At 41.1% G+C, this 144,179-nt stretch overlaps 3 protein-coding genes across 4 annotated transcripts; 2 read left to right on the top strand and 1 right to left on the bottom strand.

Annotated features, from left to right (window-relative positions):
- Positions 1–12,835: 12,835 nt before the first annotated feature.
- INPP5F (inositol polyphosphate-5-phosphatase F) lies at positions 12,836–56,266 on the top strand. The gene is made up of 20 exons (XM_034062387.1): positions 12,836–13,091; positions 27,448–27,528; positions 34,632–34,768; positions 35,075–35,203; positions 35,931–36,098; positions 36,449–36,505; positions 38,131–38,329; positions 39,946–40,125; positions 42,398–42,465; positions 42,902–43,026; positions 44,104–44,181; positions 44,928–45,048; positions 46,412–46,540; positions 48,191–48,308; positions 49,215–49,413; positions 50,437–50,508; positions 50,603–50,676; positions 51,899–52,027; positions 52,744–52,831; positions 53,637–56,266. Exons 1-20 carry the CDS (start codon positions 12,995–12,997, stop codon positions 54,769–54,771), a joined length of 3,384 nt encoding a protein of 1,127 aa, XP_033918278.1. The 5' UTR covers positions 12,836–12,994; the 3' UTR covers positions 54,772–56,266.
- Positions 56,267–58,335: 2,069 nt separating this feature from the next.
- Positions 58,336–76,520, bottom strand: MCMBP (minichromosome maintenance complex binding protein). Of its 2 annotated transcripts, XM_031053842.2 has the most exons (17): positions 76,348–76,520; positions 75,535–75,620; positions 73,282–73,422; positions 72,928–72,969; positions 72,354–72,455; positions 70,658–70,787; positions 69,134–69,285; positions 68,025–68,125; positions 66,432–66,601; positions 65,475–65,598; positions 63,976–64,056; positions 63,485–63,602; positions 62,341–62,506; positions 60,738–60,871; positions 59,582–59,746; positions 59,078–59,166; positions 58,336–58,717 (listed from the first exon to the last, which is right to left on the bottom strand). In XM_031053842.2, exons 1-17 carry the CDS (start codon positions 76,403–76,405, stop codon positions 58,591–58,593), a joined length of 1,986 nt encoding a protein of 661 aa, XP_030909702.1. In that variant the 5' UTR covers positions 76,406–76,520; the 3' UTR covers positions 58,336–58,590. The 2 variants fall into 2 exon arrangements, with proteins under 2 accessions (XP_030909702.1, XP_005154554.1); XM_005154497.3 differs by lacking the exon at positions 63,976–64,056.
- A 128-nt stretch (positions 76,521–76,648) lies between these two features.
- Positions 76,649–102,024, top strand: SEC23IP (SEC23 interacting protein). The gene is made up of 19 exons (XM_013130432.3): positions 76,649–76,828; positions 80,689–81,215; positions 81,692–81,887; positions 83,108–83,301; positions 83,636–83,725; positions 84,619–84,739; positions 85,057–85,146; positions 85,312–85,453; positions 86,676–86,884; positions 87,534–87,652; positions 88,246–88,413; positions 88,811–88,906; positions 89,458–89,664; positions 90,275–90,430; positions 91,158–91,260; positions 92,102–92,287; positions 93,806–93,968; positions 97,479–97,578; positions 100,683–102,024. Exons 1-18 carry the CDS (start codon positions 76,684–76,686, stop codon positions 97,558–97,560), a joined length of 2,994 nt encoding a protein of 997 aa, XP_012985886.2. The 5' UTR covers positions 76,649–76,683; the 3' UTR covers positions 97,561–97,578; positions 100,683–102,024.
- The last annotated feature ends 42,155 nt before the right edge of the window (positions 102,025–144,179 follow it).

The raw sequence follows: 144,179 nt of genomic DNA on the forward strand, positions 1-144,179 counted from the left end.
GTCTTTGCATAATGGAGCACCATCCACATAAATTCTTCCTATTATCACAATGGTTGGGGATTATTTTTCACGTAGTGCCTATCTCAAGGAAATTCGCTCTTACGTGTACTTATCTAATATTTCAATTATATGATTCCAGCATTCCTCCCAATCATAAAATACTCCACAGGGATAGGCCATACACCTATTATTTGAGTTTACAAGTGGTATGGTAAATTATCTGCAGTATCAGTAGTACAATGCAGGAGTTTTAATTCCCAGTCCTTCCCAAATCATTTCCCCACAGGCATTATACTGCTATGACAGGAGATCAGGTTTTATCTCCCATAAGCTGGATCCAAACACACTGTTGAAAACTGAATGTTACATGGCTACTTAAACTGACATACTCCAACTGAGAATGAAATCTGTGACCACAGCTGGGTTTGGTAGTGTTAAATTGCATTTGCCTGCGGATGCTGTGTTGGATTAAGTGTAGGGCACAAGCATCTATTTTTAAGATTGTTAGCAAATTTAAATCGAGTCTGTATTTAGCTTTTCACTGTAATTAACATGGAGGCTTGAGGCAAATCAAATCAGCCAAACAGAACAACCCCATGCATAATGCACTAGTTGGTCTCAGAAACCTGATCTCAAACCATTTTAGTTGAGCAGGAAAGTTATTTGGGGTTTTGCTCACATTTGTTTTCTTATTTTTGAAATCACAGTGTCCTCAACATAAGAAGGACACAGAGGTGTTGGTGAAAGTCCAGAGGGGGCCATGAGGATGATCAGGGGCTGGAGCACCTCCTGTATGGAGACAAGCTGAGAAAGCTGGGGCTGTTCAGCCTGGAGAAGCCATGTGAGGACCTCAGAGCAGCCTTCTGGTATCTGAAGGGCACCTACAACAATGCCAGAAAGGGACTCTTTATCAGACACTGGAGAGACAGGACAAGGGGTGATGGGTTCAAACTTAAACAGGGAAAGCTCAGGCGAGATGTAAGGAAGAAGTTCTTTACTGTGAGGGTGCTGAGGCCCTGGCACAGGGTACCCAAAGAAGAGCTAAATGCTCCATCCCTGGCAGTGTTCAAGGCCAGGTTGGACAGAGCCTTGGGTGACATAGTTTAGTGTGAGGTGTCCCTGCCCATGGCAGGGGGGTTGGAACTGGATGATCTTAAGGTCCTTTCCAACCCAAACCATTCTGTGATTCTATGAGTTTTCAGGGGTTTGGAGTTTTTTGGCACATTCAAAGTTACTGCTTCTGTAAAGAAGTAAGCATGGCTGAGTGGAGAAAAATAGAATGCCAGCCTTTTTTCTCTTTTTTCCTGTTGTGGGTGTGAACCTTTTTCTTTACATAGCTCATTCATTGCTTTTTTTTTTTGGTAAACATTGACAAAAACTCCCTCAAGTTTGAAGTACATTTGGACAACAGATACCAAGGAAAAATCATCAGTAAACAGCACAAAAAGAAATAAAATTCCTGTGAAGGAGGTAGTTTTTCTTAATTAAAACAAGAAATTGGGACACTATGGATCCTACTGTTTCTCAGGTGGATCTGGAGCTTAAGTTCAGTTTGTTATTTATAACAAGGCAGGTTTAAATTGAATATCCTCACAAGACCTGAGCATAGGACATGACATTAAGGCCATCGCTCTGAAGACTGAGAACCCAGCTGGAAGAAGGGCAGCAAGCAAAGAGAGGTAAGCAGGATGAATCTTGCAATTTCTGATTCGCTAGTGTTTGTAGTGCTGTGGTGTTGTGATGCCTTGACAGGAGCTTCTGCCGCTGCTTGATAGATACATGCACAAGAGAAGACAGAGTGTGATGGTTGAAAAGAAAGCTAAGGCAATGCGGAGATGAGCAAAGAGACTGAGATTCAAAGACCTAAGGGTGCCACAAATCATCCTAAATTGTGACTAGGAAGAGATAACATTACCTCACTCCTGCCTTGCTTAACCTGTTCTTAAAAACCACTAGTGGGTATTGGCCAGCTAATGTCAGTGAGCAGTCTGTTCCCATGCTCATTCATCCATATTCTTAGTTGCTGTCAATTATGCTCACTATGTCTTCTTTGGGATAAGACCTGGGATTGTTTAGCCTCACAAAAAAAAAGGTTCAGGGGGAATCTTATCAATGTGTGTAAATGCCTGATGGGAGAACGAAAACAAGATGGGGCCAGACTCTTCTCAGTAATACTCAGTGACAGGACAAGAGGAAATGGGCACAAACAGAAATACAGGAAATCTGCTTCAAGTTAAGAAAAACCCTTTTTCACTGTGAGGGAAGTCAAATACTGGCACAGGCTGCCCAGGGTGGCTGTGGAGTCACCATCTCTGGAGATACACAAAACCCCACCAGACATGATCCTGAGCAACCTGTTGTAATTGAGCCTGTAGTGAGCAGAAAGGTTGGACCACAGGTTCCTTTCAACCTCAACCATTCTATGATTCAGCAACAGTGAACAAAGAAACAAGTTATTTTTGTCCTCTTTCCAGCAATTTTCATGTATTTCCAGACTGTTTTCCTCTTTCCCATGAGAAACTCATCAAAAGAATCTTAATTCTTCAAATCATAAATCATAGCTTCTAAAATTCAAATTATTCTGAATAAAAACAGGCCTTTGGCCCTTTTTTAGTTGGTAGTTCCTGAAATGGTTGTATCAAACTGAATATAGCATTCCCACTGAGATCTTACTTAGAGTAAAAGGATTACTGCGTAGGTCTTATGTATAATGCTCCTGTGAATTCATTTTAGTATAACTGGATTATTTATTTGACTGTTTTTGTTCCTGGTTGCTTGATCAATTTATGATCTGGGATTACCCCAGAATTCCTGATTATCCAGCTGCTCCTGTGCTAACATTGATGAGTGTGATCATTCCTCTTGCCAGCCATTTCATTCATTTCAATTAACTTCCTCAACTTGTCACAATAATCTGACAATGGGATCCTGATCCCCAGTGGGCTCTCTGGCCCTTCTAACTCAGTAAGTACTCTTGTTATTCCATTATCTGGGCCATCGGTAGAGACTAACTCAGGAGTTAACCATTAGTAACCACTCTGAAAAAAAACCTTCCCAACTATTTGGGACTGTGGAGGTGTTGTAACTGGGAGCTTTTTCCTTAGTTATGGAAAAACTATAAGAGACAGGATCAAAGGTCATATTAAGTGCAGACATACACTATTGCCCAGGAATAGCATAAGAAGAAAGGGTATTGATTCCATCTTAAATGGACATGCGCAAACAATGGTAAATTAGAAGGCAAAATACTTTTTCTGCTTTCTGGGGCTTCTGTTAGTATTCAAAGATCAATACTTACTTCTCCAAGGTTATCATGTCTCCACCTGGTCCTACTGGATAGATGACATAGTGTAGGCTCCTGCAACAACAACACATGCTTATGATTCTTCCCCTCAGTAATTACTCAGAGATCTATTTCCTCCTACATTCTGTATGGTGTAATGTATATGGCAAGTTTATGATGCTTTAATAAATGAAATGGGGTCTTGCAATATTTTATATTGCTCTTCTCCCACAGAGGTCACTGAGTATTTATACGAGGTTTCTAGGAAATGTTAAGGTTTTGTACAGGAATGGTATTGACCTTTTCTTAAAACATCTCCTGGTAAAGCTGAGTCATCTATGTAGCTATCAGTCACAGTGTTACAGCTCTCTCATTTATCACACATAGTCATAGACCTAGGGTGTAAAGCTATTACAGATATGCAGTATATATATCATTCAAATGTATATATATGTTGTAACATAATTAAAATGTCAAACAAAATGAAAAGCACATTAGTAACTGCCAAGTGTTACGTGTGGCTCTGATTCCACCTTGGATTCTCCCTGGCATTCCCCTTCATCAAATGCAAAACCTGACTGACTCCAATGACAATCCAGAACTTCCCTGGTTGGTCTGAGGTATAGTTTAATTTTGCCATAGAATATAGAGCTTGCCTTCATTTATCTGCATACAAATATGAGCATAAACTCTTTCACCGTAGCAGTTTAAAACATTCTACACATATTAATATAGTCAGGCTATAGCACCTCCTATACCAGGGGAAATAGTACCTTTAGTCATATATGCTAAAATGAGGTACAGAGAGCTTAAGATATTAATCCAAGGCCAGGCAGACTCGTCAAGAATTCAGACTTCCTGATTTTCAGTCCCAAATCCATCTTTTTTCCCTAGGTTTTATAATGACCTACATATCATTGCTCAAGAAATGCAAAGCCAGCAATAAACACTTCTAGCCTCTCTATCTTCTCTCTGTCAGCAATGATCATCTATCCTAGTTATCCAAGTATAAAATGTATCCTCTCACAGGAAAAGAAAGTTCTTTTAATGTTCTGGTTTAGCCCTTTGAGAGTCATAAGAATTCTAATTACCGGTACAGTACTTAATGGAGCATCAAGAGCTTGAGGACTGCAGATTCTATACAGGACTTTCTTATCCACATGCCACAGATGAAGAAAAGCTGATACAGTAGGTTTTGACCTGAATTATCTCTTAGCAACTAGAGATTCTGCTCTTGGGAGAAAAGGATTCAGTGTCCTTCTTAGAATTTCATACATTCCTACTCTTAAATACTTACATGTTAATCTGCAGCAGAAACACAGCTTTATGTAGAGGCTGGGGTTCTGTAAAGATGAGTTTTACTGGAAAGCAGTGAGTATGAATGTCAAGAAGGTTTCATTATGGCTTTAGATGTCTACTAGAATAACTTCAGTAGCAGTGTTAAAAATAAATCAGCTTTCCAGACAGCCTATCTGTGCTGGTGAATCTGGCTGAGCTACAGCAAGTCTTACAGAAGCCTATCCTCACTATTCCAGCTTGTGTCATTTGGGAAGGTGATATAATGGTCACTGGAAAAGCTTTTGGACAGCACCTCTGTGTCTTATCACAGGGTACTGCTGCTCCAAGTCTGGATGAGCACATGGAGTCCTTACTGCTGAAACAAAACTGGAAGATGCATTCCAGGACTGGTGCTCCAGTTGCGGAGGAGACAAAACTAGATCAAGCCTTAAACTTGGAGTGAATTGCCAAGTTAATTAAATTCTAAGCCTAAAAAATTAGGCTGTTTCTGTTCAATAAGGACTAGGCAAGTTTACTATTACTCTGGTTACTGTTATTTGGAGTTCAGTTTTGTAAACACTGTTTTAGTAGGCTATTTGGCATCTGTATTAGTTCCCTGAATTCAGTTCACAATGTGCTGCACAAATGCTTGTGGCTGTACAGGGCAGGCATGGTACAGGAATAGAAACACACAGCTGGGAAGGAGGAAATGATTATTTAAGCTGCCTTTAGCAGAATTGTTGCTGAATGTCACAGCATGGCAAACCTTACTCTGCAAGCTCACTCTGGAACATCATCTGGGGTAAGGAAAGAATTTTACCCCAAATTCACTTATTGCATAGACTTTTGCTGTAACTATATAAATACATCTGCTATTTAAGAGGCATGTTAGTTACAATATAGAAAATGAAGTCATCTAGAATGATAGAATAGAAAAGTTTTATATTAAAAATGTAATAACTGGAGTACTACAGTATTCTTTCCATCACAACTTAGTAGTGCTTAAAATCCTGGAGTGTTGAAAGCACTGGCTTCCAGGCTAATCAATAATGTCTCATTAGCTTGTGTTCCATCCTTTAAACCTCTCATTCTCTCCTTGTTCCTTGTCTTTTGTAATGGTTCTAAATCTCTGGAATGTGAATAGGCATTCCACACTGGCTTTGTAAAGTATAGCACGTCAGGGGTCCTTATCCATAACAAGAGTTCCTGGGCACGAGAGTAATGTAATCAATGTATAATAATAACTGTTATACAAACCAGTAAGTGCCACGAGAAAGGGGAGCAAGAGGAAAGCAATTTTAAAAGAAATCAAACCCAGGGAAAGTAAAGCTTATCCTGCATTTATTCCCATCACATTCAACTGACAAAGATTTTTGCAGTGAATAACTAATAAATTCCTTTTTCTTAGCACAGCCAAAAACGGGGTGAAAAGTGACAGAGAAATGTAATAACACTTCAGTACATGGCAACTATTGCTATTCTTCAGGCAATACTGGATTCTCAGCCTCAACAGTATACACAACAGAGGGAGTTAGTTACTTGAAGAATGGAATACATCTATTTTGCTATTTTACTACCAAGTCACTGCAATACTCAGAGAAACTGAGTAGTCATATTTATAAATAAAGACAGAAAATAAAACTTTCAGAAAAATCTAGATTCAATGAACCCCAACAGCATTACAAAGATAACTGAGGCTTGTTTCTGTAATATTCCATCCCAGTTTTACTAAATGTATTCTGCTCCACTCCCAAGACACAGAGTTAAATACTGATTTGTAGCTGGAACCACCACCAAGACAAAGTTGTCTTTGGAACATTTCCATAGAAGCCCCAACTGTGACCTCATGCCACCCTAATAAAGATACATATGGTTGTGAGGAAGCCTGGTTTAGAACCACCCACACTTAAACTTTCTGTGATCAAATATAGCTCTAGAAAGGAAAAGTCTCTTGTAAGGCAAATGTGCAAAACCCCACACTTGGGAAAAATGAGTCTGTTGTACAGATTTCCTCGATGCTTTATAGCAAATAGGATTCATCAACCTTTAATCAATGAAAAGACAGAAAGCGGAGTAAAAAGATTCAGTCTACTTGGTGAGGGATTTTCTGTGTCTGGTCTACTTTGTCCACCTCTAAAACCAATGTGAAAACAGCATTCCCAGGTAATCAAAGAGGAAAAGCAGGTAGAATCTGTTTTAAATTAGCTGTGATTTTTATTACAATGGCCATGAAGAACAGCCTGTCAGCTTGGAGCCTCCTCTTTCTTTGTCAGTCTCCTTTACCTTGTAGAAATGGAGAATTAAATGTGGCCTTAGTATACTATAAACAGTATTTCAACTGATGAAGGCAGATCAATAACACAGTAAGGAAGCTTTTCATGTGTCATTGTGCTAGCTTGATAGACTGCAAAGTAAAGTTTGCAACTGTAGAATAAAAGAATTGTAGGCAGTCAAAACATTCTCATTTCTTTTTGCAGATGGTCTCGTTTATTTGATTGTAACAGTTAAGTGCCACAGAGGGAAATCGATACATTACCCACAAGCCATGTAGTACATTGCAGATGGTAACCACATACACACGGCTTTGAAGGGAAAATGTTATTGTTTTCCTCTGTGCTCAGGAAAGATTGTGAAGTCAGTGGAAATTTCTCATTGCAAACGAGGTTTTCATGGGGAAGGAGGAAATACCAATGTCCCTCTTCCTTTAGAGATAACAACTACAGCTGCCATATGAAAAAGTTATTTCAGTGGAAAGCAAGCTTAAAATAAAACCAGGCAGAAATCTGTATGCTGAACTGCTTTCCCTGGGTTTGAGAAAGTTGTCATTTTCTTGCCAAAAGCTAATATTCATGCCAGTGGTTTTGTGTTTTTCTGTTCTAAAACACAACATACAAGTATTTTTCAGAGTATTTAATACTGAAAGTACATTTACAGGTACTTCAGAAGTATTCTGGTGGCAACTGTTGGCTGTCACAAACAAACATCTTTTTGTCTGCTATACTGTCAATGTGAAGAACCTACTGTGTTCCTTTTGTTCTGAGGAGGCTCCTTCTCAAAGCAGGCTTTTCAGAGTGTTTGGTTAATACGTGACGCAGACTCTTTAAAAGCACATAAAAGCCTTAAAAAAAACCTATTTCAGAAGAGGAAGGTAACCCAAGAGTCCTTCTTGCATGATAATTTACCAAATCAGGTTAGTAACTGTGTGATGAAGAATAAGGGAAATTAAAGAACCTGACTGGAATATTGTAGAAGCCCTGATCCATGCATGTGATCTAAGATATTAAGAGTATAGCATCATGAATTAATTACATTCCTGTATTAGTAAGAACACATAAGAACCATCTAAGTCACAGAATCAGGCAAACCAGTTTGTCTTGTCTGCAAGATAACCAGCAGGCATAACAGGAGGATGAATGGGGACAACTGATGGAGAAACCTAAGCTCAGTTAAGGAAGCAAAAAGGAAGCATATGGAAGCATATGGGAGGCACAAGTGGGTAGAGACTACTCAGAAGGAATACAGATGCATTGCCTGGGCACACCGGGATGCAAATAGGAATGACAAAGCACAGCTAGATTAAAAACTGGCAAAGAGTATGAAGGGGAACAAGGAAGGCTTCTATAGTTACTCTGGCATCAAGAAGATGACCAAAGAAAACTTAAGCTCAATGCTGAGTGGGGTGAGGACATAGAAAAGGCTGAGGCTTTTTTTTTGCCTCAGGTTTTACTGAATGATCTGCTCTCAGGCCTCCCTTGCCTCTGTGTCTAAGAGCAAAGGTAGGCTACAGAAGTTCTACCAGCAGTAGAAGATGACTGAATTAGGAGTCACTTGAATAAACTGACATCAAATAGTTCTTGGGACCTGATGGGATGCATCCAGAAGTGCTGAGGGAGCTGGCTGATGTCCCTGCAAGATTGGTTTTTATCATCTTTATGGCACTTAATCCTGTAAACAACTAGACTAAATGTACCTCAAATAAACAACAAGGCAGCAAAAATTCTTTCCTCTCATTGTGGGATAGTTAAGTAAGTGATGGCTTAACCAATCGGGTGAAAGCAAAGCAGCAAATGTCCAAAGTATAAAATCTCCACCAACTGTACCTGTGACCTAGTATCTCTAATAGCAAAGGAGTAAGCTACCTATAAGGATATTTTGCAGGCTGACAGAAGTGCTTCAAATACATTATAGGTGTATTCACTGCCAAAGAAGATTTTTCTGATGGAAAGCTACCAGGAGTATGAAAGCCAAACAAACAAAAATGTTCCACATCTTCTCAATCATAGACATTTAGAAATAAAGATCCTCACACTCTCAACATCATTTCCAAGATGGGTATTATTCATCCCAGGAAGATGTGTATTTGTTCAATCTATCCAGACAAATGTGCTTCCAAGCAGAGAGTGTTGCTAAATCAGCACTTCACATTAATCAACATTTGAACTTGAAAGCAGGTGACACTGAGAGTGAGAGCCCATGACTAATCGTCAGCCTCTGCATTTCCTCACCATTAGCTATTGACAATGAACTGCAAAAATGAAAAGCTCCCTTTCCAAGTCTTCTTTTTCTATGCTAACTGAAGCTGACAGGCTCACAAACACACTGACCAGCTGTGAATCTGTGGAGAAAATACAGAATGTGAACAGAAAACTACCTAGAGGGGAAAAAAAAAACCAACCCAATCAAAGGGTGAACAAGAGCGAAACAAAATCTATCCTTCAAATCTCTGCAAGGAGCTCTGAATTATTTTAATGGCAACTCTCTGCATTACGCAAACCAAACCATTTGGAAAATGCATGCAGAATAGAGATGATATTGCAAGTGGCAGTGAGAAATACTTAGCAAATGATAGTGCAGATTGCATACACTTAAAATGTTTTTCTAGACTGGATGCTTTGAAAATCAAGCTCTTGCCTGGGTCCTGAATTTTAACATTTAGTAAGGACATTTCTCATTTCTTAATGTCCTGTCATCACATGATGTTAAGGTCTTTTCCAACCCTGACCATTCTATAACTCATATATATATACGAATAATACACTAATAGAGAAACATTGTATGAGAGATAAACCAATCTTTTCAAAGAATGGTTTCAAAAGTTTAATAACAGTTGGTGAACCTTTCTATTTGTAAGTTGAAGAGGCTGACCTCTGCAGCAGCCCATACCTCTCTGTCAGCAGTCTTCAGTGCTCTCAGCCAGAGTTGTGTCCAAAGGAACTTTTGATTTGGCACGATAAAGGGAAGCAGAAACTTCTGGCAGGAGGATGAAATTCCTACATTGATCTGCCACTGACAGAACAGGCTCGTTCTGGAAATCTCTGCTGTCAGCTGCTAGTTCCCATGCCCCAGCTGGAGATTCCCACTGTCCTGTTGTGTGACAAATGCCAAGTGAACTGTTGATGGAGCTACTCTGAGTGGCTGGAGTCCATAGCAGGGGCAGGACATCTTTCTTAATGTCATTTTCATACTGATTATCATTTGTTCTTACAGGACAATATTAATCACCTTAGTTAAGTCTTTATAGGTTTCACAGAGAATTCAATTAAAGTCAACTGCTGACATTTGCACAATGAAATGAAGGAATGGTACCACTGCATAATGTGTTTATTTGTTCTGTCCAGGAAAAGACAACAAAGTATACAGGCACGTATGTACAACTGACAGCTAAAAGAGATTCTTCTACCCAAGGAGTGAACTTCTCAAAAATCTTCCTCACCTCCTATATTAGTAAATCTGTATCACTGTAATTCTCAAATTTCTTTTTTCCTTAAGGTTTTACACATCTTTCTGTGAAAAGGGGATTGCTGCAGCTACTGCCACTAAGATGCCTGCTGCCTGTGACTCATCTAACTGACTGTTGTCCTGCCCTTCTCATAGTGCAAGGCAGGGAAGAGACAGAGAAGAGCAAAACTCAAGAATCTCTGTTAGCAGACAATTGCCAGCTTTCTTGCAGGGTCACAGAGGTACTTCTCTCTCAAGCGGAAGATGCACAAAGGATTGTACTGAACTGAGCATTTGAAGAACCTGAGGCTCTTCCTGATCATCATTCTTCCCTTTAGGCAGCTAAAACTGAAAGACAGACACTGATTTCTTTGCACACCAGGAGCTTTCAGTTAGAGACACAAAATACACCCCATTGCAATCACAGCTCTGTTCTCCACTTATTTGACCTGTAATTTCACAATGCCTTCTCCACTTGGGATAGGCTTCATTTTATGGCACTGTAAATGTATCAATTTACAAGTGAGGAAACAGCACTGCATTGTTCTGGTAGGAAACAAGCCATGGATCAATCCATCCCTGTATTGCATTCCTGTGTATGTTTGATACAAAGTCAAAAAGTAATTAATTCAAAAAAGATCTAGTTAATTAAATGCTGAGAAGACATTCAAACTCTTTTCTTGCCCAGTATTCACAGAAGTGATCTGAATTACTAGCATTGTGCCAATGGCACTGACTGCCTCATTCAAGAACTGGGCAGGACAGTGCTACACTGGAAGCCATAGGGCATTCACGATGTGTAAGCATGTTTAAAATCAGGGTCTGTATCCAAGAACAGTGCACCTTTTTGTATACCTGCCCTGGGGAAAATGTTAAGAGATACCAGCCTCTATTATCAAATCAAATAGAGTTCAGTTCCATTTATGTTGTTCCTATGCTATTTAAGTATACTTAAAAAGCAACATCGGAGGTCAGATCTTGTATTTGAAAGAAAAACCTTAAACTGCATTCAAAATAATATAAATCCAGTATAGTAATTAAAAATAATTTCTTCTAAGAAGGGTAAATGGAAATAGATGAAAATATGGGAAAATTTGTTTTCTGGTATGACGTAAACCTATTTACTTGCATGTACCATTAATTTTCATGATATACTGAAGATACTTTTCCAACAGACCAAGCTGCTCCCAAATGGCTGTAGTCACAATGGGATGCTATTTGTCCATGTCCATTTCTACTTCAGCTTTGTAGGGAGCAGGACTTGAGCTTCTATAAACAAACAAAAGCTCTGGAAACCTGTGGGCAACCAGTCAGTAAGCCTGTAGCAATGACGGGCTTGCTGGTACGCTTTCCAGTGTTGCCTGGACAGGAGACAGTGTGTAACTAACTATACTATCCTAATAACTTATATCAGGAGGTGCTCCTCTCTGTATACATATTTAAAATCATGCATGCTAGGCTATTGAGATTTCCTATGACCATTGTATCAGCTCCTGCCTGTTTCCACCAGTTATTAAAGTTGCTCCCTCTTGGGGGCAAGCAGGAAAACCTTGGGGGATGCCGGCTTGGTTGTTACCACCTCGCCTGCAGTGCCCGGCTATGACCCCCTGGGGCTGTGCGGCTTGTGCTGCTGAAGGCTTCCAAGCCCCGCGGGGCTCCGGTACCTCTGCACGCACCGAGAGAGGGCCAGAGGGGCCGGGAAGAGCAGGGGCCACCGAAGAGCCAGACGGGGCAGCGCTGAGGGGACGGAGAGCGCTGCCCCCTCAGACTCAGCCCCAAGCGCTGCCGGCACAGGGTTATTTACGTTGAAAGGGCAGTTAAGATCACCAAGTCCAACCGTTGCCCAGCGCTGCCAAGGCCACCACTAAAGCATATCACTGAGGGCCTCATATACACAAGTTGTGAACGCTTCCAGGGATGCCGACTCCACCATGGCTCTGGGCAGCCTGTCCTAATGTCTTTCGGTGAAGAAATGTTTCCCAGTATCCAGTCTAAACCCTCCCTAGTGCAGCTTGAGGCTGTTTCCTCCTGTCCTATCACTTGTTACTTGGGAGAAGAGACTGACCCCACCTCACTACAACCTCCTTTCAGACAGAGAGCGGAAAGATCCCCCTGAGCCTTCTCCATACTAAACCCCACCCCGGTCCCTCAGCCGTTCCTCACACACTTGTGCTCCAAGCCCTGCACCAGCTCCGTTGCCCTTCTCTGGACCCGCTCCAGTACCAGTTATCGCTGCCACAACACCTCAGCCCGGCCCCTGCCCGCTGCTCACTGTGTGTACAGCCCCAAGTCCGCCTCCATCCACGGGGCTGGGCCGAAGGGACCAGCCGGCTGAGGGGAGCGGGAGCTCCGCCCCTCGCGCTCCTCAAGCCCCGCCCCAGTGCCGCCTTTCACCAATGAGAGCGCTGAGAGGCGCTGACGAGTAGAGTCACGTGCGGAGAAGGGGGCGGGGCCGGAACCTGCGCTCGTGCCCGCCCGCCCGCCCGGGGGAGCGCCCCTCGGCAGGAGCGGCGGCGGCAGCAGCGGCGCGGGCACTCGGCGGGGTTCGTGTGGCACCGCGCGCGCGCGTGCGCGCACCCGCGTCGGGCTCGGGAGCGCGCCCCGGCCCTCCACACCTCCCTGCCGCCCATCCGCTTTCCGCCCGGTGCGCACGGGTGCGGAGCGGCGGGAGTGCCCCGCTCGCCCTCCCGCCCTTCGTCCCGGCGGTGTGCGAGGATGGAGCTGTTCCAAGCCAAGGACCACTACATCCTGCAGAGCGGGGAGCGGGCGCTGTGGTGCAGCCGGAGGGACGGCAGCCTGCAGCTGAGAGCCGGTGAGACTGCCGCCGGTGCCGCTTCCTGTGTGGGGAAGGGCCGGGGGGCGGCGGCTGGGAGCGGCTGTGGAGAGGGGCGCTGAGGGAAGGGCAGTGGCGGTGCCGAGCCCCGGTGAGGGGTGGCCGGGCTCTGTGGTGGTGCCGCGGGTAGGTCCATGGGGTTCAACCTCCGGCGGGCGCGGAGCCGCCTCTGCCCATCGCCCGCCCGGCGGAGGGTGAGCCCCGGCTGCTGCTGGCCCCCGCTGCCCGGAGCCGTGCCCGCGGGGTGCGAGGTCACGCGTGTCTTGGCCCCGGGTGCAATTCCAATGAGGAATTGGGGGTTTATTGTACCATGTGTTTGTTCCTGTGCAAAATCAAGTAGGGCTGCGTCTGCCACCCCCCACCCCGTGCGGAGCCAGGGTAGTTCATGGTGTTGGAAATGGATCTGGGCACCCTCAGGGGAGCATCACCAAACCAGAAGGGCCATCTTGTGCTGGTGTCAGCCTTACGTAAGGGATGTTGGCCACTGTTCCCGGCGAACGGTGACTGCGTCTTGGGGCAAATGTGTCCCCGTGTCTCCTCTTTGAGGAGAGGTTGAGCAGGGCTCTACACTTATAAATTGCTCTCAAATTTCATTAGGGTAAGTGATGGTTACAGAGGGGGTTAAGTGTATCTATATCACACTGACGAGAAGGAAGTGGGATCAAAAATTGTGGATTTGTATTAACAAAAATATTTGCCTAAGGTTGCATTCCAAAAATCTTGCAACAATGGTAATGATACTATCCTATCCTGGAGGTGAGTCAGTAAAAGTGTCTATAAAATGAAATAACATTCCTAGAGTTGCAGAATCTCAGGCTGGTTTGTGTTGGAAGGAAGCTTAAAGCTCATCCAGTTCCAACCCTGTGCCACAGGCAGGGACACCTTCCACTAGAGCAGCTTGCTCCAAGCCCCATCCAACCTGGCCTTGAGCACTGCCAGGGATGGAGCAGCCACAGCTTCTTTGGACAATCTGTGCCAGTGAAATCAGCTTGCTTTGAGAAATAGATGTACCTTAGATGTAAAGGACTACAGTGTACCTGCTTAGAAGTTAAAAATACTCTAAATAGCTGGATGTTTCACCAAACGAGAAGTCTTCTAATTTGGGATCCATTTGTTCTGATAAAGCCAGTTCAGCATGCATATGACCAGGTTGGCTATCTGAGCAGAGCACGCTTCATGATCCCTTTCATAAAAGGCTGGAAAAACTTTATACATAAACATCAAATACCATTGTTATCTGTGTTTATCCAAAGAGCTGTTTTTCAGACTGGTCTGCCCTGTGTTATGGTTTTATACTTGGGTCATGTCTTGTCAGTGCAAGTGGTTTGCATCCCTTAGATAAAATTACAGTCTGCCTCAAGTTAATGTGACTTATTCTTGTCCAGCAGCTTCACTTACAGTTGAAAGTCCAGTAATACTTTGGCTTATACATCACCTTACAGAATACTTGATGTTAAGCTAGCAAACAGTACTGCTAGTCAATGATATGTGTGTGGGGAAGTCTTCGGTTTTAGATTTGCTATAGTTGTAGTCATCTGCAAAAGCATGAAAGCTCTTGCTTGACCCAGATGAATGAAAGCACAAACTTGTGAACTGTAGTTATGGTGATTGGTGTTTGAAAGCTTTAATTTTAAAAGTATCATTTTTTTGATACTTTTATCAAAATAATGAAAAATAATGAAAATTTATTTTTTATCAATTTTGAAAATTTCATCAAAATCACGAAACCAAAAACACTTGTTTTCATGCAGCTATTGCTGTAAATTTTTTAATACATTTTTGTTTTCTCTAAGTCCATGAACCTCATGGAGGCTTTGCCAGTGCCCAGCAATGCCTTTGTGCTGCTCAGCAGCATTCTGTCCTTAGCTTTCCTTTAGGTTTTCAGCCAGTATACATGTGATCCCTGACCTACAGATGAATGAAAGGTAACATGATATCAAAGTATCTTAGTCTGCTTGAAACTCTTGACATTAGTCCTGCTTTCCTGTTTCAGTGTGTTTGTAGTCTTGTTTTTCCAGTGCTGCCTGTGGATTGTCTTAATGGAAGTGGGCTCTAGGGCTGTGAAATGAAATACCTTAAAGTGTTGAAAGCAAGCCCAAGACAGAAATGGTTCTCTAACAAGAAGTCTTTCTTGGCTTGGTAGCTCTTGCATGTATGAAGACAAAGCTGAATATCCTCAAGCTTACAATTTTATTCCAGCTTAATTTCATTAATCAAGGCCACTGACCGGAAGTGAGTAACTGGATTATTGTGTGATGAGTCACTGCCGCATTAAAAATCCTAAAATCATAACTTGTGTACATTGACATGTTTAATAGTCTGTCAGAAGGCTGTAATTTAACTGTGCATCTTTGCTTGGCTTTGGAGGCCTTGGTTTTATTCTGTCCCGCAGAGGCTGCTCTGAATTAATCTTCATACATTCACAGATTGAAATAGATAACACTGGCAAACCTTGCAGAGTACTGCTTCCTATGATAGGTCTGAATCTAAAGAGCTGATGCTAAGCCTTATAAAACTCTCCTCCCTGAACTGCAAAGGCATGTTCAGAAATGTGCTGATTTTTGAAAGCTGTATTTATGACCTCTGAATCGTGGAGAGAACAGCTTGAATTTAAAAAGGCAAAAAGCCCTCGGTAAATATTTGCTAAAAGCAAAATCTGAGGTTGGCCCTGGCTTGAAGGATTTCTGCCTATGTTTACAAGATGTTTCTGGTGTTTTTTTCCCCTCTGAAGTGAAAGCACTAGTGAGTCACCTGCAGGAAATCTATGAATCACTTTGGCATCATAGATTTGGTGAGGAATTTAGCTGTCTACAGTGTACTTTCATCAGTGTTGTGAAAAAACATGTGCTGTTCAACCGTGCTTTAAACACCTTACATCAGCTCTTGATCAGGATTTCACTCTTGGTTTACTCTGTTTATGCTCTGTTTGGCTGCTCCTGACTGGTAGTTCTATGCAGTTTACAAACATTGTTTTATTGATGTTGTTGGTATAAATTATGTATTTATAGACATGTGTATACACATATAGAAAAGAGTGAAAGTATTGAAGACACTGAATTCTTGCTGCTTCCTTATCAGCAGAAAAATGAATGGGACTATTTTATGGGGTGAACACTTATAATCGTATTGGCCTTGGTAATACCCTGGGCAGTAATACCATACTCCGTAAGCTTCAGAGTTGTTGTTACTGAAACTATTACTACTTCTTATGCTGGTTCCCACCACCCTCCTGGAAAAAACCTCCAAGGTATTTTAAGTGATATGTAGTTTGGAATTATCCTAACACAGCTTCTGTGCCCTTATGTTCAAAGACTCCATCACCTCTGCCTGCAAGTGTAAGGTGCTGTTAAGGTGTGTCCTACTTCTGGAGCTATAACTAGAGGCAAATGAGCATTTGTTTGTTCTGAATGCTTTAGGAAATTAGTGTTACAACACTGACTTTCATCTGTTGTGAATCAGCAGCTGAAGCAATGCCTCTTAAATGTTTTGCTTTTAATGAGAGGCATGTTACCAAACAGTATGTCAGAGTATTGGAGGACAGATTTCAGGTTAGGTGTCTTAGTCTGATAGTGTGAAATCTTCTCTGAATCACAAATCATAAGGCCATCTAGTATGCTATGTGTGCTTGCCTTACTCCTCAGATACATTGCAGGAGTCATGTAGGAATTGTTTGTCAGAGTCTCTGAGCTGCTGTTTGTGATTGTAGATTGGAGCAGAGTAGTTCCTTTGTTTGAAGTCTAATGCCTGTACATGCACAAGTGAAGGCCATGGTCTAATGAACAGTGTAAGGGGTAATGCCACCGGTACCTCTAGATGAATTGGTAGGTGTAAGGCTACAGAATTGTCCTGATGATGGCCTGAGTGTGAACTCGTGCTACTGAATTAAGTATTTCATACAAAACTGACTTCCTGAATTTCCGTATTATATCTTAGGATCTGCCTGTCTATTCTGGAAAATGAATTCCAGAGGAGGTAATTGCAGCTTTAGGAATAAATTTCTCCATATTCCAAGTTACTTGTTAAGGAACCTCAAGCTGTTTTTTGACACTTCTTTAGCTGCAGTGGTTACTGAACTGTTTCTCCCCCTTGCTGGCTCATTCTGTTCCTTCTTTTCTGTACCCTTTCTCAGTTGTCAGCACAATGTATTTGTGGCGTATGTGACAAACCAGATGTTAGATCTGATGTGTATTAGCTGCAACCCAGCAAGAATGTATGCTTAAAAAAATCTTTAACATTTAGTTCCCTGTTGCTGCTTGCTCCTTCTTGCAAGAGAGAATAGAAGGAACTAGGGTAGAGGGGTGGGCTGCTGTGAGTCCTTCATCTGATTGAATGTTACATACAGAAGTCCATTTTGTTTTTCCTTGCTTCTGACTGTGAGGCAGGATTTTCAAATATACTTACCACAGTGAAAATAAATCTGTAATTCAGGTGGATTTTTGTGGCTCGTATTTTAAGAGGTTGGACTCATCTTTGATCTCATGGCTTAATATGAACTAAATGGTGAATAGGAAATTACAGACTAACTGCAACTAAAACATTTAGAACGGAAGGTACTGGCAAGTATCAGCCCTTCAGTTAAGAAGGTCTGTATTAAAGGCTTGTGGTTTTTCAATCTGTGAACACTGCGATTAGGTTCTTTCACAGTTTAGCAGTGTGGGTGATATTTCAGCTGTATGTGTAAGGAAACATTAAAACTTTAAGTGACTTATGTGAACTGCAGTAAAAGGCGACTATTTATTTGATACACCACTTATGTTCTTTAAAAACAACTACTGTAGATTGGAATGTGTTTTATTTAATGGTGTTTAATTGATACTATTCAGCATACAGGAGAACTCTTATGTTGCTGAAGTTGTGCCCCAGAAGGAATAGTTAATGCTGTAGCTTCTCAAGGGAATCTGCAATAACTCCCACCAAATATTTCCCTCGAACTATGAGGCTTCTCTGTTTGGTGGGTTAGAAGCAAATCCTTCAGTGCAATATCAAACAGGTCTCAAATATAGCTTAATGACATATACAATTATATGTGTTTCAGAAACTTCCTGTTAGAGCTGTTTGTTGAGACTTGAGGCCCAGAGTTTGACAGACTCTACTTTTTTCTCTTCTAATGTCTAGAAGATTTGAGACTATGGGCAAAACCTTTTTCTTTTTTTGACAGTATTTAGAGGTTTCATGCTTGATGTTATAAAGAATAGGAATGTTTACTACACATGGAGGTTTTTGGAGAATGAAGTACAAACTTGGTAACTCACTTGTGATTTAAAAAGTAGTTCTGTTCATTGAGTGTTCTGGATTTGTTATTCCAATTGGATATGGATATTTTGATATATATATATTATATATATTTTTATATATATATATAATTGGATATCCAATTTGTATATGGTTATTCCAATTGAGAAACTTTCAAAACCAAATCTGTATGTCTTGAAATGCCACTGTCCTGGTGTGGCGATTTAACTTGATTTGTATGATTTAACTCTTGACTTAAACAGCAAGAACAGAACTTTTCCCAGTTTATTTTCAGTTGTGATTTAGCCATATCCCTCTTGCAGGAATCATTTGCAAGAATTTTAACCAGGAACTAACATTTATTTTAATATAGAATATGAAAACAGAGACCACTGAGAAGTGGTGTGCTTATGGGTATGTGTAGGTTTTTTCTTCTCCTTCTGTCTATTTAAACCTTTTGTGAGGTGCTCTAATTCCTGCCTGTGGAGTTAATGCTTACAGCTGATGGTCATCGGACCTATCAGCTGATCAGGTTCTAATTATATCCTTATTCGTTAAAATCATTTCACATGTCTTCATAGGAAATGAAGTCACAGGAGCTGAGTATCAAGGAGAGAAGAAATTGTTGGACAGATTTCTAGGGAAGGAACTTGGAAACAGTACAACCCCTGTTCCTTTTGAAAGTTCTGCTTTAGCAAACAGGAGTATTAATGCTCAATGATCAGTTGTGTATTCTTTTTCCAAACATACCTGATTCCTCCTCAGTGAGAACTGGGAGAGGATTTCTTTTCCTGAAAAGCTGAACCAAAATGAATGAAATTCTACTTGAAAACATAGGTTTTCCTTTTAAAGAAGAAATCTGACTTGAATAGAAGCCATGGAGCAGTGTTTATCCTGTCTTTGGAAAACTGCAAGCAGCAGGGTACTTGAACAATACTTAGATCTCAAAAACCTGTGCTCTGTTTTGAGTAATGTAGTTAAGTCCTTATCTCTGATAAAATACTGAGGATAGTAGGTAAGATCATGCTGAGATGCTGAAGTAAATTACATAAAAGATGCCAGCGTTGTGCAAACCAGAGTTCTGAGCTGAATTTAAAAGTATATGGCCTTGCCTGAGCGCTGGTTGCAAAATGCACATGGCAAATGTGCTGCTGTATCATTAACTGTTAACTTTCAGTTTGTTTTTTCCCTGTTTCTCAGTTTAGGAAAAACAGCAACACATGGCTGATGCTTAAATGTTTTTCCTTATCCCAACATGTTTATGATACATTGTTTGTTGTCATTTGATTAGAGAGTCAATTTGTTCCCAGCAGTTGAAAAGAGGGTGGGAAGGAAGGAAGCAAGCATGTGGTGCCTGTGGCATGAAATTTACTCTCTGTTCCTGAAACACATGTGCCAAGTTCTTGAGTATATGAAATGGTTGTTCCCAAGCCATAATTCTTTTTCTGCTTTGAGCTGGATTGATTATGTAGTCAGGAAAGTTAATTATGGAGTGAGAAGGAAAGGAGACAGTGATGGAAAACCTCACCTTGCTTAGACTTGGCTTACCACAGCTTGTACCAGTATTGCTCTCATGACTCTTAAGAAATGTTAACATAAACCACTTCAGTGATAAGTAAAGGAGGTTATTTTTCATAATCATGAAGTCCTTCTGCTCAATTAATGTTTAGATTCAAACCTTTTGAGTATAGGTGAAATGGTTGAGCAAATGTTTTAGAACAGCATGTCTGCAGAAGGACTGCATGTAGTGTTTAAACTGTTGGTTTTAAGAGTAGGTAAATCTTCCTCCTGCCTTTCTGAGAGTTTCCTTCTTATAAAGTAAATAGGATTAAAAATGCAGACAACCTGCTGCTTTCCTGGCTTGAAGGTATCCTTACCAACAAACAACTTGAGCTTTGTTGAAATACCAGCTGAAGATAGGGATGGTGTTGGTCTGTAATAACATCATTAAGCTCTTGTTACTTTGGGAAGGATGATAGATATTATTTCCTTTGTCAGAAGTGATAGAGGTTATGCTTACTAGCAAAGTTCAGCGGTGGAGAAGACTAAAAGGAAATCCTACAGTAAAAAAGCCAAAACCACTGAGCTTCAGTGGCTTAGTGCCTATCTGTGTTTTAAGAGCATCACTGCTGGGCACTTACCTGAATGGGTTGAGGAGGCGATTCTAATTTCAAGTGGTTGAAACCCATCTTAACAGCTTGCTGCACACAGTTTGGCACACCTTTTGCCTCCAAAGTGGGATGCACGCACTTAAGGAGTGCACAAGGCAATGCACTGAGGTGTGTGAAGAAATATTTTGTAGCATTAATAAAATAATTTCAAAGTAGTGTTATTTTATCTTTATTTCATCCATTTAAAACTTGTATTTCTGTGTCTTTGTTGTAATGTATTTAATATTAGTGCAGTAGAACTTGTATATTACTTAGCAACCTCGTCCTGTGGAAGGTGTCCCATGTGACAGAGGGGTTGGAACTGGATGAGCTTTAAGGTCCCTTCCGACCCAAACCATTTGATGTTTTATAGATAAATATATGTATATTTGGGATGCTGTTAAACTAATTTTTACTGATGTGGTAAGGGATTAAAAATGTTTGGAGACCACTGATCTAGAGGCTCAAATCCCATTTGGAGAGATGCTTCACCTGGTAACAACTGCTGACAGAGTTTGCTACCACTTCTAGTACAGGAGTTGCCTGTGCAATTACTTGTAATACTGGAAGCTCTCCAGGCTCTCCAAATGTTCAGAGCTCTCTGAGCGTTTTCCGTATGTTTTTAAGTTTCCCAAGCAATGCCTGGTGACTCAGGGGATTTTATGACTGCAACAGAATACAAAGAAGTGTTCTTCATCAGAATGAATGGTAAGGATTCACTTTTGTTAGGGACTTTCTCTGGGACTTGCATCCTGCTTTTGCAGAAGTAACACAAACTTGTGTTGTATACTCCCAGCTCCATTGCTTCAAATCTGTCGCTATACAACTTGAATTGTATTTGAACTGTTCATGTTCATCTAGTCTAACTTGGAGTTACTGAAGCAAAGTGTCCAAAGAAACTAAACCACCCTTTCATTTTCTTAGCTGCAAGTGGGTGGATGTGTACTTTGTAGCGTGCTGTGCTTCTGACAGGGCAGACAGGCACTCTGTAAGAAACTTGCATTGCATTACCATTTGATAAAACATGCTTCTCATTACTGGAGGTTGGAGGATAAGCAGGCATTCTAGCAAGGCTGTAGGGTACAGTAGAGTAGCAAAGAGGAGACAAGCTGGGATGTTTTGATATCCTCAGTGTAGCCCAGCTGGAGGCTGCTTAAGGTTGGGAAGGTGCAGGCAGAATGGAAAGCAGTGTTTACATATCTCTAGTAAAGCAAAGCATTTCAATTCTGAGTGATTGAGGGCTCTCAAGGCCATAACACAGTGCAAGCTATATAAGTGACAAAGGTAATTCAAACAAGTGAATAGCCAAAGGGATAACTTGTTTAAAGTTTAGGGGAGAATATGCAAGCAAGTGAAGTTAACACTTCAGGACAAGAGTTTGTAATACTGAATGTCTTTATACTCCTCCATCTTTCTGTAATTATAGTAGCTAATATAACCTTAGAAATCTGTGCTGAAAGGAAAACTTAATTAGCCAAGTTTCATTTGGATAAGTAGTACTTTATTTCCTACTACAGAAAGAAGTTCAAGTTTATACGCTTAAGTCTTCCCAGTTAATAGATAATCTCTTAATCCTGGCTAATAATTCAGAACACAGTTCAAAGATGAACTGGAACTTGGAAGCAAGCTTTTTGTTGAAAAGCCACAAGAGGTTATAGGGGTCAAATAGTGCTAATAATAAGTTGTCTCTGATCTAAAACAGACACAGTTATAGAAAAAACACTCCATCTAAAAATAATATTGAAGTTGGTGTTTTCCCCCCCCCTGAAGTTAACACATCTGGTGTCAAAAGTTACGTTAGCAGAGCTGAAAGATTTACTTTGGTTATTTACAATGAGTTACTCAGATTTACTTTTTGTATATAAATGTCTATTGCTTGTGTTGAATGTTGTGAATTGTGAGAGTTACTGCTCTGTCAAAGCTATGGAAAGAATTCCTGAGGAATAACATGTCTGTGTTTATACACTCACATATAAACTGAGCTTGAAGCTTTGTAATGGTTTGTATGGTTTTTGTACCAAGTGCACTGACAGGAAACACGTTCTAACCAAGGTGCATTCCTGAAAGCCAACAACATTTTAGGAAGGTAAGCAGAGTGTACTCCCTGAGCAACATTGGAAGATAAATAGTTAAAGCTATCTGACGAATTGAACCAGGCAGTGGTTCACCAGTAAAAGCTGGATTCAAGTGATTACGAATGAAACCTTTTATTCTTCCTGCCTTTTCCCCGACAGTCTGCCTCCTTAAACCCATCAGGCTTGCATATTCAATGTAGAGCAAGTGGCTTATCCCAAAGCAGAAACTTGTTTTCTTATCAGAATTTGTGCCTGATCTAGGATCAGTTCTGTTGGTGGCAGATTGGAGAAAGAGCTAGAAAGTACTTTTGGCTTTTGATGCTCCTCCAATCCGCTTTTGAATCTGCTTTTTCAGGGTTACATTTGTGTAAACATGGAGAATTAAAGAAACCTTATTGGGCATTGCATGGCCGTGCATCACTGCTGGTAAGCTCTGAGGGGTGGTAGTGGAAGTAATCACATCAAAGCTGGTTTTGTTCTGAATTGATGACGGCAGTTCTATTGTGCTGCAGCCGCAATGCTGATACAATCACTGTGACTGGTAAATGTATCATCAGTGATTGTTAATCTCTAACAGGAATTTGCAGAAAGAGGCGATGCTTATTTCAATAGCTTGAATTTAGTTATTGGGATAAGGGAAAGAATGAACAATTTTGTATATCATGATGGCATCTTGGTAAGCAAGTACATACCTCAGAGTATTAAGGGCATGTTTAAGACCTGTCAGACTCTGGCAGTTCTCTCAAATTAAAGCATACTGAGGACACCAGAGAACTCCCCATGTCAAGGAAGATGCTCCCTGGGGCTCAGCTCACTGCTTGTAGTGACTCTTTCTGCTTTTGACTATTTTGACAGTGGTCATTATCACCAGCACAATGCTGCAAGAAATCTGTTTCAGCAACACTGTGTTGCAGTTTCCAGTTGGGAAGTCTTTATTCCTGGTTGGCTGAGTTTCAGAGGATCACTAGTATGACATCTATAAGAAGATAGGTTTGTGTGGGGAAGGAAGAGTAAGTGTGTTGATAAGCTGTACTTAATATCTCAAAGCATTCAGTCTGTTTGGTGTGTAAAGACCAGTGTTTACTTTGATAGAACCTTGTACTAGTTAATTCTTATTGATAAAAGCATTTATATGAGAAAAATCAAACTTGACAAATGTTGTTTCAGCATTCAGCAGTAAGAAGTGTGGCCAGGTCTCTTACGTATGCTATCCAAAAACTATTAACTGAGGATTTTTAGCTTTGTCTTGTATCGTTACTTTCCCCTTTGGCTTTTAAAAGATCTAAATACCTTTTGTAACATGTCTCACTGCCTACCAACTTATGCTGTCTCTTAAATTCAGCTATATTTTGCAGTCAAAGACTTCAGGCTTGCAGTTAGCTCTTTTGGATTTCTCTGTATTTAATATAGTGACTTAAGCAAAGATTAATTGGCTATAATTTTCAATGACACAGATGGTGGCTGAAGATGCTTCTGCCTGAATTGCCAGACTAAATGGCTGCAAGTGAGCAGACTTGAACAACTTTACAGGGTTAGACAAGAGTTGGAGACAACTTCTTTGAAACCAGAGTAACTAGGACTGTGTTCAACATGAAAGCCCATCTTTGAGGGTGGATGCATGAATGATGGTTAAACCTTTTAACTTGGTTCATGCATCTTCCATTTCCAGAGTATACTCTTAAAGAGCAAGAAGTTCATCAGTATGTACTGCAGTGATATATATTCAGCATGGTTGGGGGTTGTCTCTCAGCTGAGATAAGATTTTCACACAGGAAATAGAGCTGTAAGCAGTGACAAAGTTTTAGTCAGAAGGTCAGAACCAGATGTGTTATATTTAGTTAAAACAATTTGCTTGCCTCAGTGTTGTCACAGGACAGAAAGGATGATGCTGTCACCAAAGAAATCCAGTGCTGCCCAGCTGGCAGATCTATGGCTGCTGTCCTTAAACTCTCCAAGTGCAAAGTGCATTTAACTCCAAATGCATTCTGTTTTTTCCCAAAGTTCACTTGTACTTTAAGTGAACACAGGAATCGAAGTTCAGAGCCAGTTCTCATTGTGCTTTTTTACACCTAGGGAGATGTATTCCTATGGATGTTCTATATGCTTATGTCTAGGGCTACATATGTCAGAGTAACCCACAAAACTAATAGAACAGCCATGTAAGACCCACTTGCTCTACAGTCCCGGATACCAATTTCCTTATGTCCTTTTGCAGGCAAGTTGAAACTATTATTTCCTTATATCTGTAATTAAAACAAAGTCTTGTTTTCTTATTTAATATAGTATCATAGAATAGTTAGGGTTGGAAAGGACCTTAAGATCATCTAGTTCCAACCCCCCTGCCACAGGCAGGGACACCTCACACTAAACCATATCATCCAAGGCTTTGTCCAACCTGGTCTTGAACACTGCCAGGGATGGAGCATTCACAACTTCCCTGGGCAACCCATTCCAGCACCTCACCACCCTAACAGTAAAGAATTTCTTCCTTATATCCAGTCTAAACCTCTGCTGTTTAAGTTTCAACCCGTTACCCCTTGTCCTGTCACTACAGTTCCTAATGAAGAGTCCCTCCCCAGCATCCCTGTAGGCCCCCTTCAGATACTGGAAGGCTGCTATGAGGTCTAATATCTCTTGTAAGCTCCTAGAAGAAAGCTTTACTTATGATGCAGATTTCCTGCTAATATCTCTTATCATAGCAGGAAATCAGTGGTTTAAAAATACTTAAATGGTATTCTAGATTGCTGGGTTTGTAGTAGCAGTGGTGAATCTTCAGTGGTTTGGTTCTTTAAATTCCTCCTGTGTTTAGCTTTTTTTGGTTGCTTGCTATATCTAGATGGTTTCTAGCTCTTGCAATGGAATATGAATGTAGAAATCAATTGCAGAGATGGTGAAAAAGCAGATGAAGTCTGAGACAGTACAGCTTTAGAACCAGGGATGAACACAAGACTTGGGTTGTGTGGATGAACTGGGAAAGAAGATGGAGGATTTGACTGAGGACAGCTGCCTTTGTCCCTCTTCCCTGTAAGTCTGATAGTGCAGATTTCCCACTCAGCATGTTATCCAGACTGAAACTCTGAGCTCAGGCTGTCCTAAATGAGTTTTATATGAGCACAAGTCTCAGTCATACTGATACAAAATGAGTTTGGGTACTTCAGCAAGGTTTGAGGGTAGGTTAAACTGTTCCCACTGTCATAGACACTTGTTTCCTAGTGCTCATCTATCTGTGTTAGTCTCCTTATGAACTTCATTTCATTATGGCATGATTCATACTGGGCCCTTTACAGACCAAATAACTGTCTTTAGCACTCTTACAGTGAAATGAGAAGAACCAGAAGTTTCTCTGCAGATACAGTCCATTAAATGGTACAGCATGATTACACACATGAATTGTAGCTCTGTACTGTCTCCTGAAAACATTGCTTTGAATTCTGCTCCCGTGTGCTCCTAGTTCTTTCTTGTCTATATACAAACACATGTGATATATCCCATTTAAAGCAGTTCAATTTAGATCTACCTTGACTTCAACCATTTCTACTGTATCTTATCTAATTGCTTGTATTTAGTAATGAAATTAACTGAGTCTGGTTTAAATGTCTAATGCTGAAAGCTGGGAATAAATGTATGTTCTGGGAGTACCAAAGCCTTAATTACAGATGTTTCAAAGGAGATACAGTGTTTGAGAACAAGTACAATAAAAAATTACCAGACTATCAGTTGGCACTTATGGATCTTGGACTTCCAAGAAGAAGCTGAGGTCTTGTAAATAAAGTATGTGTAGGTGACGATTTGTACCCGTCTGTGTCTGAAGATGTCATGTGAGTTTGTTCTTTCAAACGTTCATCTGCTTACACTGGGAGCTAAGGTATTTGATTTGCCTGGATGTTAAAACTGGAGAAACTCTTCCACCTAGGAACAAGTAGTTTTGGTACATAACAATAAGCTGCTTGTCCTTGGTATAGAAAAACCCTCTCTTCTCCTTTGTGAGTTTGTTCTCTCCTATGCAGATGTTAATCGTTTCTGAGGATTTCTTTTCACTTTAAAGATTTGCTATACAAAATTTGTTCTTTTGCATACAGGTACAGGTACTACTACACTGTTAGAAACTCTTGCTGAGTATCAACAGTGTGTGTCTGTGAGACCACAAGATACTTAACTCTTCATGTTTATGCTACTTTACTGACTTGAATCAAATGATGGCTTGAGTGCATGTTAAGAGGAGTAGGCTTCACAGATTAGGCAGCTGATAGTGTTGCTTTCCTGCTTTCTCTTCTCCTTCTTACGTGGTTCACTGGAATTTCTTAACAGTAGGAGAACTAGAAACGTAAAACTCAACGTTGTGTACTCTGGTATTCCATGTAGTTGTTGAGGGTGTTTTTAACAGAAGAGGAAGTGTGTGTGTACGCATGTATATAGAAAGACAATGTGAAACTAATAGAAATGGGATAGGTATGGGAGAGAGCTGGGGCTGAAGGTTAACAGCTGCTAGGTTTTTGAAGCTACATTACCAACTTAATGACCTGTATTCAATTTCACTATAGCCATGTAACATTTCAGTTAAGCTACAAATTCTAATGGCTGTTAGAAGAATTGAGCCTCCATTAAACTGAATTCCTATAGCCAGTACAATCATGCATATTTTTGCTGAAATATCTAGGGCAGGGCTTTAAATTAGTACTTATTAAATCACTTAAGAACTTAGTCATTTGGTCATAGTTACTTGTTAATAAGCTACAATTGAGCAGCAGATACATCTTATTGCAAGAATACTGGTGTTTTTCTACCCTCTAACATAGGTAGAGAGAATGCCCATCACTGGGTTATCTGCTTAAAACTGAGTTTACTTTAAAAAACCAGGTGTTTTGTTCTTTTTTGCAGCCACTGATCTTCTTCTGGCTTGGAATCCCATTTGCCTGGGCTTGGTAGAGGGAGTCATTGGCAAAGTTCAGCTCCATACAGGTAGGTGGTTCATGGTGGATTTTTGTTGCGTGTTTTCCTTACACTGCTGATATACTTTGTTTTGAGGTCAGTGATACTACAAATAACACTGTGTAGTTCAAATGCAGTTATGTAGTGGTCTTTGCAATGGAGGAGTATTCCCCAAACATATCAAAGTGAATACATAATAGTTGCAGATGCAAACCCCCTCTACTTTCCAGTGTGTGTATTTTGGTTCGTCGCTGCCTTGTAAAAATGGAGAGCTGCATTCATAGAGTAGAAATTTGTGTTGGAGGTGTGTGAGAAGTGTAAAACTCTTGCACCTTCTTGAATAATCCTTTCAAGTGTGGTTTTTGTTGTTTTACTCTGGTGCAGTGCAAAAACTAATGGTGGGAGTTTTCACAGAGCTATAAATCTTGCATTCTCAATGCCGTATGGAAACCACAAGAACAATTACTACCTTGGTAGGTGACTATTTGAAAGTAAAAGGAACACTTAAATTTATTTTTAGTTAGATGTAAGACATAGCTGTGAAGTGAAAGAGAAGTAGAATGTAGTGTGATTTAATGCTAACTGATTCAAGTAACTTTTTCCTGTGAAATAAGGCCAGTGCTCCTTTAGCTTTAGTCTGTTCAAAGTCCTGTAGCCATAGCAAATGTTTATTTTGATATATGCCAGCTTTGTTTAGAAAGATTCTTTTGCCAGTAGAGCTCTGGATATCTGTTTACTGACAGGTAGGAAAGTTGGCCATAAACTCTGCTTGACTTACTGTGTACTTGTTCTTTTTGCGAATGCTTAGACCCTGCATTTAAAGTAGTGCGTGGCAATATGATCAATACAGGTAAAGTTTCAAGTGTGTTCCAGCCTAGCGGGATGGATTAAGTGCTGAAATGGATCAGATGTTTCATCTGTTGAATAGAAACAGATTAATCAAGATGGCAGTGGCATGTTAGCATTAGGGGAGGAAAGAAAACAGGGACTGGTACACTGCTGCATGAGCGTGTGACAGATCTAGTTCTGGGAGATGCTTGGCTGCATAGTTACTGTCTCATTTCTGAGAGTATTAGTTGAGAACGCGTTTCTCCATGAAGTTTAGAATCATGTCCTCTTTCAGTTGTATCGCTTCATCTTTGAATTTCACCAGATATTTTTGTCTGTGCTCATTCTGCAGACCTATTCAGCCATCCTTTTCCAGATCTGATGATATGAAGTGGCTCAGTCTGCCATCTCACTTTCTCTTCTCCCCATCCAGGTTATCTGTACTGTTCAGCATGTGCTGTTCATGATGAATGATGGCTAAGCTCCAGCAATGACTTATTTCTGCTGTGGGAAAATAGTCAATGATTGTTTTTAGCATGGTTTTTAGCCTTTTTTCAAAAACCCAAGCCCTTGGGTACAAAGTGGCCTTCCCCCGCCTCTCCCTAGGGAGTCCAGTGTAAAGGCCTTTGAAGAAGAAGACCTTATCAAATCCTTTCTGGAAGGTCGAGTATGTTATGGCAATCAAATATCCTTGCATGTGTGCTTACTGTGAGACACTTCCTCTGCTTATGAAAGCTGAGTTAAAACTTCCCCAGTTTGTGATACCTCAACAGGTGCCAGCTTGCTATTGTCAGGTAACTTAAGATCATCAGGTAATAAACCTGGTTGTCTTTCCAAATGTCCTATAGAGCTGCTGAATCATTTCGATCATCATTTAATTGCTGCTTAGGCCGGTGGAAGCATTTTACTTTCTCTCTGCTTTGTTCAGGTGACATGATCACAAACTGTTCATAGACTGGCCTTGTTGTAGATATCCTGATATTTAGGGATGCAACTGTCCTGTGAACATTTATTTTCTACCTTGAAGTGTCTGAAGGAACAGTCTCCAGCTATTTATCCTTACTCTTCTTCTGAGAACTACTGCTCCCTTAAATTTGCTAGCAGTTGATGTATGTCCTCCACTGGGCTGCAGTCAAAACAAGAGGGCTGAGTTGTTTGTCAAAGTTCTCTCGGAACCTGTTACTTCTGATGAACTCTCACTTGATCAGATTCAAGTGTAGTTTCATGTAATCCTCCAGCTGAATCATCTAGCACACTGTAACAGTAACCTGTCTTCATTACTTATTCTTCTATCAATCTTTGTGCCTTGGAAACTTTATCAGCAGAAGTTGTATAAATATTTAACATTGCTGGACCATTATCTCTGGCTCTGGTAAGACAACTGTCCTGCAGAAGCTGGGGGAAATGCTTTTTTGCCCCCAGAGATGATCTGAGACAGAACTGTTGCTCTGATTTTTTTTCTCTCCTGCCCCCAGATTGTAAGGAACAGAAAACTTAAGCTCTTTGGCTAACTAGAGTCCTGTATGGACTTGCCCCGCTCAGAAACTTATTAGCTATTATTGGAAAGAAGTACTGATGTATCTTAAAAGGCTTAGCACACACTGACTAATGCTAGCAACTTTCAATACCTTTTTAAGTATTGAAGTTTTTACCAGTCCACTGTAAAGCTGTCACTAACCCTAATGTCTTGGGCATAGATAGATCCTTTTATGTTCTTGAAAGATTTGCTTGATGCAATAATGCTGGAGTTGCCCTAAAATGACCTTGAAATGTCCCATAGTCAGTCTTGGGCTCTCCTTAATTTTGCATTGAATTACCCTTGCCAAAATGCTGTAACTAGGGATGGGATTTAATTTACTTTTAATCTTGTTGATTGTATTGCTGGCCTAGTACAGCAGGATTTGTAGGAAAGCTTATGTGGCAGAGAAGCAGTCTCATAGAAACCAGCCAGACAATACTACATGGCTTATTTCTCAATTCTTTTTTGCCTTGAGAAGGTCAGTTATACATCTGGACATAACTGTACACCCACACTGGCGGTGAAAATCTACTTAATGTATCATCTGGTTCTTCCTCAATACTGAATTTTCTTAAACATTAAGATACTTTGGGGGAAAAAAACTTTAATTGAATGTCACAATGCAGGTATATGGTCTCTTACCTTTTTCTGGTTCATCCCAAGATGACTTGTGAGAAAACGTGGGGTGAAAATGGGAATAGAAAGATACGGATTTTAGGATGCGTTGTGGACATATGTTACTGAAACAGAACATTGCACATATTCTTGGTACAGATGCACAGTCAAGATTGTCTATGCATGATCTTCCCATGCAGAAGCAAGCACATAAACAGTGTCTCCTTTATAGAGTATTTTGTTTTGTGGTTTAGTTAATATGAATACATACAAATACAAATGTAGCCACTCAACTTCTTTTCATCAAAATACCAATAAATAACTAAAGAGGTGGTTTTATTATTTTTTTTATTAGAATGAGAAGTAAATACTTTAATCCACTAAAATAGTTATGGTAGGCTGAAGTTGAATCACTTTTGATCAGAGACTTCTTAGCAAGTTGACTAAACACTGTAGTGCTAGCATATGCCCAGAGTTAATACTGTAGGGCTAACCATAACCAAAGCTGGATTTCTTAACCAGTTACAGCAACTTCCACTTAACTTATTCATTGCCACCACATGTTTTTCTCTCCTGGTCAAAGCACTCTCCTGTGCAGATTAATATCTGTACTTGTATCAATTTGGTGTGCTCTTCCAGTGCTGGTTAACTAAGACCCAGATGAAACACTGCTGGCAAGGTTCTGTTGACTCAGAAAAGACAAGGCAAGTGGAATTCCTCCTTCCCTATCCCTAGGAAAGGAAAGCTTTTTTTGTTAGTATGCCTCTAATTCTTGATAGGAACAAATGGTTGTGGTTCAGCATTTGCCGTATCTTCAGCGAGATGTAACTGCTCCATTTCAAACTTCATCCAGTCAATAACTTAAAACATCCTTTTTTTGCATGCAACTGATTTCTAAGTTGTTCAAGTAACAAAAAATAAGAAAATGTAACATGAAATTTCTTGGCTAAAATCAAAATACTTGCAAAAAGCAGCATTTATAGTCAGCTTCAGCACAGTTTAGGAAAAGCTACTGCCATAGCATTTGGAGAAGCTAAATACTAAATTGTTTAGGAAGTGTTAGAGCAAAGCAGCAGTGGTGTGCTGACAGTGTTGAAGCAGAAGAGGAGTGAGGTTTCTGTTTTAGTGAGGAATGGGAGGGAATAACTTACTTTAGATACAGTACTTGAAATCATTCATTGTCACCTGTTCTGCCGTAGTTCATAAAACACTGGAAAAGAACATCAGGTATTAAGAGATGATTTAAAGTGTGTGCTTTTCTGGAATGACGTAGCTGTAGTGTTCTGTACACCCCATACCTCCCACACTACTCAAACAATAACTAATATATTTTTTTGTTTTAAAGCTATTCTATAGAATTAATGCAGTTTTTTTTTAACTGCAGAAGCACACACACTATTTAGGGATTCAGTTATTTAGATATTGCTGGCAATTATAATATGCTGCTTCTATGACTATTGTTGAAGCTTTCACTTTAGGGCATACTTTATCTGCATAATTACTTCCTGACTGTTCTCTTTTGATCCGCAGGGGAATTCCTGTTTTCTTTCAGTGTTCTCTGGCTATAATACAAATAAAGTTTTGAAGTGTACACCAAGATGACTTTGAGTTCACTTTTAGAAAGGATAAAAGGCTACAGAACTCACTTGGCTGTATTAAGCTCTTTTGTTCTTATTTACTGCTGCCAGGGTTTGTTAATATGAGGTAAACTGAAGAGTAACCAGAGGCTTTTTCTATGCCAGTTTTCACTGAAGTGAATTTGCTTAAAATGCCTTCACATTATACTTTTGTTTTCCAATGGAATGATATTGATTATTTAACTGAAGCTCTGGATGGTACCCTTTCTGAAGAGAGTATCTGTTTAGTTTGTTGACATACACTGGTGATCTCTTAGGAGTAAGTAGCGTAGCTAACCTTCTGTAGGTGGGAATAGATGAGATGGTAGGACTAGGAATAGCTATCTGAATGCCCTCTTGTACTACCCTTCTGTTAAGCTTGGATTGCTGTGGGTTTCCAGAGAGTGTATTTATTTTGCCTCTTGGAAAGCAATATGGTAGACCTTAATTTTCAATGAAGCAGTAGTCATCTTCATCTGTTGCTGGTTGATTTGGTAGCTTTTCAATTTCCTCTTTTTAAAAGGTTTTTCTTACCTGTTCATTGCTTTTCTCACTGTTGTATAGAATCTGCTCTGTTTTCCTCAGCTTCCCTTTTCTTGTTTCCCCCTTATCCTCATAGTTGCTAGCTGGAATGGTGAAAGCAAAGGTAGGTGTTTGTCAAATCCTTGTTGCTTGTACCTCTATATAAAAGCTGTTCCAGCTTCTGCTGTCAGTGAGGATACCTGTCTGGCTGACATTTGCTGTCACTCTCTTGCCCTTATTTGTTACCTTTTGACCAGTGTTTAGGAGACTAGGCTCATGTCATAGCTTTGAGTAACCTGGTCTAACCTGAGAGCTGACCCTGATTGAGCAAGGTGACAGTATCCCGAGATCCCTTCTGACCTGACTTGTCGCTGTGATCCTAGAGAGATAAAGACCCTGATGCTGTGTTCAGGAAGCAGTGCAGGACTCCCTATAGAAGATCACATACATTAAATATGCGTATCATCATTCCCCTTCTCCCTTTAGTTGGGGCACGCTCTGCTTATCACAGTGCATTTGTAGTTATGAGGATCTGTAATTTTTAAAAGCTTCTTAGTACCCAACATAAGCACACCCCTTTTCTGAAAATAGTAATACGGAATCAAAGAAAGGAGTGGAATGTCATAATGCACTATAGTCTCTTTACAGTGATTATTTGTTTTCTTTAGGTAGAAGAAACTGCTGTTTATATATATCTTGTCAAATATGGATTGAAGTGTTCAAGGTTATTTAACTGTAGTTATTCGAAAGATGTTCACAACTTTGATAGAGCTTTAATTATCTTCTGAGCCTACATTGGAAACTCTGAGAAAGAGAACAATTCTGGGTGTCCTGTGGCTTCAAACAAGTTATCTTGGCTTTTTCTTAAGCCCTCAGAAGATAAAGTACTGCTTAGAATTTACTGAACAAGGAAAACCAGATGTATTTGCTATAAAGCCTCTAAATAGGCTTTTCAAAGGCTGCATATATTCAAAGACATAATACATGATACAATCTGCTGTTGTAAGTGTGGAAGCATATTTAAGTCTGTTATAGTGCATAATGCTTGTATATGACCTCTTCAGTTAAAGTCGGTTGCTTCTGAGCTGGGAGAAGTAGTGTATATGTGTGTCCCTGAGATGTTCTGTGCCTTTTATATCTCTCTTAACAGAACTTTCACTTTGGACTCATAGAAGCCCAGCATGCCACTGATCTAACCAAGGGATTAAAATCTAGGAAGCTCATGTCCAGATGCTGTTCAGCAATGAGTGGGAATGTCAATTGTTCTGTTCCCCTGTCTCTTTAGTGTCAAAGACTGGATTTGCAGATGTTTGAGATTGCATGCCTATGTGCCAATACCTGTTAGCAATATCTTAATTAATCATAGAATGGTCAGGGTTGGAAAGGGCCTTAAGATCATATACAGGCTTTAGAAGCCTGCTATGACAGATTTAAATATGCTTTCACATTTATGCCAGTAGATTGTGTCATGTTTTTTGCCTTTGAAAAACCTACCACTTAGATGTGTATACTTCAGGAATGATGTTGTGAAGCTTTAAACATCAATGAGCTGCTTTATCATATACTCCATGTTTGCTCACTGTATTTTTTAAGTCATGAATCTTGTAATCAGATGTTACCTGTGTCTGTCTTGTTTACTATTTTATACACAACTGAAGGTACAAAGGGGAGGTCTTAGCTGTTGAGCTCTAGCTATGCTTTTCAAATTGTACTGCCATTAGTGACATTGGTGTGAGTGTGCATCATCCTAGAGATTGCCTAACTGCTATAGATGAAACAGTGCTAACTTTACCTCCAGTAAGTCTATGAAACAGTTTATCTCCTTATTATATTAGAGACTGAATAAGTATTTTGAGTGTATTTTTATTACAGTGCATAACAACACAGCAATAATCAATCATCATTCACTGAAGTTTTCTAGTTAAATGGTTCCTGGCAAGGGTTTTACACTGGGGAGAAGCTTCTGCCAGATTAATCAATGTAAAAGCCTGATAAGACAAATCAAAGCATTTGCAAATCTTTTTCTTTCCCAGATTTACCATGGTGGCTCCTTCTAATTCGGCAGAAAGCACTGATTGGGAAACTTCCAGGAGACCACGAGGTTTGCAAAATCACAAAGATTGCAGTGATTCCACTTTCGGAAACAGAACCTCAGGATCTGGAATTAGAGGTATGACTCTCTTGTATGAACTCTGACTGCTCCCCTTCTGCTTCAGTGAAATTTGAATGTGAGATATAACAGTTAAACAAATTCACTTATCGCTTGTTACATGCAGACATATTAAGTACTCTGTTTTTTAAATACTGTGTTATTGATTACACTGGAGATGAAAAACTGAATGTTCCCCCTGTATTTCTAAGTGTCTGCCCTAGGATTGTGGATATTACAGTCTCATTTTATGGACTTTAATGGAAATTTCCTTGAACTTTTTAAAGTGCATGTAAATACTGGCTTTAATTCAATATCATTATTTAGCTTTGTAAAAAGCACCATTTTGGGATAAACAAGCCGGAGAAGATTACGCAGTCCCCAGATGACACAAAGTTTCTACTGAAGACTCTTACTCAAATTAAATCAAATGTGTCTGCTCCAAACAAAAAGAAGGTAAAGCTTCCTACTGTTTCCTTGTTTCATTCCCAAATGTTTAGTTGATAATTCAAAGGTTGTGCTGAATGATCAAATGGAGCACTAAGACCTAAGAAGAGAAGTGGTGAAAAATCGCAGGGTGTGCAGCTGCTCTGCCTCGAAGTTCCATATAATTTTTGATACTTTAACTGTGGCTCTTTTTGATCTTTCATTTTGTAATTATAGAATTTGGGTAGAATTACTAATTAAGTGCATTTTTTTAGGCAGTTTTAAATTTTACCAGGATTAGGTTCTAGTGGGATTCTAATCCGATAAAAATCACTCTGCATAAGCATCTCGTATAGTGTAGAATAAGAGACAAAATTTGGTGCACAGTTCCTGAGAGAACACCATTCAGTCTTACCGAAAAGCTTTTAACACAATAATGATTTGGATTAGAAAGTCCAAATAATATTTATTAAAATTAGAACAAGTAGATGCAATATTTCTTAAGCTCTTGCAATTGAAACCTACCTCTTGAATGTAAGCTCCAGAGGTTTGAGTGCTTTGAATGCCTTAACTGCTAAAAGTAATAGCATGGTATTTCTGAGGATGCCATCCCTTGTGTTCCTCTCTACTGGGAATTTTAAGATCCTGCTCCTCAATGGGAAATGTTTGGCTTACAAGGCTAGCAATGGCATTTAGCAATGTGTCTGGAGTCTTTTTCAAAGCGATAGATAAAAGAAAGCCATCGCTTTTCTTTCAGATTAAAGAAAGCAAAGAGAAAGAAAAGCTGGAGAGGAGATTATTGGAGGAGTTGTTCAAAATGTTCATGGATTCAGATTCCTTTTACTACAGCCTCACCTATGACCTAACAAATTCTGTGCAGAGGCAGAGTACGTGTGAGAAAATCAACTTACCATTGTGGCGAAAAGTAAGTTATGGTTTGGGTTTGGTGTGTGGGTGCCTTCTTGTTTTGGTTATTCCCCTTCTTTTGGGATTTATGGTGTTCAGTAATGTATGTGGTCCAAACTTGACTGGTCACATTCTCTGCAGGTATAGTTTACTGCAGCTGAAGATCTTGCCCTGTGTGAACCCACTTCAGTGCAAGGAAATGAAACAAAAGCCTCCAGCAGCATGTCTTGAACTGAGCTGTTATGTTCAAATGTAGTGAACACTAGACTTGTATGTACAGTTGTAATGATTAACACTGGTGTCTTTACCAAAGATACTGCCAAACTTTACTGAAAGTACTGCAAAATCTGCTGGTTTTGTTTTAAACAGGTTGATGACAGATTCTTTTGGAACAAGCACATGATTGAAGATCTCATCACCATTGATGTGAGTCTTGTTCCGAACAATAGCATGTGTATGATGAGAACCTTTACTTTTAGTTGAAATGTTTACTTAAGGCTTTTCTGAAGTTTACTTACAAACCTGCTTGGCAGATGGGTCAGGATCAGGACTGTGCCTTATGAAGCTGAGTAGCTGGCATTACTTTCTTCCCCCAGCCAGCCTTCCAGCAGCCCTTTAGTTGCTAATGGATGAACATCAGCTGAATTAAACATTTTAGTACCATAAAGCAATGCAGGTGTTGGCAGTCCTGGGGTAAAGGTTGGATTTGATGATCTTAAAGGTTTCCAATCTTGTTTATTCTAAGATTATATGTGTGGTATGACTGTGCTGATTTCTGAATACTTAAGATGTATTTTTTTCTGGGAAATGGATTATCCCTGGACAAAGCTGAACTTGGTAAGAAGGAGCCAGAAAAGAAACTCTGAATTCTAAAGTTTTCCTGAGCTAAGATTTCTGTCTTCCTAAGTGGAGACTACTTTTTCTCCTCCTTGAACAGAGCGGCTGATTGATGTAACAATAACATAGAACAAGTTATTCTGAACAGTTGTTCAGAGCAGATAAAGCATTTTCCTGGTTAATGAGCACATGAAGAAACAGAACAACCACTCTTCTCATTCACTCACTCACTTCACTGGTGAAGTGAGACCAATATATGATCTCACTTCATTTTAAATTAACCTTGTAGATAAAGGACTGAGTTAATAACTACTATTTCCCACTTTAAGCCAAGTCTTAGATTATTTTAGGTTAGAAGGCATTTCAGTTTATGCCCTGTAACTTTCATTAATAATTGTATATACTCTAATGATTATGTAGACAGAACAGAGTAAACCTAGATGCTTTGTGAGAAGTTATGTATAATGCAGGAGTTTAACTAGTTGTATTTTTCATGCTGTAAGGTATAAAGGGATAACCTTGAACTAGGAGGGAATTCAGGTCTTGATTCTGCTTGCAAAATTGAGGTTTTAGGGTGACAAAGCACTGATATGCAGAACCCTGAATCAGGTGGTTTGGGTACTAGGTTGGCCCATGTAAAGCTTTTGCTAGTATGTTTTGCTGAAGTCAGGCTAACAACATTACACTTTTGTAATCTACCTGTAAAGATGTAATATACATTGTATGTCCACGCAGAGGTTGTAAAACTACCTTAAAGCAGAAATTATGTAAGAACTTACCTATATTTCTTGCTGTATGTGAACTGCCTATCCTTGTCTTTGACATGAGAAGTTACTGCTTAAGCTTTTAATGTTCATCAGATGTATTGAAAACTCCCTCTGTGGAAACAGGAAAAGGAGCTTTTAAGTATTATAGGAGTTTCATCTGTCCCTAGATAGCTGGGAGTACAGGAGGGCATTTCACCTTGCCTTGATTCAGCTTGCTTCATCTCCACAGAAAAGTCGCTTAAGTTGCTTTCTCTTTCTTCCTCCTGACTTAAAACCCCTATGACTAATGGAAATAAAATGCTTACAGAGATAAGACAAGGATATGGCAAAAACTTCTTAAAACATGAAAAATATGCAAAGTTACTGTTTATGAACATGCGAAATGGCAGAATTATTGTAGATAATGTAGAACCAACAGGAATGTAAATGTTTTTTTGTAACCTTTAGAATGCTGAAGTGGACTTTTGGATTATACCCATCATACAAGGATTTGTGCAGATTGAAGAACTTGTAGTAAACTATAGTGAATCTTCTGATGATGATAAGAGCAGTCCTGAAACTCCTCCTCAGGAATCAACTTGTGTAGATGATGTTCATCCAACATTTCTGGTGGCACTTATTTCACGCCGGAGTCGGCACAGAGCTGGTAGGCAAACATAGTTCAAGGTATTGGGATTGTTCCTGAGTGCTGGAGAGGGGTGCAAAGGATAAAACTTGATGGAATGCTGTGTTGCTCAGCAGATAGGCAACTGTTACTGAAGTATATGCTACAGTCATTCCTGCTCATAGGAGGAAAAGAAAAGGCTGTAGTACATATAGCACTACACAGCTGTTACTTAGAGCAGTTACTAAGTGAGCCTCATTAGTCTCCTCTGGAGCACTGAATGCATCTTTGGAGATCACAGTTCCTTTGCAGTAGGCTGAGGGGGAGTTACATTTTCAAAGGTCTTCCTCTGTGGGCTGTGACAGCAGCTCAATAAACTTGAAAAAGCATGAGTGTTTGTGTGTGTATTTACATCTCAAGAGATATTTATGTAGGGACAGGGTGTGAAGTAAGAACCATGCATAAGGTCTTGCACTTTATTTGACTTGTTCTAATAGTAGCAAGGCAAACAAATTATTCCCTGTCCTTAGGAGCACAGAAAGAAAGACTGAATCCCTTTACAATTGAGTAGGTCCTGTTAACTCTAAACTTTTTCAGTCTATCAGATTTTCAAAGACATTCTCCACCATTTCCAGCTCCTTCCCTGCATGGTCAGGTTTTTAACATGTCAAAAAAAAACAGTGAAAAACAAACTGGTGAGCTGACCCTGACATGGCACTTGCCTTGTACCACAGCTCGCTTGGATGCATTACATTCAGTTTGCCCTGAAGAACCATTATTGGTGGCAGGACATCAGTAAAGGGTGTCTGATGCCTTATTCTAAAAGCCTCTGCTGGTTAAAGGCTGTAATACTGCTTTGATGTTTTGTAACCCTATAAAGGTACCTAAGAGAGATATTTTTTGTTCCTTTTGCTTCCTTGTTTCTACCCTCTTTCCCATAATCCTTACTTAGTGCTGTGAGATTCAGGTGCTCCATCAGGACTTGGAACATAGTTGTTCCAATTCTGTGGAACTGAGTTTCCATGCTACAAATCATGGTCTTGAATCTTTCTCCAGCCCTTTTTACTTACTCCTTTCTCATCTGTTGCTACCACCTGTATCCTCTCTGAAATAGTGATGTGCTCTTCTTTGAGTAAAAGAAATGCAAACACTTACCTGTTCTGCTTAATGATTATATCAGAGATGGCTAGGCAAAAACTGTGTATTTGCAAAAGTAGTATCTGTTCTTAATGTGCAGAATTATACAGGTTAAAACGAGGTGGGGAGGTCCTCTGTTTTGTGGAAGATGCAAGTTGTCTTGGGCTGCTTGTGGGATCTCCTATTGTGAGAAGGAGAACATCTGTCAGTAAAAGTGGCCTTTAGTGCTCAGTATTTTCCATGAACCTAAAGTAAAACTTACTGCTAAACTTGACAGAACAGAAAGTAATGTATTCTTTAGGGTGGATTAAATGTATTTGTGACTTTTTAGTGCCAATAGACTGCCTTGCCCTGTGAACTTACTTTCTGCCACTCATAGTTGGGGATTAATCTTAGATAGGAGTTACTTTTACCATTAAGCACGGCTTTTGGCTAGCACTATCTTCTGTTGTCAGAAATGGTAATAAAAGTTATTAATATTTAATGCTTAAATATGAATTGATCATTCTCATTCCTCCTAGGAATGCGGTATAAGCGAAGAGGTGTTGATAAAAATGGAAATGTAGCAAACTATGTTGAGACAGAGCAACTGATTCATGTTCATAATCATACCCTTTCATTTATACAAACAAGAGGCTCTGTGCCTGTTTTCTGGAGCCAAGTTGGATACAGATATAACCCACGGCCCAGGCTGGACAAGAGTAAGTATTGAGTGGAATACCTGAAGATCAGAGTTCCCTTAGATATAGGCTCATTGGAGTGTTGTTTTACCTGTAGCCTTTTAATGGCAGTTTCTAGAAGCCAGGAGTAACAGTAATGACTTGACTCCAGTTAACTCCTACTCTAATTCCAGTTATTTAGAGCTCTGACTCCTTGTCCATTGTAAATTCCAACAGGTCTTGAACATCAATATTTAATGAAGAGCCTGGTTTATGTGTAGTCTTATTTGTTGTAGTGCTTTCTGAATTGGGAATTGAGACAACCTAGTTTCCTCTTTTGAAAACCTCCTTAGACATTGGTGTCTTACAAATATCTTTGTCCACAAAGGGAACTTATGCTGAGGTTCCTTCTGCATTTTGAACTGCTATTTCAATGTGGGAAAACATAGACATTTCCTCTAACACCAGTCTTGTCTTCTTAAAATTTTCCCCTCCGGTACTTCCCATTAGGAGGTCTTTGCCTTCACTGTCATTGACTTTTGGATTCATTTGTTCCCTATTATGTAAACTGTACTCATGGGAATACATCATCGTTTTGCACATACCTATCCTGCTATCTGGAGAAATCATATCCAGTACACCAGGATTTTTTTAGTCTGGATATTCTCAGTAGGACACTTAAGAAACAAAGTGAAAATCAAGTTGAAAGACCTTTAGTTGCTTGACCTGGAAGCTTCCAATGTAAGTGCCCCCCAGCAGAGTCTGTGTGCCTTGGCTGCATAAATGTGTTAGCAGTCACTGGCATCAAAGGCTGGCTCTGGCATTGGTTTTTGACATGCTTTTGTCTTCTCTGAAACAAAGTACTATCTAGTGGGTTTGTCAGATCTAAATTGCTTCCTTTTCCACTTAAAGGTAACGGAAAAGCCAAAGCATGTAAGAATATTTATGAGACAGTGACAAATTTGGATGCTTGTGTGAACTAAGCATTCATAGGCTGTACTTCCTTAAAACATAGAGGTCAGCAGAATCTTCTTTAGGGTTAGCATCGTAAAGCAGAAACTTTTCTCAGAAAGAACCTAGTATGTTTATGATCTCCCACTGGATTGGGTTGATTGGCATCCTAGAATCATATATATGTATTTCTGCAAGTCCAGCTTGTGTATAGGCTTTGTGTTCTCTAGCACTAGCAGGTCTGGTCTTCTGCCATTGAAGACTATTTCTAGGGCTGAAAATAATCTGCTTTTCAGAGGGGGCTGCGATGTTGGAAGTTAAAGGACTGTTTTTCCTGTGTCTTGGATAAGACCTAGTAAAATGGCCTTTGGGCTTGCTTAGGAACTTGGGCTAAGCACCTAAGTTAAGTTGCCAAGCAGTTACTGTCATTACAAACTTAAGAAAGATGTATCAGTAGGTTTGAACTTCTTGTGATTTTCATACCAAATGACCTGGAGATGACTGAAGAGGGATTCCTCTTTGCCACACCATAGAAAGGGAAATATTTAATAAAAGCCAAGCGAAGGAAATAATAATAAAATAAAAATAAAATAATAAATTAAATAAAATAAAGAATAAAAATTAAAATACCTCTACCCCCTCGCCCTGACATTTGGAAGTAACACTTGATTAGTTCAAACTGAAATGTTGTTCCATGACATCCATTTGTAGAGCTGAGCAGTTCTTTTTGACCATCTTTTTTTATTATTATTATTGCTTTCTAATAGAAATAGTTTCAAAAAATATGGAGGAATTGCATTTAATTTGATAGATTTACAGGTAGGAATTAAGATCTTGAGGAATCAGTGATGCCTGGAATCAACTGGATAGTGGGTTTGGGTTTTAGTTACAAGTAGTTTTGTCCTCTAGAGCTGAATAACACTTTCAGTATAATCCCCTGTCATCCATATCCCCCTTTACAAATTGCAAACCTTTCTTGTACTTCAGTTTGCTTTGCCAAAAGATGCAAAACAAATACAAGTACTCTTCTTTCCAAAGTGATGTTTATGTGGGGGTGCGGTGTATATATAGAAGGATTAAACAGGCTTATTAACAGTTGAATTTTTGCTCTATCTACACAAAACCCCAAAATAAAGCCAAACTTAAGACTGGTGTTTCCTTTACACTGTAGTAGTAGAACAACAGAGTTGAGCAAACTGATGAAAGACCCTTTAAAGTAATTCTGTACAATGTGTTGTGTGTCTGAGTAATATAAGTGAAGGTATCTTAGTTTCTTTAAAGTATAGATTTGGGCATGATGCAATACTTCAAAGGGGACTTGTTGCTTACCAGGCTGTGTCTAACATTTCTCTCTGCCTTGTAGGTGAAAATGAGACAGTGTCCTGTTTTCGTGCACATTTTGAAGAACAGCTGAAAAATTACAAGAAGCAGGTGAGTGCTACATGACAAAATATTCTAATGGAAATGCAAGGGCTGAAAGTTAATGGTTTAGTTTGGTTTTCTTGTTGCTGATATGTTATATATATGTATTATGGTTTAGAAGCTGTTGACATTGGAAAATTGCTACATAAACTGAATTGTACTAGACTGAAGTATCCTTGTAAGTAACTGCTAGAACCAGCAATAACTTACAGATCTGCAAGACCAACTTTGTGTACCTCTCTTGCGAATTTATAGCTTCTCTGCATGAAACTTCGGGTAGGCAGGTAGCTGTTGGAGCTTATTTGATCTTGGGTACAACCTAGTAAAGTTTATAACTTCAGTAAGACTGCTTACAAACCTCTTGAGCTATTTGTTATTCCATGGTATATATCTAAACAAGTCAGATAGCAGATGACAAGTGTTAATTATCTAAACTTTTGAACAGGTTATTATTAATCTGGTGGATCAGACAGGCAGAGAGAAGATTATTGGAGATGCTTACCTTAAACAAGTGCTTCTGTACAATAATGCAAATCTGACTTATGTTTCATTTGACTTCCACGAGCACTGGTAAGAAGCCTTTTATAAAGGTCACTTTGCATCTTTTTTTGTTAGCATAAAGGGAGAGTAAAAAAGAGGAGAAACATTATTATATTTCTGCATGAAACACTTCTTTCAAATAGGACAAGCACATTTCATAAACCAAATCCCTATAAAAGTTCAAGTTTGGGTTCTTTCAGGACCCTGATGCTGTTTTTCTGTTACACACTGGATTTTACTTTAATCTATTAGAACTAGCTGCTGTTTTAATAACTCCACTCTGATGTTGACATGTTCTTGTGCAGTGTTCACATGCCCAAGCATGTGACCTCTCACACAGGCATGTAGTTCTCATGCTTCCCTCAAGCACGCTGCATTTGTTTACTGATATGGGGTCTAAAAACTGTTTTAATCTTCAGTTCCTGACTTAATCTTGGGATTTCATCTGGCCTGGGAAGGCATTACTGCCTGAATCAGTATGTCATTAGTAGATGCTGTCTGAGAGGGGGAGGGAAGAGCAAAAAGCTCATCAAAATAGTGATGGCCTTTGAGATGCCTTTTCTAGACGACTGTTGGCATCCTGAATTGATCTGATACTTTTGTTTAAATAAGTTTTCATTTTTGTTTGTTTGCTTTTCTCCTAAGAGCTACTGTAGTGACCAGGACTCTTTCTTTTTGCACTGTTAGCATAACTGAATTGAGAACAATGCTGAAAACCACCTGGTGGGGTGGGAAGAGGAGGTGATCTTTCTGTAGAAACAATGGTAAAGCAGGGCAGGCCATCCCAGTTTCTGTAGTGGTTACTTTTGTTGAGACTGCCTAAAATGAGAACAGAACGTTGCATATGCTTCAAGAGCTGTGCACATGCTTCAAGAGCTGTGCACTTTGTCTTCCTTATGGAAGCAGCATTCAAGAATGCAAATTCTTTCCTTGGATTTAGATATTGAGTGGTGCTTTAAAATAGTTCAGAATATTGGCTGTGATCTAAAGGGGAACGTCTGTGTCTCCCACTTAGCCAAAAATACTTGGTTAACATTCCAAATAATATAAGTAAGAAAAACCCACTGCTCTAATCCAAACTAACTTCTGTCAAATTCTCTGTTTTAGCCGAGGAATGAAGTTTGAAAACGTTCAAACGCTGACTGATGCCATTCATGATATTATTCTTGACATGAAGTGGTGCTGGTAGGTACTGACTGGTTTTAGACTAGTATGGGATATTTGTATTAACAAATAGACCAGTACATATTCAGGGGCCTTGATTTTTGTCATAACTGGTATGTTTTGTACTCCTCTCTGGATGCCCAGCCTGTGTCAGAGTTTATGTGGTCTGAAACAGTGATGTTCTCCACAAGTAACAGCAGAAGTTCTCAGATGCTGCGTTCTGCCTAGGGCTTACTGCATTTAACACTGTTAGGGTTTCTTATATTTAGTATAAAACACTTTGCATTTGACCCACAAACCCTAGAACTCCAATCTTCCTATTGAAAACCACAGGCATGTTTGACCTTTAGTTTCTGATGGTTAAAGTTCACGCGTTTTGGTAGTGAATATGGCTGAAGTTTTCAATTACTGTATATAGTTCAATGTATTTTGTGAGGTGTTGCTGTCATTACTGTTAGTTCTGTGTTCTTGAAATTAAATGCTTTTTCTCTTGAAAGCTCATATTATATATGTATGAATTGAATTCAGCATCTGATTATATATCAAGTTTATAGCCCCAGTAGGATGTACTTTGGATATCTAGCGTAAACTAAAGAGGAGGATAGGTGGGAACAAGAGTAGCTAATTCAGAGTGAGGTGTAGCTGGGGTGATGGGTGCAACTGTAAATAATACCCCATGTGTAGAGTTTTACGCTGTTTGTAGGGGCTGATAAATCCCCCTGGATTTGAAGTGTCTCACTATGCTTTTGCTCTATTTTTATTGCAAGGGTTGACCAAGCTGGCGTGATTTGTAAACAGGAAGGAATTTTTCGAGTTAACTGCATGGACTGTCTGGATCGTACCAATGTTGTACAGGCGGCTATTGCAAGAGTGGTCATGGAGCAGCAGGCATGTATAAATAATGTACTTTTCCAGTTCATTGTTATTCATTGGCAAATCTGCGTGTTTGAAGATGCTAAAGTAACCTCCACTGCAAAGGATCTTTGCAAACTACTTGGAGAGCTAAGAAACTGGGTGTAGTATGTACAACTAAACTTGGAATCATTCTAAACCAGTGGTGCCCAATGTCCTGTTTCAGAGAGGAAATGACTGGTGTCTGTCCACATCTTGGAGAGAAGATTCTTTTGATTTGGTCAATTTAAGTTATGCAGTAATGGCAAGTTTGAGAACAGACACCATCCTCCCAACCCCAATAAATCCCTGGCACAAACAACATGTTAAAGGTCTAAAATCTAACTACAAGTTGGATGCAGTTTTAGCTGCTCTGAAGTGACATACTGTGGTGCAGCAGTTAGGGAGATTAGTTGTCTCTTCTTTGTGTAGGGGAGTAATTAATTCATGGTGTAAATATCCGAGATGGCTGTGACTGCTGTGCTCTGGAAGAGACTTCCCTGTATAGAAAGGGCATTTCCAAACAGACTGAGGGTCTTTCCTTAAGTCTTCCTCTTCTTTGCCCTTCTTCCCGTTTACTTTTTGGTATAGAAGCTCAGTGATGATATCTTCCCATGTGAAGACTTAATAGTAATGTAACTGAAACTTTGAAGCATCAGTTACAGCTCAGCCCAAAATAAGCAGACCTGTCTATGCTTGGAGTGAAGGTTAAAGAATGAAGTGCGTCCTTCATAGGATGAAGGGTGAATGGCTCCAACCATTGTATCTGGCAGTTCCTGTTTGTCATCTGCTTTTGAGTTCCTGATATAGGAAGAGTAATGGGGACAAGGGGTGGGACCAGTGATGTTATGGTTGTTATTTTAGAATAGGATTTCTATATATATGTAAACTCCAAGAGTTCAAGAGTTGCATAGATTGTTGTGAAGAGGACTTCAGTAATCATGGCTATAGTATTATCTTGTGTTACATCATTCTCATAGCTGAAGTACTTTAGAATCAATTAATAACTGAGAAATGCCCTAAGCATCTTTTGAGAGCTCTCTATAGAGAACAGGAACACTTCCTGTCTGGAGTAATTTAGGGCAACTTGTTTTACCTGAGCAAGTCTTTTTGAAGATTAACTCCTACATTCATAATTAATATCTTACTGCTGCATCCAGTGACACGATGTTTAACAACGAATTAGAGATTCATTGCTAACAATTAATCTGACAAATTAGCAGCATGGGTTTCTTTTTCAGATCTCATAAAATTTAACAATGAACTGCTTGGCAGTGTTCCATTGTCTTTATCAAGCTCTGCTATTGAGAATGATTTTCTTTATCTTGAACCTTATATTAATGCGTCTGTCAAATTCCAGCTAAAAAAACTGGGTGTGATGCCACCAGAGCAGCCTTTGCCAGTGAAATGCAATAGAATCTACCAGATAATGTGGGCAAACAATGGAGATGCCATAAGCCGGCAATATGCTGGCACAGCAGCCTTAAAGGTAAGGGGTGAACAGTGTGATCTGTTCTGATGATGAGTAGTGTCTTATCTTACTGGTTTTATGTTCCATGGAGAACTCTTATATGTGTAACAAAGCCAAATATTCTGCATGGTTTTGTCTTGGAGAGACATAAGACCTTTCAATAGAGGGGTGTTTTGTATCACACTTGGTGTGAATTGGAGAAGACTTGGGTGTCCAGGCAGTGCTGGCTGTGTTTTTAACTTCATTCTGTTAGTTTTACATTAAGATACAAAGCTGGTTAGATATAAGGAGGGAGTTCCTTAAAGTGAGGGTGGTGAGGTGCTTTGGAACACCAAAGAAGTGGTAAATGCTCCATTCCTGGTAGGGTTCAGGGCCAGGCTGAATGAGTCAGTATATATACAGAGCCTTGGGTGACATGGTTTAGTGTGAGGTGTCCTTGTTGTGAGGTGGAACTTGATGGTCTAATGGTGTTCCTGGTATTTGGCATTGGAAAAACCTTTACAGTGGAAATGCTTACCCTTAAATATCTCTTAAAAATCTCTCCACTGAACTGATTAGTCTATTACATTAATATTTAAAAGGAAATGTAATAAAACCCAGCCTGACATAGAATCATAGAATGGTTTCGGTTGTAAAGGACCTCAAGATCATCTCGTTCCAGCCCCTCTACTGTGGGCGCTTGTCTTGACTATGAATGTTTAAATCTGAATCATAGAACTCTATTTATGCATCTAAATTTTCAGCCATTCTGCTTAAGGATTTCTCTACTTCCTCTTGAGGTTCATGGATTAGTTTTATTTCCAGTTTGTGATATTTCTTTTTAATTTGAAAGTGAAACACAGGGAATGTTCTTCATAGTGGTTGTCGTGCCTTTTTGAACTGCTCTGTGCCAGTGGTCAGAGCATCTCTGAAAACAGAATCCCGTAATGAAGTGCAACTACCAAAACTGCTTTTTATTCCATTTCTAAGCCTTCCATGATTTAGAAACTCTTGTTTCTGAGCTCATGAGGATATGTTCTGTATTTTAGTATGTTATGCTTGTCTTGTTTTGGTAGCAGAAGCAAAGATGGTACAGTTTTCCCGTAGGTTCCAGTCCTCTTCATTGCTCAAATAGTGTTCCTTTTACATTAAAGGCCAAAAAATAATTCTTTTTGAGGTACTCAAGTATTGCAGTGACTGATGTCTTGAAAGTTCTGCCTTCATGTTAACTGGCATTTATGCCCATATTACTGTTTTCTTTTAGCACTTTGTATAGAATCATGTCTGTCACAAGCCTAAGATTCTCAGCAGAGTCAAACAACGCTGTGAGAAGTAGATGCTCTTTGAAAATTGGTATTTTTCTATATGAAATAGTTACTTGAATGTAACTTCTGAGCTGTCATGTATTCTGTTCAGAGTTTCATAGAATCATAGCATAGTTAGGGTTGGAAAGGACCTTAAGATCATCCAGTTTCAATCCCCTGCCATGGGCAGGGACACCTCACACTAAACTGTGCCACCCAAGGCTCTGTCCAGTCTGGCCTTGAACACTGTCAGGGATGCAGCATTCACAACTTCCCTGGGCAACCCATTCCAGTGCCTCACCACCCTAAATTTCAGAATGCCAAAGAGCTGAGGCTGCTCCTTCACAGCTGTGTATGTGCATGACTCCCATGTTCTGTGTGACAGGGTGACTTCACAAGGACCGGTGAAAGAAAGCTGGCAGGGGTCATGAAGGACGGAGTTAATTCTGCAAACAGATACTACTTGAATCGTTTCAGGGATGCTTACAGACAAGCTGTCATAGGTAAGAACAGAATTTCACCTCAGCTGAACTCTCCTATTTAACAAAGTTTATTAAAATCATCTTGGCTTGTCTTTTTCAGTGACTTTTACTTTTTCTGAAGCTTAAAAGCACCTTGAGTGTATATACTGTTCAATATATATATGTACAGAGACATTCAGTATGTATATATATTGTTCAATATATATATATACAGAGACACATTCAGTGAGTGTATATATTGCTCAATATATATATATATACAGAGATAAATTCGGTGAGTGTATATATTGCTCAATATATAAATACACAGAGACATTCGGTATGTGTATGTATTCAATATATACATACAGAGACATTCAGTATGCATATATATTCTGTATATATACAGACATTCAGTACGTGTATGTATTGTTCAGTATATATACACAGAGACGTTCAGTATGTGTATGTATTGTTCAGTATATATATATATGCACAGAGACATTCAGTATGTGTATATATTGTTCAATATAGATAGAGACAGTAAGTCCCTGTAGTGGACATATTGAGCAGTCACTCTCCATGTGGAGATTAAACAACACTCAATTCACAAGGATGACATGCAGTTAATACACCTTAGAATTTACTCCTAACTCCATTTTAGCTTTAACTGTCTTGTAACACCTCTCCTTTAGATAAAGTTACATTTATGGAGCAAGTGTTTCTTAAAATTATGAGTTAGTCCTTGCTTTGCACTGAGAGAAAATAGTGTTCCACCTACTGAGTTTTCAGGGTCAGGCAACATTCTATTCAGAAAGAATAACAGTTTCCCAACAGGATCTTTAACTATGAAACATTGGGAGGAATTTACAAATACTCAACAGACTGTTGGAATGCATGGCTTTTAACTGTTGGTCTTTTGTTTGGTATCTTGTGGGTTGTATTTAGATTTGATGCAGGGTATCCCTGTGACAGAAGATCTTTACTCCATATTTACAAAAGAGAAAGAGCATGAAGCTCTGCATAAAGAGAACCTGAGGAGCCATCAGGAATTGATCAGCCAGCTTTTGCAGAGCTACATGAAACTGCTCTTACCAGATGATGAAAAATTCCATGGAGGATGGGCTCTTATTGACTGTGATCCAAGGTTTGTCAGATAAAGTCATAACTGTTCAGCTGCCACTATGGCATCCCTATTAAATGCCACTGATGTTAAATGATTTTGGTAGCTGATGAGTTAGCACAATACAAGTGGGCAGTCTTGTGGACTGACAAGAGTTCTTCAAGGGATTGAATCCTTGTAATTGTAGAAGTAAAGGTTACCTAAGCATTTACTTTTGCCAAAATGCCATAAGGATGGTGCATGCTGGAATTACCTGCATTACCTTGGAGACAACGCCTGGAAATGAATGCGTTTGGTTAATATTGCCAAAATGTGGTAGGCATCATGAAGAGAGCTTCTATCTACCCTTTGCTATCACAGAGGCTGTTTGAGGAGCTGTTCCTTATTGCTTTATAGGTAAAGTGTAACTTAACTTCAAAGCCATATCTGATCAGGTTAAATTCTTGTGTAATGAGTCAGCAGTAGGAAAGCCTAGGTTTCTCTTCATTAAGAGTAGAGTGTGAACTCAAACTTCATTCAGAAGTCTCCTTATCAAGTTCAGAGTTCTCTAACTTGTAAAAGAAAGGTAATGATTAAGTCTGCAGCAGGTTATGCTGTAGCATCTAAAAACAGCAAAGCAGGACATTATGACAGCTATTCAAAGCACACACTCATCATGTTAACAGTCTGAGACACTTTTCCATTTCTCTGTTAGCATTTGCAATAGCTTGTGGGTTTCCTAGTTATTTTTGGTCTTGCTACTGACCTATTTGAACTATTGGGTAACTCCAGGTTTAAGAGGGACTGTTGCTTATGTGGATTCACTTATTCTATGGCAGTCTAATAATGACACATCACAACTTGTTAGGTGAGACACTTCACAAGCCTTGGTTTTGCAGTGGCTGTGAAGAGGTAGCAGCATCACATAGCTACCATACTGTAACTGAAACCTCTTGTTATAAAGTGCCCTCAAGTGTAAGAGTGTCCCTAAAATATACTAGGGGTTGGGTTACAGCTTTGCAAATACACTTCTCTGTATTCATTCCTTTTCTTCTTCCCCTTCCTTAGTCTCATTGATGCCACTCATAAGGATGTGGATGTTCTGCTGTTACTTTCTAATTCTGCTTACTACGTGGCCTAGTAAGTTACCACTTTGCCTTACTATGTGCAGTTTATTTCCAGTAGCTCTGTTTTACAGTAGTGAAAGCATTAAATTCTGATTCTTTTTTTCTAGTTATGATGATGAAATCGACAAGGTGAATCAGTACCAAAGGTTAAGTCTTGAAGCTCTGGAAAAAATAGAAATAGGTAAGAATGTAGTCACCAGATACCTTTATTGAATGCTCTTAACAATAGCTTGAGCACTTACCAAAGCATCTTACAAAGGTATTGAAACAGCCAGCCTCAATGTATACCCTGTGTGGTCCACCACAGCTAGAAAGATGCTTTCTTGCTAATAACAGATGTGAGAGTTGAGCTCATATTCTCTTTCAGTCCTGTCTTTCGCTCCTGCTTGAAATAGAAGCTTTGGTCAATAGTGGGGATCTCATAGTTTCCCTGTTTCAAACTCTTAAACCCATGGGTGCATCAAAACAGATTTCACATCAAATGACAGTAATAATTGGATCAACTTCTAGAATAAATCATAGGTTTGCGCACTCTCTTTGATCCAAGTACAGCAGCTGGTTCTGAATTGTACTTTAGATCTGGTTCATAGCTTTCTAAAACTCTTCTTTCTCAAGGTCTTGGAAAAAATGTGCTGTTACAAAATCCCCTTGTTATCCCAGTTTAACTTACTGGGTAAAGACTAACACCTGCAGGTTAAATCCAGCATTTTAAGCTGAAAGTATTAAAGATGTAATATTTCTGAGTTTCTAGATGAAAGGGGTGTTCCTGTTGGAGAGAATGAAAGGATATTTCTGCGGCTCCCAGTGTTTGCCCCCCTCCCTTTGATGGTTTACTCCTTTGTTACACAACACATAGTGATTTCATCATCTCTTTATTGTAACTTTCACTGTCTTTGTGCAATTTGTAACAGTTCAGTGGAAAGGGGCCTCACTTGTGTATTGTGGAGATCTGTAACACATCCTGATGTGGAGAATATAGGTGAAACATCTAAACTAAATACCTTGCAAAAAGCAAGCAAAAATGTAATACAATGCACTGAAGAGTGGAAGGACTTCATTTGGTAAAAATTTATTAGCTTTCCCTTTAATCCATGCAGGAACATACCCTAAAATACAGGATATTATAAAATACAGGTGTTCTTTCTTTCTCTTCCATTTGAAAGGGTGATCTGTAATAAACAATCAGGCTGAATACAATAGACATATACAGAGGCTCTGATTACTTTGTATAAGTGCTCGCTTGGCTATTGTGACAATCTTTCATTCAAAATGTCTATCCTCCTCCAAAGACAAACCAAAGCATTTTATGCTGAAAAAGACTGTTAACACCTACGTTTATGTACAGTCTTTGCAGTATGTCCCTGTTTGGTTAAAGGTTTCTAACCTCCTGGTTTATTTCTCAGGGCCTGAGCCTACTCTCTTTGGCAAACCCAAGTTCTCTTGCATGAGGCTGCATTACAAATACAAAGAAACGAGTGGCTATTTTCACACTCTCAGAGCTGTGGTACGCAGCCCAGAAGAAGATGGAAAAGGTTGGTTTCATATGTGAAGGTTTTATACATAGAAACATATTCAAGTGTTCTCTAGGAAACACTTTCCATTGCTCTTAGAATAACTTCTAAAGGATATATTTTAATATAATCCAATTGTGTGGGGAGGGGAATCCACAAACACCCTGTGTGTGGCTTTTAATACAAAGGAAATTGGTTTAGATACGATTTAAAGCAACATGTTGCTCTAGGATTGAGACATTTCCATGTCCAGATCTTTACTGCTCCAAAACCTGATTAAATGAACTTAAAATTAGCTCCTAAAGAGCGGAAGGAATTGATTTGTTTAGTGAAATCAATGGCTGAGAATGTTCTTGCTTGATGTTTGAGTGAATTACATGAAAACTAATAAGGAAAAAATAGCACTTCTTACCTGGAGCACTGAGTTTTGTCAACCAGGATTTGAATGAGTATAATTGCTTCTCTTCCTTCCACAAATGATGAATTGTGGCAGTGATTCACTTACACACAGTATTTAGAGCTTAAGGAGAGTCTATTCTCCAAGCTTACTTTGTAATGTTTAAATCACAGTTACAACTTGTATGGTGCAGCTATTCTGTAGAGTGAAAGAAAAACCCAACCAGCAAAACCAAGCAAATTTAATTGCATTAAAATCAGACTTGTTTCTCTGTGGGTTTTTGATATATGGGGTTTTGAGGGTTTATTAAGGATCTGACAGGCTGCTGCTTGGATTTCAGACACTCTTCAGTGCATCGCAGAAATGCTGCGAATCACAAAGCAAGCAATGGGATTAGATGTGCCCATTATTGAAAAGAAGCTGGAGAGGTGAGTACTTCAATGATGTGAATCTTCTGTGTCCTACTTTCTTCTCAGTGACTAACAGTACGTGGTAACAGCTGTGGATGTGATACCTGAAAGGAACATTCAGATCCAGCTACTGTGCTGGGAGTTAATTGCTCCATGTGCTGCTTCCAATGATAACAGCCTGCAGGTGCTTATCTAGAAGTATAAGCAAGAACACTGCTTTGTACTTGTGTGCTTATAGACAACAGTCACTTCCAGATGTAAAGAACACACTGCAACTCATGTTTAATATGTCAAATTTCATTTTTTCCTATCTGAACTTAATGTCTGCTCCTGTAGTAAGCAGAGCAGCTGTGAAGGGTGAATCTGGTTTGGATGCCACTGCAGCTGAGTGTTTAACAAATCAAGATCACATTACAGGTCTTGTGTAAGGAAATGGCTGAAGTTAAACTTCTGAACTCCTCAGTGTTAGTCAGAGGGGAGCAGTTCCTGTTTTGCAAGCCTGTTCAGATGAGAGGGCACACAAAAGCTTAACAGGACTTGATAAACACTTACTAGGATCTTTAGGGCCTTTTTTCAGTAGCAAAACTAGAAAGGGCTGAATTTGCTGGGCTGGATGTGGCTTGGAGCAACCTGCTCTAGTGGAAGGTGTCCCTGCCTGTGGCAGGGGGTTGGAACTGGATGAGCTTTAAGCTCCCTTTGGACCCAAACCATTCTAGGATTCAATGAAAATGTCCATCTGTATTATGAAAACAGACTGGAAGATAAACAGTTGCTGTTTGTGAGACTGCCTTGATTTTACATTAGAGATTTCCTTGTTTTTCAGGAAGAGCAGTAAACCTCATGAAGACATCATTGGCATCCGGTCTCGGAACAGAGGGTCCCTAGCCCAGGGCAAGAACTATTTACTGAGCAAGTTCTCATCTCTCAATCAAAAAGTGAAGCAAACCAAATCCAATGTGAACATCAGCAACCTCCGGAAGCTGGGCAGCTTTACCAAGCCGGAGGTGAAAGTCAACTTCTTAAAACCAAATCTGAAAGTGAATCTCTGGAAATCAGACAGTAGCCTTGAAACGTTAGAGAATCCGGGGGGAGATCCCAAAGTCGACACGGAATCTGATACAGAAGGGTCAGATAATGACTCCTTCCACTCAGATGACTTCCTGACCAATTCTAAATCCGATGAGGACAACCAGCTGACTGACTCCCTGGAGAACATAGGGCAGGCAGACTATGTGCTGCCCAGCTGTGGGATCATTGCCTCAGCACCACGGTTGGGCAGCCGCTCCCAGTCCATCAGCAGCACTGACATGAACATCAGCATTCACGTTCCATCTGAGATCCATGTGTCTCAGGGTGACCGCTCTGACTGTGAAGATGTAGCCATGCCTTCTGCTGACAATGTGGAGATGGAGTTTGCTAAACCTATGGATGAGTACTGCCAGAGGTTTGTGCACGATGCTCAAAACAAGGTGTCCGATGGTTTGGAGGCTGAGGCTGGTTCTCAAGAGCCCCATCACATAGTAAATCAAAGCAGCAATAATACATCTAAGGCAGCAGAAACCAAGGCTGAAGCCGTCAGAAATGCTCCTTCCAGGCCGTCTAAGTTGGATGTACAGTCTTCTGAGCCAAATCCTCAGCTCTTAGCTGTTGGTGGGTCTGACTTCACCAGATCTCATAAGAGCCCAGGATCTGCATCTGGTAACCCCGAGACAGGACTCCACATGACTCCCTCTCCAGCCGAGAGCAGCAGCAGCAGAGCTGTGTCTCCCTTCGCTAAGATCCGCAGTTCCATGGTCCAGGTTGCTAACATCACACAAGCAGGATTGACTCAAGGGATTAACTTTGCTGTGGCAAAGGTCCAGAAGAGCCCTGCAGAACAAGAAGCTCTCAATGAAATGAAACAGAAAGAACTGAGAGCAATGTTCACTCAATGCCAGACACGGATCATTCAGATCTAGTTGCTCCTTTAGGAAGTGTTCCTTTAGCTGTGGCTTTTAATACAACAGCAAAGAATATGACATCAGGACTCACTGTGGCATGAAGTGCTACTGAATACTGGGATCAATAATACAGGTAACTTGTTTACAGGCAGTGAGAGATGCGAATGAATTTGGTTCTGACCAAGCTTAGGCAGGTGAGATGAGGATGGTAAAGCCCCTATTTAAACAGGTAGCTTAGACACTGGGATGTATTAGGCATGCTGTCCGTCTTATATGTGTTGCACAGTTATTTTTGGAGACTAATTTTGTAGCTCTTCTGACTTCTTGTAGAAAGTATTTATACTCCAAAGGTGATACTGCACTTCTGTGACCTTACTACTTACCTTGCACTACACCAGCAAAAGAACTTAACCGGTAAATTCCACTTTATTTATTTTTGGACTAGTGTTTTTACTTGTTTCCATTGAAGTTTTAGATGCAGCTTTCTATGAATTGTGCCTCTCCAATGGGAATTGATGCGTTTCTGTTCCATTGCATTATGTTAAACAGAAATTAAGAGTCCTTTTTTGCTGCCTTTTCCTTTCCGCACCTCTTGGGCCACATTCAGTCCATGTAAAACACATTGATCCCACCTGAAACACCCACTCTCCTGCAGTGCACATTCACTCCGTAGATCTCTTTGGCTTCTCACTTGTTTAGAGGTGAGGGGAGATGGAGCAGACGTCCTCTCATTGTCTTGCCTATGCTGAAGCAATTCCTATTTCTTTCTTTGCCCCTATATTTCAAACACTGGCAATTTGCTCTTATTTTTGTCACTGTATAAAGCAAGACAAGGCCAATACCTGCCCTTCAGGCATTGTGTCCCTCTCTGTGCTTTCTTTTAAGCTATATTCTAACTGCTCAGATGCAAAAGTCCAAGTGACTTCTAGAAGAGAAGGCAAATGTACTGTTCCATGGAATCAGTGTTGCATTATAGCATCTAATCAAAACCAAATTCATTACCACCTCAGGCTTTGCGTACTCGCAGGATAAAGCAGGCTAAGCATCTGCTCGTGCTGGGAATGGGTTTAAACCCCCACCCCTTATCTATGTGTGTCAAAAGATTCCATCTACCTTAACCACTCTTTCCCAGCAATGCCTTGCCATGCTGTTCTAGTGTAGGACATTCCCAACAGCTCCTGTCCAACAGGACCTTGCTATGCTGTGGTTTGTGACTGTAACCACTGTTGCAGACCCGGTGCCTTGGTGTTCTTGTCCATGTACTGTAGGTAGGCTGCACGTGGTGTTCAGAGAAAATAGTGTCATAGGGGTAGGGTAGTAACAGTGTCTTAGAGCTTCTGAGTGTGTCTGAAATGGTTCCCCCTGTCCCTGATGGTCTGAGACTTTAAGAAACAGATCTGGTTTATTTATTTTACGACAGTGCTGTGGGTTTGGGTTTTTTTTGAGTGTCTCTTCCTTGTGGCTCTATTTAAAATGAAACTACTGCTGTATTTTAATGTGAGCAATATACAGGAGCTATTTTAATAAAAAAGTGGAATCAAAAGGTGGCTTTTGGCTGTGATGTGGGACAATGGGGCTGGGGGGGTTTAGTTTCAGAGATGGGGAGGGGGGTCTTGACTTTCTTTGGCTTGAGAGTCACAAAATCACAGCAGTGTTGAGGTTGGAAGGGGTTGGACTCACCTGGTCAGGACTCTAACCCACGTATCTCCAAGGTTGGGAGGCTCCACCACCTCTGGGGCACCTGCTTCTAATGCTCAGTCACCCTAATGGTAAAAAGTGGTTCTTCATGCTCAGAGGGGACTCTTCTGTGTTTTGGTTTGTGCCTATGGCTTCCTGTCCTTGCACGAGGCACCACTGGGCTCTGCCTCCTTGCACCCTCCCTGTCTTATTAATGTTCTATACTAATAATATATGATAGACTTCTTAATATAGGCATATTGGTGATGTTATAGACATGAATAAGATCCCCTGCCAAGCAAGGGACATGTACATAACTTGATCCTCTATCCTTCTATCATTGCCCTGATGCAACATTGGCCTCAAGGAAGTTAAAGTTACAGACATGGTGAGGAGAATCCTTAAAAGCTGCCCCAGCCTTGGAACTTGTAAAGGGCTGGAGGAGGGACAGGAAATTCCAAGTATTTGCCATTATTTAGTTAGGAAAAAGAGAAACTGGTCTGTACAAATGTCACATATATGTTTGGTCTGTACAAGCACATGTAGTGACTTTGACAGCCTGAGAGTCCTGTAAGGCAGGATACCAATACCTGTAAAGTCACTCTTGTATTATAAACCCAGTGTTGCTCAGTCAACACATCAGGACAGATCCCCCTGGAAATGAATTCCTGACCCGGTGCACTGGTTCCCTGCCTTCTGCTTGGGGACCCAAGCATGCTGTGTCCTTCCAGCTTAGGCATTGCCCAATAGTTAGGAAATATCGGAGATGGTCTCCCATGGCACTGTGCCTCAACCCATGCTGTAAGCAGCACTGAGATGACATTGCAAACCAGCTGGGTTCCAGCCAGGCTGCCTTTGGACCAGAGACTTCATTTTCTTCTTCTGTTCAGTTGCTTAACTTCATATTAATGTAGCACAAGGCAGATGAAACCAGGAATACCCAGCTTAGTGTAGAAAAGGTGATTTGAAAGGGCAGCAAGCTGGGCTAGTTTAAGATGGACAAAACCTGTTTAGAGTATAAATACTTGAATTACTGTGAGTGTGCAGATGAAAAGGACAGGGCTAGTGTGGCTATGCAGCACCAACCAGTGTCATATTTAGAGTAGGAATGTAGTGAAAAAGGCAGTTCCTGTTCACACAATCTCAGTAATGAGACAGCACCAACTGAGGGGGGTTTGGCTTCATCTCAATTGGGCAGGAGCCTTTGTCTTTGTTGATAAAAGAATGAATTGAAGCAAGATGTACAATCAGCTCCAGCCCTGACTCCTGCAGGCTGCCTCCACAAGCACAGCACAGTGTTTCTGGACTCTTCCATCGCCATGTTGGTTTAATGTTTCACTGCTTAACCCACCCTTGTTAAACCAGTTCTGCCAGTGGTATTAGTGGCAGGGCAGCCTCTGGAAACCAGCTCATACTGTACAATGTGAGTAAGTTGTATAGTACTTAATGGCTATTATCCAAACAGTTTAAACACATTACTGCTCATGCAAAAAGCCTGATACGTTCTGTACAAGTACATGAATATTACCCTATCTCCAGTCAATGCCTTTTTTCCCCCCCCTTAAAGTGTGCCAGAATAAAGCTTAGAGACACTGAAGAAGTGAGTCATGGTGTTGTCTAACAATAAGGATGTATTTCATATTGGAACCTCAGCATGGATAAGATCAAGCAAATTCTTCCTGCCACTGTTGTGCTGCTGTGAGTGCAACATGCCTTCACTCACGGGACCAACAGTGCACAGGCCCAGATAGCAACAGTCTGCTTCTGTCAGCTGCTGCCAGCTCTGATATTCAGACCTCACCACTCACAACACAAACTTACTCCAGAATGGAGCCTTCCCCTTGTGGTGTAGGAAGGGCTCTGGGTTCAACTCCCTCATTATTAAAGGACAGGAGTTTACACAACTTCAGTAGTAAAGTTTAATATCAAACAATTTGCTTATTGTTACCAATTTTCAATTACAAAACAGGCTCCAAAAAAAGGTCATAAAATATGGTGAACGGGCTGAACGGGGTTAAGTGTGCTCAGCCTGGGAGGGTAAATAGCCATAACTTCTTTTGGTATAAATTATCTACAAAAAACTGGTATAAACAATATTCCAATCTTAGTAGGGGGATTCCATCTAGGATTAGACAAACTCATAGCGACATCCACAGAGTGTTAAAGTTCATTCCCATTGACACATTTCTGCTGCTGCAGCCTGGCTTTCCGTAAGGCCTCCAGTTGTTTTGCTCTCAGCCACCTCTCCCTGGATAGCGTTGTCTGCCCCACGCTGAGAGACAGGAACCTGGATGAGCAGAAGCAGGGGTTAAGAGCTTGGTCATGTGTCAGGTTTGAGAAGCTTAATACAGTAAAACAGTGTTCCTTCAGTATCCCATGAAACAGGGAGCATGGGAAGAAAGGGTGGGAGGGGAAATACTTTGCCTAACTAGGAATCTGTGACAAGAGGCACAGCAGAAGAGGAGATTCCATTGTTTGATCACTGGCCAACCTCATAAAACTACAGGTAAAGTTGGTCTTGACCTTAAACAAGTGGTAAAGGTTGGACTTGATGATGTTAAAGGTCTTTTCCAACCTGGTTGATTCTATGATTCTACAACTCAAATCTGCCCAAAAGGCTTCCATTACAACCACCAGCACCACCCACCTTGCTACAAGCAGTGTTCTGTGCAGGTCATCAGCTGTTACGCTCTCAGGGTCGTTCTTCCTCATTTCTACAAAGTCTTCTTCTACTGCCTGTAAGCAACACAACAGGTAACTCTGGGGGCAAAGAATCTTCACTCAACAGAAGCTTTTAGGGAATTAAAACACTGAAAGTACCCTTAGATACAGAACCACTGCAACTCACTGCTGTCACAAAGTGGGTCAAAATAAGTTACAGCTCATCTTCCAAAATCAGGTTTCAAGATGAGATTTGGAAAAGAATTCGGTTTCAAAATGAGTTTTAGAAAGCAGGATATGGGTAAGGTATGGACTGAAATACTCAAGAGCACAAAGCCTTGAAAGCAACATCGACAAAATGCTTCTCTTTGGTTTCTTAGAAAACATCAAGGAGAATCACTGACAGGGAAAGCAATGGGAATGTACAGTCCTGTTCAGCTGCTTTCATCTGGACATGCAGTTGAAGAGTTGTTAGTGCAGTCTTCCATACCTTGGTCACTTCCTCAGAGATGCTGTAGTCCAGCAGCCTCAACAAGCTGAGGTAAATGCGAAACTTGTTCAGGACAGAAGGGAGCACTGCAGTGAGGAGGCTGCTCATGTACTCCTCCATGTTCGGGGGGATTAGCTGTGGTTGTAAGTGGACTTGGCAATCTGACTGAAAAACAGAATTGCATATCATCTCTTTCCACATCCTGTCTTTTCCCATTCCAAGATGGATTTACTCTCTGAAGCAAGTCACTGTTAACTAGAATTAAGGTAAGACAATGCATTCCTTAAATATTTAACAATTCCCTTTCTGAAGGCTTGCGTGAAGTCCTTATTCAAGCAGGAGCCAGTTTCATAGAATCCCAGATTGGCTTGGGTTGAAGGGACCTTAAAGCTCATCCAGTTCCAACCCTTGCCATGGGCAGGGACACCTTCCACTGGAGCAGCTGCTCCAAGCCCCTGTGTCCAACCTGGCCTTGAACACTGCCAGGGATGGGGCAGCCACAGCTTCTCTGGGCACCCTGTGCCAGCGCCTCAGCACCCTCACAGGGAAGAGCTTCTGCCTAAGAGCTCAGCTCAGTCTCCCCTGTTCTGGCAGGTTCAAGCCATTCCCCTTGGCCTGTCCCTACAGGCGCTTGTCCCAAGCCCCTCTCCAGGTTTCTTGTAGCCTCTTTAGGCACTGGAGCTGCTCTAAGGTCTCCTTGGAACTTCCTCCATGCTGAACAAAGCCCAACTCCCTCAGCCTGGTCACTTCAGAGATGAGAGAGCAAATGCTCTGTTCATAAAGCTGGAATGCAAGAGAGCAGGTATTGTAAACTTGGACTACTCAGTGTTTCTAGGGTCAATGCCAGTTCTATCACTCTATTCCTGTGCCCATCGCCCCCTAAACTACTTGTCTAGAATAGGCTTGGAGAGTCACAGTATAGCTGCAGGCTCTCCCCATCACTGTTGAGTCCAGGAGGAGGGAAGGTCAATCCCTTGGACAGGCTTTTAGCCTGCCTGCAAGCCAGGAGCAAGCAGACAGTAACTAACACCAGTGTCATACCCACCCCTCATCACAAGGCTGTTTTCCTGCCTTCACCTCTCAGGAAGGGCATGTTCTAAGTGCGCAGCTACCACCTGTAGTTACTCCCCAAATCCAGGAAAAGCCTTTGCCATACCGGTAGGAGCGATCGACCCTCGGAAGTGATAAGAACATTAATATTGCACGGGAATTCCATCTGGTGGTAATTGAAGTCATAATCCACCTTCTGCCAAGTGATCAGGTTACCCAGCGCTGTCACGTTATGGACACCTAGAAAAGCAAGAACAAACTCTGACAACGGGACCTAAACACATGTCAGACCTGATTTGCTCTCTTTCCAATCTGTCTTTAGTGAGCAGTTGCTAGAATAATTCTTGCAAGCATCCTGCTTCTTCTTGTGTCTGGGGTGTTCTCTAGACAGGAACAGCCGCATCTTCAGCCCAAAATTCAGACTTGAAATCAAGTCTTACCTTTTTTTACCCTAAACTCAGTAAGGGACAACATCAACAAGCCCTTTTATCTGCAACTTTTAACACTTAAAATATGACTTCTCGTTAAGTGTTGGGGTTTCTTTAGACATTAAGGACACACATTTTAGCAAACCTATAAAGCACAGGGAGATTTTTCTGTAAATGGGAGTTTTTCCATGTTTTGACTTATTTTTCTGAAACAAGGCAAAGATTTCTATAGTTTTGCTATTTTCTGTAGTGAAATTCAGTAACTTTTCCAAAGCAGAGTAACACCCCCCCCAAAGACTCAAAACCAAGTGAATCATTTCTGTGAATTACTATTAATAGCAAGAATTGAAGAAAGAAGTTTCTGAACAGAATTAACCTGAACCCTGAACCTCAACAGTTCTGCCAGACTAAATGCTTGAATGAGAGTCCTGACACTCACTGAGGAGATCCAAGAGGCTTATGGCATTGTGCCATCTAACAGGGTTCTCAGGACAGCACTTTTAGTTTAGGATAAAGGCACTTCCAGTGATTTTCTGTACTTCTTTCCTTGAAACCACCACAGGTATCTGTACTAAGCATCCCTCAGTTACCAAACTTTTAATAGGCATTGCAACTCACCTCTTATGTAGCTTCTAATTAAAGTAACTGCTTAAAGCTCTGTATGAAGCACTACACAGTGCACATCATTCTGTTCCACAGAGGAACAGCTATTTGTTTAATCTTCATTTTTAGGTAGATTTTCAGGGATGGTTTCCATATAGACAATACAGGTCTAAAGCATAAGGCAGCAGCACATACTTCCCCCTCTTCTTCATTCATTCTAGCAGGAAAGTAAAAGGCCATTCTGATGAATCAGAGATATTGTGGTCTAAAGAATTAACCAAATCTGTGGCTCTTTCCACCAAGTGACAGACACCGTCCACAGTTCTCTACAATGCAACCAAAGTGAAACTGAACAAGGAACCATTCTGTTTCGTTATCGCTCATCTATGGCCTGGGACAGGAATTTGTAACTCCACAGAAGCATTTCTGAGCAGAACACCAGAAGCTTCCAGGAAGTAAAACAGGGAAAAAAACCCAACCAAACCCTGAGAGATCAAGACTTAAGTTGTCCAAAAAAGCTGCAGATGAGCAGGAAGCAATGAAATAGGACATGGAAAGCACAGTTTTGTTATAGACAATTACCCCTGGGACACAATTAGCATCACGGTCTTAAAATACGTCAACTTTCAACCTGTCAGATGAGATTGCCTTAATAAAAACCAACCAAGAAATGTCTACCTTTTGTGTCAAGCTGCCCTTGCTCGAGCTGAGTCTCATCCACGACAAGGGAAGTGTTGCTGGCAAGCTGCAACACGCCACTGACTAAGCGATTCGCTGTGTAGTCCTTATGTGGGATGAATCGTGAGTGGTTCATGTTTTCAATGGTCATTTGCAGGCGATAGGACTGCAATGAGAAGAGAAACTAATGAGCACCTTTCCTCTCCTCCAGCTTTTCCCTAATGCTGCTTCCCTTAGCAAGAGTGATAACCATGAACCTTCATAGCAAGTAAAAGAAAACTTGTTACCACAATATAAAACAGAATTTATCCACAGTTTCCAAATCCTGAATACTTAAAATAATGCTCTTAAGAACTCCTATCACCTGTATTCATCAGGGACTGCAGCGACAGGACAAGGGGTGATGGGTTTAAACAGTGGAAGCTCAGGTTAGATATGAGGAAGAAGTTCTTTACTGTGGTGGTGGTGAGGCATTGGAATGGGGTGGCCAAAGTGGTAAATCCCTAGAAGTGTCCAAGGCCAGGTTGGACAGAGCCTTGGGCGACATGGTCTAGTGTGAGGTGACTCTGCCGATGGCAGGGGTTGGAACTGGATGAGGTTAAGGTCCTTTTCCTCTATGATCCCAAACTGAATTACTACAAATTTTCTGCAGAATGATATTCATGAACTTGTGAACAAACAGTAACAGTACAACAATTAAATGGCCTACATCACAGAATAGTTTGGAAGGGTTGGAAGGGACCTTAAAGCTCATCCAGTTCCAACCCCCTCCCATCAGCAGGGACACCTTCCACTAGAGCAGGTTGCTCCAAGGCCTGTCCAGCCTGGTCCTGAACACTGCCAGGGATGGGGCAGACACAAGAATGTCTAAATATATTAAGCCTGAAAGACAAAAATTATGCAGCATCCAACTGCCAGTTTCATACCTACAAGGGTATGAGTTTATTTCATAGCCACCCTAGATGACTCTAGGTAAAGAGAGACCACAACTGAACAGGCAAGCCATAACTCTATTTTTACCTGCCTTCTACATAGACAGCAGAAGCCTTTAAAGAGCCTGGCTTTTAACTAAAATATTGCTGGAACAATTAGCCCAACATCTCTCATAAGCAATATGAAAGCACTCTAATGCCACTGTCCTTACTGCTGGCACAAGCTGCTGGATGATGCGGTATATGTGCTCCGTGAAGATGTTATTCCGTGGACATCCGCTCAGGTTGACTGTGAATTTTCCCAGAGGGAGCACATCTCGTCTTGCATAACTAAACCAGAAACAACACAGGTTAGGCAAGCACTGCTGAATACAGGTATCAATCAGTTTGTGCACTGTGCAGGTTCTCTGATAGCTAGCAGGGCTTTACTGCTAATACATACATAAATAGTAGCACCCTATTTCTTCCTCCTCCAGTGTTCAAGGGGCTAAGTTAGGCTGGAGGCTGCTTTGGAAGGCTTTGCAGCGTGGCACAAAAGCTACGCATTTACATTGCTTGAGGTCCTGCAATGTGCCCTCCAGACATTCTGTTCTCTTTGTGCTTTACTATTACTCAGTGTACATACTTCATGTACTTCATCCTTTTCATTTCTTGCTGCCCAATCTCAGTTTCCCTGCTTATGGTGCTTGTTCATTTCCTTTACCTGCCCTCAGCTTTCCTCTCCCTCTTCTGACTGTATATCTTCTCCCCATTCTGGACAAATGTCAACTTTTGTGTGATACAGCTAAGAGAGAAAACACATTCTAATCTAAGTGTTAGAGAATTCACAGTCCCACTAGAAAGAACAAAGTGTGCACAGAATGAAAAACCCCATATATTGATATTGAAGTACTTGTATTTACATGGGGACAGTGTTCAGGGCAGACTGTAAATGCAATCCAACCGTAAATCTTAGCTCATAATTATGCTGTCTCATTGCTACTGAGAAACATCTTAGGGCTTTGTACACATCAGCTGCAGGTATCAGAAAGGTAAGACGCTGAGTGCAATTACAGATCTGTGAACACTTCTTTTAGACAAATCTGAGCTGTACTATTCACTGCAGTAGAATGGGATCTTTGAAAACCATAAAACAAGGGGTTTCTTTACCAAGAAATTATTATTATTTAGAAAAGGGAATCCATTTTTACTCTGAAGAAATTTGAGCCTTACAATACTTAATTTAATCCAAACATACTGTCTGAAGTTTCCCACCTGAAATTTTCATGAGTCAAAGGATGCTGCTCTTTCATCCAGAGACAGTTTAAACCAAGGTAAGAGAACGTTAAGATGCACTTTAATCAGCCATGAAGACAGGTCACAGTGCATGCACATTCAGCTATGACATCAACTCAGGTGGTAAATTTCCATCACATGCGAATAGGGGTCACCTGAACTTACCATTAAACATATGTCTACATTTAATTAAAGAAATTTCCAGAATGTACCTTTCAGTGTCTCTTAATACCTCAGCAATAACTACTGCAGCTTGTAAATGCCATCTTTGAGGAGTCAGTTGCATGTCCTAATCAATAAAAGGAGCTAGAGATAAAAAGATATTTTTATACCTCTGTTTAAAAGTAAGATCTTGGACTTGTGGATCTTACTGTCCAGCTCTCAAATGAACACTGAAAGAATATATTGCCACAAAATGGGCCTTTTAACTAAACTTAGACAAGGGCCTATAAGGATGCTGGGGAGGGACTATTCACTAGGAACTGTAGTGATAGGACAAGGGGTAACGGGTTAAAACTTAAACAAGGGAAGTTTAGATTGGATATAAGGAAGAAATTATTGACTGTGAGGGTGCTGAGGCACTGGAATGGGTTGCCCAGGGAGGTTGTGAATGCTCCATCCCTGGCAATATTCAAGGCCAGGTTGGATGAAGCCTTGGGTGCCATGGTTTAGGGTGAGGTGTCCCTGCCCATGGCAGGGGGTTTGGAACTGGATGATCTTAAGGTCATTTCCAACCCTAAGTATTCTACAATTCTATGTTACTGTGTCTATTATGACAGGGCAACTCTGTCTGGACAAAGTACTAGTGAATAAGTGCTATGTGAGCTATTTCTGCCATTTATTTGCAGGGTGGTGAAGAACCCCATAACAGGAGATTTCCTTTAAAAGATGGAGATGTCAATTCTCAGCAAACATCTCAACACTTACACTGTAGAGATGAGATGCAGTATAAGGTATTCAGCAGCCAAACTGTCTCCGAGGAGGGCATGGGTGAGGAACCCAAGCAACTCTGCTCTCACTGGTGACAGCTCCGACATGAAATTAGACACAACTGATAAAAGAAAGAAGACAACAAATGTCATGAAATGTGCTGTTCTCACCCTCTTCCCTCTGTAGAAATCTTACTTTCCACTGCAGTGTGATCCAAAGCAATTTAGGACAAATAAATGCAGTGGTTTTCCAACTCAGCAATTATTGGCTTTGGATAACTGCAGTCACTCATCATTGCCCTGGAGATGCTTTATTGTTTGCAATTAGACATTGTGTAACCTGTTTGCAGAAAGCTGTAAAGTTTGGAGTGGAATATGTAAAATTGATAGCCTCTCCATATTGTATCAAGGGCAGAAATAAACCCTTACACACAGTACAACTCAGGACAAGCAATACAAGTCATGCAAGGAAGAAAATATCAATATCGATTGGATGCTCACATGCAACAGTTCAAGACTCAAGTAGGCCACAAGAAATAGCAGAGTTGTTTGAAAACAGAACTGCCTCACTTTCACCACAGTACCATGATTCCTTATGTTGTCAATGTTTCTTATTTTCATTGCTATATACTAAATTGAAAATCTCATTTAGTAATATGCTATTCCATCTGAAAGCAAGTAAAATCCTACAGATGAACAACTTGGTAAAATCCTTGGGCACAATGAATGCAAAACCAAGTTTCACATAAATCAGATTTATTTCAGAATTATAAACATGTAAGCATCGCAAACACTTGCATCTTGCCCAGTCTGAGTGTTGGATGGTTCCTCTGTCTAACAGGATTTAAATTCAAACCCTACCCTTGATGTCTCTGAGCAAGTAAGTATTGTTGCACATGTACTAGGAGACACAGATTTACATGTACACAGAGAGAGGTTAAGTTCAGATACTCACAGGTTTTACTTTCCTCTTCATTAAGGCAGGCAGGCAGTAATGGGTTAATGTGCTGTAATTTCTGTGCCAAAATCACATGGATTCTGGGAACTAATGATGCCGGAGGACTGTGTACTCTCTGTTCCTCTGCTGTGTCCATAGACTCCACGGCATTGAGGGTTGAGCTGTCCCTAGGAAAGGGCACAGCACAACTGGACTTAGAAACATTCCTCACAAATTTCTCTCCAGCTGACTAAGAGCAGTTGGAAGCAGGCCAAGAACTGAGCACACTGGAACAAACAACATCCACTCCCAGCTACTGGTAACTCCTCCCATATTCCAGCTACCTTCTTTGTGACTTTTATAAACACTATAAATACTGAATCACAATTCTATAATGATATGACAGTCTTCCGTAAGGCCTAAAGGGGACAACAAGAAATCTGGAGAGGGACTTTTTATAAATGCTTGTACAAGACAAGGGGGATGGCTTTAAACTGACAGAGGGGAGACCGAGATGAGCTCTTTGGCAGAAGTTCTTCCCTGTGAGGGTGCTGAGGCAGAGAAGCTGGGCACCACTTCAGATGTAGCTTCAAACAAAACGTCACACACGTTCTGTCCAGCATGTACTGAACAAAATCTAACCAGGAACTTTTAAGAAAATAAGGTAATGCTTTATGATACTGGTGTGTGTATGCACATGTGAGACTTCCATCTTCCACCAGGTTCCAGAGCCTGACAAGACCTTCTAGACAGTCACATAACAGCTGAGTTGTGATATGTAAATCCTAATGTACCTCAGCTCAGACTTGAAGGTGTTACCTCTTAAGAGTTCAGATACACAAGCTTTGCTCTTCCTGATGATGCCTTACAAAATTCCTTCCAAGTGGTTTTCAATTGTTATGTAGGAACTAAAATCCTTAAAGTGACTTTATCAGATAATAGTAAAGCTTAGCACGAACTCAATCAACTTCTACTGGTAAAGCTGAAAAGCTTTATAGCTTCAAAGCCTCTTCAGCAGTCTAGCACCAGACTATCCACTCTTTCCATTGAAAGAAATGTCTTTTGTTTGCATTAAAAACACTGCTAAATGCCACCAGTTTGTCTATTTGTGATAGAATGACAGGCAGGAAAACAACCCAACAAGCTATGACAGACCAACTGAGCTGTCAGTCTGGTATTAGCTGTCAGACAGCTGATAACCAAAAGCAGCTGACCAGGCTGACTTAGCTTCTCAGAAGCTGGCACTATGAGGGATTCACACTGCACTTGCCATATTGTACTTATCAGAAAGATAAACAAAATCCCCAACAGAACTGAAGCGCAATGGTTCAAGGCATCAGAAGCACATATGTTAGATCAGTCAGTGGTTTTACTTTCAAAACTGACTCCTTATGTCCTTCTGGATTAATTTGTATTTTGTCAAGCAAATAACTGAAAAGAGCAGATGAATGTGAAGTTTCTATCAGTGGTATTATGTAACAATACACCTTAAATAATGCAAAAAAACCCCACGAATTTTATTCATTTTGGTCATTTTCAGTCCCCAAAATATTTTCCTGATTGAAATAAGAGTTCCCTGCATTTCAGGATCACACATCAGGGGAGCCTTACCTCTCTTCATTGTTTACTATGCTCAGCACTGGATCCACAGACAAAATGCCATATACCTCCAGAACATCATTGACTTTGAAGCTATCCCAGCTCTCATAGACCTGTCACAAAGAGACAATAATAAAATACAGAGGCGGATGGGTCAGGCTGCACACAAACACAGGCAAAAGGAAATTACATCTCAGGAGACTCAGCTGTAGACTGAGAACACACTGTGTGACGATGCCTCTCCTAATCCCCAGTGTCAGTAAACTGACACTGAAACAGGGAGTTTCTACAATTGCATGCTGTTTCCTACTGGCATTCTTTTGCTCCACAAATGCAAATCAGTGTGCTCTAATCTGATTTAGGAGCAGTCAACACAGTAAAATCACAGAAATTTTGTGTTGGAAGTTTCTTGTAAATACAGCATACCAAAGACAATTTCAAATACAACACAAAAATGTGTAGCTTATTGGGTTTGTTTGTTCCATCACACCTTTCTTCCTTAGAGAACAAATCCTAAAATCAAAATACCAGGAGTCAATCCCAGCTACATCCTCAAGCATCTAGTAATGGATTCTTTCATCAGTGACTGTATGACAGAACAAGGGCTAACAGTTTGAACTTAAAGAGGTGAAGTTCAGGTTGGATATAAGGAAGAAGTTGTTTACTGTGAGGGTGGTGAGAAACTGGAACAGGCTGCCCAAAGAAGGGGTAAATGCTCCATTTGTGGCAGGGTTCAAGGCCAGCCCGGACAGGGCTTGAGTGATGTGGTCTAGTGTGAGGTGTCCTGGCCCATGGCAGGGGGCTGGAACTGGATGATCTTAAGGTCCCTTCCTACCCAAACCACTCTGTGATTCTATGACTTTTTATAACTAAGTGTAGTGAGAAGGTGCAGGCTCTAGTAAAGTGCCGTTAAAGCATTTCTACTACAGCACTTGTGAAGAGAAACAATGTAATATCGAAGAGAAATAAAATAATTATCTGTAGAAATAAAATTCTGGACCTCAGACCCAATTTCGCTGCCTTTATAAACAATGCCGGGCTAACTACTTACACTCTACCTCCAGATTCTGTCTGCCTCTCTGAGGCCACAGCCATGCTCATCATCTCTCCACTTCTGTTACCTTTACAAGACATGCTGGTCCCTTCTCTCCTGGCAATGGAAAATTTAAGTCAAGTGGAGGGGAGCAGTTGGGAGAAATGAGATGATGACCTGCAGAAGCTTCTGTTTCTAATCTCTTTGGCTCCACACATCCATGGATATCACCTCCACTGCCTGAAAAAAATAGGATTCATAAGCAGAAAGGCAAAAGTGAACAATTTTCTTCAGTGAGCAACATAGAATTCGCCTAATTTAACAAGACATCTGAGACAAAAATATTTAATGATGCAATATATTTGACAGAAAATACTCTTAATCAGAATAGAAAAATCTCACAAATGCATAGTCTATATAATCAAGTGTGAGAGAGTGTACTGGTAGAGAACTCTGTGTCTTAGAAACCTAAACATGGCCAGAAATATGATTTTCAAAGGTAATGCTAAAACTGTGTGAATGATTGGTTTTCTAAATTCCATAGGACTGCAAAGGAAATACTATTGCGCATCTAAAAATAGACAGACCTCAAAAGGTGAGAGTGTGCATCAATGAAACAGTTTACATCAAAAATTTCTGTATATGTTCTGCATAATAAAGCTATAAACATGTATTCTACCATGGATCATTCTGGGTATGAAAATGTCTAGCAAACTGGTAAGAATACAAAAGGAAAAGCCTGAATTCAGCTAACCCAACAGACAGAGCATCGAACAAAATAAAGATTCTTGTTTGGTTTAGTTTTCTTTAACAGGACTGACAATTTTAACTAACCACATTCTCTCATTCAAAAGAAAACTTGTAAAAAACTCCAAGAAACTCCCCATATCCCAAATCTCAAAGAAAGCCCCCACCTTAAATGGCATCTCCACAGATGAACAAAGCAGTTCAGACTTATTAGAATATAAGAAAGAATTGCATACCACCTGAATGCTGCTTGTGTTCCAAACACCATCCTCTTAAAAGGTTAAAGAGCTTTCTTCAGGATGCTATAAGTGTCTGGTATTAATCTGGTTCATTTATGAAGTTGGGTAGGTAAATCATGTTAGAAAACAGGTAATACTGGAAGATCTGTTTTAGATATAAACTAATGTTTGTAGCAAAGCTGCACCTAATTGACTTGTTTAGCTTCAATTTACACAATGAGATCCACATACAGAGTGTGAAAGAGACAAGAAAGAGACCATGAAACTGGCAATAAGAGTGGGAAATCAAACAGGAACTCCTAAACTTCATCGTGCTGCTATGAACTGTTTGTATACTGTTACATACAAAAGGCAATACACAAGTGCTGCTGTACAGAATGTTAATTTTAGGAATTAAGTCTAGAAAGTAAAGTCAACAAGTTATACAATATACATGCAACATCACAGGCTCTCCCCACACTGCTTCAGTTTAAACCACTGATGACTTCAGCAAAGCCACCAAATTAGTTCTGAGGGCTTCAACAAAACCACTGATCCATACAGTTGCAAGTGTTTCAGGTTTTGAAAAGGAAATCTCTGCAAGTTCTGGAAAGATATCACAACTATTCCTTAGTAACTACAATTACCCATATGTTGCTCTTTCTGTTTAGATGGATGTAGATCCATGTCCTCATCTTCCTCATAGCTCCTCTTATGGCGACTTGGTGTGTAGGATGTTGAGGGGCTGACTCGAGCTTGGCTTGCACTAATATATGCGTAACATTGTGGATTAAGGACAACCACAGGCTCAGTTGAGAAATATGAAGCAAAGTGAGGGCTTTGTTTGCTTGTAGAAACAAAATGCTATTATCCTATTTTGAGCAAGACATTAGAATAATTGTTATCTAGACATCATCTCTTCAGACACATTAATAACTTGCTTAAGAAGTGTACAGCAGTCATTGGCTTTGTTGAAAACAGAAATTGAAACCTACTGAGTGCTATTCCACTATCAGTTTCTGAAGAGAACATGCCTCAAGGATTTTTTCTCTCCCATGTCTCAAGCCTAAAGAGCAAACATTATAATAATGAAGACCTGCTCTCTGATATAATTATTATTGCTTTAAAAAGAAACACAGAAAATGTTCACATACTTGTCAGGTAGTGGCAATATGACAGAGGTAAATGCATTTTGGAAAAGCCAACACACTGTTCTTCTTAGCATGATGGGCAAACATTGAAATCCTGTTCACTGTTCTTTTAAGTCCTTTTCACTTTACATTTCCATTCCTGCATTACTTTACTGTGACCTCCATTCAAAGCCAAACTCTTAAAAAGAATTTTATTACATACATTGTGTTAGCTTCATTTGAAATTGCATTGACATTCTGTGCCAAAGACAAGCAGTAGTTTTCTTAAATTCTGAACTGAAGTATCAAATGATCACAGATTTCCCATAAAATTCACATCTTTTTCACAAACTGCAACATATCTCAAGTTTTCTAGGCTTCTCCCCCAGTTCCTTGGCAAGAAAGTGAATATAAAATTACTAAAAGGTGTTAAAATAAGCATCCTGGATCCATCGAACTCAGATAATTCAAACTCCATTCACTAGGAGAAACTTAAGCTGATTTGTTTCTACCCAAAACATTTCCTGTATTCACTGAGAAAATGTCATACTGTGGTTAAACTATTAAACCTACTATACCTCCAGGAATTATTGTTCTAACTGCTCAGCTACAAGTGTTCTTACAGGTTCTTACAGAAAACTCTCACTATGTAACAGTGTTCTAACTTTATCAGAAGATGCCGATCCAATGAGGATGCCAATGGTTTGACTGAAGTTTCTCTTTTTCTAAGCATTTGCAAAATGAGAAATTTTCAAGACCCTCCCAAGCAAACATGAAGTTCCATTCCAAATCCCTACTAAATAAAAAAGCAATGCTCCTAAATTCATTTGCATCTTTTGTGCATAGAGCATGCCATACAATCATAGAATGGTTTGGGTTGGAAAGGACCTTAAGACCATCCAGTTCCAACCCCCTGCCACAGGCAGAGACGCCTTCCACTGGAGCAGCTTGCTCCAAGCCCCTGTGTCCAGCCTGGCCTTGAACACTGCCAGGGATGGGGCAGCCACAGCTTCTCTGGGCAACTTGTGCCCATCCTCACAGGGAAGAACTTCCTTACATCTAACCTGAACTTTCCCTGTTCAATATTTTCTTTTTCTACACCTACCACCTCTCCCGATTCACTCAGAACAAAGTTTAAAGCTATCTCCTTCTATCTAATGAATTAGTTGATGATCATTGTATAACAGATGACTTCCTCAGTCAAAAAGGATATTTCTTTCACCCATGCTGATTCACCAGGCACTGGAACGCAGTAGAAAGTCTGTCTTTCTGAGGTGACTGTTTGTGAGGAGTTCAAATCAATTTCCTGCTGAGGCTGGAATACCAAGAGAAAGTTTGTTAAAAACCTGATTTAGAGTTTGTTTCCTTTTTTCAACTAATCCTATAGATTCAGTTACTCGGCCAAAGTTACAATGAACATGTAAGGCTATATATATACTCATGAAACCATGAATCCGTTCTGTGTCTGTAGTGCTTTGACTGTAATTGCACTGCACTACCAAAAGTAAATCGTTTTCTATAGCAGAAAGTTCCAAGATCAAGAGCTCTTCCCCTCTCCATGAGAGCAAACCAAATCTGAAATACAACAGAAACAGCTTGAAGCTGTTGAACTTAAGAGTGCCCATGAGCAGTAAAGGATAATCTCAGGTTTGGAAAGCAGAGTAAGTTTGCTTTTTAAGAGCAGTGCCTCCAGGAATCCACTGGTGAGTACCAAATAAGCTACCAAATAAACTGCATCTTTCTGTCTAATATTTCATCTCAAAACTCATATAACTTGTATAACTTACCCCACATTCAGCCACATCTCTGTATTTGCCAAAATGCAAAACCTGTCAAGGAAAAGGCAATGCAATCATTCTGACAGCAGCCTGAATATGAACGATTTACACCAAAATCACTGCAGTCAAAAGTCCCTCAAACACACACTGCCAAAGCTTTCATCACTTTAAGTCATTTTTATTCCTCAACAGATACGTAAGAAGTGATGATGTATTACCAATGCCATCTGAGCCACACAAATGGAGCTACTATTAATAGCTTCCAGACTCCATAGGTTTAACTCAGAAACCAGTGAAGTATGAGGACTAGAATAGGTAGAATGGTAAACAGTTACTGAAATAATAAATCAGCATTTCACTTACACGTGCATTTGTGTTTGGGTCAACTGTTTCATACACTCCCATGTAAAACTCAGGATCAAACATATCTTGGACCATGCAACGAAATTTCACTAAACTGTTGGGCTTTAGGTAGTGTACGGGAACATCATTCAGTGATGGAACCTATAAAAAAAATGAACTTATTCTAAACAACTGGTATATATAAGGAAATGCTCTGAAGTAAGCAAAAAAAAAACCAGTGCAAAAGCTGTCACTGTTATCACTTTGATCATCTAGTATATCCTACTGTGCAGTTACTTGCCCCAACCCCAGTGTTGTTGGTGTTGATACCACACCTCATCAGGTAACATGCCTCCTATTTTCTGAGTACATCTCCCACCCTAATCCAATCAGTAACAAAGCATGTATATCTCAACACAGAGATATACACACAGTTACAGACCTTAGTTACAATTATCAGACACTTTAGAGTTCCCAAATCTTTCCAGTTCCAAAGTCCCCAGGTCCTGTTCATTTCTCAGTCCTGACACTGGACTATAAGAGAAATGCATTTCAGTGCAAGAAAACTGTACAACATTTAAAACTAATTATTAAACTGGGAATTATTGCAGCTGCAGTATTAAACAGAACTTACTACTTATCTTATTCCCACTTAACAGCACTTTCAGCATGTATTATGCACCAGTGGTACCATAGCAATTGCATGCACAATTTCTTTAACAAAAGGCTGTGGAAAACCTGTATGTTAATTTCCAAGTCCACACTGGGAGAGTCTTTTTCACATAGGTTTACATGACAATGGAGAAACAGAAGGAAAAAAAATCAATGCCTGAGCATGTAGTGTAACTTGAAATAAAGAGACTTGCAACAAGAATAGTTTTATGATTTGGAAGATAAATTCTTTGTTGAAAAAAAAAACCCACTACCCACATTAAAATGTGAACAAAACACAGAAGTGGTCTATAGGAAATGGCATTTTAACATATATTCCCTTGTTTCTCTTAAGAGAGAAAATGAACTTTCAATTCCTTCTAATGTTATAAATGTAACATAGTTTTGCCATCTACACTTCCATTCAAACTGCCACTGAAATATTAATTACAGAATTCTCTGACAGAGGAAGAAAAAAGAAACTGAACAATTTCCACTTGGGTTTTTTTTTTTTGCCATAAGTAGGGCAGATTTGATATGAAAGTTTCTAATCCACTTAGAAATGTTCTTCCACGATGCTGTTTTCAGCAGTCTCTTAGAAAGATATCAGCTGATGAACTCAAGAGTGCATACTTTATTTTTAAATCTAAAGCAGACCTTCCCTGCTCAGCTGTGAAAACCAGGCCTGATCCAGCCCAATAAGGGACAATTTTAGATGGAAGTATTTTTTCCTAACACCTGAAAGCCCAAGCAGCTATTTGATTCAACCCACACAAAGTCTGCAGCACTGCAATCAAAGATCATGAGAGAATCACAAAACCAATTAGGCTGGAAAAGACCTTTAAAGATCAAGTCCAACTGTTCCCCCAGCACTGCCAAGGCCACCACTAAACCATGTCACCAAGTGCTTCATCTATGTGGTTTGCAAATAGTTCCAGGGACTGTGACTCCACCACTGGCCTGAGCAGCCTGTTCCCATACCTGATTACCCTCTCTATGGGGAAATTGTTCCTAATATCCAGTCCACACCTCCCCTGGTGCAGCTTGAGGCCATTTCCTCTTGTTCTAACACTTGTTACTTGGGAGAAGAGACCAACCCCACCCCACTCCATCCTCCCGTCAGGCAGCTGTACAGACTGATAAGGTCACCCCTAAGCCTTCTCTTCTCCAGACTAAACAAGCCCAGGGAAGGGGTTTATAAGCAGCAGTTCAGAAACTTGTGGTGCACAAATGCTCACTGCAGACACAGCGGGCAGGGCAGGATTTATCACCTGTAGAATTGACAGCATTTGTCAGCTCCTGCCATCTACTGGCTTGTACTACAAACAGGCAGCATTCAGCAGTTATGGCCCAGGGCAAAACTGCCCGCTGAAGTCAAGTGGATTCGCTTCTCCGGTTTCAGTCAGGATTTTAAATCTTTGCTTTACACGGAGATTAAACCCAATTCAGATGCAAATAACGTATCCCAAAGTGAAAGCCTAGAATTCCTAAGTGTACTTATCGCCAAAAAGGAAGTACTTCTCAAAAGCATGTCACTGCAATAATCAAGAGATAAAAAGAACTAAACTTAGGAAAGTAAAGAACTTTAAGAGAAGTGCAACTCAGAAAGAATAAAAGTCTTACCCAGTTAGTAGCATTGTTTTCTTTTAATTTCTCCTTGAAGTATTCGGTTACTTTCTTTTCCCAATCAGAGTTTGGAACATTTTGGGCTACAAACAAAATACATTTACATGTGTATTAGCATCACATAACCGACATCTACTTGCCATATTCCTAACACAGGACACAATTTAAACATTAACTTCTATTCTGGGCAATTGACTGCATTTTAGACTACTTCATGCCTCTTATAAACACACTGACTTCCCACCTTATACCCTTTCAGGCAAACCAAGATGAATATAGCTATTCTTGGAAGCGAAGGAAAGCTCTGAAACACGCCAGTACACCCAGCCAGAACTAGAGGACGTAAGGTACCACTGTGTGCTTTACATCCACTGCGGAAATCGTATGTAGCTAAGATCAAGCCCAGAAACAGCTCCAGCTGCTGGCACTGGTAACACTACCACCGATCGGTATTCCATGTAGCCAGCACACGCTGTTCCCGAAGCCCGAAAGACGCTGAGTTTTCCTTTTTAACCCTAACCGGCCTGCCAAGCCGCGGCAGACATCGCTGCCCAGCCGTGAGGTACCCGCTCGGCGCAGGACAGGACCCGCCAGCCCTCAGAGGCCTCGGGTCCCGTCCGCTCCGGCGGGGAAGAAGACCGCGGCCACCCGCAGCTGCTCGCTGTCCCCGCAGCCGTCTCTCCATCCCCGGCCTCACCGATCCCCCACCGCCGCCGCCACCCCACGAGGGGAAGCCCCGTGTGGCCGCCGCACGGTTACAGCCGCCTTCCCGGCGCCCAAAGGCCCCGTCCCCGCCCGGCCCGCACTCACCAAAGATGTCCTGCACGATGCTGAAGGGGTTGTTGAGCCAGTCGGCCACGCACGGCATGGCGACAGCAGGCACAGGACTGCCAGCACCTTGCAGCCGCCAACTCCCGCTCACAGGCTTAGCACGGGGGCTCCCCGCTTCCGCCCTCCTCCTCCTCCTCCTCCTCTTCCTGCGGCAATGGCGGCACTGCCAGCCCCGGACCCGCCTTCTCCTCCTCACCCGTGCGCGGACAGGCCGTGAGGGCGAGGCGCCGCCTCCGCCATCTTGAAAGCGGGCAAAGCGATGAGGGCGGAAAGGGTGGGGATGTCGTGAGGGAAGGGACGTGGCCCAGGGCAGCCATGGCGGCGGCGAAGCCGGGTGTTACCGGTGCTACCACCAACTTGCTCTTCTCTTCCTCCGCTACCGAGTTCAACTTCACCGTGCCCTTCATCCCGGTCAGCCAGGCTCCGGTGATACCGCCGGACTCCGCTCTCCTGGCAGCCGGTAAGGGAGGGTGCTGAGGGGTTCTTGTGAGAGAAAGTGGAGGGGCACGGAGGGGTCGCGCGGGCCCCGGGCGGAGCCCTGGGTGCGGCTGGATAACGGGCTTGAAGGGTCGGTGGAGCTCTGAGGAGCCGAGCTGGGGCCTGCCCGGAGCGGGTGCGGGCCTGCCCGGTGTGTGGGCCCGCTGCGTGTCGGTTAGACCTTCATGTGCTCCCCGAGGGGCTCCCGGAGCTGGTTGTCACCGCCGGGCGTTAATGCTTCAGGGAGGATAAGCTACCCGAGATGTGCGCGTCCCGCTTTCCTGGGCGTAAGTCATGGCTGTGTGCTTGGTTTCTAGCTCCGTGTATAAGGATAGCGGGAGGTTATCATGTTTTCAGTTCATTGATCAGTATGTGTGTTTCTGCTGTTAAAAGCTGACAGAACTCAGGGGTGTACTTAATGGTTTCGGTGTTTTAAGCTCCTCTTCCATGTTGTCCCTTTCCCTGTGTGGAATTAGTGAGTTAAGGAGGCACCTTAAGTTCCCTTGCTAATTTAAGCGTGGCTTTAGTATTCTTTCCTTCTAAATCCTTAGTGGTTTTCAGGCTAAAAACATGATGCTCAAATAGTTTCAGGAAGGAGAAGACTTCTGGAAATTCATTCAGTTTGAGGTTAAAACCTTAAATGTTAAAAATGCATCTGGAAGTCAGATAAGCTAAATTTTGCTGCATCGGTATGTGTTGAGTCCAAAATCCAAGTCATTATTTCAGCACTGTTGTATCTTAGTTATAATAGGCATTAGCAGATGAAAAGCAATGAGGTACATCTATGTAGATATAATAAAATGTTTGCCAGGTGTGGCTTTGAAACACTTTTTTTGATAAGCTACATTTTTGGGGTGGAATGAAGGAAAACATTACAATACTTGAGGTGTTTGGTAGGTGATATGTTACCACTTCCATTGTGCAATCCTTGTACTTTTTTTTTCCTGCACATATACATTGTTTCTCTTTTAGAAACAAAAGTAATGTTGAGGTGCCTGTCTGGCCAGTGGCTTTGCAGGGGTGACTGCCTTGTTGCAATTTCCTGAAGACTTAGAAGGTACCCAGGAAGAAGATCCAATGGAATTTCATTAATGCTGTGTATCATATACTCTCCATCTCACTTGAAATGTGACTAGATGAAGATTCATGGATTTGCAGCTGGGGTGAATTTCAGTGCCGGGGGTTATGTCGCATTCCTTGTCTATCTGAGTAAGGCCCATGTCCTGTTAAATGCTCTATTTCTGTGGCCCACTGCACGCACCAGCGATCTGGCTGTGTAGAACAGTTTGCATCTTGAACACCTTACATTTCCAAGGGTGTTCATGCTTTGCAGTTTGAATTCTTCCCTGTGAGGGTGCTGAAGCATTGACACAGGGTGCCCAGAGAAGCTGTGGCTGCCCCATCAAAGGCAGTGCTCGAGGCCAGGTTGGACACAGGGGCTTGGAGCAAGCTGCTCCAGTGGAAAGTGTCCCTGCCTGTGCAGAGGGACTTGGAACTGGGTGAGCTTTAAGGTCCCTTTCAACCCAAACCATTCTGTGTTTCTGTGACAATGGAAAATACATTCCCTGTCTCAGGTGTGGGTAAAGGAAGCTATATACTGACTGCAGATAGGAGTATTCCCAATGAGGAAGTGGGCCGATGTCACTTATCGTTGTCAGGTGACAATCTATGAATGACAAGGTTCAACCTTATATAAGGAGGGATATACAGGAGGTTGTCACAGTCACTTTTGAAGAAAGACTGTTTTATGTATGGGAAGAATACTGCCTTTCTATGTCTAAGCTGTATACTCATAGGATATTTTTAAATGTATATGAAGTGCTTGTTTTTCTGCCAGTCTGGGTTTATGTTCCAACACAGACTTTGCAAAATTAGAGAAAGGCAAAGCATGAAGGTAATGAATTGAAAAACTGTGTATGGGGTGTTTGTACGTGTATATACATAGACTTCTGGTGTTTGCAGAACTTTTGCCAAAGAAAGGTACAGTTAGACTAAATCTCTGAAACCTACTTGAAATTGGAAAACAGTAGGTGTTTTGTGAATAGGCACTTAGTAAAGGCCTTGAACTCTTAAGCACATTGCTATGTGTTTATTGTGATCTGAGATGGTGAATTGCCTATTCTGCAGTTATTTTCGAAAGCTGAGAACTGACATTTCAAGTGTTCACACACCGTGTAGATGAGGCCCTCAGTGACATGGGTTAGGGGTGGCCTTGGCAGTGCTGGAGTAACAGTTGGACTTGATGATCTTAAAGGTCTTTTCCAACTGAGTTGATTCCATGATTCTATGAGAGTGTGGCATGCAGTGTGCTTCTCTCTATTCTACAGTGTTTTTGCGGTATGAAAGAAAGAAGAATTTTATTGTTTAGCACCTTTTATTTAGTATAAATGGCTTTTCTGCCTTGTAGTTGGGAGATAATCCATAGGCCTGGCTTTGTAATGTTCTTTGCTTATAAATAATTTTATTGTGCTCCACGTGATGGCTCACACATGTAGATTTTGGGTTTTGTTCCTCAAAGTGGGATAAAATGTTATAGGTGAGAGTAAGAGAAGTTGGTAAATTCAGCTGATGACTCAAATTTCCAGTCTGGAAAGACTTTAAGTAAAAGATGATTAAAATAGTCCTTTTTACTCATTCTGCTTTCATTATTAATTAATTAGAAAAGCAGCTTCCTAGGGAGACTTCTATGTGGATTCCCCTGTGCTCCCTTGATGCTCTGTTACAGTTCTGTTGGCTGAGGATAATGACATTTGTTACTGGCTTCTTGTAGCTTCAGAGGTGCTTGGCCCCTGTCTTTGGCAGGGGATGAATAGTAGGGAATCAATGATAGCTCTGTGGTTTCTTCCCGACAGCCTGGGGATTATCTGATTATCAGAGCAGTTAACACCACACTTATGACTTCTGCAGATTCCACTGGTGCTTGCACGGTGCTGTTCCTTCAGCAGGCAGGCAGTGATGCTCAGCCTTCACAGGGTTAACTGAGGTTACTGTGAGACCTATGATAATGTCAAACCACTTTTTTTTTCCCCCGCTTGTTCCCAGGTTACTACAAAGCAGAAAATCAGGATTGACCAGGGCCTGGTTTGTATATATTCTCAGTATGAAATGGTAGTTGTGGCCTTGCACCTTTTTAAGCCGTCTCTTGCACTTATGCAGAATGGGGACTTATTTTCTGTGCCAGTCTAGAGTAGGAGTTTCAGAGAGAACTGGAGTCAGTTGTGCTCATCAATAACTTGGAATGATGGGTTATGGCCGCCTTGCAAGTTGAATGAGAAACCTTGTGAGGGATCTTGCCTGAAGGAGCAGGCCAGGATGGATTTGTTAACCAATAGGTTTGGCATATTTGGGCATGTATTTAAGATCTGCTTTTGAGTTTGATCTTGGAAGTCTAGGGATTAAGAGTCTAAACTCTTACGCTTAGTAACTATTTTCATGGTGAAAGGAAATGAACCAAGGCTGCTCTTGCATTTATTTGGTAGGCATAGGGAAATTGGAGGGATTTTAGTGCCCTGGAAGCAGGGATCCTTGCCAAGTTGGCTTGGGAAGGTCCTGTCTTCAGTCATACTCTGGTCTCTTATTCCAGATTTTTAACTTTTGTTACTTTATCTGGGTTCACGGAGTGACTGTTATGGTCCATTTTAAATGTTCTTGAAGACTTGGTATGTTTTGTTTCATTTTATGAGGTATTTAGTTGTCAAGTACATGTAAGCTTTGTAATTCTTTTGACTTTATGGGGACCAACAGAGTTTTGGTAATAGCTGATAATTACAGAACATTTTGACTACATGCACTAGCTGCTTTGAACCTCCCATTATAGCTGTAGTTATCTTTGTGTTTTTGCAGACGATTCTGCAGATGTTGGTGAAGAGGACAGCTTCTTGGGTCAGACTTCTGCCAGCCCCAATCCACCACAGACTTTCAACTATTTCTCTCAAGTACCTAGTAGCAGTGATCCATTTGGAAGTATTGGGCAGCCCCCCTTAACAACTGTTGCACCACCTGTTGGAGCACCAGCCTTCTCCAGGCCTTCAACTTCATTTCCACTTGTTTCTGGATCACAGGATGGGCAAAATGCCTTTTCACCACATATTCCACAGTCACAATCCTCTTACAGTGCACCACCTACTTCCCAGGTGGGAATCACAGCATATCAGACTCCGCATCCAAGCTGTCCTCCACCTGCAAGTGCATCTACTCTTCCCCAGGGAACATCTCAGCAGGGGTATAACCCTTACCGGCACACCAGCCTTAGCAGCAGAGCTAACCCATACCTGACTCCACCACAGCTGCAACAGAGTCATCCTGTTCAACCTCCGTGCTCTGTGCCACCTGTCCAGATGTATCAGACACCTCCAGGGTCATTGACACAGGTACAGAAATCATTCCTGATGGCCTGCTACTGGAACAAACCAATTCAAGTCACTTTCCTCTTTGAATTGTACATTTTGTTTTCTGAAGATTTTTCTCCTCCCATTGAACCATTTCTGATAGCAAAATCTTTTTGCTAGAGCTAGCTGCTTTAGGAAAACTCTGATCTTTGAAGTGAGCATACCCTGAGGCTGTAGCTGGGTGAGCAAAGCCAGGTGATGAAGTTCTGTTGCTCTTTTCTGCCTATTACTGGGTTTGCTGCTGTTTCAGCTGTGCGGCTGCTTTGTGCCTCTGGTGTAGATCAGGTCAAATTGAGCCATTTGCAAGATATGAGCTAAAAATTGGTTCTCCGTTCATTCTGGTAATGATATTGAAGAAGAAAAAAGAAAGAAAGAATGGTTGTGTTATCTAGAGCAAAGTGTAGATCAGTTCTGTAAAAACTGTGAGCTTAAGGTGATAAGTCCATGTGTATTTTCAGTTTCCAGAATCTCAGTCAGAGTTCTCAGCTCCCAGGCCTTCAGGTTCACTGGTGCAGGCACCTCCTGTTTTGCGGCAGAACCGATATGAGCCAGTTCAGCCCCACTGGTTCTACTGTAAGGAAGTGGAGGACAAGCAGGTGTGGATGCCATTCAGCTTGCTGGATTCTGCAAAACTAGAAGAAGTCTATAACTCCGGTAAGTTGTGTCTCACTCAAAGGTGAACAGGACTAGAAAGAAGATATTAGAGTAATGCCATATATGAGAGTATGATATGGCAATAATAAGTAATGCTGATACATGTCTTGAAGATGTATTTTGGGCCACTTAATTTATTTCATTTACATTATGTGTTGCTTGATGCTGGCATTTTGTTAAGATGTTCTATGCTTAGTGGAGATCTCATTTTCATGTAGAACTCCTTTGTTATTTGGCTTGGTTTGCTTTGTTAAACTGTCAGCTCTGGTATAAGAATTTGTATCTGGGAGTTGTTCAAAACTTTTTGCTGTGTACAGAAGACATGCAAGTGTTTTAGAAGCAACATAGAATCATAGAATAGTTAGGGTTGGAAAGGACCTTAAGATCATCTAGTTCCAACCCCCCTGCCACAGGCAGGGACACCTCACACTAAACCATGTCACCCAAGGCTTCATCCAACCTGGCCTCAAACACCACCAGGGATGGAGCATTTACCACCTCCCTGGGCAACCCATTCCAGTGCCTCACCACCCTCACAGTAAAGAATTTCTTCCTTAGATCCAGTCTAAACCTCTGCTGTTTAAGTTTCAACCCGTTACCCCTTGTCCTGTCACTACAGTCTCTAATGAATAGTCCCTCTTCAGCATCCCTGTAGGCCCCTTCAGGTACTGGAAGGCTGCTCTGAGGTCTCCACGCAGCCTTCTCTTCTCCAGGCTGAACAGCCCCAACTTTCTCAGCCTGTCTTCATATGAGAGGTGCTTCAGTCCCCTGATCATCCTCGTGGCCTCCTCTGGACTTGTTCCAACAGTTCCGTGTCCTTTTTATGTTGAGGACACCAGAACTGAACACAATGCTCCAAGTGAGGTCTCACAAGAGCAGAGTAGAGGGGCAGGATCACCTCCTTTGACCTGCTGGTCACGCTCCTCTTGATGCAGCCCAGGATACGGTTGGCTTTCTGGGCTGTGAGCCGGCTCATGTTCATTTTGTCATCAACCAACACCTCCAAGTCCTCTGCAGGGGTGCTCTGAATTTCCTTTTTGCCCAAGCTGTAGCTGTGCCTGGGATTGCTCCAACCCAGGTGTAGGACCTTGCACTTGTCATGGTTAAACTTCATGAGGTTGGCAGTTGCCTGATATTATGGAGCTTCTCTTCCATGGTGTAATTATCTGTCTTAATGGCCTAATACTGTATTGTAACAGAGTGTGACTTTTGTGTTATAGTCCAGCCTGATCCTGAGAGTGTGGTTCTGAGCACTGATGGGGGACGCTATGATGTGTACTTGTACGACAGGATGAGGAAAGCTGTCTACTGGGATGAAGAGCCTTCTGAAGTGAGACGCTGCATGTGGTTTTATAAGGGAGAAAAGGACAGCCGGTTTATTCCTTACACTGAGGATTTTAGTGACAAGCTAGAGGTTAGTGTTACCTTTACATAAATCTCACTAAGTACTTGATAGTTCTTCATATTTATGACTTCAGAAATACCTCCTTGTGTTTCATTAAAATGACTTCCAGAATGCACTTCCTGGAATATAAGTAAGGAAATCCCGCACAGGGCAGTGGCTAGAAGGCCATGTTGCTCATACACTGCTGAGATCTAAAATCAACTTGTGTAGGACTTCATGTGACACTTTGGTATGAACAAAGCGACGGCAATTATAAACTTAATATCACAGATGATGCACAAGACCAAAAAATAGTTTGTCTGAGAAAGCATACTGACTTTGTGTAACTTGTTTGCTGTTTCAGGCAGAGTATAAAAAAGCTGTCACTACAAATCAATGGCATTGGCAACTTGAATTCACAAGTGGGGAGACAATTGTTATGCATAATCCCAAGGTAATGGATTTTGGCAATTGATTCTCACAGGATTCATTAGGGGTGAATGAGCAGATGGATGGCAGCATAAATTGAATGCAGTCTTGCTTGAAACATACTTGTTGATTGGTTTGTGTATGCGTGCATTAAAGATGATGAAGTTTATAGAACACTGAACTCCTGCTTGTTTCAGTGTGCTGTAGGTTATTAAAAGACGATGCTTTTGAAACCTAAGAGGAGTAAAGGTTTGCACAGTAAATGTTTCAACTAAAAATCAACTGGCAGCAAATGGGAGGCAATTTGAATTGGTTTAACCTCAGAGAGTCTGTATCAAATGGAAGGTAATTTAGACTAAGAGCTTTCATGTGGAGAAGAGCATTAATCTAACAACAAGGTATTAGTTTGGAAAGTCAGCAAATAAAGTTTTAAAAGTTATTCTAAATACTTTGCCATCAGTCTCATGGGTTTAAAACTTGGACTTCAGCCTTATTGACCAATGCTGTTAACTGTTCACTTATCACAGATGCAGTAATAATGAATCCATTCTGTCCCTTGGATTTTTTTTATCATGGTTGCTCATTGTTTAGGCAGTTAATAATGCTGGTTGAGGAGTTCTGTCTAGTAAAAATCCAGAAAAGGAGTGCTGAAACCACTTGGCGTCATATTTATGAGCTCAGACTATACTGAGTCAGTGTAAGTCTTATCTCACTAGTGGCAGTGAAGCTGTCATTGCCATGGGGCATAGCCTTAGGGTTTGCTAATGCTGTTTTCTGCATGCAAACAAAGTATTTGAATCTCAGGTGTAAGGTAAAGCAATCAAGCAAAAAGTGTGTCAATCCATGCAGTGCTTTCAGATGAACAATATGGATCATAAGGTTTCTTTGTGTTTATAATTGGACAATATGTTTTTTCAGGTCATAGTCCAGTTCCAACCTGCCACACCAGATGAATGGGGTACCTCTCAAGATGGTGATCAGGCAAGACCAAGGATAGTAAAGCGTGGGATTGATGATGACCATGATGAAATTCCTGATGGTATGTAATTACTCTCCATGGGCCTGCAGCTTGAGCAGTTAGTTTGGTTCTGTGCAAAGGTAGTGCACAAAGGACAATAGTGGGTGGAGTCGCAATGCATACTTAGAATCTAAAGATTAAAGTTATTCCTCAATCTAAGCTGCCTGAAAGAAGTTACCTGGGTTTTTTAATCAGAGAAGTCCTGTGGGCTATGTTATGTCCTGAACCATATTGTATGAGAAGCTTTAGAAATCAAGTATATCTTAAAGTTGCTGGACTGTAAACTTCACCACTGCAGTACACACTGCTGATTTTTTTTTTCTTTCCTTTTTCTACAGGAGAAATGTCCCAGATTGACCATTTGGTATTTATGGTTCATGGCATAGGTCCTGTATGCGACTTGAGGTTTAGAAGTATTGTTGAATGTGGTAAGTTCTTGGTTGTTTAATGAGCAGTTGTATTCTTAACTGTTTATGTGGGTCTCTTGTATTCATATAAGCATGTCTTTGAGGAAAACCAAAAGAGAATATTTATATTTATGTGTTATTTGAGTACTGGTACTATTGGATTTTCATTACTCTTCTTCTCTACAGTTGATGATTTTAGGACTGTTTCTCTGAAGCTGTTACAGACTCACTTTAAGAAGGCTTTAGAGGAACACAAAGTGAGCAGGGTGGAATTCCTCCCAGTTCACTGGCATAGTTCTCTGCACGGAGATGCAACAGGTGTAGACAGGTGAGTACATTGCTTAATGTTGAGAACTTTGTAGAAGCTGCATCTTTATCTTTTTGATGAGGTGTATAGGGAAAGCTGAAAAGGCATGTGGAGTATTTTCTCTTGTTAATTTTCATGCCACTGTGTGACTTAATGCATATACACACACAGTCTTTCAGCACTACATTTTCATGGAAGTGGCTAATGCATTGATAACATGATGAGTGTGTAGAGGTAGTGACAGTAAGTATGAGGTGCTGAGCATAAAGATGTGTTGTCCAACACAGCTATGTACAATTTGGAGTGAAGAACTTTCTCTCCTGTATCTTCCTGCAGTCTGATTGAGTCTGACCTGAGCAGATGAGATGTTAGTGTCCTCTTCCTGAGGAAGGCATTGAGCCCTCTGTACAGTCCTATAGTAGTACCTGAATTAGGATTAGGCAGTGGATCTGAAGTTAAGATGATTTTACTTCATTTCAAAGTAAAATTAAAAAAAATATCTATATTGGGTAGGAGTGTTGCAATATTTTAAGATTTATTTTAAAAGCACTTCTTGGAACCTGTCGCTTTGTTGTTGCTTGACATTTCAAACTGTTTTCTCTTGCTCAAAGATAGGGAAGTAGAAATTGTGAGGGTAGCAACCTGTACCGCTTAGAGCGCACACTGATGTTCTCCAGGCTGTTGTAGCTCAGTCAAGTCATACTGCTTTTCTAGAAGCTTAGTCTTTTTTTTGCATTTAAACTCTGAATTGTCATGAGGAAGGATCTTTATTCTATGAACCAAGCCAGGCAATGCTACCTAAGCAGTCTGAGTTCTCTACCAATTCCAGCTGTCTTACCTCAAGGCAAGCAGATGTGATGCCTGGTGATGAGGATTATGTTGCCTTTTTCTTCAATTTCACCTTCAGTTTTTATATGCAAGTTCTTTTTTTCATCCACTTTGACCAATGGTCACAAAACTTCCTGCTTCTAGATAAGAGCAGTGTTGGAACAGAGGAGAGATTATTTCAGGCATCCCTTCAGCCTGGAGGGCAAAAAGGGAGCTGTATCTTTCTCAAATACATATAATCAGCAGATAGCTCCAATGTATGGGGATGCAATGATATGCTTTATTTAATGTCTGTAGTTCCCATATCTGTACTATTTATATTGCAGTTCCACTACCTGTCATTTCCAAAGTTAACAAAGTTTATATCTGCATTTCTTTAAGGGCATTCATGTTTCTAATAATTTTGTGTCACTAGGAACATAAAGAAGATCACTTTGCCTAGCATTGGACGCTTGCGGCACTTCACCAACGAAACCCTGCTCGACGTCCTGTTTTACAATAGCCCCACCTACTGCCAGACCATTGTGGACAAAGTGGGGCTGGAAATGAATCGTTTGTATGCACTTTTCATGAGTCGTAACCCAGACTTCAAAGGAGGAGTCTCTGTGGCTGGGCACAGTTTAGGTAATTCTCTTAGGAACTGATCTGGGATAAAACCAGCATCCCTACACTAAGGGAAATGAAGCCTTAATTAAGCATAAGGCTAAAATTAGCTGTTGGGGGTGGCTGTCTTTCAGAGCACTGCTGATTAAAGTCAAATACCTCTCAATACCCAAGTTCATTAAGCTTTGAGAGAAGGTTAGGTACTTCATGTATACATGCATTTCCCATTCCCCTTTAGCTTCCTACATGAAGACTTAGTGTCTGTTTTGTGTTTAAAAGTTGACAGGTTACTTGGTGTCATGGTAGGTGGGTAACTTCTGTATCTCAAAACCCTCACTTAGTAAATGTAAGATGATTATTATTTTTTTTAACATAGATTAAGTGTTATGACATGTGGCATACTGGTTGGGGCTGGAATTTGTCATTCAATTTGGGAAGCAGTCTAAGTTACGGAAAGTAAGTTTGATAATGGTAACTATATGAAGCATAAATGAGGAGGGAAAAAAGGTTTGTTTCTCACTGAGAATGAACATGTCCAAATTAATATTTAGGTATTTTAGTTTGGAATACAATCAATCTATATGTTGCTATTGCATATAAATTTTGCTTGTGATTTAGTGATAAGAAAATCTGACCTTTTTCTCAAAGCAACTTTAATTCCTGTTTCCAGGTTCCTTAATTCTGTTCGACATACTGTCTCATCAGAAGGACTTGGCATCATCAGTAAACACTGGACCATTCTCTGATGTTAATGGGACTGGAAAGGATGTGGCTGGTCATGATAAACAGGTAATGTCTATATGTTAGTCTTTCGAGGCAAATGGTTCTCATATTTTTCAGCAACTTTCTAGAGTTCTAAGAATTTATTAGTTGAAACACAGTTGTAGTTCTGATAGTACTTTTTAGCATGTGAATGGAAATGTGCAGTTCTGTAAATATTGTCAATCCTCAGGACAAACTATTGGCATCTCCTTCAAGTTTGAAGAAGGCCCTAATGGGATTTGATGAGAACATCAACTTTGACCCTTATGGAGATACAACTTGGTCTTAACAGTATCAGAATTGTAGGGGAGATGAGTAAAAGGGGAAACAACCTATCCATGTTCATACTAGAAACAGTGACCAGTTGTTTGATGATGAAAAGGAATATTTTGAGTGTTGGAAAGCTCAAGAAACCTTTTGCCTCTTAAAAGTTACTAAGTGTGTATCTTGCCAATCTATTATTAGTGGAGAATCTGTATCCTGCTTTAGTGAAAATGGACATAAATTTATAAAGCTTATATAATAAAGTTTTTAAGATAAAGGAATTAAACTGTTTATCTTGGTGTACATTTGTTTTTTCACTGTTAAATGATGTGATTCTGTTTCTGTGCTGTTTTAAGATCACTGAAGATACCAGTTCCTTGGGCTCCTCTATTACTACTGGTGATGACCTTTGTGAGCCTGAAGTAGATGATGATGTTCCTACTTTGCAGAAGACTCTAGAACTGCTTAGCTTGTCAGAATATGCTAGCACATTTGAAAATGAGAAAATTGACATGGAGTCTCTGGTACAGTAATACTCACTTGACTTTTGGGGATTGCCCAGTGTATAGGGGTTTGTTTGGGGGTTTTTGTTTTTCTTTGAGCTTAGTGTACTATGATGCATGAAAGCAGTTACAAAGGTAAGAGAATTATTGCATGACATGAGGACTAATTGCTATGTGACTCCTTCTTAATGTGGTATACACCCTCTCTCCCCCTTCCCATTCCCCCCAGTCATGTTAAGGTAGTTTGTATCAGGTCTCTTTTCTTGTAAATACTATAGCTTTATCAAATGTCTTCTCTAATCCATAAGTCATTGCCAATAAGAAATCATATATGATACTAGAAAAGTTACAAAGTAAGTGTTGATATGTGTTTGATTTTATTTTTTAATTTTATTTTGCTTGGTTTGGGTTTTTTTAGCTCATGTGTACAATCGATGACCTGAAGGAAATGGGGATACCTCTTGGACCAAGAAAGAAAATAGCTAACTTTGTAAAAGACAGAGCAGCTAAGCAGGTAAACACACTTTTCAGGATGAAATAAACATTGTTAAGCAAAAGTAACTGAATTCCTTGCTGTGAGGTGACATCTGTTCTTTAACACACTTGGTACTATAGAATCATTGAATCACAGAACGGTTTGGGTTGGAAATGACCTTAAAGCTCATCCAGTTCCAGTCCCCCTGCCATGGGCAGGGATGCCTCACACTAGATCATGTCACCCAAGGCTCTGTCCAACCTGGGCTTGAACACTGCCAGGGATGGAGTGTTTACCACTTCTCTGGGCAACCTGTGCCAGTGCCTCACCACCCTCACAGTGAAGAATAATTTCCATATATATAACTTGAACTTTTCCTGTTTTAGTTTAAACCCATTGCCCCTTGTCCTATAGCTACAGTCCCTGATGAAGAGCCCCTCGCCAGTGTCCTTGTAGGTCCCCTTCAGGTACTGGAAGACTCTTATGAGGTCTCTATGCAGCTTCTCTTCTCCAGGCTGAACAGCCCTGACTTTTGACCACTGTGAAATAAACTTTTTTTTTGCTCTGATTTTTGAAACTTTTCTCCAAAGGAACAAAAGAAGGCACTAGCAGAAAAGAAAGCAGTGCTGGCTGCCACGCTCCAAACTCAAGAAGATGCCCAGAAAGCAAAAGAGACAGTTAGTTCTGTCTCCTCTTCAGAGTCAGGTCAGCTGCATTCAAAGAGGAAGCTTCCAGTTGGTGCATCTGTTTCTTCAATGAACATTGACTATGAGTATTTTGAGGTTGGAACTGGCCAGGTGAGACTACATGAATTAAAATGATTCGCTTGGAACAATTCTGTCCTTTTGCTGGGCTTCATTTTCTTAATGTTGATAACTCTGCTGCTTTCCTTGTACAAAAGTTATACTTACACAGAACTTTACCCTTTGGTGGGAGGACTGGAGAAGTGGGTTAGATTACTGAAAGCAAAACTTATAACAAGGGTGCCACTAAAATTCATTTTCAGCAGTGAGTTGAGCTGTAAATACAGTTCTGTTCCAGAAGCAGAACTGTCTGAATGGCATGATATTGAATGGTCACCCTAAACTGATCTATCTATACTGTTACATTTAAGATTTACTTCAAACTTAACTTACAACCCAAACCTCAAACACCTCCTGTTTTAAACGTATGTTTAATTTTTCTGGGTTTTAAAAGTTTTTCTTTAAGAATATTTAATATTAGAGTATCAGTATTCACTAGTACCATGGTATTAGTGTGGAAGAGGGCAATGAAGCTGAAACTTAATGGGAATTATTGTGAGCATGTGGTTGGTTTAGTGCACTGCTTGTTCTTTCTTCCCAGCTAAGCATTATATTGACTCCCTGGCAGTCCTGAGAGATTATATATCTGATTTGTGTCTGGTAGGTTTCTGTGGCTTACAGTCCTTTGGACTTTGAACCAGATATTTTCTTTGCTCTTGGTTCTCCTATTGGTGTGTTCCTTACTGTGAGGGGTGTGGAGAAGATTGATGAAAACTACAGGCTTCCAACCTGCAAGGGATTCTTCAATATCTATCATCCGGTGAGTTAAGCAGTACTTTTGAGGTTTGCTTTTGCTTGATGCAGATGAGACCAATGCAGAAGACTTAAGCTTTAACCTCTGAGCATTACACCTCCTGTTCCACTATGTACATTTCCCAAAACACCCTTTTAAAAAGAAATGACCCATAGGAAATGTATATTCCAAATATCTGTGGTGTTTACTGCAAAGTGAGCTGGCTATAGTTTCCATACCTACCACTTTAGGTATGGATTGGCTTGATATTTGCCATGTTCAACTTTTTTCTTCTCCCTATTAATATCAAGCCCCTCTTGTAGATTTTTATGAACTGTTTTAGCTGTTTACAGGACTTTTCTAAGTTTCCAGTTTGGGTTCTGGGAAATTGAAATCCTTAGATGTTCTGCAGTAAATACAGTACATTTGCCCTCTTCTGTCCCATCTTCTTTGACAATTAAATAGTGACATGTTGATAGTAATCACCAGAGTGCAAGAAAAACTTGTGGGTCTTTCACTGTTGTTTCCTTTTTAGAATCTCTGTCTGTAGAAGAATAAGTCTTAATTTATTAATAGAACCTGTTTAATCTTATGATCAAGTAGTCATGAACTGAGTTTCTGTAAAACTGAAATGGCACAGAATTCCAGAATGTTTCTCTATTCATAAATAAGGATTTTATTCTTTTTTTTCTAAAATGTGATGGTTAGAACGATTTTTAAGCTACCTAAATGTCAATGTGTTGTTTCTTCCCAGCTTGATCCAGTGGCTTACAGGTTAGAACCAATGATCATTGAAGACCTGGATTTAAAACCAGTTCTCATTCCACATCATAAAGGCAGAAAAAGACTTCATCTGGGTAAAAAGAAAACTTCTTTCATATATGGATCTCATTCCTAATTTCCTCATTTGCTTTAGAATATTGTAAAATTTCAAAGGACTGATTAATGTTCCTGGATATCTACCTCTATGTTTTCCCTAAATATCAGAGGGGAATTTTTCCAGCCCTATAAATTGGATAATTGGATATTCACAGTTGCATTCAGATGCAAGAATTGTAATTCCTCCAGATTTGAGCTTCTAAAGTTCCTTTTAAAAATGGAACAGTTGTGAGCCCTGATCTAACAGATCCAGTCGGTTCTAACCAGTTACTGTGAAGAGCTTCTTCAGAGTTTCCCACCAGTATTGAATGGCAGCTTGGTTACTGGTGACACAGTTACTGAGCTGTAGCTGAATTACAGGCTAGAGTTGTCTAGGAGTGCTTCTCTAAATCACTGCCACTGCAAGTGACTTTGGCAGCTCTTGTGGGTTCTTCTGCTCTGTTGGAGTTTGAAACTCTCTATACTCTTAGTGTAGGATGTTAGGAGTGATTGGGGGGTGGGGTGAGGGGTGGGGGTGTTCAGGGATTAGCTGGTGAAGCTATTTTTGTGGATCCTTCTGGATTTGGAGGCTGTTGAACTATTTCCTGTGCTAGTAGGTTTTAACTCATTGGCCCATTCAGTGAGAAATCAGTGGTGCATTAATTGCATTTCACTTAATTGTTTTTGAGTAGAATAGAGAAGCAAGAAACACATGTTCATGACATAGCAGCCTATTTCTCAACAAAAGTCACAATTATTAGGAAAAGCAGGGTTTTGTTATTCTGGTTTTAGTTTATAATTTTACATCTTTCTCCTATGTGACTTTTTTTCCCACCTTAGAGTTGAGAGATTCTCTCTCTCGTATGGGATCTGATCTGAAACAGGGTTTTATTAGCTCTTTGAAGAGTGCGTGGCAGACCCTGAATGAATTTGCACGTGCTCATACGTCTTCATCTCAACTGCAAGAAGAGCTGGAGAAAGTAGCTAACCAAATTAAAGAGGAAGAAGAAAAACAAGTGGTAGAAGGTATGTGGACACATCATGGTTTTTCTTCTAACTTGTCAATATCAAATAAGAAGAAACTTGAGTATGCTAGTGATGGCTTGCTATTGATTTACCTGACCCTATGCAGAAAGCCTCTGTGCTAGGTGACAGATACTCACCAAAGCTGCTCTGTCCCTGCCCTCAACTGGACAGGGGAGAGGAAATATAATGAAAATCTCATGGGTTGAGATAAGAACAGGGAGATCACTCACCAGTTTCTGTCAAGGGCAAACCAGACTTGACTTGGGCTGAATTAGTTAAACTTATTACCGGTCAAATCAGAGTAGGGTAATAAGAAATAAGCTGAAACTTAAATCACCTTCCCCTACACTTTCCTTCTTCCCAGGCTTTACTCCCAATTTTCTCTACCTCCTCTTCCCCATGCAGGGGGATGGGGAATGGGGGTTGTGGTCAGTTCATCACATGTTGTCTCTGCCACTGCCTTCTTCTCAGGGGAGGACTACTCACACTTACCCTGCTCCAGTGTGGGGTCCCTCCCACAGGAGACAGTCTTCCATGGACTTCTCCAATGTGAGTCCTTCCCATGGGCTACAGTTCATCATGAGCTACTCCAGTGTGGGTCCCTCCTACAGGGTGCAGTCCTTCAGGAGCAGACTGCTCTAGTGTGGGTCCCCTGCAGGGTCACAGCTCCTGCCAGCAAACCTGCTGCAGCACAGGCTTCCCATGGGGTCACAGCCTCCTGCAGGGATGCCCTGCTCCAATGCGGGGTTCTCCATGGGCTGATCTACTGCTGCATTTTTTTTTGTCTGTTAGGCAAGGAGAAGTTAACAGTTTTTATTGAAGGATATTTTAGGCTTAATTTTCTATAACCTTTCAACTTTCTGCTGGAAGGGCAAGTTTCTATATCAGTTGTGTTTTCTTTCTTCTCAGGGCAAATTAAATAAGCATTTGTGAGATTTAATCTCTTTAGTAGTATTCTGCTGAGGTTTTGGAATGAGCTAAGAAGCATTTAAATGTGTACTTGAAGAGGAAAAAAAATGCTGTTGAAGAAAATAAACTTAAGTTGGATATAAATATTACCCCTAATGACACCAAGGGCAGGTTTCCCAGTTGTGAATTATCTGTTGGTGTTTCATAATGCTGCCTTTGTCTATACTTGCAAAACCAAAGCGTTCCTTCTAGTTTAAATTGCGATTGATTCTATGCAAGGGGATTGTAAAAATGTATTATTTCAGGTTATTCACTTGTTGAATGACTGGATCTGCTATGTATTAGCACTGGGGTTTGGTTTTAAAATTGCTCAGCTGCTAGTTTGTGAGCTATTCTTCAAATACACTCTGTTTATACTCTTCTGAAAGTAAGCCCATAATTCCAGTAACCTTTCTCAGTTATGCAGGGGTGTGCTTGTCAGTTAAGGCTATTATTATTGTCTTATTGGAAGCACTTGGAAACCAAAGTAGGGGAAATGGGTGATGCTTCTTGATAACAGTTGAGCAGGCTATGCTTGAAAAGAGTTTAAATCTTAAACTCTAATTTCAGCTGGAAAGGTCACTGAAAGTCCAGACCCTCCAAAAGATGAAGATTATCAAGTGAAGGTTGGAATGCTAAATGGAGGGCGTCGGATTGATTATGTTCTACAAGAAAAACCAATAGAGAGCTTCAATGAATACCTTTTTGCTTTCCAGAGTCATTTATGCTACTGGTAAGAGGGAATACTTGTGATTCTATAAGTACTGCTTGTCTGAGATAACTGTCTATCTTTAAATGTTGGTGATAACATGCCTACCATTTATCTTCTTCTATTGTCTGTTATTTACCTGTGACCAGTCTGATAGTAGCTTCAATCATGTTTCCTCTCTTGGTGTTTATGATGAAAGTTCAGGTGACGTCTGTCAAAAATCATGCCCTAGTGTTTCACTTCAAGCATGTTTTGACAAAAATAACATAGATTTATATGCACAGATCTATTTTTCAGGCTACTGCTGATTTGGGAAGGGTTGTAGAAGGACCAACCAATTATAAAGCAACTAGAACAGGAGTTGTTCCAGTGGTTGATGTGTATGCATATGACTTCAGTCCTGAGTTTTCTGGGTCTTCGAATTTAAACATTTGGAAAAGATGACTGCAGAGTTCGATAGGAGTCTGTATCACTTAACTCTGAAATAGCCTCTTGTTAGGAAAGGTGTTGTCTTCTTACACAGGCATACCCTAAAGAGAAGTTCTGTAGAATCATAGAATGCCCAGTTGGAAGGGACCTTAAGGATCATCTAGTCCAACCTTACTGAGCAGGCATGACCTAGACTAGATGTCCAGCCAAACGTTCAGTGTCGAACACTGGGAAATCTCCCACTTCCCTGGGCAGATTATAAATTTGTTACACTCTAGATGCTCAAGTGTTATAAAATGGAGACAATTTGGGTATGAAGGTAAAGGGTATGTGTGACTGTGCAGCAGTGCCAGCCTCAAGGCATCACACCTAGATGTCACTCTTAGCTAATCTAGTTCTGCTTTAGTACAGACTGAATAAATGGATCATCCTTTTCACAGTAAAGACATTGCACACTGAGCCTCAAAACACACACCTTAAGCTACAGTCATTTCCAAAACAAGGAGAGCTCTGTGAGCATTAATTCCTTCATGAATTGTTATATTAGCATGTAGTAAAACTTTATTACTTTGTGTTGGAATGAAATTGCTCAAAACTGATGCTTTGCTATCACATATTAACAATAGAAATAAAAGAGAAAATACACAGTGAAACTTCCTGTAAATTTGGGTGGTTCTAATTTACCACTTGTATACAGTGGTTGCTCGTATACAGAGGTGCTTATAGAACAAGAAGCAGAGTTTGGTATTCTCATGTAGTCAGAGCTGTAGTACACCATTGCCTTATCTGGATTTGGATTTACATTTTTTAAGTGCTTATGTGTTTCAAATGAACATGAAAGCCAGCCTTAACCTGAGCTGCATCAAAAGAATAGTGACCAGCAAGTCGAGGGAGGTGATTCTGCCTCTCCACTCAACTCTCATGGCACTCTCCCTGCAGCCCTGCATCCAGCTCTGGGGCAGCAACACAAGAGGGATGTGGAGTTATTGGAGTGAGTCCAGGAGAGGCCATGGAGATGCTGTGAGGGCTGGAACAGCTCTGCTCAGAAGCCAGGCTGAGAGAGCTGGGCTGGGTCAGCCTGGAGAAGAGGAGGCTCCTTAAGGGGAGACCTGAGAGGAGCTCCAGTGCCTAAAGGGGCTGCAGGAAACCTGGAGAGGGGCTTGGGACAAGGGCCTGTAGGGCCAGGCCAAGGGGAATGGCTTGAACCTGCCAGAACAGGGGAGACTGAGCTGAGCTCTTAGGCAGAAGCTCTTCCCTGTGAGGATGCTGAAGTGCTGGCACAGGGTGCCCAGAGAAGCTGTGGCTGCCCCATCCCTGGCAGTGTTCAAGGCCAGGTTGGACACAGGGGCTTGGAGCAGCTGCTCCAGTGGAAGGGATCCCTGCCTGTGGCAGGGGTTGGAGCTGGATGAGCTTTAAGGTACCTTCCAGCTCAAAACCTGTTCTGTGATTCTATCACTCAAGTGGAGAAAAATGTAATTCTAATTACAGGAACAGCAGTAAGTATTGCTGTGTTGCATTTGCCCATTTTAACAACATGACAACATCTTTATATGTAACAGACAAGCTTGGTGTCAGTTGCTGAGCTGTGCAGAAAGGTGCTGGCGAGGGAGGAGTGCTGGTCTCTTGTTTTGAGTTTAGCAGGTGCCAAATGTGTGATATTCTATGCTGCTTCTAAAGGTTTTGATTTTCAATAGCTGAGAATTTTTAGAAGCAGGCATTTTTCCAGAGGTTAAAATAAGGAATCGAAAGTATTACCTGAAGAATCCTATTAAAGTATCAGTCTTGCCCTTGTACGGTGTTAAGATCAGTAGCAGCTGGAGGAGTGGTTTTCAGGGCTACGGTACTGATGTGCCCTGGCATGGCTGAGCATTGAGCTCTGGCCATTCTTCTGATTAGTCTGTGACCCAGTGGTGGCAGTGCTGTTTCATGGGTAGAGTTGAAGGAGCAAGGAGTTCTTTTCCACAAGGCGGCAGCCGATCCTTCCTAGGATTTACAAACCTGCTACTTGTAGTTTGTTTTTTGGTCTTTCACGTAAGGAAGATAAAGCACAATGATTAATGACCAAAATGTGAACAAAGATTCTGTGTTGATCCTTCTGCTTGCTTGTTTGTTTACTCATTCAATAGCAGAGACCACCATGAACTGTGTTACTATATCTCTGTGCTCAATTGTGGATAATATCTGTAGCTCCTTGGCTCACCCATGTAACTCTTTGCTGGAGCTCTGCAAATGATGTTCTTCACATTTGGAGGGTAACAGTTCTGACCAACCATCTAAATCACCTTTGCTATTTCACTATATAATTTCTTCTAAAATCCCAGGAAGCTGCCCTTACCTTCAGCTTTGGAACTTTGTTAACATTTGCCTGTTTATCTTTGTTATTTTTTACAGGGGTTGTCTCTGTTTTATATTAGTATTGTTTTGAATAACATTTTATAGATGCATAAGATAAATCTGTGGATGTTCACCTTAAATTCAGATAGCAACAAGCTTTGACTTTGAAAATATGGAAAACAGCCACTTGGAAGCATGGCACTTGAATTATATGAAGCTTTAAATTATTTGAGAACTTCCTTACTTTTTAGTGGTAAGGAAGAGATGAAGGCTATTTACAAGGAAGGACCAGCCAGTTGGGAGAGAAGTATTAGAATATTGCTGACAGAAGTGGCAAAGGTGAATTTTGACATTGGGCTGATAGATGCGGTAGCACAAGTAAAGGAAGAAAGCCTTGACAAGTAGAATGTATTCATGGTGAAATATAGGAGCTCGCTGCAGACCAAAAACAATAGATTATTTGAGAAAATTTAAGCCAAATGAGTAAGATTAAAGAAGTGAGTAGAGAAGGGGATTTTGAGTTGGAACGTGATAAGTTAGGGAGGACAGAGCAGGGGGGAAAATACATTAAGAAAGGATAGCAGAAATAATGCAAAGGTGATGAAGAATTGAGCTGGAAGGAAGTTGATAGAAATCGTGTTCCTGAAAGATAAGTACCAGGGCAATAGGATGCACAAACATTTTAGAGAGCTGGAGTGGGATGAAGTGTAGTTTACAAGAAGTGAAACATGGGCAGTACTAACAATACTTTTTTCCTTCTTTTCTTTACAGGGGATCTGAAGACACTGCCTTGCTATTTCTCAAAGAAATATACAGGACTATGAATATCCAGCCTGAGCAGCCACAGCACTGATGTATAGAAACATGAATTGTAAGTTTGTTCTAATATAACTTACATACTCATACCAAACTCAGCTGCAACTTGGGTGTCTTTACCATCCCCTTTTTACTCTGAAGTTTAAATTACAAAGCAGACAGCCAAAAAGTGTCATTTTGATGCCAAAAACAATTTCTAGACTGAAATGCAAGAAAAGTATTAATGTTCTTCCCACTTTCATTCCCAGAAGATGTCTGATGTTAGAGTTTTTGGTATAGGAGAATAATTGCCAGTACAAATATGTCAAAAAATATGACCTCTCTTTATCATGTTTCTCCCCCCCATGTTCAAGCATAGGAAAACTTGATGATATTGGACATGATGAAACTCCATTTACAGTGAAGTAAATTAAAGGATGCCAACAGTGTTCTGCTGTTATGTCTGTATTGTATTGGTTTGACTGCTTGTGCACACATATGCCAGGGAACAAGCTGTTTGTCTCCCAAAAAGGTGTTAAACATTAATATTGATAAACTACTGAATAAGACCTCTCTCTATGCCAGTACTTTGTTATCTTTGTATAGCTTAAGAATTGCAGTAGAACAGATGAGATGATATAGCATGGAAGTTGGTTCACTTTGAAAAGAAAGCTGCAATATAATTGAGTATCTGAAATATGCTTGTAGGTATTTTTAAGACCTGTATTTCCTAACTGAGGATCTCTACCAGATTGCACACTGGGTGTTGTAGAAAAGACTATACTCTTTTGAGAGGCATGGAGGAAGAAGTAGGCATCTTGCCTTTTTGGAATTATACAACAAGATAGTTTCTGATGTATTTCTCCATTTTTCAGAACTGATAATGTCAAAGTGCACAAATACCCAGTATGAAGAGAAATACTTGACATTTCAGAGGAATGTTCTAGATACCTTCAATGCTAGCATAGTTTTAGTAGTCTTTTGAGAGAATGCTCTGATAGTCAGTTGATAGCATCTTTTTAAAGTGAAATGTCATAGGTGATCCAATGCAGTTTTGAAAGCATGGCCAAAAAATAGGGATAAGGCAGTGTTTGGCTGCACAGCTCTGCCAGTGGTGTTACAGTTGTCACAGTGCCTTGTGCAGAGTCTCAAGTCATAGCTGCAGAATATTTTTCTCTGCTTTTATTGATGACTGCTTAGGGTGAAAGCATGCGAAGCTTAGTGCTACAGAGATAACTTTCAGTCTCGTGGAGGGGGGCATGGGAAGTGACAGTTTATCACTGTGGAGCTAAAAGTGTGTTTGTTGCTCAGATAATTCTATTTTTCATTGAGAACCACACAGTCAGAGGAAGGATTAGGAGGATGTCATGCAACAAAGAACAGTCAAGGAAGTCTCTGTGATTGTAATACCATATGGAGTTGCTCAGAACTTCTCTTGACACTTCCTTGATTGCACAGTATTTGAGACTAGGATTCAGATCCCAGAGGCTTAAATGAGAGAGCACTTAGGGCCCCCTGGAGCGTGCTTAATGACAGGTGGTATCTGGGGAAGGCTGCACGCTACAAGACTGGGATCTTTTTTACATAAGAAGAAATGTCAAATATTGCCATGTAAGTCTTACAGCAGGGAAATGAAACATTGTCCCCCTGTGATAAGGCTGGCATGGTTTCTTTTTTCCTTTAAGACCTTCAAATGTGAAGGGTGGTAGTTTGAAGGTAATGGATTATAGAGTGATGCCTAGGACAGCAACAGCCACTTACCTCTCTAGAAGTAGATTACGTTTAGAAACAGCTTCTCTCTGTTGTTGGCTGCTCAAGGGAAAGAGTGAATGCCAAAGGTGGCTCTGGGCTCCAAATTCATACTTTTCATGGTTTGAATGATGAGACCTGAGCACATCCCTGTTTTGACGTTCAGAGCTGTCTCTTGCTGTGTAGCCTAATTTCATGGTGCCTGCTGTCAGCAGAGTGGAAGAGGCAGAATCTACAGCCTGCTTACCTCTCCCTGGGAAAGTTGATCTTAAAGGGGTCTGCACTGTCCAAGAGCACCATGAGCTTCTTTGGGACTGTGGTAATTTAGCAGAGTCAAGCTAAGGGAAGGAGCTGTGTGTTTGGTTTTCTCTCTGGTTTGAGTTAGCTGATTCTTTTCCTTTGGAAGAATAAAGGGAGTTGACCAGTGTTCTTAAGAGAAGAAGAGGAATGAAGGTGGCCACTGTACTTCATCATATGGAGGATGAAGTTTGAAAGCAGAGGGTCATTGCCGCACGCAGTCTGTTGCACAGCATGTTTGTATAGTGTTCTGTCTTGGGAGGTTTTTCTTGACATCTACTAGTAACTTACTCTTAGCTAAATTGAGTCAGTAGCACTAACTATCTTGGCTAAAATTACACATGAGAAGAATTTATTGCATTTAAAGCTGGTGAGTAGCTACTATTATCTGTTTGCTTCTAGTCACTGATAAGAGAGTACCGATGGGATTAAAACCTCCTGAGTTCTTTTATTTTGTATAAGTGACTTGATACAGCTCTTCTAGGTCATCTTAAAGCTGTTCTTAGTGAGCCAGTAATAAAGGGTTCCATATAAACAATACAGAGAAATCTTTGGGATAACTTGAACACATAAATTGGAGTTGGTTTTTTTTTGTATCTATTTTGGTTGAAAAGAAGCTAAAAACACAGATGTTTTTAAGTGATTTTGCAAATGAGAACGTAGTCCTTTAGTAAAGCATGGCCACCATTAGCATCTTTTGCTTAGATTGATGGCAGTATCTTTCACTGTCTTGGTAAGAATATTTGTTCAAGTTGCTATACATTCTATTATTCTTATTTTTACAGCCCTTTTAAGAGGGCTCCAGGGAGGGAGGAGAGTGCACCAGCATATTGAAGCTTGGATGTATAAACTGTCACATCTTTATTTCTATCTCTAGAGTAGGATAGTTTCTTACCATAAATTAAAGAATCCAGTAGGTAATTACAATGTATGGTGATGCCATCCTGTGAGCAGTTATGAGCTCCTTTCTGTTTGTAACTGATTGCCAATTTGTGTCCATAAAAAGTATGTTGCAGAGCTTATTATATTGAGTCTTCCTGAAATTGAATGTTGGCATATTTAATGTTATTAGTACTGCAGGAATAGAAAACTTGATATATTTCATATTTCCCATGTTCTGTTTTCTCTGCACAGCCATACCTGTTACCCCGAGAGACCTGGTGAAAAATTCTTTGAACAGCACCTAGTGTTTTCATAGGTACAGATGACTACATAAGCATCACTCTTTTTTGCCAGTCCAGAACTTGCTCACATTCTACCTTCTTGTGTCACTTCAAGCAAACTTACATTTTGAGATGATCAGCACTGTCATTCAAGAGACGAATGGAATCACCCAATGTTGACCTGAAATCAGTTTAATTGTACAGTTGCCATGTGTAAAGTGATTGTCGAAGAGGGGGTTTGCTTTTGGCATGCAGATCATTGCTCCTCTCCTTCAGCTCTCCTGTCTCAGCTGGCTGTCAAACATGCTTTGCCTACCAAGGCAGCATGTCCTTATTAAAAAGGACGTGTTGAGAAACAGCAAAAATCTGCTTTTCTTGATACATTTGTTCATCCATCTTTTAGAAATGAACTGTAGCTCTAACTATCTTTAATACAGATTACACCAAATAGTTCATATTTACTAAAAACTAACAACCATAATTTCTTACTGTTGTGTGATGGAGATTATTTTATAAAGACCTTTATAAGCCTCTGTTAAGAGTTTTATTGTGGTTTTTTTTTTAAGCAAAAATGAACCTTTGACTTTGAAAACCTTAGAAGCTTGTTACAGCCAGTTCAGTGTTCACATCTCCTGAAATAAAGAACAATTTGAAACAACATTTTGATCTGGTAGTTAAAGTAATCTTAGAGAAACTAGGCTGCAGGTATGAGAACGAAAACACCTTGACATTGCAGTTTAATATCTCAAAACAGTTAATGTAAATGGAATAATCTGAAGCTTATGGGTACTAGATAATGGTGTAAGTCCAGATCTGCAATCCAGACTCTGTTCTCATGTAATGAAGTTGAGATGAGTTGAGTAGTATGATAGCCCTTGAATAGTGAGCTTCTGTAGCTTTCCTCTGGCTTCAACTGACATGTGAACTGTGGCTTTTCTTAATATTAGTGACTGAACCTTGCTGCTGACTATTTGCCTCATTATGTCAGTAAATGAATGTTGAAAGGCCTTTGGGTTTGGTTTTTTTTTTTGTATATGTAAAATACACATATTGTTTATATATTTTGGTTATAATTAAAAATACCTTATTTCCAGTGTGTGTATATATAATAAGGGTTTGTATTTCATCTCCAAAAATAGGTTGGAAGGGACCTCTGGAGAGGTTACTTAGTCCACCTTGCCTGCTCAGAGAAAGAGTGGCTTAGGGCCATGCTCAAGGATGGAGATGTTTCTCCTCTTTGGGCTCTATTCTGATGTTTGAGTACTGTAATTGTAATTCTTGTTTCTAATATACAATTGCAATTTCCTGGTGGAGCTTATGTCTGTTGGCTCTTGTCCTTTCTCTGTGCATCTTCAAGAGTAATGTCTCTGTATTCTCCTGTACTCCCATGTTAGACAGTTGAAGACAGCAAGATTTTCCTGTTTGCCTTCTTAAGACTGAAGACTTTGCTGGACATCTTGCATTTTATCCAGAAAAAAAACACATTTGTATCTTTGTAAACCAATCTCTGAAGGCCAAGTTTCCTAGGCTTTAAAACCCAACAGAAGACCATAAGCCTCAGCCACTGGCTTCCTTTTCATCTAAAGTATCATGGAGTAGAAGGTTGTACACATTTATAATCTCTGTGCAATACCAACTAATTGATGAATATGCTTAAATACCTCTGATGGTGTCTTGTTCACTTTCTTCTTCTACTGTAGAGCTGATGGGCTGTGATACAGCTCCCAGGTTAGGCAACAGCAGCACCAAGGTACAGTAAAATTCTGTGTGTGAGAAGCGGTGCTGCATGGGGGACCCTGGCTGGCAAGGAGCCTATTTTGCAATGGAAGGTTGCACAGGAGGATATTGCTAAGTAAATGAGGACCATCTGGATGGGGGAATTGTTTTGGGAATATAGCATTAAAATTAATTCTAGTTAGATAAAAATTTGACTGCAGCTACAGTAGCTAGTGCTTCCTCAAAAGGGAAGTTCAGACATTAAGGAAAGGCAAATGGCAGCATAACAATGATTATACAGGCCAAAGAAAGCTGTAAAACAAATGGAGTTTAAAGAGCAAGTTTCCATTGCTACAGATGGATGTATGACTTGCTCAGCATGCTGCAACAACTTATTAGGCAGACCATGCACAGCTCAGCCTCTGATGTAAATATATATATAATATATATAGTGCTGTGGGCTTGATAGGTTTTATTTATTTTGACTTATAGATTTTACATTTTTAAAATTAAAGTATCTATGTAGTAGGGTATAATAGCACAAGAAAAGAAAGGGAAATATTCACCTACCCCAGAGTGCTGGGAATTAGAACCATCCCATCGCTACTTTGATTCTGCCCTGGCTTAAGTACTGCTTCAGGGAAAAGAGAATTGCAAGTTTAAGGTGAAACTATGTAGATTAACTTATAGGAAAATAGAGGCAGGAGTGGGGAAGGAGCAGCTGGTGTGAGTGAAGTGCTTGGTTCTGCTGTGGTGTTGGTTCTCTACAACATTCACATCCGTACTCTTGGACTCAGGGCTCTAGGATCCCCCCAGGAAAAGCCACCCACCCCTAGTGGCTTCTTAGCTGCTTACCTGTGGGCTTTAAATTAAAGATTGTCATGTGAGGTGGGTAAATCCTGGCTGTGTTCTGCAGCCCTGATGGTGTGTCTACAGCTGGCACTAACATGAAAACAGGCTGGGGTGACGGGCAGTGCTGCATTGAATGGAGCTGTGCTAGTAGGCTCATGGAGGTATGCAGAAATACTGGAACAAGTATGGTGTGAGGTGCAAAGTGATGCTGGCACCACCTGTCTAACCCAAGAGACAGCTCCCATGGTGTAGTTGTACTTAGTGCATAGAGCATCTTTGAGACAGATCACCATGTAGTAGCTCATGCAGAGGCAAAAGTTGAAGTTGCTCATATCAGAAGGTTAAAAATGTGTAATTCTTGCTGACAGAAAACACCTGACAGGTTGTGAAGTGGAAGATTTGTCTTGCCCTGTGCAGCTCTGTGGCTTTCCTAAGGAGTCCTGTATCCAGCTCTGGGGCAGCAGCACAAGAGGGACATGAACCTGTTGGAGTGAGTCCAGAGGAGGCCATGGAGGTGCTGCAAGGGCTGGAGCAGCTCTGCTCTGGAGCCAGGCTGAGAGAGCTGGGCTGGGGCAGCCTGGACAAGAGAAGGCTCCTGAAGGGGAGACCTGAGAGCAGCTCCAGTGCCTGAAGAGGTGACACAAAATCTGGTGAGGGGCTTTTTACAAGGGCCTTTACAAACTGTTCTGTGATTCTGTGACTTTATCTCCCTTCCTACTGAAAACCTGCAGTGTTATTTGGGGACAGATAGTCATCATTAAAGCCTTAACAAGAAGCTGCTGTAAGAAATGCTGCAGTCACAGAAAACAGGTCCCCTGGGCTATGAATGTGATGCTCTAAGTAATGCCACCTGTGCCCTACCCACTGGTGAGAGACTGGTGCCCTGAGGTTAGCTGGGCTATTTAAATCAATATTTCCTCCAATTAACATGTTAATGCTAAGTGTTCTCTGGAGGATCTTCTGAACCTGATGCTTCCAACTGCTGCTCTGATGCAGCCTGATTTTTATTTGTATAATGGGAGACTATCTGTGCCCAAACCCATGTCTGAAGACATTTGTGAAGATCTGAAGGCTGTTGAGAAGATACGGTGCTTTGTTTGGTGCAAGTGTTGAAAAGCAAATGCCTTTACTCTCCTGTGAGGAGACTGCAGTGTCGAATGGCATGAATGCTTCCAGATAAGCCCATTGGTAACCAAGTGTTGATTTTATTTCTCATCTTTAATTCTGTTAAATTGTATGTTCTTTGAAAGTAAGTTCATTGAAGGATGAAAGTGCTCCCACTGACTTCTTTTCCACAAGGACTTCATCCTCATGGCATTGCAACAGAGAACGTGGGCAGGAACCAGAGGTAGTTGGGTCTGTTCCCCACCTGAAGCCACGGAAGAAGTGAAGGGCACAGACAGAAAAAGTACATAATGTGCAGAATAAATCGATATAAAGAAGCAACCAGAGAAGTGAAAAACTAATCAGCTTCCATTCAAAGGTCACATGTTTGTGGCTACTCCTTCTAAATGCCAAGTCAGACTCTGATGTAGTCCAGTTTTGTATTAGGAGCTTGTGGAAGATTAAATCTTCAGGTGGAAAGTTTTATGCATGAATTCCAAGAAGAAACGGGAGACTCTGATTTCCAAATGAGTGAATGAAATTGAATCTTCCACTGCAAACTTACTTCATTTAAAAGAGCTTTTGAGCACTGCTCCTGTCGTGCTGTTTCACAAGCCGTTGCCTCTACTGCCAGGGAACGTTTCTGTGTTCTGGGAACACCTCCTTGCACATCTCTTCAGAGAAGAAGCCTAATCAGATAAACTCTCCTTGTGCTAGCAGATGTCTTGTGTAACACTGCACATTTTCAGTCACTGTGCTTCTGGACTTGTCCTGGTCCTTTCCCAGTAGATGTTATATTAATATTTATAACTTCATGCCTGCAATATGATAGATGTGTTAGAAACTCTGCCTAAAATGCTGTTTCCATAATAATGCTCCCTGATTCCTCCCTGTATGTTTTTGGGAGTGCTGTCTTTCTCAGACCAAACTAAGCATTCCTGGGCTTTTTTTTAGGTGTCAGTTTGAATTAGGGTGTGTTCCCCAGTGGTGATAGAAAAACATCCCATGAATTCTTGCTTAATAGTGGGAAATATTATTTCAAATGCCTGCTCCCATTTCAGTGCTCTTGGTGTAGCTATTTAACTGCAATGGTGTAAGTCAGAGCTTACTTTGATTTAATAGGAGCAGTCTGGTGGTTGCTTTCAGACCCTTGTAAGAGCAACCCTTAAAATATGAGCTTGTTTCTAGATTTCTATCTGATTTTCATAATTGTGAATCAGGCTTTTACAGGGAAGCCCAAAAGCTTCCCAAAGGCTAATGGAACCACTCCAGTATAAATATGATTACAAAGAGACCAGCTGGGACTCAGCATTTCCACAGTCAGAGAGGGGTTTTATTTGATCTGGATGAAGGTTACTAGCAGTGCTGTCTAACAGATTCCCATCTTCCCATGATGATGAGGAGATGAAGGAAAGCAGAAGACAGGCTGTGGGTACCACACAGTTCCTGCCAGCATAGGGAAGGGGGCTGAGGGAAAAGATGAGCATTTCTACAGTTCATTGATTCTGATGCATTACTTAGTGTTCTCCACCCTGCATGTGGGGTCTTGACCAGAGACCTGCAAGTATGTGAGTGAACATTGTCTTCTTTTGCTGCATGATGCAAACAGTGCTAAAGCAAGAGTGTAGATGGTATTCACACCATTCATCAGGACCCAGGACTTGTCCTTTAGTGCTGCTTTCCCGCTGGTCAGCCTCCAGGCTGTGCCAGTGCCTAGGGTTGTTCACCTCCAGCCCTAGGGCTTTGTAGTTGCCTTTGCTGAACTTCCCAGGACTCCCATTTCTCCAGCCTGTTGAGGTCCCTCTGACTGACAGCACAAGCATCAAACAGCACTCCCATTGTCTGTGCTTCCTTTTAGAGTTTATTCCTAACTGCAAAAGCAACCTCTGGGCTGAAAAACTTCTATTTCCTTTGCTGCAAAGCCCACAGATCTTGGCTTATTTCTGCAGTGGAAGTTTTCAGCAACCTGAAGAGAGGTGATCATCAGTTCAGGTTTTGCTCACACCAGCAATGCTCAGCTGAGCTGCTTTGGAGGGTACAAGAACCATGTGTAATGCATCTTCTTGAAGTTAAAACACAGCTCTCCCACTACACATGAGGAATGGTGCTTTCAGCTCCATGGCTTTCAAATCCTAGGACTTAATTTACATACGGAGTTTATAAAAGAAGAAACATATTTTTATGTCAGTAAATAGCTTTGGATCCATGCGTATTCAGGCAATCAAAAGTGAAGTGTGTCTGTTTAAGAGCTGGTAATAAAGAACAAAGGTCTGAGAGCAGAAGAAAGCAAGCAGTTGATCTCATGTCTCCCTTTCTGCCAAAAGAATGCTGAAATAACTTTTAATGTAATCATGTTAAAATGGTCTGATGAATGCAACTAAAGCAGTAATTATGCTTGAGACTGCTCTGAGTGCATGAGTAGCGAACGGCTTTAATCAGAAACTAGAGAGAGTGCAGGCAGAGGTAAAGTTTTCCTAAGCCAAGGCTTATTATGGGTATTGTGAAACATTTAGTTATTCATCTGCTTATAGGCCAGGGGATCATGATGCTCTTTGCATTGCAGGATGCTCTTTGTGTTGCAAGATGCTCAGATATGACTGTCCTTTCCTCAGTTTCTCCATCTGCACAATGGACTGAAAACACAGCTCTGAATTTGTAAGTAATAAGCTCTAGCCCAAGCACCATCCAGGGAGAGTCTCTTAAGTGATGAGGGGGGGAGCTATGGAAGAGAACAGAGAAACGGAGCTCAGTTTTCTGTCAATATAAAGTAGGCAGCTGCAGGGGAAGGGGAGCACAGCATGGCAGGGGGGTTGGAACTAGATGATCTTAAGGTCCTTTCCAACCCAACTATTCTATGATTCTATGTCATGGCAAATACTTCGTCTTTGTCTTTCTCCCCCCTTAGCTTCTCAGTGGAGGCTACATGTGGAGAAAATAATGACAGTGGTACTGAGTGAAAAATGGGAGTTGCAGCCGTAGAGTTGAAACAAATCACCTCAAAGGCTGCTTTGTGAAGGTGGCAGTATTCCTGCAAAGCGTCTCAGCTAAAGGGTTTGTTCAGAAACCACTTTTTCAGAACCAAGCTCTGTCAATAAACAAGATTAAGGTTGTTTTCCAGACCATCCTTTCCACAAATATATGTGGGTTGAGCCGGTGGGAGATCCTTCGCTAATAGGATTGTGGGACAAGTGTATTGATTGAAATATAATGACATCTCGTATTGAATGATTTGTGGAATCTTCTCGGGAGATAGCACACTTAGAAAATAGTGATGCTTGATTGTTGTATAAAAAGAGCTATTGCCAGAGACTAGTAACTGAACTGAGATAGTAGCTATATGGAACTAATGGGTATAAATGCCTGTGTACATTGATGTACATATTGTGTATATGTGCACACACACATATATAATAATCTATGTTATGATGATCCATATATTGATGTGAATATATATAACATACATGCAATGATCTATATATTAGAAAATAGATCCGAATTGTATCCTAAAAACTCATTAGCTTAGGCCCATGTTTGGTATTGACAGTGAGAGGTACTTTAGCTCCTCAGACATCAGGTAATCATAGTGTGGTTTTCTTTATTGCTATCTTCTTAATAAACTAAGATGTGGAAAAAGGTTAAATTACTTTGAAATCCTCTAAAATGTGTGTTCATTGAGCTTTGGTGGATTGTAAGGTTATATGCATGGGAGCCCTAGTCCCCAGATGGTGGAGCTTCCTGGTACTTAGATGGTAAGCACAGAAGCACAGGTGAACCACTCATGAGAAAAATCAACCTAAAGTCTGCAGTAAAATTCAAAGCCATGTTCTACCTATATCAATACAACTGACCTAAATTTGTGTGTGTTAAACTCTTCCAGGATAGTTTCTCATTGCTTCTTGTCTCACTTCATCATGTTGCTGGTTTTAGAACATGAAATAAATTGAAGAACAATTCAGATTTTGCATGACTCAAAACACTGTACAGGCACATGTGAAGATAGCCTGGGGGCCACCTGACCTGTAAAGGGGGGCTGGAAGCTCCTAAGGAGAAGGAAGTTGTATGAAGGTTGAAGTAGTATTAATTAGTGATAATAAAGGCTGAAATATTATTACCTCCTGGCTATTAAATTGCCACTTTCAGGTGAATTTGTGCTCTTCAGAGCTGAAAACCAGCACTGGATCTTGGCAGCCTTAGCTGTGGACATAGACAACAGTGCAGTTCCTTGCCTGTTGTGCTTATTGCTAATTCCAAATGCTTAATATTTTAAATCTCAAGCAGCACGAGGTTATGTTCTAGTGCCTGCCTGAGCAGAGCTTTCAGGTTATAAATCAGTGTCACAAGGCAGCTTCTGTGTAACGCCTGCCTGGCACAGTACAAGTCTGATCAGGTAATTCAAGGTCACTGCATTTCCCCTGCCTACTGAGTTGCTGCTGAAATCAAGAGGCATTTTCTCTATTGACTCCAGTAGGAGCCAGGTAAAAGGACATTGGCACAGCAGGGTTAGCTTGCACAATATACACTGTGTATTCACTGGCCAGTTTGAGACTATATAGAATTGTATCATAAGATGGTTTGGGTTGCAGGGGACCTACCAAGCTCATTCAATCCAACCTCCCTGCAATGAGCAGGGACATCTTAACTGGATGAGGTTGCTCAGAACCACATCCAGACTGGCCTTGAATGTCTCCAGGGACAATCTGTCCAGATTGCTCAGGTATGAGCTTTGCAGTCTTAAGGTGATGTCCTGTTACCAATACATAAGCTAAGAGCATGCTGAATGGAATGAAACTGAGACACATCTTTGAAAAGTCCTATGTGTAGAAGATAGAACAGGCATCTCTCCTGTAATATCAAGGCTCAATTTTAGACTGCCCATACCTTCCCTTTGCACTGGAAGCCACAACTGAAGCAGGAACACACCACAGCCTCAGTGTCTAGACATGCAGCTGCCCAAGAAGGAGCTGCAATAAATTGGTTTGTTTTGACTCTCAAGTTGTCCTAAGCTCAACCATCTGTGCAGAGCTGCTCCATGCACCCAGGTGCCTTATTACTCCAAACCTGGAAGATGAAAACCTGAAGTGCCAAATAGATGTGCAGACTGCGTTGCATCTTCAGCCTCCAGTCCTTTGCTTTGATAGTAGATCCCAAGTCTGACTTTTCCTCCGAGTGGAAGGAGATGCAAAGATGCAAACCCTGTAAGATAAATCAAACTGAAACATTCTGAGTGATTTTAACACATCCCCAGAATATTTTAATATCATCTCAACTTGGTGCCTTTCTTTTAAATGGATCAAGTTCAAAATGCCAGCTGCAGCAGACTGCTTATACAGCATAATTCAAGGTCGGGGTGGAAATGCAGTCGTGCTGTGTTCAAAGGGCTTGTGTCAGGGCTGCTTTTACTCAAGTGTGAATTTTGCTTAACTCAATGGACTCAATTTGCTAATTGATTCTGTGGGCACTTTGATGGTGTTTCGACAGATTCTGAGTGGTAACATCACCCTTGCAAGCCCCTTCCCCTATTTTGACCACTCAGCTCCCTACTTGTTAGTGTCTGTGCTGTTGTTTAGGAGGCCACTTGGGTTAAATGTAACCCAGCAGAAAAAGGCTTTTTCACCTGGTTCAGCTCCTGATTCTGGAGAACCAAATTACTTCTCAGCCACAACAAAGGAGGCAGCATGGGGCTGGGTATGCCAGCAGCACTGCCAAAGGCGCAAGCTTGCCAAGCTGGTCCTTGTGAGGTTTATCTGGCAACAGCTGAGAGTCCTAAATCCCTGGATAAATTTTGTCCACACTTTGCAAATGATCCATTCTATCCTCCTATATTTATCAAAACATGCCATACTTGTTGGTGTTCATCCAGCACTCAAAAATGTAGGAACTGCATTGGCAGACTGGGAATAGCACGTAGGGGTAGCAGTAACCATCACTGAACATTTCCTCTGTGAATGGCAGGATGCTTTCCCCTACACTGAGAACCAGATGCTGCTTTCCAGCACCAGGCACCACAAAACCTCAGGCTGAGAGTGAGGATGGGGAACCACCTCACAATCCTTCTCACCAGGGCACAAGAGGCTCTTCCAGGTTCACATCCCATGCGAAGGTGCAGCACAGCTACTCACACCTGCCCTCAAGCAGGAGCAAATACTCTTCCCTGTGAGGGTGCTGAGGCGCTGGCACAGGGTGCCCAGAGAAGCTGTGGCTGCCGCATCCCTGGCAGTGTTCAAGGCCAGGTTGGACACAGGGGCTTGGAGCAGCTGCTCCAGTGGAAGGGGTCCCTGCCTGTGGCAGGGGTTGGAGCTAGATGAGCTTTAAGGTCCCTTCCAACCCATGGAATGGGTACAACCTACCTGGGGTCCAGTTTACAGACCTGTCTTCTTTCCCTTTAGGTGCTCCTGAGTCTCTTCCTGAGAACCCAGCAAAGGGACACAGTGGCTTTCAGAGCAAATCACTCAAGTTATTTTGGCTTTGCAACAGGAAGTGGGGTGGTTTTGGGAGTGTGTTTCAGGAAATATGTGCCTATTGCGCCCAAATTTCCTTAGTAGCAATTGTAGGTAAGAGCTGAAGTTAGTGCATAACTGTGGACAGTAATGGACACTGACAAAAGCAAACTCTGAAGATGTTACCTTTGGTGGGAGACGTTCTGAGTTGGGAACATCTGTGTAGGAAACAGCTGACGCAGAGTTACTGTACCTCTGTTGATGCTGGTAATGTTTGAAACAAGAAAAGAGGGTTGGGTGGTAAAAAGTTAACTCAGGCTATTGAAAATACATATGAAAAATGTATGTTGCTGGTGACAGTTAAAACTGAACTGAAAATATTTATGAACTGCAATGTTATGTTGTGAAACACTCATAAAGGAAAGAGATAACAGGGCAAAACAAAAAGATTGCCTATGTGTATCTGTAACTACAGGGAAACCTCACTTGGAGCATTGTGTGCAGTTCTGGTGCCCTCAACACAAAAAGGACATGGAACTGTTGGAACAAGTCCAGAGGAGGCCACGAGGATGATCAGGGACTGGAGCACCTCCTGTATGAAGACAGGCTGAGAAAGTTGGGGCTGTTCAGCCTGGAGAAGAGAAGGCTGCGTGGAGACCTCATAGCAGCCTTCCAGTATCTAATAAGGGGCCTATAAGGATGCTGAGGGACTCTTCATTAGGGACTGTAGTGACAGGACAAGGAGTAATGGGTTAAAACTTAAACAGGGGAGGTTTAGATTGGATCTAAGGAAGAAATTCTTTACTGTTAGGGTGGTGAGGTACTGGAATGGGTTGCCCAGGGAGGTTGTGAATGCTCCATCCCTGGTGGTGTTCAAGGCCAGGTTGGACAGAACCTTGGGTGCCATGGTTTAGTGTGAGGTGTCCCTGCCCATGGCAGGGGGTTGGAACTAGATGATCTTAAGGTCCTTTCCAACCCTAACTATTCTGTGATTCTATGAAACATGTTGCAATGAAACCTGTCCCTTACAGTGTCTAGATCCAGGTGTCACCACATTGTAGAACAAATATTCAGGCCCAGAATTCTTTCCTTTTTGCTATCTGTGCTAAGAAACATTGAAGGGAGAAATAGAGGGTCTGATGATACTCAGGTGATAACTGTGAACACTGAGTGGACTATTTCTTTCTTATTATTCTAGGTAAAAACGTGGGAGAACTATTTTGTGCAACAACAGCTAGTCCAGGTATCATTTGACCAGTACCTGTGCTGACTGGACTCCTTATCCAGTATCATTTGCATCCTTTAATCTGATTTACCTGTAATGTATAAAGGATTTTTGTACACTGAAGATATGGGAGGTTTTAGCCAGGCAGTATCCTGTTGTCCACAAGCATATATTGTGGGCAGGATAACAGGTACCATTAACGCACTAGTAAAACCCCTTTAGACTGCATGTGCTGAACTCACATTGTGCCTAATTTGCTGATCAATGTATCTTGTTATGTACCATTTTCGCTAGATTTACACTGACCTTTCCTCGGATTTCAGCAGGAGGTTCATGGTTAAAGTACAAGATAATTAATGGCACAGCTAATCATAGCAGATGTTGTACTGGAAGCACTGAGGGTAAAGCAATTAGAGCTCAGCTAAGTACAAGTTAAAATAATGTGTCAACTAAAAGCATTGCAGGGATTGTGCGTGGCCACCAGTGGAACTTTGGAAGCTGGTGGGAAGGACAGAAGTGCTTCAAACCAGGCATAAATCCAGTGAGCTCAATGACAGCGCTGTACCCATCATGGCCTGAGGAGGAGCTTGGAAGATCCTGTGCTTTTGCAGGGTGTTGGGATTGTGAAGTTCACCAAATTCATTTACAACAGGAGCTGATGGCAGGATTGGGAAGGAAAAGGAAAGTTCATACGACTTTAACCTCTGGAGATTGGGAAGAAAAACAATGTGAAGAATGAATTTGGGTGTAAAGTTTCAAAACCCTTTGCAGAAAACCAGTGTCTGCAGGCTAAAATTATCTCAGATCAAATGAGGACACTGGGATAACATTGAGTGTCGTTGGGTACACCTTTGGTGGGGGGCCCGACATGCCCATAGCCAGCATTGTGTTGTCCCTCTGCCTGCTGCACCCTGAATTGTAACAGTGGCTCCAGACAGGTTCCCCGCAAGGAGCCCATCTCCACAGTGGTTCCTGCCATCACCATATGCACTGTCCACAGAAGCTGCCAGAAGTGAAGACTTGAGGTGATGTCCTTTGCTGTCTCCCCTTCTTGCTGCCAAGAGCATCCAGCACTTCCTGTACACTCTGGGCTTCTCACCTCCTTATCCTGCCAATGCAAAAGGCCTCATTTCAAAAAGCCTGCCTTGCCTGGTGCATCTTGTCTAAACTCATTTGGTTTTGGTCACGGACTCAGGCATCTTGTCTGCAGGGTCAGCAATGCCCACGTATGATGTGTCTGCTCTTCATTCCAGGTGTCTGCATATGTAACACAGACGCTCTGGTACATTATTGCAGCACCTTGCTAACCAAAGCAATATTCTGCAATGTGTTGTTTACACTGCCCACATTTATTATAATAGAAATCTCACCAGGACAGAACAGCTAATGACAGAATCACGGAATGGTTTGCTTTGGAAGGGACCTTGAAGACCATCTAGTTCCAATGGGCAGGGACCAGTGCAGCAGAATGGTTACTCTAAGTGATCATGGATCTGGATCTGAGTGGAACAAGCAGGATCTGGTGATGATACAATACACCATACTGAATTCAAATACCGGGGCAGTAACATGGAAGCCATTAATGCTATGAAGAAGGAACCCTATCAGCAAATGGTGATGGAAAAATCTTCAATGTCTGGCTTCAACTAGATGTGATCATTACAGATCTGTAATTTACAGACAAAATTAGGCTTTTGACTTGAAAACATTATTTCTACCTTAACATATGGATGTGAATGCAGAGAAAACACCAGAAGTAGAGACAGATGGGTTGTCATCTTTGTAAGCAGCTCCCTTAGGAATATACCAGGTTTCAAATGCAATGAATAAATGTCACTTGCCAAGATTTGTTAAAGAGCTTCACAACTTCCTGCCTCCAGGGCTGTGCAGACAAGGTCTGCATGAAGAGCACAGCTCTCTGGATGAATGTGTTTTGAGGCACCTAAGAGAGTGATTGAAAATCCCATTGGAATATAGAGGAGAAAAGTCTGTTCTAGATGCTTGATAAACTACAGAAATCATGCACAGCATCTCCTATGACAAGCAAGAGGAGTGGCTTAGTGCTTAGTGCCCCCAGCAACTCTGGATGCTATGTCTGGCCATGGCTGGCTCTGAACTATGCCACCCGTGTTTGCTACTGATAAAAGAGTGTTCCCATCCAACCTTCCCCATTACCCAGTGGTAAACATCATGTGCCAGTGGAAACCTGCAATGCAAAGGTAAGAAAATTGTCATTTCTTGCTCTCCTGAGTGCACTTTAAAATAACAACGAGCTCCACAGTCTTTTAGCTTTTCATACTGAGCGTCCAGAAGGGATTCCTTCAGAAAGGAAAGGACATAGGAATTCCTCAGTTCTCTTTACTAAGGGAATTTCAGTGCAGATTATGTAGGACCACCTCTAGCACAGCAGTGAGTTGAAGACTTCAGGCTAAGCTGTCTGCTGGTCTACAGTGCTGAACCCCAGCTATAACAATGGAGCTCCAGCAGTGCCTGCCAGCAATAAGAGCAAACCTTGTATTTATCCTGGCAAGACCCTTACTTGTATTCTGTCCAAGGCAATTAAATGTTAATATTAGCCCTGAATCCATTGCTTCTGAGCAATGAGTTTCCAGATTCAATTAGCGTGTCATTAATATACATAAGAGACTGATTCTAAGAACCATTCCTAGTAAAAGATAATGACAGTGTCTTTCACTCAAGCAAGGATTGTATTCATGAGATACCTTCCCCTCCAAAAAAGAGTCCTGAAGACTATGACTTTGTCCATACTGCAAATACCACTTAGCTGACACATAGCTTAGCTGTGCCTTCAGCTATGTACTCAAATACAGACCATGTACTGCCTTTCACTGTGTCTCTTGGCAGAAGAGACTTGCTTGTTTACTAGCAGAGCAAATTGGTATGCAGTGGGCTCCTAAACCATCTGATGCTCATTTGGGTAGATCTGTGCAGAAATGACACCCATATGTGGAGAAATCCTTACTCTGGGAGCACTGGGACAACATTCATGGGCCAAGGGAGCAGTGGCTTGATGGACCTCACGCTGAACAGGGAAAAAATCATGTTTCCTTTGAATATCCTTTATGATAAGCAGCACAGTTGGACTGGAATCTACACATGTGAGCTGGAGTAAGGCAGTATAATGACTATGAGTGAGTTCCTTTGATGACACGTGCGTGATGATGACTTGTATAATGTGACTTGTTCTGCGTGATCTGTTACTGGGTTCTGATGGTTCCACAGGACACATCACTCACAAAGCTCCCGTTTAGCAATGAGCTGCTTTCAGAGGCTGTTTCCTTCATGTTGTGGAGCTGTGAGCACGTGCTCGAGCTGCTAATAGCCTGTGTTAGCTCAGAGGCATGCCAAGCACCAGCCTCCTATTGAGGGTCTCAGCCCTGCAGGCTCTCCAAGCTGGGGAACTGCTCCGAAACACAACACAGAGGGAAATAAAACAGGTTTAAAGCACTGTTACCCCATGACCTTAAGCTGTTCCTTAACTTCTCCATAACTCAAACAACCCTTAGGAGTTAAGGTACAAGAGCCACTTATGGCTCATAGTACCATCTGGCATATCTTTGGCACTGACAACTCACCCCCTTCCTTCAACCAAACACCAGAAGATATCCAGAAGAGTCTTGGAGCAGTTTTACAACTCTAGCATTTCCCTCTGCAGCGGAACAATGGCTTTTAGGAGCTCTAATAACTCTTTAATAGAACATATTGGGTGTTCAATGTATATTGCAGATCTTTTGATTTTGACTGAAGTGTCCTTGAGCAGAAATTAATCAGCTGTTTTCCATCCCAGTATTGAATAGGGGAAGTACTACATAAAATTATGATTAATTGTATCAGAAATAGAAATATAGTTGAAAGACAAGGAGTTTTGCTGACAGACAAGGTTTTTATTAGTGCTTCAATAGGACTTCAGATCTGACTTGGTGTGCTTTTGGAGAGAGTCCTAACGGCAACCCCCTGCTGCTCTCTCCATGGCCAGTTCAATCTGCACCTCTGCAAAGGCAGTTTGTAAAACCACAAAGAGAAATGGATGTCCAAAGGTCCTCTTTGAATGTGAAAGTAACTGTGACAAGTCCTTCACTGTAAGATCCAAGATGTCATGGGGAACAAAAGCACTTATTAGCATTAAATGATCAGATAAGGAATAAAGGAGGTAAAAGCATAGAATCGTAAGTTAGGGTTGGAAAGGACCTTAAGATCATCCAGTTCCAACCCCCCTGCCATCGGCAGGGACACCTCACAATAAAGCATATCACCCAAGGCTTCATCCAGCCTGGCCTTGAACACTGCCAGGGATGGAGCATTCACAACCTCCCTGGGCAACCCATTCCAGTGCCTCACCACCCTAACAGTAAAGAATTTCTTCCTTATATCCAATCTAAACCTCTGCTGTTTAAGTTTTAACCCATTACCCCTTGTCCTGTCACTACAGTCCCTGACGAAGTGTCCCTCTCCAGTATCCTCACAGGCCTCCTTCAGATACTGGAAGGCTGCTAATGATGCCTCTATCTTGCTCGGATATGGCACAAATCCAGTACCCTCACGTAGACTTTTCCTGAGAAGATGTGTCACAGAATCAGGACTTCATCTGTATTTTTATTGAGGAATGGGGAAAGAGTTTTTAGCACCACTGTGGAAATTCATTGGAATTCCTTCTCTGACATGGGAAGAAAAGACCAATTGCAAGAAGCTTTCCCAGAGACAATAACAAATGGGGGTAAAAGATGTATGGTATCTGCCAGTCTCCCAGTGGACAGTAGCACCCTGCTGTTCAGAGGGATTCTTCCACAGGGAACTTTCACCTATTAGCAACTGCCCTAAGTGCATTTTGGAGGATAAAATTCCCCAGTGGGTCTCTCCTGCTCTCCTCATGCACGTTTGCATTGACAGCAGATCGCTTTTTGTCAAGAAGCAGGGAAATAAGCAAAGGAAAGAGCCGTGTCAAAATGCAATCCATTCATCCTTCTTGTCATCCCTCTGCAATCAAGCCCTCATATTTCTTGAGGAGACATGAGGGCCATTTAATCCTTTGGAAGGAAGAGGTAATGAGCCAGAAAATGAATGAATTATCAGCAAGTGCAGACAATTCATGGGAGAACAACACACGCAATGTTGACCTTGTAGTAAGATGATTTGTGTGTGAGATGTGAAACCAAGAGTTGACATATTTTTCCTGCTTTGGTTTTGACTTTAAGGAGTAAAGGAAGAACTACAAGCGGAAAGCCTATTGGAAAAGGACCAAGAAAAAAGTGAGCCTACTTAAAAATAGCTTGATACAGCCCCTTCTCTGAGCACACAGCATAGCATCCTTCATAATTTAAAGTAGATTCATATTTACTGCCATTGCTGTCTTCATGGGGTTGAGTATTAAAGTTCTCCACCTCTGCTGTACAAATCTGGACCAGCTGCAGCCTCCATTGGATAAGTGACCAGTGTCCAGCATTTCTGCTGTGCCAGCAGCATTTCCCAGTGTTCTGTCCAGCCCAAACATAAGCCACAGCTGAGGCAGAGCTTCTGCTAAACTGCCAAGAGATCCCCGTAAGTTCTTTGGTATCTCCTGCCTGTAAATCCCAGTTCACATTTCTGAACAACAGCAATCCACCAGAGCAGCTTGCCCCAGGTCCCATCCAACCTGGCCTTGAACACTGCCAGGGATGGGGCAGCCACAGCTTCTCTGGGCACCCTGTGCCAGCGCCTCAGCACCCTCACAGGGAACAGCTTCTGCCTAAGAGCTCAGCTCAGTCTCCCCTGTTCTGGCAGGTTCAAGCCACTCCCCTTGGCCTGTCCCTACAGGCCCTTGTCCTAAGCCCCTCTCCAGATTTCCTGGACCCCTTTAGGCACTGGAGCTGCTCTCAGGTCTCCCCTTAAGGAGTTTTCTCCAGGATAGAAAACGCCATCTTTCTCAGCATGGCTTCATAAGAGAGGTGCTTCAAGTCAGCAAGTTGGGTTAACAAGTACACACAACTGTCTGCAGACATACATGTTTTCAGACAACATGGTAACAGCTCAGTCTGGTCTTCTACTTGAGAGAAGTGGAAGACTAGAAGAAAGAAGAGGGTTAGGTGTTCACAGCCCCTTTGCAGGCATCCCATAGACATCTTGATGCTCAGGGGAATTTCTGTTACCATTCACAGCCTTGTGCTGGGTATGGGAGTTCAATGTTTGGACAGGCTGTGGTAATTGTTCTGTTGAAATTTAAACAGAGAAAGTTTAGACTGGATATAAGGAAGAAGTTCTTTACTGTTAGGGTGATGAGGCACTGGAATGGGTTGCCCAGGGAGGTTGTGAATGCTCCATCCCTGGCAGTGTTCAAGGCCAGGCTGGATGAAGCCTTGGGTGCCATGGTTTAGTGTGAGGTGTCCCTGCCCATAGCAGAGGGGTTGGAACTGGATGATCTTAAGGTCCTTCCCAACCCTAACTATTCTATGATTCTATGTTGGCCTCTCAAACCAAACCTCAGAAGTTTTCTCTCTCACACAGGTCAGTTGCCTCAATGTAGTCAGACAATTCATGTTTTGTGAGAAGGCAAAATGCATTTACAGGCTCTGATAGTGATTAACACCTTTTATTGTATTTTCATTTGATGGAAATGAAACGTGTGGAATGTTTGCCTACAGCCCTCTCCCAGCACTTCACATGTTACAGAACCCTGTTAAAACATGGCATCACAGAAAGCAAAGTAACTACGGATACTTTTATTGCCCAAGACATCTCATGTGTGAGTGGTGAAGTACTGAAAAGCAAATGAGATTTTAAAGCATTCTTTCAGATTTAATAACATGGAATATTATCAGCAACACAGGGAGGGTTCTGCTTTAATATTTTAATGACATTTTTTACTTGCCCATTGAAAAGATAAAAATCCAGAATTTATAGGCAGAACAGCTGCCACAAAATAAGATGCCAAGAAAAACAAACCCCTCTTTAAAAGGAGAACAGTTATCCTTTTTCTTCATTTCCATGCTTAGCAGCATTTAATTCCTAGAGCTAGTCTGATCCTGATTGTAATTTACATTTAATCAGAAACCCATTCTCTTTGGAAACTCTCTCCTTTGGCATGTTGTGTAACTAACATTGTTCATGGAAATCCTAGCTCAGTTGCCTGCCCATCAATCGCTGCTTCTTTTGGTTGGGTATTTTTCCCTTTCTTTTCTTGGTTTATTGGTTTCTTGTCAGAAATGGAATATTGAAAGACAGCTGCAATTATACCCGATGCAGAACATGAAATTGTGACACCTCTATTATCTCATAAGACTCACGATGTAGTCATTGCAATGTGGTTTTGCAGAGTATAGAATCACATCCAGAACATTTATATCAAATAAATGGAAGTGGTCTAATTAACATAGCAAACCCCTCACACATTAAAGCTTCATTCAAAACGCCTCATTAAATATAAGTAAAGAATTAGAATAAAATCCTCAAACTGTTTGGAAAAAAGAACTATTATCCAAATACATTCATGCTGATGAGGAAAGTACAGCTTCTACTATTACCAGTCAGCACAACATGATATTTTCTCTCCAGTACAGCTGAATCATCAAACTATAAACTCATCTGTACAAAGCGGCTGTGACAGAACTGACAAGTTAGACTGTTAAATGTAATCTTTGTAGAAAGAATAAGGTAATTTTACACAGCAGCTTTATAAATGAAGATCTGAAGTTTAGCCAACTTCTTTTTTTTCAGTCATACTGATTATATAGGAGCAACGATTCCACTTTCAAACAACTTGGTGCTTCCAGACAAACAAGAGTAGACAGGAGGAGTCCAGTTACACTTGGTCATATTATCTGCTAAGGAAGTTTCATATAAAATCAACTATGTCTATACAAAAGTGGGTAACATTGTGCCAACAACCAGCATCTTCTTTCTGGACATTATGCCCCATTTTTGCTAGTGTTCAAGGCCAGGTTGAATGGAGCCTTGGGTGACATGGTCTAATGTGTGGTGTCCCTGCCCATGGCAGGGGGTTGGAGCTGGATGAGCTTCAGGTCCTTTCCAACCCAAACTATTCTATGATTCTATGATAATTCTGCTAAAAGTGGAGCTATACTGGTGTGTAGAATAGGATCAGTTTTCTCCTGCAAACTGAATAGCAACCAAGACAACATATGAAATTGAGGTGGGTGATCTTTGCAAAATCATCAATTTCACTATCACCACTCATTTTTTATCATTTTCTTTCCTATTAACACCCTGAAAATCATGGAGTACTGTAATATATTTCATTGTGCTATGAAATTTTTAGACTTAACAGCATTTTTCTCATCCAATCTTAACAAGCAAGAAAATTATTTCCATCTTCCTTTTCCTAGCACTGTTTTAGCAGTCTTTTCCCATAAACCAGTAGCAAAGCTGCCATGGAACTTCAGGGGCAATTACATCTTATATGGCCAACTTCTGCACCTGGGACTCATTGACTTGAAAGCTGGAAGATCAAAAAATATAACCTAAATGGTGTCTGCCCATGGCAGGGGGTTGGAACCAGGTGATCTTTAAGGTCCCTCCCAACCTAAGCAACTGTATGATTCTATGATTCTTTTCTGTCTTTTATTCCTCTTGTCATTTATGTGATTAGAGAGTTCATTTGCAATCTCTACCAGGGCTCTCTGACATCTAAAGGGCTTTGGCATGTGAAATAAAGCCACTGAGGACATGCAGCATCTGTCTCAGCCCCTTCTCCCTTCCCTCTGCCTTCCACCTCCTATGGAAGAGCAGATTCAGGCAACAAAATAATTCGAGATGCTGAAGCCTACATCATTCCTAAAACAATACCAGAGCTAATTTGCACCACCTGAGAACCTGACACAGCTTGTCTGTGGAGAGCTGCATCTCCTAGAGCATGTTCCACTGGCCCTGGACATCGGAGGAACCACTCATACACAGCTCAGATCCATGTAACACAGCTACTCTGCTCCCTCTCACAGGCAGTAAACCAGATTGCTATGCTTGCACATGGACCTTCTTCTCCAAGCAAATAACAGACACAGTTTGATGGAGAGTGTATGTCAGGGTCCTGAGGGCACTAATGAGCCTTAATGGCACTAATGAGCGTTAATTGTAGCAACCACCTTCACCTGGAACCTCCACCCCAACCCCAACTCAGGGAGTCTATTTAAGCTGAGTGTTGAGCTGTTAAGGCTGTAATAGTCTCAATAATGTTGTAGGAAAGTAAGGCTTCTAGTGTTCTGTGTGGCTATAGAGCTTGATCTTGGCCTCAGCCTTTGGGCTTGCTCTCTGTTTGATTTTATCACTGTAGACCTGCCTGGTCTTATGGACCTAGATGGACTTGGGACCTGTCTCATCGCTGCTATGTTGCTTTGTGATACAGGCTCTTGATTGGACCAGACTACTGCTCCAGGGTCTGCTTTCCTGGGTACTATGGATGGGACCTGACTAGTGAGGTTGATGCCCTGTGGCCCTTTGTCTTTTAGGGAGTAGCTAGCCCTCACCGCTTGCTGGTAACATCTTCCTGTGTCTGCTTCTATGTGGCATGCAGAAGACTTTGGACAGGTAATGTTCTTTGTCTTGTTTTCCTTGTCTTCGAAAGCTGGGGTATCTACTGATTTTGCTTAGAGCTGTGGAAAACCTATAAATGGAAAGATTTGTATGAGAACTAGGAGTTTACCATAATCAAGCAGAGCTTAAATGGGGGACACAAGCTGGGTATGGTGGTTGTTTGGAAGATGTCTCCTGGGGACTTTTGGTTGCTGAGGAGTTGTTAAATATTAAAAATGTGACCATTGACCAATCGCTTTTATGAGCAGCAATGCAGATAATAACAATCAGTTTTAACTCACCAAGCGTTTCCCAGTTGACAAAGAAGGATGAGAAATTGCATCACTGTTCTTTGTACCTCTTGTACATGGTTCTTTGAAGTTGGTTGTGTTTCACCCTCTTCATTGCAAGAAGACACAAATCCCCTAACTCTAGTGCATAACCTTGTTTGGCTTGGGCATTGCAGCATTTTCTGTTGCAGCAAGTCTAGATGTTTTGAGGCTTCTATTCTGCAGCATAAATTTGCCTGTGGTCTTTTTGGCTTATGTGTCTGTTTTGTGGTTGACTCCAAGGTTGAACCCTGTTGCGATAGCTGCAAACCAGTTATTCCTTTAGGCTACAACAGCTTATACATGCTCCTGGGGAAGTCAGTGACAAGAATGTCATTGAAGTTAATGGCAATGAAATACAAGAATTCCTCATTCAGCAATAACTTTGGGCAGCTCAGTTATCCCACTGTGTTGCTATGACTTTTGGTGGAGTTTTCAGTACAAAAGAAAGCATTCTATAGCCCCAAAACAGCAAAAAGCAGGAAGCTGCCTGAAAGTCCAGACAATATGATATAAGAGATGAAAATGAAGCAGTTGCAGCAAAGTATCCTGGATAATTATGCTGATGTGCCCCTGTGTCATTAAAGCCTGTGGGGAGATATTTAGGGAACTAGTGAATTGCTATAATGAATGTTTGTGCCACTCAGAGCAATGCACATGCCACTCGTGATAGCTCGTTTTAGTTCCCTCTCTAAACTCATCATATGCTACATGTTCTGCTGCTGACACTTAAACCACAGCAGCATACTGATGAGTCCAGGAGAGGGGAGAAGTTTTCAGCAGTGGATTTGCAGCTGCAGTGGACTTAGCAAGAGAAACAACACTGGGTTAGCAGCCTGCTGCTGGTTCATAGGTGACTCTGCTGGCAATTTGCATAGTGGCAAGGAGGGTTTGGGATTCAGCTGGGAATTTAGAGAGTAATGGCTTGTTTCCAAAATCATTTTGAGTTGCTTTCTTCTGCTGCCCACTTAACTGGAATTGCATGTGTTATTATGGAAACAACACTCGATTAAAACAGGCAGGGATAGTGTCTCACCAGGAATCTGGCCTTAGTTTATCTCTCTGAAGTCACTACAACAATATGACCACACACCAGCTTCTTAATCTTCAATGAGCTCCATCTTTGGGTTATTATGGATTATTTACAGGCAATCCTGTGCATCTGAATAGATAAGCTCTCCCGTGTGTTCCACGCCAAGTTGGATGGGGCTTGGACCAACCTGCTCTACTGGAAGGTGTCCCTACCCATGGCAGGGACTTGGAACTGGATGAATGAGCTTTAAGGTCCCTTCCAATCCAAACCAATCTGGGATTCTATATATGTGCCAATCTGGGTTCTGTGTTCTCACAGTATCACAAAGACGACACATGTTATTTGCAAGTAGTGACCTAAAGCAGTGTTCTGTTCCACTAGTATTCCTTAATGGCCACAGACTACACACAATTTATCTCTTGCTACACAATTTAAATGCCTCATGTAAATGATTGCTACAGCAAGGCAAGGGCTGTGCATGGGGGCTTCTTTCTGCTGAACCATCCTCACAAGCTATGCGCTGCATTCTCAGGGGATGCAGCTTAATCCCTGCTGTGACACTGGAGGGATATGGAGCCTCAGTCTCTGACCCCTCCTGACAGAGGGAGAAATAACTGCACTTCCGCAAAGGAATTGAGGGAACACAGCAAACCCAAGGATGAAACTGTCTTTATTTTCCAAAGAATGCCACTCCTATTCACCTGTATACTTGGCATAGATTTACCTTGCACTTTGAAAGACCTCTGAGGTCATTTCAATATCATTATTGCTACTGGAAGTTCAATAGGAGCCTCAAGTTGTCTTGAATTGAAATGTTTCATTACTTGCTAATAATAAGTTTAAAAATTTAAGGTAAATAAACACAAAACTCTAAGGCCAATGGCATCCTAGCGTGCATTAGAAAGGGTGTGGTTAGTAGGGCAAGAGAGGTTCTCCATCCCCTCTACTCTGCCTTGGTGAGGCCGCATCTGGAATATTGCATCCAGTTCTGGGCCCCTCAGTTCAAGAAGGACAGGGAATTGCTTGAAAGAGTCCAGCGCAGAGCCACAAAGATGATGAAGGGAGTGGAACACCTCCCTTATGAGGAGAGGCTGAGGGAGCTGGGTCTCTTTAGCTTGGAGGAGACTGAGGGGTGACCTCATCAGTGTTTACAAATATGTAAAGGGTGGGTGTCAGGATGATGGAGCTAGGCTTTTTTCAGTGATATCCAGTGACAGAACAAGGGGCAATGGGTGTAAACTGGAGCATAGGAGGTTCCACGTTAACATCAGGAAGAACTTCTTTACTGTAAGAGTGACAGAGCACTGGAACAGGTTGCCCAGGGAGGTTGTGGAGTCTCCTACATTGGAGATATTCAAGGCCCACCTGGACAAGTTCCTGTGTGATGTACTCTAGGTTACCCTGCTCTTGCAGGGGGGTTGGACTAGATGATCTTTTGAGGTCCCTTCCAACCCTTGGGATTCTGTAATGATCCTTACCATGATTCACCTAAAAATCTGTCCTGGAAGGATGGTTATATATGCTTTTTTAGGGGTCTAGGGCTCATCCTGGGATATAATATATCCCACGATCCAGTGTCTTTTGTTAACATTAATAGAATTCCTACTAGGCTGATTTTATCACCAATGTGCTAAATACTGATGTGTTTATTGTGTATCTTTAATCTCAATTTGATGTAACCCAGTGGGAATCATTGCATTCCTCTTGATTTACCCTGGAATGAAGGGATCTAAATAGACATGAAATCAGTATAATTTTTGCAGACTTTGAGCTACGTCTTATATCCTCTGAATGTATACAGAGAAAGATTTCTTAAGGAAAAGAATTTGATGGATAGGACCTGTGAGGCTTTGTTTCAGTTCAGAATCATGCCAAGTACAGAGATTACAGCCCCATCAGTTGCTATGTTTTTAAATTATAGCTTTATTTGAACATTGTTTTCCTTCTAGTAGCTAATGTTGATAAATCGGCTGCCAGCAGCAATCCTACCACCGGCTGAGCTTCATTTTTCATCCCCAACTACCGACAGCACAAACAGATCTAAACAGCTATAGAAAGCAATGCAAGGAAGAAAACAAGGAAACCAGGGATGCCTGTATCTAGCCCTGCTGTGATTAGAAGAAGAGCAGAGGACTGCTTGGGGGCATCGGGGAGATCTGCACCCCATTTAACCATGGACCCAGCATGCTCAGGCAAGAAGTGGCTTTGGAAGACAAGATCAAAGCTAAACATTTCTAAGCAGAATAGCAGGTATATGGTACAATCTTCAGCTGTTTGATGGTGGCTTTTCATTTCAAACATCCGCATTTCCATATTAGCCATTAGAAAAGCAGAATGCATGATTCAGGAAAGCATTGGTGTTTACCAGTTTGGCTTAGCATGTTACCTGTAATAGTCTCTATTCCCAGAATGGAAAGTGCCATTTTGGTGTGTTTAGCTGTTAAAAGGAGTAGTTATCAATACCTGAAGGCAGCTAAAACTATTTGGTGTACTTTTAAATGCAAGGCACAGGTTTGTTCATAGAAACTCGTGCTTATTGCTTTACTACAACAAATGATGAAGGGCCAAATATATAAATATTTATCTTTTCCCTGTATCCATAGGTAAAAAAAACATCTCTAAGATGGTGCAGTCTATGTAGCTTACAGATAAAGGACAAAACCGCTAAGTGAAACAAACTGGAACATTGATATGTATCACTGTGGTATCAGTTTAGCAGAAAAAGTTAGGTGTCAAGTCCTGAATACTGACTTTGAGTTTATCTTGAAAAATACAGTATTTTTTTTATTGTTTCCTATCTAAAGATTAAAAAACCTGGGTTTGTACAGTTGCATAAAAGCATAGCTCCAAAGCTGGATAATGTTGTATTTCCAAGCAATCAAGGTGAGGCTTTTTTTAGGGTGTCATGGTTTGAGCATGTTTTGAGGGTGTTTTTTTGTTCAAGGTTTTTTCCAGCCAGGTGGAGGAGGGGAGTCCGGGAGGAAGGAGGGACAGGACACCTGACCCAGGCTAGGCAATGAGGTATTCCATACCATAGCACGTGATGCTCAGGATGCATACTGGGAAAGAGAAGCTGGAGGGTAGAGCTCGGGAGAGAAAAATGGAGGAGGGAGCACATGGTGCTCAGCTGGGCAGGGTGGAGTGAGTTATGGGTCAGTGGCTGGTGGGGTGTTGTATTCTTTTCACTTGCTGTTTGCTGTATCATTATTATTTGTAGTAGTAAATGGCAGTAGGGGTTTTGTGTTATGCCTTAGCTATTAAACCGTTCTTATCTCAATCCGTGGGGGCTACATTCTTTGGATTTTCCTTCCTAACTCTCCGGGAGTTGGGGGACTTGGTTTAAACCACGACATAGGGGAATCAGTCAAAAATCTAATTTCTATAGTTATTTTCAAATTGCACATAAGAAATTGCCTGTAACACTATTGTTGCTGCCTGTCACTGCTATGATACGGTACTCTTTTAAGGCTAGACTAGGAACATACTGGAATATGCAAGTTACTGTAGGTGTTGGGAGGCAATACATCATTGTTGGAACACAAGGATGCTCAGGGGACTGGAGCACCTCCCATATGAAGACAGGCTGAGAAAGTTGGGGCTGTTCAGCCTGGAGAAGAGAAGCTGCGTGGAGACCTCATAGCAGCCTTCCAGTATCTGAAGGGGGCCTACAGGGATGCTGGGGAGGGACTCTTCATTAGGGACTGTAGTGACAGGACAAGGGGTAATGGGTTGAAACTTAAACAGCAGAGGTTTAGATTGGATATAAGGAAGAAATTCTTTACTGTAAGGGTGGTGAGGCACTGGAATGGGTTGCCCAGGGAGGTTGTGGATGCTCCATCCCTGGCAGTGTTCAAGGCCAGGTTGGACAGCTCTTTGGGTAACATGGTTTAGTGTGAGGTGTCCCTGCCCACGGCAGAGGGCTGGAACTGGATGATCTTAAGGTCTTTTCCAACCCTAACTATTCTATGAGCATGCTAAGTGTCTAGATCTTATCACGGTGCTGTCATCTTGTTTTTGTAAGTCAAGGCCTTCATCCAAAACCTGCTCCCTTTTTCCCTATAATGACAGTGGATCAAAACTAGCAATCTGCTTTACCATTAATATCAAAGCTAGCTACATTGAATAATAACAAAATGAGTAAAGCTGAATTGAAGTCCTGTTGAAGATGAAAATTTAAAAAATAAAGGCTAATAGGAAATAATGGCATTTACAACTCTAAATTTGACTTTCAGACCCCTCAGTGAGGTATCAGGATAGTATCCCCCACAGGGTTTTGCTCCTTTGTTTTCTTCTTAATCTACTTTCTTGCTGTGCTGCTTATGATAGCAATAATGTGTAAGATTAATTCTGTGCATGTATGATTATTGACCTGGGACATTGTGTTTGCAAATTCAATGGGGCACGTACGCTCTCTTTAAAAGACAGGCAAGCAGAAATTACACCATTTATAGGGGTATAAACCAACCATGGGCTAAAAGTCTGACATCAGTGAGGAGAAATGTTGTCTTCAGTGTTTGCTGGGAGACTTTGCCTTCTCTGACTTTGAACCTTTTTGGAGTCAGGTCACATCCAGTTCTCATTAGCTCAGAGAAAACTTATTTGCTACTGAAGGGAACTTCATTAAGGTCCATAGGAATTTAAAGGGAAGAGAGAAGCTGTTATTATGAGCCTCTTAATTTGGAGCCCAATAAAAAAAATCAGGAGTAAAAGATTTCACTTAAGGGAACACAAACAGTGATTAAACTTGAGCAGAACTTTTCTACTAAGTTATTAGATAATATAGGGATTAAATCTGTCAGATCATTAGCATAGCTCAGCATGCAGTATATGCTTAATTAGGTAAAGCTGAATCAAAATGCAGCTCCTTATTCTAAAGAAAGGTATTGAACTGAAGCTGGTTGTTTCTTCAGAGATTCCTTCAGTCACATGGATGAGAAGCAGAGCCCATTGAAATATCCTGGATTTAAGGGTTTGTATTTCAGGTAGAGTTTGCTCCAAGGTCCTACATCCAACACTGTCTTCCAAAAATCAATACTGACCACTATTAATTTCCTACTTGTTACCTTTAGAGCCCTCTATGGGAAAAGCTGGAAGATCCAATTGCACAAAACCAGTACTTTGGTTGTTCTCTGGATATTTATCTGTTCCTAGATGTCATTCTTGCAGATTGGAAACAAATACACATGGACATGTCTATTTGGGAAAGATGGTCTCGCCTTAAACTGTGTCCTGTTGAGGTTCCTGAGGAGACCAGATTAGAAATAGGGGGCTAATACTCAATGGTTTCATTAAGGGTCCATTAACGTTGGAAGCCATATATTCTTTGATATACTTTAAACAGACCTAATTAAAAGCTTCAAAGCAGAGTGATGCTCACAGAAGCTTTGATTCTTTTAAATAGCCCTTTAGTATTAAAAACCTGTGTTTTTGTAACTGCTGTTTTTTTAGATTCCTTCCTATTTGCTTACATCCTTTCAGACACTAATTCAAACAGCCTGAAAGCTAAGAGTATTTTCAACACTGTAAGGTAATCTTTCACCTTCTGAATGGAGGAATCACTTGGCATTGCTAAATGATGGGAGAAGAGGCAAAGAATGACATTTCTTCCAATCTAGGCATTGAGTGTTTTTTTTGGGGGGGTACATACAAATGTTAACAATGTACTTTTTTTTGTATGGGTAGGTTGCCTAATTAATCAAAGCTCAGGCCTTGATCAAGCTCTGAGGGGGCTCAGGTATAGAGTATGGGTTTGGGACCTTCACAATGTCTGGATAGTTAAAAGAGCATTTTCCTCAATCACAAGAACAGGTTGCATCTTCCAGAAACAACTGCTCCTCTGTTTTTAGTATGTGCAAGTTCAGTCTAGGCCTTTTTGACTCATTTCTTGAAATTGTAGCTGCCTAAATGCCTGTAAATCCCCTGATGTGAAATAGGTGATGGACCCAACTGTCTCTTTAGTCCTCTTCTAGACTCTTTGTATAGCTTAGGGCTATTTTATCAGTTTAAGCAACGCTCTGAATGCACTAGGTAGGAATCACTGTCTTGTGGATTCAGACTGTCATAGCTTGAGGTACAGAGTGAAATTCAGGTCTACAGCTGGTAGAATTACTCCTGAAGCAAGATCAGCATTAGGATGATACAAGACTACCTGAAAAGAACAAAACCTCTCAAGGAGATTTTTGACTGTTCAACACTTCTATTTTAGTATACACTGATTTATATTTATTTACACCAAATATTTCATTAGTAATAGAAACAATGTGGCCTTGAATAAATAATAAACAGTAAAATTTCACAGTTCCATCAAATTCTCTTTGTCACAGAAGACACTGCTCTTGCATACACTGTTTCTTATTGCATTCTGCCATCATGGGATACACCATTGCCTTCTAAGTTTTGCCCAGCTGCTGGGCTAAGAGGAATAAGAAAAGACAAACTCATACTGGGAAAAGCAATTCTGAGAAAGCCTGCAGGTAGCTGTAAGCAACAGCTGGCTGTGATGGGGCGCTCAAATGGAGCAAGGCTATCAAAGAGGAAAAAACTCTGCTAGTTTCAGCTTGCTTCAGTCATTGGACTTTCATTGTTGAGGATGACCCAGAATTAGGCACAGCCTGTGTAAAAGTGGTATGTCTTCTAGGCCCCAGCTTTTCCTGTTGCCATGGTAATATTTGGCTTCTTTTCCCTTAGTAGGAGACTGTGCATACTACCTTAGGGTTTTATGGAGTGATATCCCTTTACAGCAATAGCAGCTCTAAACTACCCGGTTGGGTAAGATAGAGACATGATAGTGCCAATCTTCAGTTTTGCTTGACCCCAATTTTTGAATTCAAACAGTTTCTAAAAGCTTGATGTTATCTTTTTGAGTGTCCTTAGAGCTTTAAAGGTCAATACTATTATCAAAAGCATCGCTTCAATGTATTTTATCTTCTGCTGAGCTAGCGTTGGCTTCCTCATCTGGGTTAGAAATTCCAGGCTAGAAGTTGCTTTGTATTTATTGCACAGATGAGCTTAAAATATTAAAGCTTATTTCACTGTCTGGCTTTGAAAAGGCACTTCCATATTCTTATGGTACTTTGCTTCATAAATAGAAGTGAGTGTTTCAAGCGCTACAGAAGTCATTTGACACTCCCTGTCAAACTCTAACAACTCTATGTCAGGTTCGTACTTAGAAGCCATTCAAATCTACCACAGCAGCTTCAAATTCACTTTAGTGACCTTCTGAACATGAAAGGAAACCAGACTTTGCTCTCAGCTACTCAAAAGGTTTTAATTGCTTCTGCAGTATCTGTCACTAAACTCAGCTAGCGGCGGCCCTGTTATGATTCCGCTCAGGACTTTAAGGTCTAAAAAAGCAAGCAAGAAATCTTTATTGACACCAAACAAATTTAAAAACACACCTTAGATTTTTATTACTATTTTTTAAGGTGTCTTTCAAGAGTTCATTTTTAGCCCATTAATGGCCATCCATCCAACAGCTTTGATGAATGGCAGGGCAGGCTGTTGTCTCTTAGGCACCTTCTGGGCTCATTAGACATAGAGAACAAAACCTAATGAGATATCATTAAAATCACATTCTTTAAGACGCATTGCTTGGCAGAGACACTTTTTGTTTTCAAGTTCAAGTGTGGTTCTGTTCCAGAAAGTCACTCTAAGAGTGGCACAGGGAAATGGTGTGTTTATTTGTTGCTTTACTCCTCCTAGATGAGTCTGCTCAGTTCATAAGCCAGACATTACTGCTTGCTCTGTAAATGGTGTACTTGAAATGAAATTTAAGCCATGTACTTCACTGCTTATGATTCACCATAACTGAACATGATAAAGCCTAGAGAAATCATAGCTGAGATCAGAAATGTAAATGAAAGCTACCTGTTGTAACCCTGAATTAAAGATATAACAGTGATTTGGAATGCAGCTTTTTATGTTGACTTCAATTATATTTCCATCTGGTGTTTGGGAGCTAATTCTGAAGTTGTTTATACATGTATTTGATCCTTGTGCTCAAAATATCACTGTCAACAAGTAGAAACCCCACCTACTCTGATTATGCCAACTCTTTTGTTTTCCACTGATGTTGTAAACTTTATATGTAGAACTGATGTTGTGGAGGGAAAGCAAGAGTAACAAACCAGAAAACCTTCTGACACTGTATATATCTCACATCCATCTGGTTACTCATTTGACTTTTCCTCATCACACGTTTGCTGAGGAACGTAAATGTGGCCAAAGCAGCTGTACAACCCAGTCCTGAGGCTGCTGCACGCACAAGCACCCTCATGGGCTGTCAGAGGTCCAGCCTTAAAGGGAATGCTAAACTGGCTGGCAAAAAGGTCAAGTAACATAACCAGAAGCAAGGAAATGTCACCAAGTGTATGTTTTTGTATTATGTCCAGCAGGGATTAGTTCTTAAGTCTTTAATCAATAGAAATGAAAACAAAATCATCATTGGGCCCATAGGTTGAACAGGAGTAGGTGCTTACACAATATTTCTGCTGTCATCTTGTGGCTAGGGCAGTTATGAAAGAGATGGCAATGTTGAAGATAGAAATTAATGGGTGATTTCAACTACAGTGAGTAGCCAGAATCCATAGGGAGTTTATGACTGTTTGGTGTGTGCTGAATGGCTGTGCTGTGACCTGCATCACTGCTGCTCTCATCTGCTCCTGTGATCACCATACATTTAATGTAACATTGGGAAGGCAGCGAAGAGCGAAAAATGGATTAATTACTGTGAAATAAGTTGTGTTTAAATACACTGTTACATTTCTTTGGATCAAAGTTCTTGAAATGAAGATACAAATGAAGGCTGTTAATCCTTCATTTCTATGAGCTCAACAGCTGGAAAAACACTGCGATGTAGAGAAAGACATAGCAGATATTTGAAACTTTTAATTATCCATCACCCACCTGAGTGTACACATCTGAGTCCTCTGAAGCCCAGCTGCTTGCTGACAGATGCCTTTGCCATTCCCCTAAGTGGAACTGTCACCACAACAGTTTTCAGGATCATCCCAGGGCTGCTGGAATTACACAGTAAAAATGTTCAATTAGGAAATTTAGAGACCCTCTCATTCACTGTCCCTGCGCACAGTAATGTGGAGCTTAAAACTGGCTCTCTGAATGAGAAAAGATAAATACAAGAGGGAGAAAGAAGCTGGGGGCAGTTTGCAGCCATTACTTACCAATAAAATGTTAAATTATGGAATACTGATGTAGAAATGAAAAGTTAAAGTGGGGGTGACAAGGATTAATCACCCCTTTTAATCATAGAATCATAGGATAGTTAGGGTTGGAAAGGGCCTTGAGATCATCAAGTTCCAACCCCCCTGCCATGGGCAGGGACACCTCACACTAGACCATGTTTCCCAAGATTCCAGATTCCTTCCTGCTCCTGGAAAGGGGCTGCCCCTCAGAGCCAGGAAAGGGAATTTCAGCATCCCTAGACAAGGACGTGAGTTTGGGTAGGAAATAGAGGATTTGTTAGTTTATCACATTCAGAGTTATTAAAAGCCTCCAAGGACAGCACTAACAGCCAGAAGGGTCAGGTTATTTCCTCACCTCTGCCTGGGCTGGGTGAAGGGCTCCCTCCAGGCTTGGCCTTGCTCATTCCTGTGCTCAGACACAAGCCCACACCACCATCACCCATGGTCATGATGACTCAGGAGCTGCTCTGTCTCTCTCAGCGTGGTGCAGAAGCCCCATCCTGCCCACGTGGTCTGTGCATCCTCATAACAAGAGCAATAGATTTTCATCCACTGTGCACATTAAAATGCCCTTTATCACTTACGTCCATAATATTGCTTCAGACACATCTTTAGGAACTCTGCTGAACTGCTGTTTAGCTGATATTTGTTTGCTCTTAGCAGTGTTTGTGCTTTCTGTGGAGGAAGATTTAAGTTGCAGCAGTTGTAACGTTCGCAGGACTTACAGCCCCGCTGTGTGCTCTAAAATTAACAAATAGCATTTGGAGCACTCTGCAAAAGAAAGGACTGAATTATGTTTTATGTGTACATCTGTGCAAATAAAGGAAAAATGCCAGATGAAGCAAATCCCTAAGCTCTCAGAGGAAAAGGCAAGTTAGAAGGTGACAGCATCTGTAGTAAGTGCCTGGGAACACAGCCCTAGCAAATGTGACATGATTTGAAATGGGTCTCTTTTGTTGATGACCAACATGCTAACTCAAATCAGCTGTCATGTGCCTTCAGGTACTCCCATGCACTCCACATTAACACCAACTAGCTGACCATGGCACAGTCTGTGCCCTCAGAGCTGGAGGTGGATTAGTTTGCTGATCAGATTGGGAGACAAAAAGGGAGTCAGGAGAGCTACCAATCTGAGCTTGGAGTGTCATGTCTGCTCCCATCAAGCCTGAGGGCTTTCCTCCACATGTTGGAAGTGCATGTGCTGCGAGGTGATGGGGGAGAAGGAAGGAAACTGGAAATGAGGAAGAAAGTGCCTGGTTTATGGGAAATCCCTGGTTACAACTGCCTGTGTGTCCATTTTTTAAGCGCACACCACAGCGTAAGTCAGAGTAATTGGGGCCTTGACTGTAGAAGTGTGATACCCAGGCTCTGGCACGTGCCTGTTTTTGGACAAAAAGCTGATTTTTCTTCAAGTTTTAGTTGAAAAGTGAAATACTCCACTCTATCAGATGCCATTTTGCTTTGAAGGGGAATACGTCTCCATAGGTTACATTTGCCTCTCTGAGAAAGGAGAGCAAAGCCACCCCACTGGATGTCAGCAGAGTGGGGAGCTGCTGAAGATAACTGCGTGGCATCATCTGCTCCCTGGCAAGGCCACTATATAAAAGGACATGAGGAAAATCAACTCCAGTCATAGATCTGAATCTGGAGGGACAGGTGGGTGTGGAAAGCAATGACAGCCTGTAATAGCCTTGGCTTGCCATCTGGTAGGGGTTTATTTGCTCTGTAAAACAGAGGGAGTTTAATACTGAGTGTAGAAAAAATGGTGCTGTCTGAATGTTCAGTCAGGAAAATGGACTTCCGGGAGGAAAGGGAATTTATTCCCTCCACAAGCCATTTGTAGGCATGTATATAAATATATATACATATATCTGTGCATATATATAAATACAAATATTTTTATGCACACACATACATATGTAAATTCTTAAGAAAATTAACAAAGATCTCAATGGTGTTGTTAATAATGTTGGGTTTTAGTGGGTTAAAGAGCCAGCCACAGAAAAAGAGGCTGAAATGTATCTTTTACACTCTGGATAAATTATAAGACATATGGGGAGGAACTTAAACACAGTCTGTAACTGGCAGCTTTAAAAGAACACTTGAGAAGCTGAAAAATCAAATACTCAAGGTTTCAGAAATGGATGGCTAGCATGGGTATAACTACGTGGCATTTCACAGCCAGCCAAAGATGGTCTGCGTGGGACTTTGAACATGAGTTTGCTTTGAAGGCTGCACTGCAGGAAGGCTGCCCTTCAGGTCTCCGTTAACCTGCAGCTATGTCATTTCTAGCTCAAAGCCAGAATTAACTCATTCAAGGCATCTTCATGGAGCTGCTTTCATTTGGGAGTAAAATATCCAGCATATCATGAGGCTACAGTTGTGCAAAACAACTACTCGAGGCTTTCCGACTCTCTCGTCATGTTTTATGATGTGAGCTTTGAGCCATTATAGACAAACAATTCCTTGTGTATCAGTGAGGATAGATCAGCAAGGCTCTGATTAGTGTGGTCTTAATGTGATATCTGCTCCCAGAAAGGAGCTGAAGCACTCATAGTTGGTGGAGTAAGCACATAACCCGAGTGGAGTCAGGTCACTCTATGCTGGAGCAACTCCTGAGACACTTCTAGAAACTTGAGCAAAATCTGTTAGAGGTTACACCCCCAAAGTGTGTTTAGGTTTATTAGTTGTTCAGTATTCATAGCACCATGAATAAGCATTGCAAAGCTATTCTCTAACTGTAGAAATGCTGTTATAAAGTACAAATCCTCGTCTGAAGAACAGACATACCACACTTTATACATAGATTGCAGAGCATTTGGCATAATGGCTGAACTAAAATATGAGCTTAAGGATCAACATGAATCCTGGATGCTGATGTGATGTTAATCCGAGGTACTGATTGCCTCAAAAAATATAAAGTACTCCTGATATGTAACTTATACTTGATTCAATCCTTAAACTTTTCCCCAGTGCTTAAAAGAGACAGGATCCTACCCCTTAAGGTAATTTCCACTTTTTCAGTACTTACATTTCTGACATTAAACACACCGATTTCTAAAGGTAGCTTGAAACTATTCAAAACATATGCTACATTAAAATCTTTTTTGAACCATTCAAATTTAGAATGCATCAATGCAAAAAAGAAGAGGGAAAAAGAGAGAGGAAAAACAAGAAAGGGAGGGGAGTTTCTAAGGTAGTTTCCTTGCTGTGATTACTTGGATGATTTCTTTGCATAATTGTTCCACCAAGACTTCAGCAGATGGAGTAATAGACAAGCTTTAGGCTCTGATTACAGAAAATGAGTGCAGGAATTTGTCTGTTTTGTCCATTCAGAGGTCTTTCAGAACTGTTCCCCAGAAGGCTCTTATGCCAGTATTACCTAACAGACTGACAGAGGTAGCTGGTTACTCTGTGCCAGGCTGACTGCAGAGATTAGCCCTTACATTCCCATCGGAAGCAGAGCTGCTGCAAGGGCTGTCAGTGACCCGGCTCATTTAGACAAGGTTCATTTAGTCTGCAGGAAGGACCCATATTCCTTAATTCAGGGTTGTCATATCTCAATGCAAATATTCTGCCCATATGTTTTCTCATGAGATATGGAGATTTGAAGACTGATTTTAACAATAATTGCTAGAGACTCAAGCAATTTTTTGTTTCCAACTGTAATATTCTTAAAGCATCCCATAATGACTGATAGTTTCCTTTAGCCAGATGTAAGAGGACAGCAAAAAAACCCCTTTCTGTTTGATCTCTGAATAAAAGCCAGCAGGTGATCATTCTAAATGCAGGAAACCCACTTATGAATTCAATATTTCTATTAAAGCAGTTCTCAATGTGTTCACACCAGAGTGAGCATCCAAGTTGTTTAATAGGAGAGGCTATTTTCAACACAATTGTTAATGATTTAAAACACAAAGGTTAATGTTGGACTTTTTCTTGTCCTAGTAATATGGAACTATACCAGAATCCATCTTTTTGCTCATTAACAGTCCAGGAACCAAAGAGATGATATAAAAACATATATTGAGTAACAACTCAGCTTTCCAAGTTGTGATGTTTATGGCACAGGAGATCACAAACTCAACTTGAACGTGTCTTATCAGTGTTAGATACAATATAAAGATTTGGCTTTTATACTTTCAATTCACAAGCTGTCGTTTGCCCATTACTGCCTTGTTTTTACTGAATTATCACTGCATTTAATTTCTTTTAAAAACCGTTTTCTTATATACTCAACTGAAATGCCTTTATGTCTGCATGCTGGGAACATCCACATTTCAGCTCTCTTTGATCTTCCTTACATTTAATTTGTGTGCTTTTCATGCTCAATGCACTAATTGGCTTTTCACAGGCTGACTTTTCAACTCTGCGTGATAGACCTTATTACATTAAAACCATTTTTGCCCATTTCCTTTCTCATTCTCAGCTTAGTATTTTCCTTTTCATTAGTTCTGTGCCATCCTCTTCCCTGTCAGCAATGCATACGCATGTAGATCAAAACTGTTTCAAACTAATACCTCATCTAACTCTTTTCCTACTCTATGAAAACTTATTTAAAGACTAATAGGCCAAGCTTTTTAGCTTATTTAAGTTTTCTATGTAGGCTCCTCTGCAGCTGTGCAGATTTACAGCACCTCTCACCCTGACCAAAGCTGTGGGATAAAATCTGGAGTTGGGCAGTAGGTGTGAAGTCATCCATCATTTGCCTTGTGACCATCGTCTGTGCTTGCTCACATATGTCATCTGTCACAGGAGAAATGGTTTGTGTCTGAGATAAGGCAGCTGGTAAACTAAAAGTAGGTTACCCAGAGTTTCAGACATGGTTCTTTCTGACAGGGAGAGCTTTCGTCCCTTTAACATCCCTTTAACGCTGTTAACGTTGCAGTATGTTCATTTGAACTATAAGGATCATTGAGCCTTCTCTGCACAGGCTCAGAGCCTTTCCTGGATATTTGCTAGCAGCAATTCATTAAAGACTTTCTTTTTGCCCATATTTACTGAGCAAATTCTCCTGCAGTCCAAAGAAAACATTTCACAGGTGGCAGCTGCTGCTAAAGAGGAAGGAAGCACTAATGGTGCATCTGTTCTAATCAAGTGTCTATTCTCTCATTAAAAAATAGTAAAGGCATTTATGTTTCAAGCAATATTTACTTCCCCAATCTGGTCTCTTACCATCCTTTTACTCTTAAACCACTTCTTTCTTCAAAAACATGTTTTCCAAAACATTTATGATCAAAGCAATATCTCTTGTCTGAAAACTCTTCCCACCTGGGTTTATCTGAGTCCCATATGGATGATTCTTACTTGGCAAAGAGGCAGATGGGGCATACCTCAGGTGAAAGAGGGCACACATGTCAAATGAAGCTTTCCTAGCATGACTACTTGTGATGTTAACTATAAAATTGCTCCTAGTTGATGGTTATTGATGGCATAAGCCATGGATGTCCCTGCCACCTGCTCAGCAGGAACATTGGCTGCTTGTGTGCTCATGGACAAAACTAAAGGGACAGACTGGCCATGAGGAGCCTCACTGAGAGACACCCACATTGTCTCCCACCATGGCCCCATAGGAGTGTGCCATGAAGGCAGAATGCCTAGACCTTAGATTTAGGGTTTCCAATGGCTCAGCATTTGTAAAAGCAGGCTTTGGGTCTCCATCAGCCTGGCATAAGGAGAAACACACTATATCCATTTAGGGAAGCCAAATGGGATTGTGGAAAACCAAAATAAACAGTTTCATCCACTCCCAAAGGAGTGTTAGCCTATGAAAACCTAACAACCTGCAATCTTTTTCCTCACTTCTTAAAGCTGTTCCAACATCTGATGATGGCTGACAACAAAGTCGGGATTCATTACAGATTGCAGAAGGGAGAGGGAAGAGTGAAAAGAAATCCAGTTGTACATAGGCCAATGTTCCTTACTTGGCAGTTTAGAGAAGCTAATTTTGAGACAATACAGTCATGAAATCAGTTTAGTCATGCACTGTGCCAAAATGATCTATGGGCTCATAAAACGAGAGACAAGTGGAAGTGAAAAAGAAGTTGGAAATCTTACGGCTAAACTGGAATATATTTAATCTCTCAATATAAACACTTCTGCCCAATACATTACTGTGTTGTTTTTCAGCATGTTAACATTATTTCAGATACAGGCAACAGAGCCTGGATTTTACAGGGGAAAAAGACCTGGCAGTCAATACCTGTTTCCTTATACAACATTTTATTATATGTGCAGAGTGAACTAATTAGAAAATACAACAGAGAAAATCAAAGCTATGCTGTTTATTAGGATTGCTAAATAGACTGATTAATATTGCTAGATATCGCACTGGGATTAGTGATGAAGTGGGAAATTCATCACTAAGCTGACTGGAAAAAAACCAAAAGGCAGCTGGAACCTGAATCACAGTGATGGGATAAAGACTCTGAAATGGAAAAAATGAGAAGTGCTGGGCCATGGCATGTGAGTTAATGGTGTGACTATCCATATCACAGAGGTTAATTCACATACTGGGCATAGGAGCAGCAGATGCAGCATCAGTCCTATCCTCCACTCTGCTGCTGTTTCTTTTCCAGCACCAGCTTGGGAGTTTTGTCCTCTTTTGTGGTTTAGAAGGTACAAATAGGCAAGCAAAAGAGAAATGATTTAGTGAAATGCAGAGGATTGTTTTTATAGCTCGTTTGAAAATCTTGGAAGCCTGAGGAGAAAGAATAAAAAGCATGTTGTTGTTCTTTGGAACACCTTGCTCATGTGTCATCGCACCTTCTCCAACACCATGCAGAGTGCACTGCACCTCAGCCCCTTGCATGGACCTTCCTCCTTCAAACCTGTGCTCATCTCTGCTCCCCAGTTCCATCCTGATTCCCCAGGGTACTATTCAGAATGCCCCTGTTAGTCATATGTGCTGGTGACCAACACAGAATCGCAGCATCATAGAATAGTTTGGGTTGGCAGGGACCTTCAAAGGTCATCTACTTCCAAACCCCTGCAATGAGCAGGGACAACTTCAACCAGATCAGGTTGCTCAGAACCACATCCAGCCTGACCTTGAATGTCTCCAGGGATGGAGCATCCCCCAACTCTCTGGGCAATCTGTGCCAGTGTTTTACCACCCTCATTGTAAAGAATTTCTTCCTCTCATCCAGCCTGAATCTCCCCTTCTCCTGTTACAACAGGGCCTGCTAAAAAAATTTCTCTCCCCATCTTTCTTATTGACCCCTTTTAAGAAACTGAAAGGCCACAGTGAGGTCTCCCCAGAGCCTTCTCTTCTCCAGGCTGAGCAACTCCAACTCTCTCAGCCTTTCCTTATAGGAGAGGTGCTCCTATCTGATCATCACTGTGGGCCTAGATCCAAAGTAGAGGAAGAAAAGGAGAAAGGAAAGAAAGAAGGAAAGAAAACAAAGTGAAATAGGATCACCAACCCATGGATCCAGCATCATCTTCTCTGTCAGCAAGTTAAAGTCCTTTCAGTTGTGGTCCTTTCAGTCAGTGACCCCACTGAGGTACAGGCACACACATCCTGGGAAAGGATGTTTATTCTAGCAGCCAGTCCTGAGTTTGCAGATGAGGGAGAGGTCGATGGAAACCACTCATGCTTTCCTTCCCTGTTTTCAGTGTAATTAAAGATCAGCATTGCTCAGACTGTATATCAGCACATCCAATGGGTTGCTCAACTGAGCATCACCGGTGGAGCTGCTCATTTAGCTCTGACTGGTTCCACATGGTGCAGGCTCCAGACAGCTATTTCAGCAAGGCTAATGGGATTAAAGAGCAAAGACTATTTCCCCACTAAAGTAAACAGAAATGACAGGCTGAATAATATGTAGCTTTTAAGGTTACATTTTGGGTGGTTCAGCTGACAGAAATTTTACCCTGTTTGTCTCAAGTCAGAATCTTTTCCACTTAAATTAATATAAGTGCAGATTTATGCAATCAAGGTGAAAGCTGAAGCGAGTTACATGGTCTTATAAGGTAATCACTTAAAAATATCTAACATAAATGTAACTGCTTGCTTAAAATAGGCAAAATATAATCTATTCAGCAAGAAAAATCCTTTTGATGCAGCCATCAGTATGCAGGAGAAAAGCAAGCTGTACTTGCCACAGCATCTTCCATTAGTTTAAACACAGTATGAGATATGAAACACTTAGGAATGTTTTTCAACTACTTGGTTTGCCTTTATGTATTCATGACAGCGTTGCACACAATTGTTACTGTAGATCCTCAGATACCTTTACACCTTGCCTTCTTTAATGCTTTATCCAGTACTGGAAGCAGAATGCTCTGAATAACAAATCTAAGCATTTCAAATAGCTTGGGAAAATTGTTTTTAATATGAACACCTTGGATTTTGCACTGTGCCATAGCCCAGTATTGCTCTACTCAACTTACCCCTTTCTGAAAGCATCACGGGTTTAAAAAGCCCTGTCAGGGAAATGTCTATGTCATCAGATAATTGAAAACAAATCTGTGCACAGAAATGGTTGGAATTTTCAATAATCAGAAAAAAAGAAATCATCATTTAAAAATGAACTCTATCAGATTCCTTACTCTAATATATGCGAATAGGTCATGAAGTTACAGGATTACAGTGATAATCATAAGTCTGGTTTCTAAACTGTAATGTGTCAAAAGATCTTACAGACTTGCTGTATGACAGGGCTGGTGGTTTAGAGTTTTTCCATGGTTTTAACTTGTTATTCTAATGTATTTTAGTACAGCAAACTTATTTCCCCAGAATATCTCCTATAGATTTCAGGGTTTTTTTCTTCTGTTGGTGAACAAAAACTTGCTAACAGTCATTTCTCAACAAGGCAAAAATTGTGAAGCTTTTCAAGTGAGAAGTTTGATTTAAATGTCATTTTCTGTTCCAAGAAGCAGCAAACGGGACCTACTTTAATTCTGTGAACTAAAAGGCAAAGCCTACTGGAAGACTTCAGCTTTTCATTGTGGCTTTTCTTTTTCATAACTGTAGAAGTGCTTTAAAAGTTATAATGAACCTTGTAACTCTGAACAATTTCAAGCGAATGCCATTTGCTTTAGGACAGACTCTGCCCTCACATCTTGGTGAGCGTGCTGTAGGCTTGCAGTGGAACTGTTTCTAATGATTTCATCTCCTAATGATTGACGTCTGGAAAAGCTAACAGCCCTGATAGCCTGACAAAAGAAATGGAAACCTAAATTCCATCTTTGTCATAAGTTTTTATTCAAGAAAGCGCTCATAGTTTTATGCCTGCTTCATTTCTTAACCGACTCGTTTGTGCGGATGTCAAAAACAAATTGAAGTAGCAGCGCGTCTGCCATGCCAAATGCATTAATTCCTTTGAAACTGCTTTGCCAGTAATGATGTTATTCTTCCTCTTCTTTTTTAGGAAATGGGTGCTTTAAAAGGCAATGATCTGTGCAAGCAACAACTCTGTGAATACTTATTACTTTAACCCATAGTTCCTCCTCTTTATTGGTAAAAACAGAGAACAGCATTAGAATTTGATGAAGTTGTTGCTACTGCTGCCCCAGTACAGTGCAGTGACCCTTCAGTTTGTGTCATCACAGTCTAACAGTTTCCTTCCCAATCTAAAAGCCAGCATTTCTGAGAGGGACCAGAAAAGGCAGAGTAAACTTAATAAAATGAATTCAAACACATGGAAGCAGTAAATGTAAAGGACGAGACCTCTGAAATAGACCTTTTAATCCAGGAAACAAAAACCAAATCACAGTAACACAAAACAGGCTCTAAGACAGAACACGTTTGCTATTCAAACTTGGTGCTCTGCTACTTTAACTTGTATGCCAGACCTGCTAGCAGGGGGAAAGCCAGAAGTCAGTCATTAGCCCTAATTCCCAGCAGCTGATTTAAAAGGCCAGCAGAGAGGTAGCTGGTGTCCTGGAGGGAGTAAAAAGGTCAAAATCTGCGCAGTTTGGAAGAGGTTAGTGTTGTTCTTCTTATTATTTTCAATGTTATGGAAATCAAATGGTTTCTAATGCGTTGGAAGTTGATGTAGTGTTTGCTGCCTTGCTGATGTGTGTGCTCTTGTTCCTTGTTGTGTGCTCACTGTGTTGTTTGGCCAGTCTCTGGGGAAGGCTGCATGCAGTTTGATGGCCAGGGTAATTCAGGGACCAGGATGTATAGCTGTTGTTTGGCTTTAGACTCTGCAAAATAAACTGTATATAAATATTTTACAATTGAATTTACTACTGTTTCAGGAAAGAGGGAACAACTCTACAGTTACAAACATTGGGCTGCTGGTTGGCTTTTTCTTGAGGGCAAAGACTGGCAGGGATGGGTCTGCAGCTGAAGTACATGTGTAGGTTAGTCCTTTGTGGCTTTTGCTGTGTGATTTTATCCACTATCTCTTTGCTTTTCTTTCACCCTGTGACCTGAGCTGTTTTAGAAAATGCAGGCTCCCCATTAGCTTTTGTTTGTGAAGGTTGTGAGAAGTAATAAATAGATAAAAATGGAGGTAAGAACCTGATGCTCTCTTTGTGCTCAGGGTAATAAACCAGGCAGTGACTGGTTCCCAGTTCAGCCCCCTGACTTGTGTGATACTATACACCCTCAGCTGCCTGGTGTTACAGCTAAGGTGGGAGCTATGGGGAGAGTCACTCTGTCAGGGTAACAGCAAGGAATGGCTGATGGCTTTATAAGAAACATGAAATCACTACATCAGCTCTTTCCCTTTTCTGCTGTTAGCTCTGTTCACTTATGCTGTGCTATCCTTAGGGCATGGACCTGCGTTCTCACCTCTTTTTTGGGCACTCACAGCTTTGTGCTGTGCAGGAAGCCCTGGGTGGGTTCCTGTGATGGGATGATGGATTTCACCTGCCCTGGTTTCTGATAAAGGTGCAGACATGCTCGCTGGTTGCTAGCTGTGTGCTTTTCTGCCTCAGTTACAAGTTGGCAGTTAAGGTATTGGATGTTTGGTAAGTAATATGGCCTATGAGAAATATTACCTGCTTCCCTGGGGTTGATGGGGCTTGAAAGGAAACATTTATCAGAACTGTGCCTTGTTTCCTGTTCTCTCCTTGCTCTTCCTTATGCATTGCATTAAAGTAAATAAGTGGCATGAGATGGAAGGGTGATGAATTTGTTTAATTGTGAGGCTCTTTAATAGACTCCCTGGGGTCCCATTAACGCAGCAGGGCTGCTCTTCAGCTTATCTCCTCCTGGGCTCTGATCACCAGCACTTTTCTTTACAACGAGACGTTTCATCTTAAGCTCTGCTAGTGCTTTGCAAACATCCATTACATTTCTCAACACTCTCCCTAGAGAAGGAAAATACTGTCTCTTATCCAGTTATAACTTGCTTAAAGGGAAAGCAAGGCATAGATAAGTGGGGGGAGATGCTGCTCTCACATGGATGTGCAGGGATGCATAGCCACTCCTGCTGTGTCATGTAACCAGCTAGAAACTGTCTCAGCAACCTGGTCTAGTGTGAGGTGTCCTTGGCCATGGCAGGAGATTGGAACTAGATGATCTTAAGGTCCTTTCCAACCTGAACTGCTCTATGATTCCTCCCTCACAGAGTAGCTCATTCCTACCAGATTATAAAACATATCTGCCATAATAATGAAAATCTCTTTCTAGGCCCTTTCTTGGGTCCTTTCCAACCCCAGTCTTTTAATGAGCTCCTCATGCTTAGACTGGACTTCCAGATTTGGTGTGCTAATGGTTTAAGCATATTGCCCAGGCCACTTAAACATCATAGTATTCAGCATCAGTGAGCAAAGAGAAAACGTAAATATTCTCTGCATATAGTGCATAAGAATAAGTTAACTTTGTAATATATGATGGTAGGGAGAGCCAAGAGGGACCCAATACACTGGGGTTGGACTCCCTTTTGCTAAAGCTCTTGAATACCTGCTTGCTCTATGTTTCTGTTTGGCACAGCTAGATGTGGATGGTTAAAAGGCACAGAGGTTGTACTCCAGACGTTCACGTACAGAGAGCAGTCAGATCAATATCAATCCCTGCAGCCCAGTGCTGGTAAAAAGACTTATAAGTGCCTGTTGTTCAGCTGTGATTGTGCCTTCAATAGAGATCAAAGTGAGTT

The sequence above is a fragment of the Melopsittacus undulatus genome, chromosome 4, assembly GCF_012275295.1.
Source record: "Melopsittacus undulatus isolate bMelUnd1 chromosome 4, bMelUnd1.mat.Z, whole genome shotgun sequence".
In the NCBI taxonomy this organism is placed as follows: domain Eukaryota; kingdom Metazoa; phylum Chordata; class Aves; order Psittaciformes; family Psittaculidae; genus Melopsittacus; species Melopsittacus undulatus.

Coding starts and splice junctions, on each gene's coding strand:
- INPP5F (XM_034062387.1), top strand. CDS start 12,995: ATGGAGCTGTTCCAAGCCAAGGACCACTACATCCTGCAGAGCGGGGAG. Junction 49,414..50,436: donor CTTATTGACTGTGATCCAAG/GTTTGTCAGATA, acceptor CCCCTTCCTTAG/TCTCATTGATGCCACTCATA. Junction 52,028..52,743: donor CCCAGAAGAAGATGGAAAAG/GTTGGTTTCATA, acceptor CTTGGATTTCAG/ACACTCTTCAGTGCATCGCA.
- SEC23IP (XM_013130432.3), top strand. CDS start 76,684: ATGGCGGCGGCGAAGCCGGGTGTTACCGGTGCTACCACCAACTTGCTC. Junction 81,888..83,107: donor AGAAGAAGTCTATAACTCCG/GTAAGTTGTGTC, acceptor TTTGTGTTATAG/TCCAGCCTGATCCTGAGAGT. Junction 85,454..86,675: donor GATGCAACAGGTGTAGACAG/GTGAGTACATTG, acceptor TTGTGTCACTAG/GAACATAAAGAAGATCACTT.
- MCMBP (XM_031053842.2), bottom strand. CDS start 76,405: ATGCCGTGCGTGGCCGACTGGCTCAACAACCCCTTCAGCATCGTGCAG. Junction 75,621..76,347: donor CATCGTGCAGGACATCTTTG/GTGAGTGCGGGC, acceptor TTTTGTTTGTAG/CCCAAAATGTTCCAAACTCT. Junction 66,602..68,024: donor ATAGTAAACAATGAAGAGAG/GTAAGGCTCCCC, acceptor GCCCTTTCCTAG/GGACAGCTCAACCCTCAATG.